Source organism: Pyrus communis, chromosome 12, assembly GCF_041283825.1.
Source record: "Pyrus communis isolate YQ-2024b chromosome 12, ASM4128382v1, whole genome shotgun sequence".
NCBI lineage: Eukaryota > Viridiplantae > Streptophyta > Magnoliopsida > Rosales > Rosaceae > Pyrus > Pyrus communis.
This window is the reverse complement of record NC_142576.1, coordinates 1,974,551-2,090,344: the sequence shown is the minus strand read 5'-3', so window position 1 is coordinate 2,090,344 and position 115,794 is coordinate 1,974,551. Positions and strand designations below refer to the sequence as shown.

The 115,794-nt window shown below is 36.9% G+C and overlaps 13 protein-coding genes, 1 long non-coding RNA gene and 3 pseudogenes across 20 annotated transcripts; 6 read left to right on the top strand and 11 right to left on the bottom strand.

The window, feature by feature from the left end:
* The first annotated feature begins 2,779 nt into the window (after positions 1–2,779).
* On the top strand, positions 2,780–4,765 carry LOC137745419 (acyl carrier protein 1, chloroplastic). Its single transcript, XM_068485380.2, has 4 exons — positions 2,780–2,939; positions 3,284–3,394; positions 3,939–4,061; positions 4,485–4,765. Exons 1-4 carry the CDS (start codon positions 2,868–2,870, stop codon positions 4,611–4,613), a joined length of 435 nt encoding a protein of 144 aa, XP_068341481.2. The 5' UTR covers positions 2,780–2,867; the 3' UTR covers positions 4,614–4,765.
* A 2,171-nt stretch (positions 4,766–6,936) lies between these two features.
* Positions 6,937–8,589, bottom strand: LOC137744154 (ankyrin repeat-containing protein BDA1-like). The gene is made up of 2 exons (XM_068484025.2): positions 8,002–8,589; positions 6,937–7,907 (listed from the first exon to the last, which is right to left on the bottom strand). The coding sequence occupies exons 1-2, from the start codon at positions 8,572–8,574 to the stop codon at positions 7,104–7,106; spliced, it is 1,377 nt and encodes a 458-aa protein (XP_068340126.2). The 5' UTR covers positions 8,575–8,589; the 3' UTR covers positions 6,937–7,103.
* Positions 8,590–10,795: 2,206 nt separating this feature from the next.
* On the bottom strand, positions 10,796–13,192 carry LOC148692144 (ankyrin repeat-containing protein BDA1-like). The gene is made up of 2 exons (XM_088681820.1): positions 11,918–13,192; positions 10,796–11,823 (listed from the first exon to the last, which is right to left on the bottom strand). Exons 1-2 carry the CDS (start codon positions 12,488–12,490, stop codon positions 11,020–11,022), a joined length of 1,377 nt encoding a protein of 458 aa, XP_088537946.1. The 5' UTR covers positions 12,491–13,192; the 3' UTR covers positions 10,796–11,019.
* A 2,480-nt stretch (positions 13,193–15,672) lies between these two features.
* LOC137745453 (uncharacterized) lies at positions 15,673–16,419 on the bottom strand (annotated as a pseudogene).
* A 64-nt stretch (positions 16,420–16,483) lies between these two features.
* On the bottom strand, positions 16,484–19,708 carry LOC148692143 (uncharacterized; annotated as a pseudogene).
* A 3,279-nt stretch (positions 19,709–22,987) lies between these two features.
* LOC137745922 (ankyrin repeat-containing protein BDA1-like) lies at positions 22,988–25,520 on the bottom strand. Its single transcript, XM_088681819.1, has 3 exons — positions 25,279–25,520; positions 24,204–25,223; positions 22,988–24,104 (listed from the first exon to the last, which is right to left on the bottom strand). Exons 2-3 carry the CDS (start codon positions 24,783–24,785, stop codon positions 23,298–23,300), a joined length of 1,389 nt encoding a protein of 462 aa, XP_088537945.1. The 5' UTR covers positions 24,786–25,223; positions 25,279–25,520; the 3' UTR covers positions 22,988–23,297.
* A 5,320-nt stretch (positions 25,521–30,840) lies between these two features.
* Positions 30,841–35,309, top strand: LOC148692142 (oxaloacetate tautomerase FAHD1, mitochondrial-like). Of its 5 annotated transcripts, none has more exons than XR_015953985.1 (10): positions 30,841–30,896; positions 31,515–31,583; positions 31,944–32,019; positions 32,175–32,229; positions 32,558–32,643; positions 33,379–33,594; positions 33,756–33,846; positions 33,948–34,178; positions 34,393–34,445; positions 34,746–34,819. XR_015953985.1 is itself a non-coding variant. In XM_088681035.1 (10 exons), exons 8-10 carry the CDS (start codon positions 34,058–34,060, stop codon positions 34,924–34,926), a joined length of 228 nt encoding a protein of 75 aa, XP_088537161.1. In that variant the 5' UTR covers positions 30,841–30,896; positions 31,515–31,583; positions 31,944–32,019; positions 32,175–32,229; positions 32,558–32,643; positions 33,379–33,594; positions 33,756–33,846; positions 33,948–34,057; the 3' UTR covers positions 34,927–35,309. The 5 variants fall into 5 exon arrangements, 1 of the variants encoding a protein (XP_088537161.1); XR_015953984.1 differs by having other exon boundaries at positions 34,733–34,819; XM_088681035.1 differs by lacking the exon at positions 34,746–34,819 and adding an exon at positions 34,873–35,309.
* Positions 35,310–40,174: 4,865 nt separating this feature from the next.
* LOC137745921 (uncharacterized) lies at positions 40,175–42,856 on the bottom strand (annotated as a pseudogene). Its single transcript, XR_015953822.1, has 3 exons — positions 42,802–42,856; positions 41,240–41,993; positions 40,175–41,140 (listed from the first exon to the last, which is right to left on the bottom strand). The product of XR_015953822.1 is annotated as an uncharacterized LOC137745921 (transcript).
* Positions 42,857–49,041: 6,185 nt separating this feature from the next.
* Positions 49,042–51,297, bottom strand: LOC137745077 (protein CANDIDATE G PROTEIN-COUPLED RECEPTOR 2). Its single transcript, XM_068484950.2, has 6 exons — positions 50,861–51,297; positions 50,120–50,311; positions 49,798–49,960; positions 49,604–49,706; positions 49,423–49,504; positions 49,042–49,341 (listed from the first exon to the last, which is right to left on the bottom strand). Exons 1-6 carry the CDS (start codon positions 51,161–51,163, stop codon positions 49,264–49,266), a joined length of 921 nt encoding a protein of 306 aa, XP_068341051.2. The 5' UTR covers positions 51,164–51,297; the 3' UTR covers positions 49,042–49,263.
* Positions 51,298–52,781: 1,484 nt separating this feature from the next.
* Positions 52,782–58,102, top strand: LOC137744119 (uncharacterized). The gene is made up of 17 exons (XM_068483984.2): positions 52,782–53,056; positions 53,188–53,503; positions 53,672–54,300; positions 54,615–54,687; positions 54,834–54,875; positions 54,983–55,045; positions 55,193–55,242; positions 55,341–55,368; positions 55,505–55,633; positions 55,720–55,780; positions 56,001–56,108; positions 56,262–56,383; positions 56,561–56,630; positions 56,728–56,766; positions 57,069–57,109; positions 57,339–57,468; positions 57,633–58,102. The coding sequence occupies exons 2-17, from the start codon at positions 53,204–53,206 to the stop codon at positions 57,749–57,751; spliced, it is 2,004 nt and encodes a 667-aa protein (XP_068340085.2). The 5' UTR covers positions 52,782–53,056; positions 53,188–53,203; the 3' UTR covers positions 57,752–58,102.
* A 768-nt stretch (positions 58,103–58,870) lies between these two features.
* LOC137744995 (superoxide dismutase [Cu-Zn] 1) lies at positions 58,871–61,805 on the top strand. Of its 2 annotated transcripts, none has more exons than XM_068484835.2 (8): positions 58,871–59,077; positions 59,821–59,910; positions 60,023–60,124; positions 60,238–60,333; positions 60,463–60,494; positions 60,610–60,685; positions 61,152–61,205; positions 61,589–61,805. In XM_068484835.2, the coding sequence occupies exons 2-8, from the start codon at positions 59,835–59,837 to the stop codon at positions 61,609–61,611; spliced, it is 459 nt and encodes a 152-aa protein (XP_068340936.1). In that variant the 5' UTR covers positions 58,871–59,077; positions 59,821–59,834; the 3' UTR covers positions 61,612–61,805. The 2 variants fall into 2 exon arrangements, with proteins under 2 accessions (XP_068340936.1, XP_068340938.1); XM_068484837.2 differs by having other exon boundaries at positions 58,933–59,077; positions 59,782–59,910.
* Positions 61,806–62,205: 400 nt separating this feature from the next.
* LOC137745791 (FRIGIDA-like protein 1) lies at positions 62,206–65,117 on the top strand. Its single transcript, XM_088681965.1, has 3 exons — positions 62,206–63,338; positions 63,797–63,972; positions 64,060–65,117. The coding sequence occupies exons 1-3, from the start codon at positions 62,438–62,440 to the stop codon at positions 64,999–65,001; spliced, it is 2,019 nt and encodes a 672-aa protein (XP_088538091.1). The 5' UTR covers positions 62,206–62,437; the 3' UTR covers positions 65,002–65,117.
* Positions 65,118–65,476: 359 nt separating this feature from the next.
* LOC137745452 (cysteine proteinase inhibitor 1) lies at positions 65,477–65,848 on the bottom strand. The gene has a single exon (XM_068485417.2). The coding sequence runs from the start codon at positions 65,846–65,848 to the stop codon at positions 65,477–65,479; it is 372 nt and encodes a 123-aa protein (XP_068341518.1).
* Positions 65,849–83,936: 18,088 nt separating this feature from the next.
* On the bottom strand, positions 83,937–88,697 carry LOC137744769 (sodium/hydrogen exchanger 2). The gene is made up of 15 exons (XM_068484568.2): positions 88,040–88,697; positions 87,425–87,792; positions 87,185–87,303; positions 86,752–86,849; positions 86,578–86,637; positions 86,455–86,501; positions 86,173–86,367; positions 86,017–86,063; positions 85,855–85,921; positions 85,653–85,753; positions 85,435–85,536; positions 85,196–85,334; positions 85,044–85,106; positions 84,812–84,895; positions 83,937–84,552 (listed from the first exon to the last, which is right to left on the bottom strand). The coding sequence occupies exons 2-15, from the start codon at positions 87,599–87,601 to the stop codon at positions 84,217–84,219; spliced, it is 1,635 nt and encodes a 544-aa protein (XP_068340669.2). The 5' UTR covers positions 87,602–87,792; positions 88,040–88,697; the 3' UTR covers positions 83,937–84,216.
* Positions 88,698–95,150: 6,453 nt separating this feature from the next.
* On the top strand, positions 95,151–104,818 carry LOC137745243 (uncharacterized). Its single transcript, XM_068485160.2, has 15 exons — positions 95,151–95,542; positions 96,114–96,344; positions 96,811–97,125; positions 98,089–98,196; positions 98,284–98,473; positions 99,276–99,538; positions 100,118–100,247; positions 100,909–100,985; positions 101,876–102,124; positions 102,205–102,281; positions 102,603–102,694; positions 103,130–103,212; positions 103,650–103,718; positions 104,022–104,147; positions 104,501–104,818. The coding sequence occupies exons 1-15, from the start codon at positions 95,408–95,410 to the stop codon at positions 104,549–104,551; spliced, it is 2,196 nt and encodes a 731-aa protein (XP_068341261.2). The 5' UTR covers positions 95,151–95,407; the 3' UTR covers positions 104,552–104,818.
* A 1,464-nt stretch (positions 104,819–106,282) lies between these two features.
* LOC148692141 (uncharacterized) lies at positions 106,283–107,354 on the bottom strand. Its single transcript, XM_088681012.1, has 2 exons — positions 106,907–107,354; positions 106,283–106,728 (listed from the first exon to the last, which is right to left on the bottom strand). Exons 1-2 carry the CDS (start codon positions 107,008–107,010, stop codon positions 106,455–106,457), a joined length of 378 nt encoding a protein of 125 aa, XP_088537138.1. The 5' UTR covers positions 107,011–107,354; the 3' UTR covers positions 106,283–106,454.
* Positions 107,355–112,140: 4,786 nt separating this feature from the next.
* LOC148692140 (uncharacterized) lies at positions 112,141–115,327 on the bottom strand. The gene is made up of 3 exons (XR_015953998.1): positions 115,110–115,327; positions 114,808–114,998; positions 112,141–114,575 (listed from the first exon to the last, which is right to left on the bottom strand). It is a non-coding gene; the product is annotated as an uncharacterized LOC148692140 (long non-coding RNA).
* Between the last annotated feature and the right edge of the window lie 467 nt (positions 115,328–115,794).

The following is a 115,794-nucleotide window of genomic DNA, read 5'->3' as shown; positions in this document are numbered from 1 at the left end:
TATTTTTTAGAATTTGTGAATGTTCTTATTTGGTTAACTTAAAAAAACAATGGAATTTGAAACGGATTTTGTTGTTTTTAAACTCTCACACATGAAAATTCAGAAATAACATCTATTTACATGGAATTTAAACTTGGGAATTGGAGGTTCCAAATTCTAAGTTTTTTTTCCACGCAGAAATTCCAAATTTTTATCAAAAATCCAAATTTATTTCCCTTTATCCAAACATAGTTTGTATTACTTGGAGAGAAGTTCCTCAACCTCTTATTACTATAAATAAAAACACTTTTTATTACTATAAATAAAGGCACAGAGATTGGAGCTTTGCTGCTCGTCTGGCATCATTATAACATCTTTGGATTTGGGAATATACCGTTTAGTGTTTTCCGTTCATTTTCTTTGAACTTATTTGGGTTTTCATTTTTTGTTGCTAATTTGATTTTATTTATTTATTTATTTTTGAATAATGCAAGGGAAACCAAAATTTTAAACCAAGTTTGTAAACCAAATGATGTGTTATCAATTAAAAAACAAACATGTTAATCGATACTTGATTAATAATAATCCAATCATCTATAACCACAAAGTTTAGTCTCCCTAGCATTATGATTTTTTTTTTTTTTAAATTTCAGTTGTCACGTTATGTTCTGTTTAGAGAGAATTTAATTTTTTTAGTTGAGGATTATGTTTGATTTTTAGAAATTAATAAAAAATCAAAGTGCTATTGACGGGCCGCTGTGGTGGTGATCCATGGCGGCTGTTCGGGAGGAAGTGCAGAGAGGAAAAGGGTATGGGGAAGACGAGACGAGACGGCGATAGATGTAGGTGGTGGCCCTAATTTTTTTATATTTTTTTTTTTGTGTTGCTGACCACTTGTTTGATGGTAAAAATTTATCATTCTTTGTGTTTGTCTCTAAAAATTTGAGTATGATTGAATTGAAATGTATCATTGTTCTTTAAAATTAAACATTGACATGTACCAACACAATTTATTCTCAAACTAAAGTGTACATGTGCTAAATTAGACGTATTCATATCAAATTAAACTATATGCTTACTAACTTGAAACATACACGTTCCGAATGAAAATGTACCCATATTAGCTTGAAACATACCGATAAGTTTTAGGGTTACACATAACTTGCTGTTAACTTTTTACATACCAAAATTATGATAATATAAATGTACCAGTAGCTTGGTATGTATCCAAACAAAAAATAAATAACATATCAAAATACTAATTTGTACATAAATTTGGATTATATAACATACCAATAATATACCAAATTATTGCTATGCTATTTTTTAATATATATATATATATATATATATATATATATATGGGCATGCATATTTTGGGTGCAAAGTTTTGGGTTAGCTTTCGTGCCTACCATAGTTTTTTTATTTTTATTCAGACGACGTGTATTTCTAGAATTTTAATATTTTTGTGTGACGAAAGTTAAAAAGAATCCTTTAAGAAATAGACGTCATGGTTTGCATATTTTTGTTCAAAATAATCATTGAAAATGGTGATAAAATAAGGTTCCTAAAATAAGTAACAAATCAGTTGCGTAAATAACATGCGTGATACTTTGTATATTATTTAGAGATGCACATTGTTCATTTTTTTTGGGAGAAGCTATTAATTTGGTCATGCAAAGAGAAGAACGAGAAACATTTGTTGCATCTTGTCTTATCCCATCCGAATTTCATGCTCATCCAAAGTTAATCAAATTAAAAATTCAAGTTCAAATGATTCTTATTTTAAATCAAAAATTCGAAAAAAAAACTACATATTTTACGGCTCGTTTGAGAGTGGAAGCACATTTGTACATGAGTGCTTTTGTAAAGAGTAGTTTTGCTAGGAAAATGGTTTCAAATGTCTACTCAAAAAGTATTTGGAAGTGCTTAGGAAGAACCGCCTAATGTGTTTTTATAATTCAAAAATACTTTGAACTTTGAACACTTAATTTTCAGAATACACTTTTTGACGTTACAAAAAGTCTCAAATAGGTGCAGTTTTTATATCACATATTGATATTCTTGAAGCAATATCGATTATGTACCTTGATGCGGCTTTGATTCTTATAAATCCACTTGTTTTTAACAATTAATAATTAACGTAATAACATTGTTGTTTGTAAAAATAAAAAAGTATTTTTCAGAAGTTTTAACAACCAACTTTTTCAGGCCAAATGAGCCCCATTAAGTCGAAATCATTTGAACCGTTGATCCATGACGAGTCAGATGACCATTTTAGCAGTCACTCTCTCTATTCGCTTCTCTTTGCTTCGGAATTGGATCTGCTTCGGATCTTAGTGTACGGAGCATAAGGATCAATTTATCTGGACTGCACAAATTCAATTCAACGGTCTTCATTAACTCATTTTTTTGGCCACCACACAAAATCAACGACTTTGATTTCTTTTACACATCAATCAGTGGTCTAGATGAATTGATCCATAGGCTTCAGACACAACGAATCCAGTTCCCTTCACTTCACTCTCTCTTGCCTTCTGTCACATGATCAAGATCATCTCTTAAGCAAATGGTGAGGATCCTCCTGACCAGTCCCATCAGACCATTCAAATTTTATCCAACGGCTATGATTATTATAACTTTTAGAGAGACTTCATGTTTGTAGCTGTTAAATAAAATTTGAACGGTCTGATGGGCCTGGTCAGGCATTTGCTTATGAGAGGATCCTGATCCTCTGTCACAGTACACGTGTCAACCACATAATCCTTCTCACCGCTCCATAAATACCAACCTGCCAACGACCTCTCTTCCCCACTCTCCCGTCCTCGGTCCCGCCGTCTGAGTCTCTCCCCCTCCTCCTGTAATTTGATCTCGCCGGAGCTCTATCAATGGCCGCCGTCACCGGAGCTTCCTCGATCTCCCTCCTCCGCTCCGCCCCCCAACAGTTCCACCAAAATCTCGTAAACCCGATTTCTTCGATTTCACTGTTAATTTACAATTTTGACCATTTTTAGTTTTTTTATAGTTCACTTTATTTGCTGTTAATTTTTAATTTTAGTAACAATTAATCATGTTGGTATAGTTTTTATCGATTATATAGCTTAATATTTTGTTGTGTTGGAATTATGTGATTTTACATATATACGATGCTTTTGGAATTATGTGATTTTACATATATAATTGTATTTTTGAAATTCTACCCAATTGCGCATGTTTTGATTGGTACTAATAAAAAATGCACGAACAATTTGAATTTTACTGAATTTTTTATTTGAATTTTGTTGAATTATTCATTTTTGAACAGGCTTTATCCAGGACAAATGGTTTGAAGTCAGTTTCACTTGCTGGTTATGGAAGAAGCTCCCTTTCTTTCGGGTTGCAGCAACGCTCCTTGCGGCTTCGTGTTTCCTGCGCTGTATGTGTTTCTGTTTGAATTGTTCTTATTTTATGCTTAGATCTTTACACTTTGTATTTTTCATGGACAATAATTTGGTGTTTTGTCGTAAGTGTCAAAAGTTTCAGAGCTCGTTTGGATGTGCTTTTAAAATGACCGAAAACGCTTTTGGTGAAAATGTTTTTAGAACGAAATTTTAGTAAACACGCAAGTAAATCCTGAAAAAACATTTAAAAGTGCTTCCTGGAAGAAGCACATAACTGGTGCTTCTTGTAGAAAGCACTTTAATGCTTTTGAAACCCAAAAACATTTTCTCTAAAAGCGCTTTCAACCATTTTAAAAGTACATCCAAACGAGCCCTCAGCCTTCAAGTTCAAGGTTTGGTTTATGTGCACATTTCAATCCGAGCTTTATACTTGCAACGCAACAGAGTAAAGCTTGGTTTTGTAGTGAAACGTGAACATTCTTTTGTGAGAAAGCCGGCCTTTATTTGAAAAACTTAATAAGTTGACAGTCATCGTGTTGTTGTGAGTTGTAGTAATGCTAACTGTTTGGCATTGAGCAGGCCAAACCAGAAACAGTGGCGAAGGTGTCTAAGATAGTAAGGAAGCAACTTGCATTGCCAGATGACTCTGCTGTTACCGGCGAGTCAAAGTTTTCTGAACTTGGAGCTGATTCTCTCGATACGGTACATTCTATAATTGTTAATATGTTAACATGCTACTTGACACATTGTTTTTCCTGAATTTTGTCTTCCTATAAGCATGGTTTTGCTCTGTTTGTAAGCTAGAGATCGGCCGTTGATTTTTTTTTTTCCTTCCGGTTGTTGTTTATCTGCAAACTTGTTACATATAATTCTTAATCTCCCTTATAATGGATCTCTCTTCAACCGGAGTTGTTCTATCCTGTTCTTGTTGAAATATTTGACCTTTTTATAATTTCAAGTATTTTATTCCTAGGGAGTGAAGAATTAAGAGACCATCAGGATATTTTTTGGCATCAAACTTTAAACTTTTCTTGTTTTTCTATCCACGTTAGTTACGTTTCCTGTAGTTATGTACATTGTCATATGTTGTACTTCCAACTTATTTTGATGTAAATCCACATCCAGGTTGAGATTGTGATGGGACTTGAGGAGGAATTCGGTATTAGTGTGGAAGAGGATAGCGCTCAGACCATTGCAACTGTGCAGGATGCCGCGGATCTTATTGAGAAGCTCATTGAGAAGAACAAGGCTTAGAAGCGATGGAAACAGAGTCGAGTAGTATTTTCATATCCTAGCCCGCTTTAGAGATAAGTACTTGGTAAACTGGTTTTGTACTCAGTCGTTTTGTGTTAATCCGAACCTTGTAGTTGAGTGGTTTTGCTTATGAAGTTAAGAATTTTCGAGTTTGTGTTATGTTTTTCGATCCCTTTCTTTTGCTCAGTGGAATTCTGATCACTTGAAGAATAACCTTACAATGTCTGCTGACATATTTCAAGTGACATTCTAGGTAGAACAGTTCACGGAAAAGGCAAATTAAACTTATAACATCTTTGCTAGTTCTAAACTAGTCTTGGGCCCTGTTTGAAAATATTTCTTTTAGAAGCACTTATCCTCATAAGCGTTTTTAGTAAAAGCACTAATGCTAATCACATTGAAATGCAAGTGCTTCCAAATAGAATGGCATAACTAGTGTTTCTTGCAAAAAGTCGGGTGCTATACTTTTGATAATATGAAAAGTTGAAAATGCTTAAAAGCACTAGTGTCTATTGGATTGAGATCTTCTCTGGATCTCAACACTCCAGAGCCCATAGATTGAGAAATTTGGATTACATGATTTAAATTGAACTGTTTGAACACTGGAGCCCATAGATTGAGAAATTTGGACTATATGATTTAAGTTGAACGGTTTGAAATTTTTAGTCCGAGTGAGGTGGGTCAGTGTGATGCGCTAATAGTGACTGCATGATTTAAATTGAACGGTCCGAATTTCTTGATTCCTAGATTCCAGAGTGTAAAATCCAGAGAGGACCTCAATCCGTTTCCGTTAATCATGTCGTTGTATGACTTGAAACAAAAGAGTTAAAAGTTCATTTTCTTTTGATTGGTACGCTATGAACCACGCTTGATCAAGTTGATCAATTCAAACTGGAAATCAATTACTCAAAAACTGTCGATGCATACTTATTGCATAACCAAGATACAATACGACATCATACCAACACCAAAAGGACACAATCAACTCAGGTATTTTGCTATGCAGTAACAGATTGAATTCCTACATACAGTGAGCGTGATAAAAGGATCTAATTGATAGAAGAAGCACCATAAAGATCAATTCGCAAGGTTTTGTTCCGATACAATAAGAAATGCTTGCTTATGTCATGATATTAGATAAAAGTTAGGGAAAATGTTCTCTATTGATTCAAACGCTGTACCAACGGGATAGGGATAGAGAAAAAGAAAAAAACCAAAGATTTCACATATTACTTTTGATTGAAAAATCTATCATCTTGTGATGAACTTGTCGAATTCCTGGAGAACCGAAACCATCTTCGCGATGGACTTGGAACGGTACATGAACAACATGAAGCCGTAAACTGCAGCAATCACTAGGTTGTGGACAACCTACAAGTCACACTTCATCCGATGGGTGCGGTCGTTTTCATCCGATGAAGGGCAGCTTGAGAGTCAAGGTTCAAATGCGCGTGAATCCGAGATGCAGAAGAGTAATGGTTTGAACTCTGTTCATGTAAATTCATAATCTATTGATGAGATAACTATAATAATCTTTCAGTTGACATCATAGGGTGGAACATCTGCATCAGGGTTAACCCTTGGAAGTAAATTAACGAAGTCAACATTTATAGGTTTGAAATACCTGGCAGACGGGTCATGTTTGTTGTGTTCGTGTTATTTGTTATCTTAAAGGGTTGTATCGTGTGAAACCCGATATCTTAACGGATTCTTAACAATAACAGGTGATCAGATTCTACTTCCCTCGCGTTGTTTCGTAGAGATTGCTAGGTAAAGAACTGGGTTCCCATGTCTGTCCTTCACTTCATACACCTGTTCGGGGAGATAAAGAATAGCTTGCGGCTCAAGATCCAAATGCGAGCGAATATTCAAAGATGTCAGTGTTAAATGTCAAAACTCTATATAAAATAAATCCATTCAAATTTGGAGATTGGACATACCACTGAATAAAAAACAAACAATCAGTTCAAAGCTTCTTGTTTATTTTGTTTTATTCCTACCACTATTCTAGAAATCTCCACCTACCACCACTTAGGCTTTTTCTAGGCGTTAGGTGGCTGACCATTGTTCCGATTAATACTTAGGCATTTGAAAATTAAGAAAGGGCGCCTAGGCCGCCTAAGCACCTGCACCCGCCTAGACACCTGCTTGAGTTGCAACTCACTTAGATTGAAAATAGATAATTTTCCTTTTGCATTTTATTGTTTCCAATAAATTGTAAAAGACTTATTGAACACTTAAAATAAACAACATTATATATTTGCTCCCCATATTTTTATTATGTTCCAATACTTCATAATATATATATTATTCTATTTTCTAGTTTATGATGAAATTATATATATTTTAAGTATAAACAAACATTAATTTACACGAAATATAATAGATTTACATATATCCGTCTAGGCACCTAGGCGCTAGGCCCAACTCACCGCCCGACTAGCTAGCATCTTTTATAATCTTACTTCCCAGCCGCCAATAACAATTTTATCACCAAATTAATTCAAAGAACCGAAGGATCCATTTTCCGAGAGGTTTTGTAAGCCTGATTGTGACCGGGTGTCTAGCCCATTTGGCAGCAAGTCTGACCAAAAAAGGCAAAACCGACGTGAACACGGTGATAAAGAGCCAGGTGTTATACGATGGTGCAATGTTGACAACCGCAGTGCTGTAGGTGGTGTATACAGCTATGATGCAGATTTGAAGCTCCAACTGGAGAGGGAAATTGGCCGTGAGGACGATCATGGTATAAAGAGAGAAGTAAAATCCAATCGAGTTGAGAACCACAAAAACGACGAATGAAACTTCACTATAAGAACCCATGATGGACTTTCCTGCTAAGTGTACTGGTTCATTGCTGCTGCCAGTCCCATTACTATTCACGTCACTACTGTCCTGCCAATTTCCATTTGGAGGGTTGAGTCCCACTTGAAAAGTGGCTGTAGCCACTAGTGAAGCGACAACTAGCAGCGCGGTACGTGCATCGCTAGGACTGTCTCTGCCCTTTTTGAACTGGAAGTATTCCCACCTATTTGTCTTCTGCTGCTCCTGCAACTGATGAGTCTCTGATGCCGTGTGGGTATGGTTATGGCTATGAGAATTGAACCATTGGACACCAGAGTGGACTGTATCTACTGCTCTCAAAGCTCCAGCACCACGAAGGATTGCCTCCATTTCCCAATCACCGGTTTCATTTGGGAAGACCAGATCCAAAGCTGTGAGACCCCTATCGTTTACAGAATTTACTTCCAAGGCTCCTGCAATTGTTTCATTGCCAACTAATCCTTCCACCACCTGCGAGCATTAATCGACTAACAAATCAATATGGACTAAAATTCTAATGACTAAAGAAAAATGGGTACTGATCAACGGTTGTAATAGTACTTGCCTGATGTTGTTTTTTCCATGTTGCTAGATGAAGAACTGAGTCGCCATGCTTATCCTTCATATTCAGGACGTTCACCTTGTTCGTTTCTGCAATCAATTCCACCAAAGATTTAATTGCTTTAAACTGGCTGCACTTAACAGCAAGGTGAAGAGCAGTCTCCCCTTGTACGGTCACATCTTCAACACTTTCTGGACAAGCCATGACCATTTCTCTAATTACGCCTACCCTCCCTCTGCTAGCGGCGTAATGAAGAGGAGTCCACTCATCTCTTCCGTTTAACCGGCAGAGTCTCCGGTCAACTCTCAGCATCTCCCTCACAATTTCCAAATACCCATTGGCGGATGCAATATGTATGGGGCTAAAACCATCATGGTTCAGTTCTTCGACGTACTCTGGTTTTAACCTCACAATCTCCTTGACAAAGTCGACATGCCCGGCAATCGAAGCAACATGTAAAGGATTATCTGTGGAAGTTAGGGCAAGGCTATGAAGTAGAAGTGGATTCTCTTCCAGCAATCGATGCAAAAGTTGGACATCTCCCGTCTGAGAAGCGTCAAACAACCTTGCATCCATTGCAAAGGGTTGTGTTAATTGATAAGCACCTCATCTCCATTGTAATGTGTCTATATATATGCCTGAGCAGGTAAATAGTTTTTCACTATATGAAGAATACCTTGACACACTCAAGGTTCAAATGCGCGTGAATCCGGTATGCAGCACTCTCAAGGTCAAAGAATTCTTCACCATATGAACATAACCTGTTCGGGTTTGTTAAGGTACAAAATTCCGGGATCAGACACGTAGCAGACTAACTGTTTGAACTCTATTCATGTAAATTCATAATCTATTTACGAGATAACTATAATTATTCAGGACAAACTTAGAATAATCTTTCAGTCGAAATCTCGTGACATCATATAGTGGCCTCAGCGTCATTCGTTGGAAGTTTGAAACAATATTGCAGATACCTGAATGGTAAGGAGTCTTGGAACATACAAATAACAGTACATAGCCCATGGATTGAGATCTTCTCTGGATCTCAACACTCCATAGCCCATGGATTGAGAAATTTGGATTACATGATTTAAATTGAACGGCTTGAACACTTTGGAGCCCATAGATTGAGAAATTCGGACTATATGATTTAAGTTGAACGGTTTGAAATTTTTAGTCCGAGTGAGGTGGGCCAGTGTCATGCGCTAATAGTGACTGCAAGATTTAAATTGAACGGTCCAAATTTCTTGTTTCTTGAATTCCAGAGTGTAAAATCCAAACAAGCCCTCAATTCGTTTCCGTTAATCATGTCGTTGTATGAGTTGAAACAAAAGAGTTAAAGTTCATTTTCTTTTGATTGGTACGCTATGAACCACGCTTGATCAAGTTGATCAATTCAAACTGGAAATCAATTACTCAAAAACTGTCGATGCATACTTATTGCATAACCAAGATACAATACGACATCATACCAACACCAAAAGGACACAATCAACTCAGGTATTTTGCTATGCAGTAACAGATTGAATTCCTACATACAGTGAGCGTGATAAAAGGATCTAATTGATAGAAGAAGCACCATAAAGATCAATTCGCAAGGTTTTGGTCTGATACAATAAGAATTGCTTGCGTACGTCATGATATGAGATAAAAGTTAGGGAAAAGGTTCTCTATTGATTCAAACGCTGTACCAACAGGATAGGGATAGAGAAAAAGAAAAAAACCAAAGATTTCACATATTACTTTTGATTGAAAAATCTATCATCTTGTGATGAACTTGTCGAATTCCTGGAGTACCGAAACCATCTTCGCGATGGACTTGGAACGGTACATGAACAACATGAAGCCGTAAACTGCAGCAATCACTAGGTTGTGGACAACCTACAAGTCACACTTCATCCGATGGGTGCGGTCGTTTTCATCCGATGAAGGGCAGCTTGAGAGTCAAGGTTCAAATGCGCGTGAATCCGAGATGCAGAAGAGTAATGGTTTGAACTCTGTTCATGTAAATTCATAATCTATTGATGAGATAACTATAATAATCTTTCAGTTGACATCATAGGGTGGAACATCTGCATCAGGGTTAACCCTTGGAAGTAAATTAATGAAGTCAACATTTATAGGTTTGAAATGCCTGGCAGGTCATGTTTGTTGTCTTCGTGTTATTTGTTATTTTAAAGGGTCGTATCGTGTGAAATCCGTCATCTTAACGGATTCTTAACAATAACAGGTGATCAGATTCTACTTCCCTGGCGTTGTTTCGTAGAGATTGCTAGGTAAAGAACTGAGTTCCCATGTCTGTCCTTCACTTCACACACCTGGTCGGGGGAACTGAGTTCTTCACGAGATAAAGAATAGCTTGCGGCTCAAGATCCAAATGCGAGCGAATATTCAAAGATGTCACGGTGTTAAATGTCAAAACTCTATATAAAATAAATCCATTCAATTTTGGAGATTGGACATACCACTGAATAAAAAACAATCAGTTCAAAGCTTCTCGTTTATTTTGTTTTATTCCTACCACTGGTCTAAAAATCTCCGCATAGCACCACCTAAGCCTTTTCTAGGAGCTAGGTGGCTGACCACTGTTCCGATTAATGCCTAGGCATTTGAAAATTAAGAAAGGGTGCCTAGACCGCCTAAGCACCCGCAAAGCCTGCCCAGACCCGCCTAGACACCTGCTTAGGTTGCAACTCACTTAGATTGAAAATAGATAATTTTCCTTTTGCATTTTATTGTTTCCAATAAATAGTAAGAGACTTATTGAACACTTAAATAAACACACATTATATATTTGCTCCCCATATTTTTATTATGTTCCAATACTTCATAATATATATGTTATTCTATTTTCTAATTTATGATGAAATTATATATATTTTAAGTATAAAGAGACACTAATTTACACAAAATACAATAAATTTACTTAAATCCGCTTAGGCACCTAGGCTCTAGGCCCAACTCACCGTCCGACTAGCTAGCATCTTTTAGAATCTTACTTCCCAGCCGCCAATAACAATTTTATCACCAAATTAATTCAAAGAACCGAAGGATCCATTTTCCGAGAGGTTTTGTAAGCCTGATTGTGACCGGGTGTCTAGCCCATTTGGCAGCAAGTCCGACCAAAAAAGGCAAAACCGAATTGAACACGAGGAAAAAGAGCCAGGTGTTAAATGATGGCGCAATGTTGACAACCGCAGTGCTGTAGGTGGTGTATACCGCTATGATGCAGATTTGAAGCTCCAACCGGAGAGGGAAATTGGCTGTGAGGACGATCATGGTGTAAAGAGAGAAGTAAAATCCAATCGAGTTGAGAACCACAAAAACGACGAATGCAGCTTCACTATAAGAACCCATGATGGACCTTCCTGCTAAGTGTACTGGTTCATTGTTGCTGCCAGTCCCATTACCATTCACGTCACTACTGTCCTGCCAATTTCCATTTGGCGGGTTGAGTCCCACTTGAAAAGTGGCTGTAGCCACTAGTGAAGCGACAACTAGCAGCGCGGTACGTGCATCGCTAGGACTGTCTCTGCCCTTTTTGAACTGGAAGTATTCCCACCTATTTGTCTTCTGCTGCTCCTGCAACTGATGAGTCTCTGATGCCGTGTGGGTATGGTTATGGCTCTGAGAATTGAACCATTGGACACCAGAGTGGACTGTATCTACTGCTCTCAAAGCTCCAGCACCACGAAGGATTGCCTCCATTTCCCAATCACCGGTTTCATTTGGGAAGACCAGATCCAAAGCTGTGAGACCCCTATCGTTTACAGAATTTACTTCCAAGGCTCCTGCAATTGTTTCATTGCCAACTAATCCTTCCACCACCTGCGAGCATTAGTCGACTAACAAATCAATATGGACTAAAATTCTAATGACTAAAGAAAAATGGGTCCTGATCAACGGTTCTAATAGTACTTGCCTGATGTTGTTTTTTCCAGGTTGCTAGATGAAGAACTGAGTCGCCATGCTTATCCTTCATATTCAGGACGTTCACCTTGTTCGTTTCTGCAATCAATTCCACCAAAGATTTAATTGCTTTAAACTGGCTGCACTTAACAGCAAGGTGAATAGCAGTCTCCCCTTGTACGGTCACATCTTCAACGCTTTCTGGACAAGCCAAGACCATTTCTCTAATTACGTCTACCCTCCCTCTGCTAGCGGCGTAATGAAGAGGAGTCCACTCATCTCTTCCATTTAGCCGGCAGAGTCTCCGGTCAACTCTCAGCATCTCCCTCACAATTTCCAAATACCCATTGGCGGATGCAATATGTATGGGGCTAAAACCATCATGGTTCAGTTCTTCGACGTACTCTGGTTTTAACCTCATAATCTCCTTGACAAAGTCGACATGCCCAGCAATCGAAGCAACATGTAAAGGATTATCTGTGGAAGTTAGAGCAAGGCTATGAAGTAGAAGTGGATTCTCTGCCAGCAATCGATGCAAAAGTTGGACATCTCCCGTCTGAGAAGCTTCAAACAGCCTTGCATCCATTGCAAAGGGTTGTGTTAATTGATAAGCACCTCATCTCCATTGTAATGTGTCTATATATACGCCTGAGCAGGTAAATAGTTTTTCACTAGATGAAGAATAGCTTGACACACACAAGGTTCAAAGCGCGTGAATCCGGGATGCAGCTCTCTCAAGGTCAAAGAATTCTTCACCGTATGAACATAACCTGTTCGGGTTTGTTAAGGTACAAAATTCCGGGATCAGACACGCAGCAGACTAATTGTTTGAACTCTATTCATGTAAATTCATAATCTATTTACGAGATAACTATAATAATTCAGGATAAACTTAGAATAATCTTTCAGTCAAAATTTCGTGACATCATATAGTGGCCTCAGCGTCATTCGTTGGAAGTTTGAAACAATATTGCAGATACCTGAATGGTAAGGAGTCTTGGAACATAGAAATAACAGTAAACAATGCCAAAACTACAGCACGGGCCCTTTTTACTCTATCGCCGCTGTAATTCGAACGAATCCACTCCATCAAAATTTTAGTAGACTTTCCATTGCCAACTAACCATTCGACGCTCTTAAAAATTTCTACTTCATTAGATTAAAGCTACACAATTTATTTCTCTTCCTACAATCTGTAAGATTGGCTCCGAGTTTCGCGCATCAACGGGATTGTCATACGCCATATCAACCCTAGTTAGGCCACCATGAACATCTGATGAAACCAGAACTAAAGCTCATTCAGTACACAAACAATCTCATTTACTGGAGACAAACACATAGTTTAGTCAAACTACTATATTCCTATGGCGGGCGGCTTCGGCAATAGCAACATAAATTGTGGGTTTTACCCGCGGTTTTTTTTTTCTATGGGCTGACAAGTTTAAATGATTCAAGTTTTGTGTCCCAATGGGAATATAATTCAGATATCTTGGGAAAAATTTGCGAATACGAAGAATATATAAAGTAGACTTTGCCCACCATTTGACAAAAGCAAGGGTACTACCTATGTTCTCTTTACCCTTCTCAAAATATCAAGTATGTCCCCAATTTTTTATTTTTTATCCCTATTGATAAAAAAGAAATTATAACAATGGTCCTTTAATTTTAATAAAATTTGATCACTAATCCGTTATTCTTTTTACCCCTATTTATCTAACAAATCTATTGTTTGACAAAAAAAAAAAAAAAAAAAAAAACCAAATTTGTTAGAACTGATACACTAGATAGCTGACATATGTAAGATGTGTATGGTTTGCACAAACAATGAGTAGACACATAATTTTTAATAGGATACTTGGCTTTGGCATGCATATCAGGCTCGTAATGTAATTTAGGTTTTCCACTATTAGCTCGTTGAGGCAACTAATAATAAGTAGAAGAATCATCAGAATTTACCTCATGTATGTCACCATCTTGCACCAAATTGTTAGAAGAATCATCACTGGACAAACCATCATCAGGCAACTCGTTAGGCATACTAGTAGCAGACAACGGGTCATCAGCAGGTAACTCGTTGGGCATATCCAACCGGTCGTCGGTAGAAATAGTCTTGAGAATGACAGTTCACCAATCATTATCTATGGCCGATTGATCATTATCACGCAATATCTCGGAAATGACAGTTGACCGATCAATAGCTATAGCCGACTGATTATTATCACACAACATAATAGGTTTTGTCCCAACTATGCCTATAACACATCATCCATACCATCTCTTCGAATTTTCACTTCACTCTCTATCTCCCTCTGAAATGAAGAGTTGGAAGAGGGCTTCACAAAAGACTCTCATGAAATGTGACATCCATGGTAATATAAGTATTCTGAGTTGGAGAATGATAACACTAGTAGCATTTCTGATTGTTAGTATACCCAATAAATACACATCGGAGAGCACATGCATCAAGTTTACTCCGCTGACAAGAGTAGACATGCACATACGCAATACACCTAAACACATTTGGAGGAAGTTTGGATATTGTAGCACATCAAGCGGCATCTGAAAATAAAAAACCTTACCTGGAACACAATTTATCAAATACATAGCAGCTAAAACAACATGACCCCACAAATGATTAAAAACACATTTATCCAACATCAAAGAGGGAGCAACCTCCCTTACTTGACGAATCTTTCGTTCGGACAGACCATTTTGTTGGGATGTAAACGGAGTAGTCGTTTGGTGAATAATACCCGGATCACCAAAAAAGCATGTCAAAGCGTGATTCACATATTCTCCTCTATTATCACACATGAAGACCTTAACTTTGATCTAAAACTGAGTCGATACACCCAAGTTAATCGAGTACAATCATCAATAGAAGTAACAAACCAACGAAATCCATTATAAGAAACCTTCATCGGACCCCGCACATGAAAATGTATTAATCAAATAGCAGAGTAGCTTTCGAATCACTCATGGGAAAGAAAGCATGATGACTCTTGGCCATGACACATGTTTCACACTTGAACTCTGAATCACCACAAGTGCGAAACAAAGAAGGAAATAGATGCTTGATATAACTGAATGATGTATGTCCCAAACGTCGATGCCACAACCAAATTTAATGTATATCATCCACTTTAGCACTTAGAATTTGATGAGTATTTGAATTGAAACAATAGTATCCTCCATAGTCAAGATGTACAACCCCCAATTCTTTTACCACGACCAATTATCTTTTGAGTTTGAATGTCTTGAAAATAACAATACGTGGGGTAAAAGTGAGTAGAACAATATAAAGTATCAAGTAGTTTTCCTACCAACAAAAGATTGTACTTAACATCAGGAACAAGTAAAGCATGGACTAGTTATAAGGTTGGAGTAAGAGAGATAGTGCCTTCACCCTTCACAGGGGAAGGTGCTGTATTTGCACTAGTAATATACGGATCACGAATATAGTCACGTAACTCATCAAACACTCTAGGTTCACCAGTCACATGATCAGTGGCCCTAATATCAATTATCCATATATTTGTTCCACCAATATAATTACAACATTGTTATTATATTGAGCAATTTAACTAAACCACAAACAATAAAGGCACAAAAAATACGTAGTAAAATTAAAACAATTTACCAAAATTTGTAGCAGATCACTAATCACGACACTGTTCACTTTTTATTTTTTATTTTTAACAAAGGAAATCACGACAAAGATGAGCCCAAATTTGGAGATTGGACAAACCACTGAATAAAAAAGAACAATCAGTTCAAAGTTTCCTGTTTATTTCGTTTTCTTTCCACATTATTGTACAAGAAGCCGGCAACAACAATTTACAATAATAATTTTATAACCAAATTAATTCATAGAACCGATGGATCCATATTCCGAGAGGTTTTGTAAGCCAGATTGTGACAGGGTGTCTAGCCCATTTGGCAGCGAGTCCGACCAAAAAAGGCAAAACCGATATGAACACGGTGATAAAGATCCATATGTTAATGTTGACAACTGCAGTGCTGTAGGTGGAGTATATCGGCATGATGCAGATGTGAAGCTCCAACTGGAGAGGGAAATTGGATGTGAGGACGATCATCGTGTAAAGAGAAAAGTAAAATCCAATCGAGTTGAGAACCACAAAAACGATGAATGAAGGTTCACTATAAGAACCCATGATGGACTGTCATGCCGAGTGTACTGGTTCATTGCTGCTGCCAGTCCCATTATTATTCACGTCACTGCTGTCCTGCCAATTCCCATTTGGCGGGTTGAGTCCCACTTGAAAAGTGGCTGTAGCCACTTGTGAAGCGACAACTAGCAGCGCAGTACATGCGTCGCTAGGACTCTCTGCCCTTTTTGAACTGGAAGTATTCCCATGTATTTGTCTTCTGCTGCTGCTGCTGCAACTGATGAGTCTCTGATGCCGTGTGTGTATGGTTATGGCTATGAGAACTGAACCATTGGACACCAGAGTGGACTATATCTCCTGTTGAATAAGAAGAATATCCAAGATAACTCTAATGATCCCAAGAAGAAGAAAATAGAACACACTCTTAAAGAAAGCTCACAAAAACAAACTAATTAGCAAAGCTTTTCTTATTTAGCTCTAGGCTTTGTTTTTCCTTGGATGATTTACAATGCTTGAGAACTTGGGTATTTATAGCAAACCAAATGATTAAACTAAGATTATTTATTACCACACAAAACACATTAATTGCACCTAATAATTTTTATTCAACCATACCTAACATTGCCTAACTTTCCATGCCTAACTTTGACATTGATTTTCAACACTCCCCCTCAATGTCAGCTCTCATTCTTTGCACTGTGCTGAGCAGACAGCGAAAATTTTCGAGTTTGCCTGTACTTAAACTTTTTGTGAACAAGTCCGCAACTTGATCATTCGTCTTGACTTGTCTCATCTCAATCTTTTCTTGTAGAACCTTTTCTCTGATAAAGTGGTAGTGCACTTCCACATGTTTAGTTCTTGCATGAAAGACTGGATTTTCCGCCAAGCGAATGGCCGATTGGTTATCACAGTACAATGGTACTGGATAATCTACTGGTTGATGTAGATCACTCATCAACTGTACCAGCCATGCATTCTCTTGAGCTGCCATTGCTGCTGCTCTATACTCTGCTTCTGTGGTTGACAAAGATACCGTTGGCTGTCTCTTGCTACACCAAGAGATGGTTCCAGAACCAAGCTTAAACACATACCCAGTTGTTGATCTCCTGGTGTCATGATCTCCTGCATAGTCAGCATCACAGTAACCAACTAACTTGCAGTCTTCAGCTTTCTTGTACAAAAGACCATAGTCAATTGTACTCTTCACATATCTCAGTATTCGTCGAACTGCTTCCAAGTGAGGCTTCTTTGGATTTTGCATGTACCGACTCATCACACCAACTGCATAAGAAATGTCAGGTCGAGTCAAGGTTAAGTAGATCAGACTACCTACCAATTGTCGATACATCGTCGCATCTTCCAAATCTTTTCCTTCATGTGCACTCATTTTGACATTTGGCTCCATCGGCGTAGAGATCAGCTTGCATTCGAGCATTCCGAACCTCTTCAATAAATCTTTGGAATACTTCTGTTGACAGAGAAATATTCCTTCTTGTGTGCGATCAACCTCTAGACCAAGGAAGTGCTTGAGTTGGCCAAGTTCCTTCATCTGGAAACGAACTGATAAATTCTCCTTCGTCCGAAGAATTTCTGCCTCATCATCACCGGTTATGATCAAGTCATCCACATACACTAGCACGATAGCTAGCTTTCCTTCATTGGCTTTGACAAACAAGCTGGAATCTGCAGGTGTTACTGAATAACCACTTTGTGTTAGAAATTCAGCAATCTTACCATACCACGCCCTGGGTGCTTGTTTCAATCCGTAGAGTGCTTTCCGCAGTTTACACACATATTCAGGATGATCTTGGTTCTGAAATCCCATTGGTTGGATCATGTAGATCTCCCGATCCAGCTCTCCATGAAGAAAAGCATTCTTCACATCCATCTGCCACAGATTCCAGTCTTTGTTGGCTGCAAGTGCAAGTAAGACTCGTACTGTTGTAAGCTTCGCCACTGGACTAAACGTTTCATCATAGTCTAGTCCGTACTGTTGAGAGAAACCACGAGCTACCAATCGTGCCTTGTACCTCTCGATTGACCCATCTGGACGACGCTTTATCTTGTAAACCCACTTGCAGGATATGGGTTTCACATCTCTTGACTTTGGCACGAGATCCCAAGTCTGATTTTGCTGAAGTGCATCAAGCTCTTCTTTCATAGCTGTCATCCATTCAGAACTCTGCGATGCTTCTTCGAACGTCTCAGGTTCTGTTGCAGTTGTTTCTTCGATTATGGCTGCATTGGCGTATTTAGGATTTGGCTTTCGTACTCTTGTTGACCTTCTTAGTTGTGCTTGTGGAGTTGATACTTCCACTTCACTAGGTCTAACTTCTTGTGGTTGTTGGTACACACCTGTTTGCCAAGGACTCTTAGGTACTTCTTGCTCGACATCGTCTCCAGCAAGCAAATCTTCAGGCTCATCTGGACTTGATTGGATTTGGGCAGCTTGGTCTCCCAGTTTCCCTTGCAATGTATCTTCTAAATCTTTTGGGTCGGGCAACGCCTCATTTTCTGAGCACCAACAAGATGATGCTTCTGCATCCCATTCTTCCTCCAGGGCTAGAGACGCAATGACGTCCCAATCATCTTTGTAGTCAATGCGTTCTGGTGTTGTTACCGTGAGGGCTAATTCTTCTTCTTCCTCCATAGCGAATAATGCTTCAGCATCCCAGCCATCTTCACTATTCTCCTTCGAACTGGAAGTAGCAGTATTACTTTCAACAGGCTCTTTCTTGGTCCAACAATCTTTCGCCATGTGGCCATTCCTTCCACAATTGTAACACTTGCCCTCAAATCTTTTATTATTCTGGGACTGACCACGGTTGCCGTGATACTTCAGAGCTTCCCCTGGCCGAGAACTCCCTCCTCCTTGATGACCTTTTTCCTTGTCACCATTTCTTTTAGATCCACCACCAGCACGCTGCTTAAAGCTGCCTTTACTTTTTGTGTAGAGCGCTTCCTCCTCACCTTTTAACGAGACCCCTCCCATTTGCTTTGCCAAAGCTTCTTGATCGGCAAGCAAATTCTCGAGCTCAACAAGTGATGGTTGGGTCGGCCATCCTTGTATAGCGGCAATGAACCCTCGATATTCGGGTCTCAAACCATGGATAATTATTCTCTTCATCCTGGTTTCCCCAATAGGAGCTGTTGGATCTAATTCTGAAATTTCGCGGCATATCGACTTCACCTTGTGAAAGTAATGGGCAATCGTCATGTCGCGTTGTACCATCGATAGCAGCTCATTCTCGAGAAGTTGCAATTTTGTATCGTTCCTCTTCGAAAAGAGTGTAACAAAAATGTCCCATGCTTCCTTTGGCGTTTTGGCATCCCGAATGTGCTCCAACATTTCTTCTTCAATTGTGGTCTTTAAAGCAAACATCGCTTTGCCTGCTTTAATTTTCCACTTTCGCAAGACACCGTTAGCATCTTCCGCTGCCGGTTGTGTAACTTCATTACCACCGACAACCTCCCACAAGTCTTGACCTTGAAGGTAAGACTCTATACACGTTGCCCACGTGTTATAGTTTTGGTTGTTGAGCTTCTTGATTCCTCCAACAACTTGAAGATCACCCATCGTATCGGCAAGACTTTGACTACACCGAACAAGCTTGAGTGACTACCGTGCAGAGTAATACACTACTCTCGACACAAAGAAGCTCCCTCTCAAGGTTTGTGATAACCCCAACAATAATCTCAAGAAACCTTTTCTGATGTGGAAGATCAGTCAAAACTGCAACCACAGAGCATACTCGGAATTTCAAGAGACTTTACAACCAATGCTCTACCAAGAACGATCCCTGACCGACTTGGCTCTGATACCAATTGTTGAATAAGAAGAATATCCAAGATAACTCTAATGATCCCAAGAAGAAGAAAATAGAACACACTCTTAAAGAAAGCTCACAAAAACAAACTAATTAGCAAAGCTTTTCTTATTTAGCTCTAGGCTTTGTTTTTCCTTGGATGATTTACAATGCTTGAGAACTTGGGTATTTATAGCAAACCAAATGATTAAACTAAGATTATTTATTACCACACAAAACACATTAATTGCACCTAATAATTTTTATTCAACCATACCTAACATTGCCTAACTTTCCATGCCTAACTTTGACATTGATTTTCAACATCTCCTGCTCTCAAAGCTCCAGCACCATGAAGGATAGCCTCCATTTCCCAATCACCGGTTTCATTTGGGAAGACCAGATCCAAAGCTGTGAGATCCCTATCGTTTACAGAATTTACTTCCAAGGCTCCTGCAATTGTTTCATTTCCAACTAATCCTTCCACCACCTGCGAGCATTAGTCAACTAACAAATCAATATGGACTAAAATTCTATTGACTAAAGAAAAAGGAAAACTAATGAAAATGACTTGAAATTTTGAGTTTTAACGATAAAGACAAAATAAAGGGTAAAGTGAATAGTACCATGATTGACTTTTTAGTGTAAAAATATGGTTTTTCGTTAAAGTGAACAGTACAACGAACTTTTCGTTAAAACTACCTAAAGAAAAATGGGTACTGATCAACGGTTCTAATAGTACTTGCCCGATGTTGTTTTTTCCAGGTTGCTAGATGAAGAACTGAGTCGCCATGCTTATCCTTCATATTCAGGACGTTCACCTTGTTCGTTTCTGCAATCAATTCCACCAAAAATTTAATTGCTTTAAACTGGCTGCACTTAACAGCAAGGTGAATAACAGTCTCCCCTTGTACGGTCATATCTTCAACACTTTCCGGACAAGCCAAGACCATTTCTCTAATTACGTCTACCCTCCCTCTGCTAGCGGCGTAATGAAGAGGAGTCCACTCATCTCTTCCGTTTAGCTGGCAGAGTCTCCGGTCAACTCTCAGCATCTCCCTTACAATTTGGACATCTCCCGTCTGACAAGCATCAAACAGCCTTGCATCCATTGCAAAGGGTTGTGTTAATTGATAAGCACCTCATCTCCATTGAGTGTGTCTATATATATGCCTGCGCAGGTGAATAGTTTTTCACTAGATGAAGAATAGCTTGACATACTCAAGTTTCAAATGCGTGTGAACCCGGGATGCAGCACTCTCAAGGTCAAAGAATTCTTCACTGCATAAACATAACCTGTTCGGGTTTGTCAAGGTACAAAATTCCAGGATCAGACACGTAGCGGACTAATTGTTCGAACTCTATTCATGTAAATTCATAATCTATTTACGAGATAACTATAATTATTCAGGATAAACTTAGACTAATCTTTCAGTCAAATTTCGTGACATCATATGGTGGCCTCAGCCTCATTCGTTGGAAGTATGAAACAATATTGCAGATATCTGAATGGCCAAAGCACAACAAAGAATTCTTCACTATATAAGCCTAACCTGTTCGGGTTTGTTAAGGTACAAAATTCCAGGATATACCTATAAGAATTCTTCACTATATTGCTTCTATAGTTAGTTCAGCACCAATCAATTGAGCCCTGAAATCTTTCAATGGAATCGAAGTTTCCCTTGCTAGAATCACTGTTTTAACTACATCAAACTCAGATGGCAAACCAGTTAATGCAGCAATCACCAAATCATTATCTGTCACTCTCTCCCCTGCAGCAATAAGCTGATCTCGAATTGCCTTCAATTTGAGCAGATATTTGTCTATAGAATCACCACCCTTTTGAATCCTATGAAATTCGGTCTTAAGTTGATTTATTTTAGCCCGGGATATAGAAGCATATCGGTCTTACAAGTTTGTCCAGGCTTCATGAGAAGTTTTGCAACCAATCACATACTCCATTGCATCATCGGAAAGAGTGGCAATTAGCAAGCTCAACATCGCCATATCTTTTTGAACCCAAGATTTATACGCCTCAGTAATCTCTTTAGTTACTCCAGTTTCAGTATCAATCACGAATTTTGGTGGACAAGGTGACTCACCAGTAAAGAAATCCAAGAAATCATACCTTCTCAAAACTGACCGAAACTGATAATCCCACTTCACAAAATTATCATCTTGCAGCTTAACTGTTAGCATTCCCAACAAATTCTCAATTCTCACTGACTTATCAGCCATTTTGATGGCTAAACACTTTCAAGAAAGAACAATATATTCCTAATTTCCACAAATTCTCAGAGACAACAACTCACTATACTTCACAAATGCAATAAAGCAACAACTTCAACTCGATATACTTGGCATATTCACCAACTTTCTGGTTTCAACCATCAGCAATTATCAATTTCAATAAGAACTATATACCCAAACAGTCTTGGCATCGGCCTTTTTCACAATACACAATTCACAAACTTCAGTCTTGTCAAACATTCTTGGCATTGGCCTTATCAACTTCAATGAAAACTATACACTCTAACATTCTTGGCATCGGCCTCAATCATATACAGAAGAGAACCCAGATACAAACAACCAAACAAACACCCAAAATCGCCATAATTCTTCACTGATGCCAAAACACAAACACTTGGTGTGCAGAAATAAAGGAGAAAAGTAATCGACCTGATACTCTGTTCAGCAACTCAAGAATCGAAGAAAACCAATCAGCAAAACTGCAAGAACTGCAGCGAACCACCAAGAACTTCAACGAACTCGTCAGCGGAAGTGATAGCACCAAGGATCGTCCTGGCGATTGATACCATCTTAACAAAAGTAACCAGAGTTGCAGAGAGAAGAAGAAGAAGGAAGCAGTACAGAGAATATTGAAAGATTAGAGAGAAAATTAGAGAGAAGATGAGAGATATTGTATATATATGACTATATATATGCCTAAGCAGGTGACTAGTTTTTCAGTAGATGAAGTACTGTTAAAACAAGAAATATGTTTGTCAAGTTCAAAGAATTCTTTATTGCATAAGCGTAACCTGTTCGGGTTTGTTAAGATACAAAATTCCAGGATATACCTATAACGATTCAGGATAGCTTTACAATAAAATAAATCCATTCAAATTTGGGGATTGGACAAACCTGTGAATAAAAAAGAACAATCAGTTCAAAGTTTCTTGTTTTTTTTTTGTTTTTTTTGGTTCACTGGGAAATTTTCATTCCAGGGCAAAGATGCCAGAACATACAGAGAAAGCCTACAAACGAGGCAAACAAGATTAACAGAGAAAGAACAGTGTAGAGGGGTACAAGACGGGGGACGCTGCAACCATGCAGAGGCGTCGCCCCCTACACTGCCAAAGTAAACTTAACGAGGACAAGGTATTCCGTCATTATTCAGTACATGCACCAACGAAGATGGGGGTCTATCAACCCAAATGATATCACAATAATTTTATCAGAAAATTAATTCAAGGAACCGAAGGATCCGTTTTCCGAGAGGTTTTGTAAGCCTGATTGTGACCGGGTGTCTAGCCCATTTGACAGCAAGTAAGACCAAATAAGGCAAAACCACTATGAACACGGTGATACTGTGCTTGGTGTTATGTGATGGTGCAATGTTGATAACCGCAACGGCGTAGGCGAAGTATAGCGCTCCCATGCAGATTTGAAGCTCCAACTGGAGAGGGAAATTGGCTGTGAGGACGCTCATGGTGTAAAGAGAAAAGTGAAATCCAATCGAGTTGAAAACCACAAAATAGACGAATAAAAATTTACTATAAGAACCCATGATGGACTTTCCTGCCTCGTGTACTGGTTCATTGCTGCTGCCAGTCCCATTATTATTCACACCACTACTGTTCTGCCAAATTCCATTTGGAGGGTTGAGTCCCACTTGAAAGGTGGCCGTAGCCACTAGTGAAGCGACAACTAGCAGCGCGGTACGTGCATCGCTAGGACTGTCTCTGCCCTTTTTGAACTGGAAGTATTCCCACCTATTTGTCTTCTGCTGCTCCTGCTGCAACTGATGAGTCTCTGATGAGGTGTTGTTATGGTTATGGCTATGAGAATTGGAGAATTGGACACCAGAGTGGACCATATCCCCTGCTCTCAAAGCTCCAGCACCACGAAGGATTGCCTCCATTTCCCAATCACCGGTTTCATTTGGGAAGACCAGATCCAAAGCTGTGAGACCCCTATCGTTTACAGAATTTACATCCAAGGCTCCTGCAATTGTTTCATTGCCAACTAATCCTTCCACCACCTGCGAGCATTAGTCGACTAACAAATCAATATGGACTAAAATTCTAATGACTATAAGAAAGAAAAATGGGTACTGATCAACGGTTCAAATAGTACTTGCCTGATGTTGTTTTTTCCGGGTTGCTAGCTGAAGAACTGAGTCGCCACCATGCTTATCCTTCATATTCAGGATGTTCACCTTGTTCCTTTCTGCTACCAATTCCACCAAATAATTAATTGCTTTAAACTGGCTGCACTTAACAGCAAGGTGAATAACAGTCTCCCCTTGTACGGTCACATCTTCAACACTTTCTGGACAAGCCATGACCATTTCTCTAATTACGTCCACCCTCCCTCTGCTAGCGGCATAATGAAGAGGAGTCCACTCTTCTCTTCCCTGTAGCCGGCAGAGTCTCCGGTCATTGTCAACTCTCAGCATCTCCCTTACAATTTCCAAATACCCATTGGCCGATGCAATATGCATGGGGCTAAAACCATCCTGGTTCATTTCTTCAACATAATCTGGTTTCAACCTCACAATCTCCTTGACAAAGTCGACATGCCCAGCAATCGAAGCAACATGTAAAGGATTCTCTGTGGAAGTTAGCGCAACGCTATGGAGTAGAAGTGGATTCTCTGCCAGCAATTGATGCAAAAGTTGGACATCTCCTGTCTGAGAAGCGTCAAATAGCCTTGCATCCATTGCAAACCTTTGGGCCTTGGGGTTTAGGGTTTAGTTATTAGGCAGGTTGGGTTTAGGGGAAAAGAGCTTAAGGAATTTGGGCTTAGGGCAACGCCAAAGACCTGAGACCTGAGGTGAAAGGAAACGGCTCGAAGGCCTTAAGCCTTTAAAGGCTTGGGTTTTAAGGCTCACGGGCCTAAGGCTCTAAAGGGGAAATCGCCCAAAGGCCTTAGGGTTTTAAACAATTAAATAATTAAATAAAAATTAAAAGGGTTGGGCTGGGTTTAGGCACGGCCCAAAGGGCCTGGTTCGAATGGGCTTAGGCCCGAAGGTCTTGGTTTCCTGATCTCCCCAGTGAAGTAGGCCGGAGCTTCCTAGCTCCGGTCGACGCCATAACCAACCTAGAGGTGCGATCTAGGTATGAAAACGAAGTACAAGGCGAAATGAAGAGGTTTATAACTACGATTAGCCGTGAAGAGGGTCGGGGTAGCCGGAATCTGGGCTCGAGCAGCACGGCTCGCCAGGGTTCTCTGTGCTCCCGTGCTTCACTGAGACGCGGGAGAGAGAGAGAAAGAAAGAGAGGGAAAAGTCCTGCGATAGTGGGGATGTGCCGTCGGCGTCGGGATGATGGTGGGTGTGGGTGTGTGTGTAGCCGGAGAGGGAAAGAGAGTGAGAGGGTTTCGAGAGAGTGCACTGGAAGTGAGAGAGAGAGAGAGAGAGAGAGAGAGAGAGAGAGAGGAGAGGGTCACGGGTGGGGGGAAAAAGAGAGAGATGGGGAAGCTGAAGAAGTGCCTAATTTGTACTCCCTATGTATAGCGAATCATATGTTCATTATTGCGCTTCTTGGAATGTTTATTTGTATTTGCGAAGCTTCTTGAAATGTTTATTTGTATTTGCAAAGTTGTTTGGAAAGTATACACGCGAATCTGCTTCGAATATTTATTTGTATTTGCGAAGATGCTTGGAATGTTTATTTGTATTTGCAAAGTTGCTTGGAAAGTATACACGCGAATTTGCTTGGAATATTTATTTGTATTTGCAAAGTTGCTTGGAATGTTTATTTGTATTTGCGAAGCTGCTTGGAATGTTTATTTGTATTTGCAAAGTTGCTTGGAAAGTATACACGCGAATTTGCTTGGAATGTTTATTTGTATTTGCGAAGCTGCTTGAAATGTTTATTTTTATTTGCGAAGCTGCTTGGAAAATATACACGAATCTGATGTTTATTTGTATTTACGAAGCTACTTGGAAAGTATACGCGAAGCTGATTGGAATGTATACGCGAAGCTGCTTGGAATGGTTGGTTGTGGTCTTGTGGAATGGTTGGTTGTGGTCCTGTTGTATTCGTGAAGCGGCTTGGAATGGTCGTGGTCTTGTTGTATACACCATATCAACTACAATATGAACCCTAGTTAGGTCACCATTAACAGCTGATGAAACCTGAACTAAAGCTCATTCAGAACACAAACAATCTCACTTAGTGGAGACAAACACATACTTTAGTCAAACTACCATATTCCTATGGCGGGCGGCTTCGGCAATAGCAACATAAATTATGGGTTTTACCCACGGTTTTTTTTTTCACAGGTTGACAAGTTTAAATGATTCAAGTTTTGTGTCCCAATAGGAATATAATTCGGATAAGACAAAACGATATTGGAAAAAATTTGCGAATACGAAGAATATAAAGTAGATTTTGCCCACTATTCGACAAAGGCAAGGGTACTATTTATAAAAAAGAAACTATAACAATTGTTTCTTAATTTTAACTAAATTTGATTATTAGTCCTTTAATTTTTTACCCCTATTTATCTAACATCTAATATAACAAATCTATCGTTTGACAAAAAAAAAAAAAAATTGAGCATTAGTCTCTCAACTAAAAATCCATGACCATTAAGCCGTGTTTGTTTGGCCTCCTTAGCTAGGATTGGCTTTAAAAATTGTCCTAGTCCCTTGTTTGGTGCGGGCAAAGGACTAGGTTTAATGGGACTATAAACGGAACTTGTGTTCGCTAAGGGCTTCACTGCTAAAACTGTGCAAAAGGTTGGGATTAGCAGTCTTGTTTCTTCATCCTATCGTTTTCGCCCATTTCAGTGGGAATCTCTCCATTATGAACATCCACTCCAAGCGCTGCAGGATCTTGAGTGCCTCGCCATCTTCATCATTTTTAGCTTATGTTGCAATTATTTATGACATCTTACTGATTAAGAAAAAGCTTTACATGTGCAATTATTAAAAAGATATCTAATTGTGCAACAATCAGTTTTTCCGACTAGGGTTTTCGAGTTATTTGGCTATTCTCTCTCTCTCTCTCTCTTTTTTTTTTGTTACATGTAATAATTTATGGTCAATGTGATCTCATATCTATTTGATTAATGGGACTTTTAGATCCAGGTCCAAAAACATATAGTGTTTTTAGGAGTAAGTCCAATTATCTAATTATATGTTTTTATTTATTTTATACTCATTTTATATTTTCTAAAAATATTAAAAATCAATTAAAATCTTCTAATATTATGCATTTTCCAACTCCAAAAAAATATAATTAATATCTTATAACAAAAAAACTAATATACTAACATAAATTTATCTGCAAAACATTCTACCCTAACTCAAGTAACAAATATATGAATATATATTATACCTATAGGTGAGATATGAAATCTAAATAAAAGGTAGAAAGAACATAACATACCTACAAGTAAGACATATTAATCTGTGATAGGTTGATTATAAAAAATAAAAAAAAATCTATCATATAGGTAGATAAATATAATTAACCTGTGATATAGGTTGATTATAAAAATTAAAAATAAAATCTATAAATAGGGTTTAAAGCAAAAGGAAGAACGAGAAATAACAAAAAGAAAAATAAAAAGAAATAAGCAAAGAGATAATTGGGAAGAAATTTGATTTTTATAATAAATCTTATCATTGAACAGATAATTATTGATAATTAAATAATTAAATATAACAAATTGGACTTATTTTAATAAACTAGCCTATTCCTACTATTGGCTAAAAAAATTTGGCTTATATTAAGTTTTCCCTTGATTGATTGATTAATTATAATATTAGATTATGTAAGAAGACTAGCAAGTAGCAATGATATGATGCTTTTTAAGTTGTTATTATTCTTACTGCAGACAAAATCATTGGGATAATAACCTTGCATATAACATTCTTTAAGAAGCAATCCAGATACACATTGGTAAGCATGTTTTCCTATTTTTCTTTTATTATATATTCTTCAAATTGTAGTATTTTGACCAACAATTTGTTATTACAAGGGAATTATATTTTTCTATATTAGTTACTAGAAAGGAATTAATTACATATTTTCATACTCACTGTGTCTATATAGTATACGGATTTCTTTTTTATAATATTCAGAGTGTTCTATTCTTTGTATTAGATTTTTTTTATACTTAAACAATTTTTGTAAAGTGTTAATTAAAATGGTTAATTAATAGTTACTATTTATGTAAGATTCCATATCGCTTAGGGAAGTGATCCTTATATGTATATTTTCATCCCTACCTAGCACGAGGTTTTTTGGAAGCTCACTGGCTTTGGGTTATATCGGAACTCTGAAGTTAAGCAAGTAGTGCGTGAGAGCAATCCCATGATGGGTGATCCACTGGAAAGTTCTCGTGTGAGTTTCTAGAAACAAAACCGTGAGGGAATGGTAAACCCAAAGCGGTCAATATTGTGCTACGGTGGTGGAGCGGGCTCGGGAAGTGGTGGGGCCCAGGTCGGGATGTGACAATTTGGTATCAGAGCCTAACCCTGGCTATGGTGTGCCGACGAGGACGTCGGGCCCCTAAGGGGGGTGGATTGTAAGATCCCACATCGTCCAAGGGAGTAATCCTTATATGTATATTCTCATCCCTACCTAGCACGAGGCCTTTTGAGAGCTCACTGGCTTTGGGTTCCATCGGAACTCCGAAGTTAAGCGAGTAGCGTGCGAGAGCAATCCCATCATGGATGACCCACTGAGAAGTTCTCGTGTGAGTTCCCATAAATAAAACCGTGAGGGAATGGTAAGCCCAAAACGGATAATATCATGCTACGGTGGTGGAGCGGGCCCGAAAAGTAGTGGGGCCTGGGCGGGGATGTGACAAGTTACCTATGCATATTCTTGCCTAGTATTTACTATCCACATGCATATTCATGTTATACTAAGTGTAATGTTCACTGTCATTCACTTATTCACCGAATATTTAACAATATTTTTTTCCTTGCATTTTTTTTCCATGCTGAATCGTCAAGCAACAAGCAATATAAACTTATACGAATTTTGTTTTTTCATTGTTAATCTACTGATGCTAGGGATAATTTGAGCTTTTACATTCTTTTAAACATTTTTCATACTTAACTTGCAGAATCAATGTCATTGTACACCTTTTCGTAACTGTTTGTTCCGTCTGTCTCCCTTTTGTGTAATTTTAGTCAATTGAACTACTCTCTTTAGCTTAAGATTGAATTGAAGTGCTAAGAACTTAGTTAAATGAAAGTTTACTTTAGTTTGATGACATTTTGGTGTTTGGTATTGAGTGCATGATTATTAGGTCCACAATCATTGGATACATGATCTTTCATATGTTTTCACCATAATATATCATAGTTTCGTAGCAACGTGTGAGTCACATTTTCTAATATTTTGCAAATCCAGTAAGATATCGACTTCTATGTACATCGAGTGTGATAACCGGATCTTCCTGTGATTAAGTTCTAGAATTTCCGGACTACCGAAGCCATCTTCGATACAGAGGTTAGTGCGTCACTCCCAATCCGCGTCAAAGAAACTGGCATCTTTCATCTCTGAATAGTACACATTCTCCAAATGTAAATCTTCCTCCTGTTTTCATCCAAACGTCAATTACCAATAAGAAACGAAATATAATAATAATAATATTATCGACAAGAAACACACAGTTACAAATACCTGGAAGAAGTCGGCGAGAAATGTTACATACAAAAGCGGAAGATAAAGGGCATGATAACAGACAATAGTAGCACTATATAGCCTGCAAATACAAATTTGAAAATTAATTATAGAAATGGTCCCTTAATTTATCATCATTTCGTGAAAAATCTGTCAATATTCTCATTAGCTGGAAGAGTTTGGTTTGAATAAAAAGAAGAAAGAATGCTTTCCAATGTGTTTGTATTCTTCTCGTTATAGGTATACTAAAAATATGACACGCACGTTGCTGCGGGATTAGAAATTAAACCGTACGAAAATATATGTTTCAAAGATATAAGAGATCGTTACAAAACGTTAATGTTATTTAAACTGAAAGATTATTGAACTTTTTGAAAGAATTTTTACATGAAAAGCATAAATTTGGTGAATGAAGCTCTTGGAATTTTTTGAACCACTCTATGAATAGCACGACATGTAAATAATTGATTGTGTAACAAAAATTAGTAAAAGAATGTGTGAGTATTATATATGAAACTATATTATTTGGAGAGAGGATACTCACCGGATCCTCTTTGTAAGGATCCTTGCCGGATCCTCCTATCACGTCTGTTCATCGTACATCGTGCGGTCCGAAATCATTGTAATTTTTTTATTTAAAATTGACTATAAACCGTACCTGACGAAAATTGACCGTACGATGTAAGATTAACGGATGTGATTGGAGGATCCGGCTCTTGGAAATTATATATTATAATTTTTAATTTTAGTATGAATGAAAAATAAGAGTCATGTGTCATAATTGAGTTCAAATTTATGAGTTGTATCTGTTCGTTGGAACTTTAGGCAACAATCATAATGTTTCAAAAAGGGTGGCTTGAGTTTTATATAAACTCAAGCATCCCACATGTCTAATAGAATTAAGAGAAGAGTTTTCTCCAATGTCTTAGGAAAAATCCGAATCGTGTCTTAAGAGTACGGAATATATGAAGTTCGCCAGAGTCCGAAGATTGAAGTGCATTGACTTTAGATTATAAATTGTTGAATCCTGGGAGACAGATGCGTACCGAATTACAAGCACAAGAGTATGCCGATGCCAAAATATCATATTTACAAGGACAAAGATAGCAAGGTTCTAAATCAATTTTTTTATCCTTGTTCTGCTGCTGGGTTCACTATCAGTAAAAGGCACATGAAATATGGTATTGATTTCAGAGCCTTTGATTTCTCAGAATGTCTTCATATATCGAATGTCATCTGAATTTGGTTGTAGTTAATTTGTCAAAGTTTGTTGTTGTTTAGCTTTTTCAAATGGCAGTGTTAGTATTTGCCCAGTATTTTTTGTGAATTCCAAACTTTGCTTATAATTGTTGGTATGTAAAAGCTGCCAATTGGATTTGTTCCCCAGATGATAATGGCATACTAATATAATGGTTGTTCTTTTGCTTTGATGTACGAGTAAGAAGATTGTTTTGCCCCTTATGTATCCTGCTTCTTTCTGTTCCACGAAGTTGCCAAGAAAAAAAGTACTTTGTGATCGTTTTCTTTCTTATGGTGATGTGTAGATAAAATCTGTCTTTTTTTCTTTGTATCAGCAACCTATTACCCCTTCATGAGCATGTTCAGTTAAGAAACTTTTGATTTTTCTTCTGTTTAATTTCTCATCTGATAGGTTCAATATTAATAGAGTCCAATTAACATCCATATTGGAATGACAATCGAGAAATGCAATGACATACTTCTAATTCCATCCTCATTAAGTGTCTTAGTAACAATCAAGAATTGAATGACATGTTTCTCATTGTTTGTTTCTGTTACAGATCTACAAAGGATGATGAAAGCTTTTCGTCACTGATCTTTGGAGAAACAGAGGCATGCATATAAAAGATGTAATTACCTAGAACCTTTGTTTCAGTTGAAGCATGTCATCAAAGAGAGTAGTCAATTAACAGTTGCCAATTGATATTAGGTCTTAAATATAATTTTAGCTTTCATTAAATTAAAATGTTTTACAGAGTTTTATTTTTATGTAAGGTGGGTGAAATATATATCTATATATATTTATATATTTTTTTTTTTTGTAATATTACTTTGATTTGCAGATATGTCGTTGCAGCAATTGTACATATATTTTCAATTTAAACAACATCCTATATATTTTCATACTGCATGTCTTCTGGGTAACCTCAAACAGATGTGTTAAACATTTTTTTTCTAATTTGTTGTAGTGTGTCCATTTTTTGGTGCAGAGCTCCACGATTGGCTAGCGTGCATCTTGGTATCTTCATATGCATGCAATGTTCAGGGATCCACAGGAGTCTTGGGGTACATATATCAAAGGAATAATTTTTGGTTATGCAAAAACTTCAAATTCATTTTTTTATTTGTATGGTACTCAATTCCATATTTTATGTGTTATGCTAATGAGTTTCGGTTCTATTTTTCCCTGCATTATTCTGATGATTTGGATGCTTTTGTAGGTGAGATCTGCCACTTTGGATACATGGCTCCCAGAGCAGGTTGCATATATCCAATGTAAGTACCAATGCTGTTTTACCGGCTTCTTTCCATTCTGGTAGTAAGGTCATATCTCTGTCAAGCAAGGTTGCACTGAGAGTGAGAACACCGAGGGCACACTCTCTTACCCTCACTGACCCACATTAAAAAAGAGGCACATTATGTTTGCACCCTATTTTCGCATATCTCTGTAAATTTAGCTATTTTTTACCCTCTTTTTTTTTTTTTTCGTTAAGCTTTCATCTTGCTGTAAATTTAGGTGTTTTCTATCTGTGTTGGTCCATCTGCTTATACTTTTCAAATGTTGGTTCATCTTATGTTACTTACGGAATGATAATTATCGCAGGAGGAGGAGCAGAGGGCATTACTGCAAATGCAGTGGAGAGTTTTGGTAATAAGCCACAAGAGGACCAAGAAGTGAATTCAAAGAAGGTTGGCTTTATAATAGATTACTCTCTCTCTCTCTCTCTCTCTCTTTCTCTCTCATATCCACAAACACAGATTAAATTACTATAAGTTGTTTAGTTGCAGTTGATTGGATGTATTGGTTAATCTTAATTTTAGTCCACATAAATTACTATGGCTGTGGAAATTGAACTAAAAAGTACACTTCTTTTTTAAAATTGAATTTTTTTTCCTACCAGGAAATAGGTGGTTATAAATTATTTACTCCACTAATAAAGAATTTGTTAAATTAATATAAGCTATTTAAATGTTTAATTTCCATTTGAAAGCTTGGGGAGTTCTAGGTATCTTGTTTATTGAAGAAGCTCAGTCTCAAATCCCTCAAACGGTCTCTCAGTTGCCACTTTGCTTTCGTAGGTTGTGGAACTGGATTTTCTCCATCCGTATGAATTTGTGCCTTAGGTTATGTTTATCTGCTAAGTGTGTATTTAGGAAATGCTTATTTGATGAATGCACTGGTATAATTGATCAGTAAATTACTGGAATTGAATATAAGTGAAAATCAAACTTCTTTGATTCATTCACCCATCTCTTGGTTATTTAAATTCTTTACAGATGCCTATATTGATTTGTGATTTTATTGGATTTACTCTGGGGAAATGTGTGTTATCTGCATTGGTGTATTGATTAGCATTTGTTTTTTTATAATTTTTGGTGTGAACCATGAGTTGCTTTACAGTGGTCTGTCTCATTGAGTTGCAGTTTCTTCCTTATGCACACGAGGTAATTCCACGAGGTTATTCTCAGCAGTGAGTGCTCAAGGAGGGCATGTTTGAGGACCGGAGCTTGGCCAACAAGCAGCTCCGGTTTGTTTTGAGATTTTTAATGGTGTGCTTGCTCTTGAATCGGCAAGAGATGGTCCGGCAGCTGCTCAATCAGCTCAGAGTCTTGGTTGATGAGTGCAAGAGGACCTTCCAGGTTTGTGATTTTTCATTGTTTTGTTATTAGGGTGCTTTGATTTGTTAGAAAACATAAGTTCAGTGTTCACGTTCTTGTTTTGTGTATTTTTAATCTTTTCTGACTGACCACTATGTTCTGGTTCATTATCCTGTTAGTTAACTCTATGTACTTTTGTGCAGCCATGGGTAATGAAACGGGAAGCAGTTATTGGGAAAAAGAATTGCCACCAAATTTTGACAGAAGTGGGACGGAGAAATTTATTCATGCCAAGTACGTTATTTTCTAAAATTAATTATGAGCTTTATGTGGAACATGGAGAATGTTCAGTTATTATTTCCTTCTGCTCTTTTAACTTTCTTGGGAACTTTCAGATATGAGGGAAAACTGTGGGTTGCGAAGAATGCAAAGCAACCAGTTCTTCTCTTAATTCTGATTTGTGAAGGAGCCCGTGCTTTTCCTCAAACCGACATTGTCTTACTTGATGAACAGCGGCACAATCGAAGTCCCTCACCCTCTGTTATCGTTGGACCATGAGGTGGCGGTGATCATCTCTCAGAAAGCTCGTGATGTTCCGCAATCCACCGCCATGGATTACGTTGCGGGTAAATTTGTAATTTTTGTTATTGTTATTTGTTAATTAATCACTTTTTATTTTATTTTTCAGTTAATTAATCAGTTAATAGTGTTGCTGTTAATGATTTAGTTTAATTAAGCAGTTAATAATGCTGCTGCTAATGATTTAGTTTTAATATAATGATGCTGTTAATGATTTGGTTTTAAGTTTAAATCTGATTAGCGAAAATCGGATGGTGTAAGGTTATGCACTTGCTTTGGATATGACTGCCAGAGAAATTCAAGCTTCTGCTAAGGTAATTATCGATAATCGGATTGTTTTGATGCGATCAAACACGGTAGTGAAATGTTCAATTTTATGGCTACAAGTTTCTAATTAGAATGCTAATGCTGCAATTCATGATAATCATATGTTCTGATTTAAACAGTTACTGCAAATGTATTGTTGCTTTGTGATGAATGAGTTATCTTTTGCATATAAGACTTTTCGTTTCTCAATACTAAGTCTAAAATAGAGATTTCAGAGCAAAACATTGACCCAGTATAAGCGAGTTGTGATTTTGTAGTTTATTTATGTTTCCAGATAAAATCTACAGAGATTAGAAAGAGAAAAAGGGCAAAGGAAAGCTATGGTGACTCTCGAAAGATGGTTCAAGTCTCTGTTGGAGGCACATTGATTTTTTCTTCTCTGTGAATCAGGATTGACAATTTCATTTTGCACAGGCCATACCGATTAAAGATGCTATGATGTTGTCAAAAGATAAACCTGACATATAAAGTTGGATATTTCAAAGTTGCCTTTTTTCTGTTTAACCATTTTGTTTTTACTACTTCTTCAGTTTCAATTCTTACTTTCGACTACTACTTTTAAGATGTTGTTTTGGCTAGACTTTTGGATGAGGCCACAGTCCTGCAAAGATATAATTTTCTCTTCTTTTACAAAAGATATTGCTTTTTTTTGTCATTCATCGCTTTGAAGAATGCATTTGATCTGCTTGAGCATAATATTCTGATCTCAAACCACTTTCACAAAGCTGATTTGTCATCTACATGTGTGCTATTTTGCTTTTCCCCATTCTCATATTCCTAACAAGTGACCTCTGAAATTTATTGCCTATATCTTTTCAAAGCGCTTCAGGTATAAATTCACCTCACACTTCCTTGACAGGGGAGAATCAGACCATTGAGTGGGCTGTACGACTAACAGGTGCTCTGAACATTGCCAAAGCATTAGATCACTGCAGCAGCGAGTGCCGCCCATTGTACCATGACTTAAATGCATATATGGTTCTCTTTGATAAGGTGTTGTCTCAAATTTCCTTTCCCAAACGATAATTAATAGAGGACCAATTAAGTCTTTGAAAAACAAATTTCTTTGTCTACGTTGCTGAGTATTTGGAGCTTGCAACTTTCATTGGTTATTATATTTGATTGAGTTAAACTTGGATTTATGGATTTTGACTTTTCCATTTGTTTCTCTGTTGCAGAGTTGGCTTCATTTCAGTCCAGTGACTCTAAATAACTCACTAAATAGGTAAGTTGAGAAGAATTCAGTGTTGCATGCCTTTTTTGGTATGCTGTTTAAATCTGTCTGTCATTTTGTTCATTCTTCATGCTTAACTTTGTTCTGCAGGCTTCCTATGGCTAACTTAAGCATTTAAGTTATTCATTTGTTAAAGATGTTAGCTATTTTGGAACAGTTTGAAAGTTACTGCATGACTCGAGGATGACTTTTTGCTTATCCCACTTATCTTTCACGCTTTTACTTCATTCATGTGCTGAGTCATGGTTTAACTGTCTAAATTCAACTAAAAATGGCTAGCAGGCTAAAAAGTGATTAGATTTTGAGATGCATATTTTGGTTTCTCATTATTTCTTTGTTTTGTATTTTTCATTGATTAATGTTCTTTTGGCAGCTTATTTGATTGTATTTGTGGTTTCCCGGGGACGAACAAATCCTCTCCTTAAACGTCGATTCTCAGAAGAATCACATTTCTGATGACCTCTGGGAGAGAATGATTAGTTGGAGGTTTAAGCTTTTGATAAGATACAAATTGAAACATTAATTTGTGTTTGTGTGTTTATCTCTATATATATTATTATACATATGTGTAATCATTTGTTGCTCTACTTAATCATCATATTTTTTATTTGGGTTTCTGAAGTTCTGGGACGAGTTCGCCGCGACCAAAATTTATGCCTTACTTCGATTCCAAACTATCCAAGGCTGCCTTCTTTATAGATCATTAAAGCAGTGCTGAAATTCTTAGAAGGTATATTAAGAAACAATTATTGAGTTTTACCAAAAATTTTGCTCATTTTTTTTTTCTTCATTTTCTTATGAAATTTAGATTTTTGAGTAATGGGTTAGGAATTAATTCTTAATCAATAATAGGTATTGTAGTTGAGTTGCAAATAGTGTTGAAAGTATTAGATGATCTTAGTTGCGTGAGATTATTGTGTTTCTAATCCATCAAATTCATTTCAAATATAGTGGCGATTCTTGGTGTACCTGAATAAGCCATACTCAGTTGAATGTATATAAAAGCTAAGCTGCTTATCTTATTGACCTCATTCACTCATGTTCCCGCCGCTACGCGCGGACTTATTATCTAGTCAGAAGCTAAAGCTGTATGCACGTTCAACTATGCACTGTAGTATCAGTTGGAACTAGCAGAGTCGTAATCATCTTTTTCAAGGACAAATCAAAATGAAACCGCAACAAAATTCTATACTAATCTCGTTATTACGAAATCACAACATACTCAAATTCACATCAAGTAGCTTCTGTGCCATGATAATAACACCCATCTCCAGAGCACGCCCAGTCTACCAGACAGAATTCTACTAACTTCTTTCTTTTCCTCTTTTCATTTGTCTTTTCAAATTTGTGGGAGTGCAAGGCATATATACGAGGAAAGCAAAACCCATAGCAATAATTGTCTCACAATTTAACAAAAAGGGCGTCGGGATTGGTGGGTGTGGGGGTGTGTGCTGCCGGAGAGTGAAAGAGAGTGAGAGGGTTTCAAGAGAGTGCAGTGGAAGTGAGAGAGAGGAGGGAGAGAGAGAGAGGAGAGGGTCACGGGGTGGGGGAGGGGGGCGTGGGGGAAAGAGTGATGGGGAGGTTTTTTTTTTTTTTGGGGGGTGTGCTGCCACGTGGCATCTTGTGAGTGGAGAGGAAATCTTCATTTCAGTTCCGGATTGGGTAAGGTAGCAAGGGACCAAAATGCAATTTCAATAGAACTTTTAGGGAAATTATGAAATTACAACTTAATTGGGGGGTTGGGTTTCACAATACATTTTGATGAGTTAAAATATTAGGCCATGTTTGGCAGATTGGATAAAGGATCAGATATGATTAGTTATACGGACTCGGGTGTTTGGCGTTCACTCGTACTAAATAAGCGTCGGATTAATTTAACCGGTCGGATAGGATAACACGGTATACACTCGCTTAATAAAACCAACCAAAACGCCCGGATTATTTAGTCGGGGAAGAAGAATATGGGAGAGAAAGGGAGGGAGTTTGGGGGGTGTGGTGGAAAGAGCTAGGGAACAATTATTTGGGATTCTTCTGCAGTCGGGGAAGAAGAAGGGAGAGAAAGGGAGGGTGTTTGGGGGGTGCGGAGAGATCTGGGAACAGAAAAATGATTTCACTTTTTTTTAATTTTTTTTTTTTTAAAGTTTGATTCCTCCTATCTAGTATAATATCAAACACAGTATAAATAATACGGCCATTAGTCCGATACTGCACCAAACACCTAACTAATTTAGTTAGTACTATCCGGTGGCTATTTATCCTATCCGACAGAAATAGTCAGTACAGTTCGAGCTGCCAAACGAGGCCTATCATAGACTTTTAGTTGAAGAACTATTACTACAATTTCCTTTTATAAAAAACAAACATTTAATATAATAAGTTTTTTTATTTTAATCGAACATGAAGTATACGAGATTCGAGTCTATGATCTCTCTTAAGCGAAGAGGAACACCTCTTTAAATGGTACATATCAAATGCTTTCTTCCAAAAGCACTTCATGAGCTTTTACTTGGGCTGGTTTGTTGTTAATGTGCTTTGAAAAAAAATTACTTCTGCTGTGCTGCGAGAATAAACAGTTGTGAAATAAAGCAATAGATTGTTCGGTAAACTTTTTTGTAAAAATGCTTTTAGTAAAAAAAAACAGTGTTAAAATATTTGGTAAATTTTTAGGTAAAACAGCTGTAATTGTGTAAAATGATTGAAAAAAATATGACGTTGAATATTGTATAATAATTTATGACATTTATAAGATTTATATAAACTATTTATAAATTGTTATAAACCCCCAAGAGCCGATCGGTTCGGACCGGCGGTGGATTGTCGTCAGTCTTATCGAACAACTGGTTAGGAGCCTTCTTCTTGATTAAGAATCTAGACACGGGCACTGAGTTCATCGTGAACGAGTAGGATTAGAAGGGGTGCTGGAATCGACTCAGCGATCTCCAAACGGGGAAGCAATTGACGATGGACGAGTTCGAGAAATGTGTCGGCTACTCGCCGGTGGTGAAAGAGGTTATGCGAAGACAGAGCATTTCCAGCGAAGGCAGTGGCGACGACAGGAAGGTTGGTGCATGGGCGAATTTGTTTGTTTTGAAGAGCCTGAGCATGAACAAGAGAAGAGGGGTTGCTCTGTTGAAGAACAGCATACGAGGCGTGGGGACCGTTGTAAGTGTGTTGATTGGGGAGAAAGAGAGGGAAAACACGACGCCGCCGCTGACACCACCGCCGGAGCAAAAACTCGCCAAGAACTCGAGTTCTTCTTCGTCGGCTTCATCGGAGTGGGTCAAAGTTAGGCAGATAGGGAAGCATTACAAGGAGTTATCGGCATTGCATTTGTGTCAAGTGATTCAAGCTCACGAGGGGCAAGCAAAAAAAACCGATTTTTCAAAGCTGGGTTTTGCAGCTTTGTGTTTTTTACTTTTTTTTCATCCAAAACTGTGAAAAAAAAAATCTGGAGTTGAATGTTTACCGAACACAAAAAAACTTTCAACTTTTTTTTATACCCACTTTTTTTCAGAGCACCTTAATACCAAACCAGGCTTAATTTAAAAGCACTAATTTCCACTAATCATTCACGAATAGATTAAGGTTCATTTTTATTTTAACCGGTGCAAGATGAGCATAACAGCAATTGATCAAGTTGATCTTATCAAATTTTAACTCAGTTGTATAAGCACTAAGAATCTCTGAAATACACTTCCATTATTCTGTGACAGCAAAAAGCAATACAAGATACAATATGACATCATACAAACACTTAAACGACACAATGCAAGGACATATTTTGATAATCCAGTAAGGTATCGACTTCTATGTACAGCGAGTGTGTTAACCGGATCATCTACCGACTAAGTTCTAGAGTTCCCGGACAACCAAAACCATCTTCGATACTGCGTAAGCCGTAGAGCGCGTACTCTTCCTCTATCTGTGGACGAGACTCCATCCGAGAGGTTAGTGCATCACTCCCAATCTGCGTCGAAGAAACGGCATCTTTCATCTCTGAATAGTACACATTCTCCAAATGTAAATCTTCCTCCTGTTTTCATCCAAACGTCGATTACCAATAGGAAACGAACACTAATAATAATACCATCGATAAGAAACACAGAGTTGCAAATACCTGGAAGAAGTCTGCCAGAAATGTATGTCTTCCATTATTCTATTGGAGTGTGTCTATATATATGCCCGAGCAGGTGGCTAGTTTCTCAATAGATGAAGAATAACTTGACATACTCAAGGTTCAAATGCCCGTGAATCCGAGGTGCAGCACTGTTAAAACTCAAAAATATGTTTGTCAAGGTCAAAGAATTCTTCACTATATAAGCATGATCTATAGACGGATACCTATAACGATTCAGGATACACTTTGAATAATCTTTCAGTCGAATTTTCGTGACATTATATGGTGGAACATCTGCATCGGGGTCAATCCTCGGAAGTTAACTAATAAAGTCAACATTTCTAGGCTTGAATGCACTCAGATTCAATTCAAAAGGAAGCTTTGAAATGGAAGTAAACCACACTATTTATCTCTACGAAATAAATAGTGGAAATAAACAATCAGTTCAAAGTTTCTTGTTTATTTTGTTTTCTTTCCACATTATTGTACAAGAAGCCTTCAATAACAATTTACAATAATAATTTATGACCCAATTAATTCAAAGAACCGATGGATCCATTTCCCGAGAGGTTTTGTAAGCCAGATTGTGACAGGGTGTCTAGCCCATTTGGCAGCAAGTCCGACCAAAAAAGGCAAAACCGATGTGAACACGGTGATAAAGAGCCAGCTGTTATATGATGGCGCAATGTTGACAACCGCAGTGCCGTAGGTGGTGTATACCGCTATGATGCAGATTTGAAGCTCCAACTGGAGAGGGAAATTGGTTGTGAGGATGATCATCGTGTAAAGAGAGAAGTAAAATCCAATTGAGTTGAGAACCACAAAAACGACGAATGAAACTTCACTATAAGAACCCATGATGGACCTTCCTGCCAAGTGTACTGGTTCATTGCTGCTGCCAGTCCCCTTATTATTCACGTCACTACTGTCCTGCCAAGTTCCATTTGGAGGGTTGAGTCCTGCTTGAAAGGTGGCCGTAGCCACTAGTGAAGCAACAACTAGCAGAGCGGTACGTGCATCTCTAGGACAGTCTCTGCCCTTTTTGAACTGGAAGAATTCCCACCTATTTGTCTTCTGCTGTTCCTGCTGCAACTGATGAGTCTCTGGTGCCGTGTGGGTATCGTTATGGCTATGAGAATTGAACAATTGGACACCAGAGTTGACTATATCTCCAGCTTTCAAAGCTCCAGCACCACGAAGGATTGCCTCCATTTCCCAATCACCGGTTTCATTTGGAAAGACCAGATCCAAAGCTGTGAGACCCTATCGTTTACAGAATTTACTTCCAAGGCTCCTGCAATTGTTTCATTGCCAACTAATCCTTCCCCCACCTGCAAGCATTAGTGCACTAACAAATCAATATGGACTAAAACTCTCATGACTATAAGAAAGAAAAATGGGTACCGATCAAAGGTTCAAATAGTACTTGCCTGATGTTGTTTTTTCCAGGTTGCTAGATGGAGAACCGAGTAGCCATGCTCATCCTTCATATTCAGGATGTTTGTTTCTGCAACCGGTTCCACCAAAAATTTAATTGCTTTAAATTGGCTGCACTTAACAGCAAGGTGAATAACAGTCTCCCCTTGTACGGTCACATCTTCAACACTTTCTGGACAAGCCAAGACCATTTCTCTAATTACGTCTCCCCTCCCTCTGCTAGCGGCATAATGAAGAGGAGTCCACTCATCTCTTCCATGTAGCCGGCATAGTCTCCAGTCAACTCTCAGCATCTCCATTACAATTTCCAAATACCCATTGGCAAAGGCAATATGCATGGGGCTAAAGCCATCCTGGTTCATATCTTCAACATAATCTGGTTTCAACCTCACAATCTCCTTGACAAAGTCGACATGCTCAGCAATCGAAGCAACATGTAAAGGATTCTCTGTGGAAGTTAGCGCAAGGTTATGGAGTAGAAGTGGATTCTCTGCCAGCAATTGATGCAAAAGTTGGACATCTCCCCGTCTCCCGTCTGAGAAGTGTCAAATAGCCTTGCCTCCATTGCAAAAGGTTGTGTTAATTGATAAGCAACTCATCTCCATTGAGTGCGTCTATATATATGCCTGAGCACGTGAATAGTTTTTCACTAGGTGAAGAATAGCTTGACACTCAAGGTTCAAATGCGTGTGAATCCAGGATGCAGCACTCTCAAGGTCAAATAATTCTTCACTATATAAACATAACCTGTTCGGTTTTGTTAAGGTATGAAGTTCCAGAATCAGACACGTAGCAGACTAATTGCTTGAACTCTATTCATGTAAATTCATAATCTATTTACGAGATAACTAAAATAATTCAGGATAAACTTAGAATAATCTTTCAGTCGAAATTTCGTGACATCATATAGTGGCCTCAGCGTCCTTCGTTGGAAGTTTGAAACAATATTGCAGATATCTGAATGGTAAGGACTCTTGGAACATAGAAATAACATTCGACAAGTAAAATGTCGGTGTTTCAAGATGTTACATCGCCATCAAAGCTCGTCCATTGTTCAATCGGGAACCAATAAATAATATCAAAACTACAGCACCGGCCGTTAACTCTATCGCCACTGTAATTCAAATGAATCCACTCCATAATTTTACTAGACTTTCCATTGCCAACTTAACCATTCGACGCTTTTAAAATTGGAAGCTTTAACGAAACACTTTTAGTACTGTTTATTTTAATGAAAAATAACAATTTTACTCTAAAAAGTCGTTTATGATACTATTCACTCACAACACATTTTTGCTATTTTGATTAAATCTCAAAGTTTTTAAATCTTTTTCATTAGTTTCCTTTTAAAATTTCTACTTCATTAGATTAAAGCTACACTATTTATTCCTACTTCGGGTGGCTTCGGGGATAGCAACATAAATTTTGGGTAATATAAAAGAAAATCAAATCAAATCAGCAAATAAAATTAACAAAAATTCATCAAGAACCAAAATTGAGGCAGAACAAAAACAACCCAAATGCAAACAAAAACTAGAAAACAAAAAGTCCATACCGTTGAGAATTTGGGGTTCGAGAGAAGCTCGGAGAACACAAAAATGGAGGAGAGAAGTGTTGGAAATTCAAATCAAAAAAAGGGTGCTACTAGCCATTGTTGAAAATCAATGTCAAAGTTAGGCATTGAAAGTTTGGCAATGTTAGGTATGGTTGAATAAAAATTATTAGGTGCAATTAATGTGTTTTGTGTGGTAATAAATAATCTTAGTTTAATCATTTGGTTTGCTATAAATACCCAAGTTCTCAAGCATTGTAAATCATCCCATCAAAATCCCATTTCTCATTCTCATTTTAAGCTTGTAAGCTATAGAGTTTGTAAACTCTCTTTTCATATATCAAAGTCCAAGTGTTTTGCCAAAGCTTGTTGCTTCCCTTCTTTCTCTATTTCTTTCTTTGTCCAATTTTATTTGAGAGTGCAAAGTGAAAGAGGTGTGATAGAGTTTGTAAACTTATCACCCACATATTTTGGTATTGAGTTAGTAAACTGTCAAATACCAACAATTGGTATCAGAGCCAGAATACCATTCTGGCAGGTGCAGCAGTTATGGCGTCCAACTTAGTGCAACTCCAAGTTCCCACATTGAAGAAAGAAAATTATGAAAGATGGTGCATCCAATTCAAAGCATTGTTTGGATCACAGGAGCTATGGGAAGTTGTCAGTAGTGGGTATGTTGTACCCACTGCCGAGCAAGAAGCCGTATATACTGCGGATCAAAGGAACACTCTCAAAGACTTACGAAAGAAGGACCAAAAGGCGCTGTATCTTCTATACCAGGGTTTGGAAGATTCAACGTTCGAGAAGGTTGCAGAAGCAACAACGAGCAAGCAAGTATGGGATACACTCAGTACAATCTACAAAGGAGTAGATCGAGTCAAGAAAGTGAGGTTACAATCACTTCGAGCAGATTTTGAAACTGCTCATATGAATGAAGGGGAGAGCATCTCCGACTATCACTCAAGGCTCATTGTGATAGTAAATCAGATGAGGAGAAATGGCGAGAGACTCGATGAAGTACGAGTTGTGGAGAAGATACTCCGGTCACTCACATCTAAGTTTGAGCATGTGGTGACTGCCATTGAGGAATCCAAGGATTTGGAGGTGATGAGCGCAGAAGAGCTACTAGGATCCCTCCTAGTTCACGAGCAACGCATTCAGAAGAATGCAAGCCCCACAACGCTAGAGCAAGCTTTGGAGTCAAAGTTGAATATTGACAAACCAAATAAAAGTCGTGGGCAGTGGAACTCACGTCGTGGGAGCTCATCCAACCGTAGCCGAGGACGAGCCCGAGGAAGAGGTCGAGGCTATGCACAAAATCAAGGTCAGTCTCAGGAGTGGAGATCTACTCGAGGAAAGGCGCATATCCAGTGTCACAACTGTAAGCAATATGGACATTATGCCAATGAATGTTCACATAAAAATGGTGAGCATGTCAACATGGCAGAATCAAGTGGAAATACTGATGAAGAACTTACAGTCTTACTAGCACACCATGATTCCAGTAGCCAACAAAATGTTTGGTATTTGGACTCTGGTGCAAGCAATCACATGTGTGGAAAGAAGGAGTTTTTTGCCGAACTCAAAGAAGGGGCCTATGGATCTGTAAGTCTTGGTGACTCCTCAAAGTTGCCAGTTGAAGGCAAAGGGAAGATCAAGATCATCCAGAAGGATGGAAGAGAAGAATACATCTCCAATACCTACTACATACCAGGTATGAAGAGCAACATTCTGAGCATTGGTCAACTGCTCCAGAAAGGGTACATTATACATATGGAGAACATGCTTCTCACTCTCAGGAATGCAAGGAGAAAGCTTATTGCACGTGTTCGAATGTCAAAGAACCGGATGTTTCCGTTGAATTTGAACACAAAGATTGGAAGCTGCAACATCGGTGTAATGGAAGATGAGTCATGGAAATGGCATCTTCGATTTGGCCATCTTAATTTCAATGGCCTAAAGTTGCTGTCAAGTGGAGGAATGGTTCGTGGTCTACCCCAGATTGAAGCCACACGCCAAGTATGTGAAGGTTGTGTGCTTGGCAAGCAAGCACGACTATCGTTCCCTGTTGGTGATACATGGAGAGCAAAGGCACCACTGCAGTTGGTGCACACAGATATATGTGGTCCCTTGGATCCCATGTCTTATGGAGGTAATAGGTATTTTATTACCTTCATTGATGATTTCAGTAGAAAGACTTGGGTCTATTTTCTCAAGGAGAAGTCAGCTGCCCTAAAAATTTTCAAGGAGTTCAAGGCACTCACAGAGGCAGAAAGTAACCACAAGCTTGTGGCTGTGAGATCAGATAGAGGTGGAGAGTACACCTCCAATGCTTTCCAAGCATACTGCAAGGAGCAAGGAATTAGGCATCAACTTACTGCTGCCTATACCCCACAGCAAAATGGGATAGCCGAAAGAAAGAATCGAACCATCCTTGACATGACAAGGTCCATGCTTAAGGAGAAGAATTTGCCAAAAGAGTTATGGGCAGAAGCTGTAGCTTGTTCGATTTATTTGTTGAATCGATGTCCAACAAAGAGTGTCAAGAGGATGACACCACAAGAGGCTTGGAGTGGATACAAGCCGAATGTTACACACCTAAGAATTTTTGGGTGTGTTGCATATGCTCAAGTTCCAGAAGCCAAGAGGAGGAAACTTGATGATAGAGGTGAGAAGTGTGTGTTTGTGGGCTATAGTGAAGAGTCCAAGGCATACAAGCTCTACAACCCACTAACTGGCAAACTAGTGGTTAGTAGAGATGTCATCTTCAGTGAGGAAGAGACATGGACGTGGAACAACAAAGAAGTCAGTAAAGAAAAGATCGTCTCCACTAATTTTGAAGAACCAGAAGTTGTACCACCGATTGAGCAACAGCCTGCTCAAACAATCACAACAACTCCAGTGCACAGAATTGCAAGGAGTGGTCCTACATCTAGTGAGGAAAGCAGCTCCTCAACTCCAGTGAGGTTAAGGAGTCTCACAGAGATTTATGGACAAGAAGAAGAAGAAGAAACCAACCTTTTCTGCTTGTATGCAGACCACGAGCCTTTCTCATTCAATGAAGCTGTGGAAGAAGATTGTTGGAAGAAAGCCATGGAAGAAGAGATCCATGCCATCGAGAAGAATGACACTTGGGAGCTGACAAAGCTCCCACCAAATCAGAAGGCTATTGGTGTCAAGTGGGTTTACAAGATCAAACGCACTGCAGATGGGAGTGTGGATCGATACAAATCAAGGCTTGTAGCAAAGGGCTACAAACAGAAGTATGGAGTGGACTATGATGAAGTCTATGCTCCAGTTGCGAGACTTGACACGGTAAGATTGCTAATCTCTCTTGCCGCACATCATAAATGGAAAATTTATCAACTAGATGTCAAGTCAGCCTTCCTTAATGGAGTACTTGAGGAAGAAGTGTACGTGGAACAACCGGAAGGCTTCCAAGTACAAGGAGAAGAAGATAAGGTGTATCGTTTGAAGAAGGCTTTGTACGGCCTCAAGCAAGCACCACGAGCTTGGAACTCAAGGATCGACAACTACCTTCACCAAAATGGATTTCAGAAATGTCCATACGAGCATTCAGTTTACATGAAGAATGGTGAAAAAGGGGAGTTCTTAATTATTTGTCTCTATGTAGATGATTTATTGTTTACAGGAAACAATGAGGCAATGTTCCATGAGTTCAAGCAATCCATGTTCAGTGAATTCGAGATGACTGACAATGGATTAATGTCATACTTTCTTGGCATAGAAGTGAAGCAAGAAAGTGATGGTATCTACATCTCTCAACAAAGGTACATGAGAGACATATTGAAGAAGTTCAATATGGACAAGTGCAACACTGTCAATACCCCAGTCGCAACTGGATTGAAGCTGTCCAAAGGAGGAGAGGGTGAGTTTGTAAACTCAACAGTGTACAAAAGCCTCGTTGGAAGCCTAAGGTACCTTACAATCACAAGACCTGATATAGTTTATGGTGTTGGACTCGTGAGTCGATACATGGAAACACCAAGGGAGTCTCATTGGCTGGCCGCCAAGAGAATTTTGAGGTACATAAGAGGTACTCTAAACTATGGTCTATTTTATAATTTTGGTGAAGATGCAAAATTATTTGGTTATTCAGATAGTGATTGGGGAGGTGACCAAGATGAAAGGAAAAGCACAACTGGCTATGTGTTTTTTCTAGGATCAACAGCTTTCTCATGGACTTCAAAGAAGCAATCAATTGTTGCTTTGTCATCATGTGAAGCCGAGTATGTTGTTGTAGCCTCAACCGTGTGTGAGGCAATTTGGTTAAGAAATCTGTTGAAGTCAGTGTGTCATCCACAAGTGGAATCGACTGTGATTCATGTAGATAACGTGTCTGCAATCAAACTTGCAAAGAATCCTGTTCAACATGGAAGGAGCAAGCACATTGATACCAGGTTCCATTTTCTAAGGGACCATGTGAAGCAAAAGACAATTGAACTTGTCTACTGTCACACCAAGGAACAAGTGGCAGACATCTTCACAAAGCCATTGCCAATTGAAACATTCCGGCTACTGCGTGAAATGCTAGGAATGAAGGCGTTTTGATTTGAGGAGGTGTGTTGGAAATTCAAATCAAAAAAAGGGTGCTACTAGCCATTGTTGAAAATCAATGTCAAAGTTAGGCATTGAAAGTTTGGCAATGTTAGGTATGGTTGAATAAAAATTATTAGGTGCAATTAATGTGTTTTGTGTGGTAATAAATAATCTTAGTTTAATCATTTGGTTTGCTATAAATACCCAAGTTCTCAAGCATTGTAAATCATCCCATCAAAATCCCATTTCTCATTCTCATTTTAAGCTTGTAAGCTATAGAGTTTGTAAACTCTCTTTTCATATATCAAAGTCCAAGTGTTTTGCCAAAGCTTGTTGCTTCCCTTCTTTCTCTATTTCTTTCTTTGTCCAATTTTATTTGAGAGTGCAAAGTGAAAGAGGTGTGATAGAGTTTGTAAACTTATCACCCACATATTTTGGTATTGAGTTAGTAAACTGTCAAATACCAACAAGAAGAACTCTCAGTCTCAGGGCAATCTCCGTCTGGATTGCTGAAATTCTCATACTTTGGTAGCGGAGAGAAGCAAGGATGTGTGTAGGTTGGAAAGGCGGTGGTGGAGGCGGAGATATTTCGGAAATATACAAGCAGGGGTCGTGCGGACGGTTGAGGTGCCACCATAGTTGGTGGTCGGAGTTGTGGAGGGAGGTCAGGTTTTTTTTACAGGTGCACAAGTTTAAATGAATCAAGTTTTGTGGTGGAATACTTTTCAGATAAGACAAAACGATCTTGAGAAAAATTTGCGAATACAAAGAATATATAAAGTCGCTTCTGTCCCCATTTTTTCTTTTTACCCCTATTTATAAAAGTAAAAAAAATAAAAAAAATTGCTATTAGCACTTCAAAAATCTCATTTTACACTTTTTATAAGTGTATTGTTCTTTCTAATTATAGAAAGTTTGGAGTGCCAAATGAGATTTTTGGAGTGCTAATAACAATTCCCAAAAGAAAATGATAGTCCTTTAATTTTAACTCGATTAGAGCGGTAATCCTTAACTCATCAAAACGTGCAACTATGGTTCTTTTCGTCAAATTCATCAGAACTTCCGTCAAAATGAGTCATGGTGGAAGGGTCATTGCTACAGTTGGATTAAAGTTAAGTGATCATTGCTCTAATTGGGTTAAACTTTAGGGAACCATTGCTCTAATGGAGTAAATTTGAGGAACCATTGCTCCTATTATCACATTTGATTTTTCCATATTTGCTCGTTGGTTTAGCTTCATGCGCGTGGTGGTAGAAGTTGACGAAAAAGACCATAACTGTACATTTTGAGGAGTTAAATGATCAATGATCACAGATTTTGAGTTAATGGACCATTATTCGAATTCAATTAAAATTAAGAAGCCATTACTCCAATTTCCTCTTATAAAAACATTTAATATATTAAGTTTTTTTATTTTAATTGAACATAAAATATACGAAATTCGAATCTAAGATCTCTCGTAAGCAAAGAGGAACACATCTTTAACTTTGGTACATGACAAATGCTTCTTTCAGACGCACTTAAAGAGCTTTTAGATAATTTAAAAACACTAACTTCCATTAATCATGTCATTAACGAATAAGTTAAGGTTCATTTTTATTTTAACCGGTGCACGATGAGCATAACAGCACTTGATCAAATTGATCATATCAAATTTTAACTCAGTTGCATAAGCACTAAGAATCTCTGAAATACATCTTCCATTATTCTGTGACTGCCAAAAGCAACACAACATACAATATAACATCATACAAACACTTAAAAACGACACAATCCATTGACATATTTTGCTAATCCAGTAAGATATCGACTTCTATGTACATCATGTAATAACCGGATCATCTAGCGATTAAGTTCTAGAGTTCCCGGACAACCAAAACCATCTTCGATATAGAGCTTAGTGCATCACTCCCAATCCGCGTCAAAGAAACCGGCATCTTTCATTTCTGAATAGTACACATTCTCCAACTGTAAATCTTCTTCCTGTTTTCATCCAAACGTCGATTACCAATAGGGAAAGAAGTATTAACAATAATACTATAAGAAACGCGGAGTTACAAATACCTGGAAGAAGTCTGCCAGAAATGTTACGTACAAAAGCGGAAGATAAAAGGCGTGATAACAGACAATAGTAGCACTATATAGCCTGCAAATAAAAATTTGAAAATTAATTATAGAAGCTCTTTAGAAATTAAACTAATGGCAACATAGAAACTTCAGACCAAAGACCAATTTACACACATACCAAAATCCAAATCCAGCCCCATTTCCAGTAAGCAAGCAAGCAAACAGTATTAGTACGTTTAACATAAACATGATAGCGGTATACTTGTAGAATGCAGGTCTTGCTGCAGAACAAGAAAAGTGACATCAGATTTTGTTAAATAGCTATGGAATCAATGAAGACATCAGATTTTATTAAATAGCTGATGAACATACCCGGTAACCTCTCTCTCCACTTGGAATGGTACATGAACAATATGAAGCCGTAAATTGCAGTAATCACTAGCCTGTGGACAACCCACAAGGCCCACTTTGTTCGATGCGCACGGTCATTATTGTCGATGAACAATGGAATGCCAAGTCCAAATAGATATATTGCCTGGAAGACAACAGAGTATAATTGTAAGTCCATTATGTACCACAATAATGTACCGATGTGCATTTTCAACGACACATATGTTTCCATTAGTATATTCTTGAAGTAACTAAATAGGTCATAAGGGTGAAAATCCATTTCACGTAAAAGAACGAGGGATACCTTGAGAAGTACATCCAAAACAACAAGGATCCCTGAGATGACAAAAGTCCGTGTCAAAGCTTCCAGTCCACTTGCATAATTCCCTTGAAGCAAAAATGCCAGCAAGCTTACTTCCAAAAATAGCATCCCGGAGGTTGTGAACAAAGATAATACATTCCATGTTACTTCTTTTCCAGGACTGCACTCCCATGCCTGAACCAAAGCAGTGACAATTCAACCACATCTTAGCAAAACTATCAAGAAATGCCTCGAAATGAGAACAACCATCATTTACCTTTTACCACATCAATTACAGCTAGCAAACCAAGGGCCTTTTCGGGAACTAGAAGGGCAAAAAGTGTTTTCTCACAACCAGAAGCACTTCTAACTACATTTGACAGAAAAACTTAAAAAGTGCTTTTGTAGCAGCGCTTGCTAGGTGATTCCTCAGGAAACACTTCCAAAGTGCTTTTCATGAAGCACTCACAAGTGCTTTTCAAGGAAGAACTTGGGACTTTTTTAAGAAATTCGACTTATTTATAATAAAAGCACCACTAGCAGAAGTGCTTCCTACCGCAACAGTTCGAGATGAGCCCCAAATAACAATCATACTACTAATTAACAAGATTCCACCAAAACTAATAACCGAAAGCCTTAAACTTTACCCATAACCATGCTACTACTCAGCTAAAAGATTCAAGTTTTAAACGAGGAACAAAGACAAAGCCGCAAACTTCAAAAAGGGGAAAATGAAACATGAACCTGAAAACAGCACCAAGCAAGATTGAGCAAGCTAACAAGCCAGAGGCACCCGTAGTAGGCAATCATGATATAAGAGCGGCCATGGGAGAGCTTCGCGAAGCTTTTTCTCGATTGAAACGCCAAATACAGGACGAAGAGAAGCGAGGGCACGATCAGAGCCACATTGTGGAAGAACCCATGACATTCGCCGAGCCAGCTGTAGAATTCGGAGCCCGAAACGCCGTCGTCTATGGTTGAATTTGGGGCCTGGGTGAGTGGAATTGGGAGTCCGGATTGCGAGGGAGCTTCTTCGAGAGCTTGCATTTTTAAATTGGGGGAAAAGATCAGTCCTAATTTGAGTCGTGATTTGCGGACTGAAATCGAAAACCCTAACCCTAGGTTTTGAGGATTTTGGGATGATTGGAAAATAGCAGAGTCCACCAAAGTTGGGTAAAGAAGCGATGACTAGAAAGGTTAGGCACGTGTTTGGCGGGTAAGCTTTGGTTTGCACTTTTTTTTTTTTTTTTTTAACTTAATTAGTTAAGATCATTCATTGCGTTCGGTTAAAAACAACTTAAAGCATCTTCAAATAAGATGTCAAAAAATTAATGTTAAATGTTAATTTGATGGTTGATCTCTTGTTCCAACTGATATGTTTCTTTGTTATAAATGATATTTGTAGGATCCATTTTAAAAAGAAATCATGTAAAATACATTTTCAAGATCTATAATTGGTGCATTAATAGGATCCACACAATAAATAAAAAAAATTGACATCACCTTTTCTCATATATCAATCCAAATAGGATTGATATATCGGTTAGAACTCGCTCCTATTTTCAAATTTGATTACATGACATTCCACCTAGAATTTGAAGATGATCTTACAAATTTAGTTAAGCGAATTAACTCGTGCATCCTCTAATATCGTTTGCATAAACTAGGAAACATCCAAATTTTGAGATTTGTTTTAAATAATAAGATAAAATAGACTATCCTCAATTGAAAATCTAATCATACCAAATCTTTATTTTATGAACATTTTTATCATCCAGAAAAAGCGTGAAAAGGTGATTTGATCCTCTACTTGTATTCAGCAAAAATTTAAAAAAGAAAAAATCCTAGGTATTAACGTAATTTCACACAAAATTTTTTTACTGTATTTTTCTCTTCCTCACCCACATATCATCAAGGTATAACAATACTCAGTATAAAAGTTTTAGTCAAAATGATTTTTGAAATTTGCATAACACATCACTTTGGTTCCTGAAATTGAAAATCAATAGAAATGGTCCTTGAGAATGTCCACCATTCATTATTTTGATCATTCCATTAAAAACTCTGTTAAGTGTCCCAGAGCTCTTGGCTGAAAGTTTGGACAATTTTCAAAGCTTCGTAACTCAATCGTTTCTTAACCAAATTCGACTAATAATATATCAAAATGAAGATAGGAAAGTGTAAAACAAGATTATACCTATTTGGAAGCTCAACGGTTGCCGAATATGGCCGAAAAATAACCTGAAAGATGACTGGTCTGTGAAAAAACTAGAAAACTTGCCGGAAATTGGCCAAAAGCTCCGAGACACTTAACGGAGTTTTTAACAAAATGATCAAAAAAATGGATGGTGGACAATCTCAGGGATCATTTCTATTGATTTTCAATCTCAGAGATCAAAGTGATGTGTTATGCAAATCTCTGGACCATTTTGGCTAAAAAAATCATTTTTTTAACTTCTTACACATTCTTCTATTTAAGTCATCAGATGGAATACATCCAACAAAACAAGATCTACAACTGCACATATCGTTAGATTGTCAATATTTAGTACCAAAATCTTTTATAATGAAAAAACCAAAATCAAATTGATATTTATTTTGTTTTGTTTTTAATCAAAATCCAGTAATATTTAAGATAAAGTTATTGCAATTTTTAGCACCAACTGGTTCAAACCAAACGTGTCCCAATCAACGCCAGAAGCTCCATTAACTCTTCTCCCTCGGCGCCCCAATCTTCGGATCGTATCCTTTCAGCTTCCCGCTCCAGAATTCGTAAAGCTTCAAGATTTTGATTCTGTTGGATAATGTGACATTATTGAGCTTCGTCGAAAAACCGAAGCCGTCAGAGTTTAGTTTCTTGCGTTGCAAGTAATAGCACTCCGTTAAGTCACGAAATTTGAGGCATTTGGATCTGCATTTGCCTTCAAAGATTCCAGACAGGTTTCCTTCTGCTCAAGATTTCATCATCTTTTTTTATTTATTCTTTTTTTTTTTTTTTTTTTTTTTGTTGATTTTTATGCGTGTAATTGCATTGTTAATTTCTCTTGGCGTTCATCAAATTTCAATGGCAGTGGAGGCAGTTAAGCTATGGATCGGATGAGGCCGGTGTACGTCAGGCAGAAGAGCAATAGTAGTGGCGGCACCCCGGGGCCACCAACTTCGCCAATGAACCACCATGGGAGGTCGGGGTCGGTTGGAATGGTGGGTGCCAGGAAAGTGCAGCACACGAAAGCCGCAGCGCAAAGGCTTGCACATGTGATGGCTCACAAACCAGCTGACGACGATGATGAGGAGGACGATGATCTTTCTTATGATCCAGGCTTGTCAAGCGGCACAGGCAGCCTTGGACTTGTCGGCGGAAGATCAATGCGCCCACGCTCTCCAATGGTAATTGGATTACGGTTAATGTTGATGTTACATAGTGGATTCAATGGTTCCGATTCACAGTCTGACAACATAGCGTCTTAGTGATTCGTATTTGAATGTGAGATTATATCTTTATGAACATATATGTGCTTACTTTGAATTGAAGCCTAAATGTTATTCTGGTATTAGTCAGTTCGTGCCGCTCAAGAACATTCTACAACTACACGGGGACGATCATCACCGTCTCTTAACTCCATGGAACAACCATCTTCTACCCATTCGACACCATCTAGTCGACCATATCAGTACGCAGAACAACCGTCATCAGCTCATTCAACACCTGCAAGCCGAACATACCAATCCATCAACACAAAACCCATTCACCCTGTTGTCGAACAACCACATTCTCTTCGCTCTTCAATCGCTACTAGACCATCCCAGCCTTCAAATTCCAACGAACAACCTACCTCTGCTCGTACTATATCAGGCATGAACTCTGCTCGATCATCTCAGCCAACAAATGTTGTCGAACAACCTACCTCTGCTCGTTCTATATCAGGCCAGAACTCTGCCCGGTCATCTCAGCCTACCAGTGCTGTCGAACAACCTACCTCTGCACGCTCTTTAGCTGCTGCCCGTCCGCAGTTAGGAACCAAGCCAGTCCACATCATGCCAGCTAGTGTACCTATATCACTTAGGCCACCCTCTTCTGCTGATCCTCCAGCTGATAATCGAAGAGAGCCAGCACCAGTACCACTACGGCCAACCTCTACTTCCAGTGGATCAGACGCTTCAGCTGATACTCGGAGAGATAAAAGGTATCAAGCTCTTAAAGATTTACTACTTTCTGAGTCATCATCAATACTTTCATGTCTTGATATCCGTGGTGATTTGATATAAATTAGGGAGACGATTTCCGCACTCTCATTTTTCATTCTGCACTCCTTTCGTTGTTTCTGTTAGTTAACTCTCCTTTGGTTTATCAATCCAACGGCTAGAAGAAAGGAGAGGAGTGCAGGTCGAGAGAAAGGGAGTGCTGAAATCATTTCTCTTTAGTTCTTTAAAGCAGTTTCTTTCAATTCCTTTCGACACGTGTTATATCTAATCGTTTCTTGCTCTGGTCGACTGTCAGGATGTCTTTGGATTTAGGGACTTTTAACATGAGAGAAAATCGGGCGCAGCGTTCTTCTGCTTTAGAAGATGAGGTATATTTTCTTCTCTCCGGTTGATTCTTGTTTGAAATTTTCAAGTTAATAGACTCTAAATTTTAAGTTCGCCGGCGAAGACTAGATAGTTGAAAAGAGCAGTTATCTAGTGGAAAATCAACTAATGAGGTATGAATTCATTGCAGCTTGATATGCTCCAGGAAGAAAATGAAAATTTACTCGAAAAGGTGATGCAATGAACTAAACATTCTAATGGTGTTAATGTAACATTTATAAGTGATACGGTTATCGTATTTTTCTTTCTGCCACTCCATTCTGATATGTGCTTCCCCAGCTTCGACTTGCAGAAGAGAGGTGCGACGAAACAGAAGCAAGAGCTCGACAGCTCGAGCAACAGGTAATGTTTTAAATTTATCAAGGCAGAAATAGTATCACGTTTATTGGTTTGTTTCATGGTGTAAATACAGTTGATTTTCAGCATGAGCATGTATGATGATGTGCTGGCCAATCCGGTATTATTTCATTGTTTGTGTGTGATCTTTAGGTTGCTAATCTTGGCGAAGGTGTGACGTTGGAAGCCCGTCTTCTAAGCAGGCAAGCTTCAAAGTTTTCATGCGTGTACCTGCATACCAATCCAGATTGATTATTACTTTGAGAATGCTAACTTTTACGTCAATGTGTTTTCTTTTCAGAAAGGAGGCAGCACTGCAGCAAAGGGAGGTGTGTGCTATGCTTCAACATACACACTTTGCCTTGTCCTTCATGTGTGTGCATGTCATAGTGCTTGTCGTCGTGATTTGATTTGAGTTGATTGAACAAATTTTTACCCAATGAGTTTGAACACAATTCATCACAGGTTGCTTTGAAAGAGGCTGCACAGACTCACGGTGGTAGCGCTCATGGTGGTAGAAATGACGAAGCAGAGTACGAACTCAGATCACTTCGGATTATGACTCAACGAATGATACTGAGTCGCGAAGAGATGGTTTGTGCTCATATGTTTAGCTCTTATGGGTCAGTTCTTGTTTTTTTCTTACCCTTTTTACATGATTTTCAGTTGTTTTATCTTAGGAAGAGGTGGTCTTGAAGAGATCTTGGCTAGCTCGGTACTGGAGTTTATGCGTTGAGCATGGTAAGCAAGTAATTTTAATCCCCAAAATAAAACTTCCTATCTATCGAAAGGTTTCCGGAACATGGAAATGCAAATCCTCCAATGCCTAGTCACCAAAATACAGAAAAAACTCTTCTGTTGAAGAATTTATACTGTTCAACTGAAGGTCTCTAAGATGTCCGAATGATGCAAATAAACGATTTAGGAGTGATTACTGAATGACCATAGAGTATTTTGGCAGGTATTCATGCTGAGATAGCGGCATCAAGATCCGAATTCTGGTCATCGCTTGCTCCTCTTCCTGTTCAAGCTATATTAGCAGCCGGACAAATAGCGAAAGAGGGGATAGGTAAGTTTGAGTGCCTCCATCTTTATTGGTTGTCTTGTACATTTGTCTTTGCCTTTTCTGTTAGAAACACAGACTTAATTTCTGAGTATCTTTAAAACTAAACCTTTAGCGATCCGCATCACTCATGTCTTTCGTTAATTTTGGTCTGTCAAGACAACAATGATCCGGATGAAAGAGAAGATAGTCCACGAGATTTGAATGAACTCTCGGGCGAGAGAAACATTGAGAGCATGCTCTTGGTGGAGAAGGGTCTGCGCGAACTTGCTTCGTTAAAGGTTTTCCCCAATCCTCATGATCTTAAAAATATTATCTGTTTCTTTCATGATTAGCAAGTCAGTTTATGAAACAAAAAAAGCTTGTCTTTTTTATTGATCTGTTGATCTGTATTGCCAATTTTTTTTTTGAAGTATTCATTGCTTGCAATGACCAGTTTTTCGTGTCATATCTCGAAGGTAGAGGAAGCAGTGGCACTTGCAATGGCTAAACATCGACGCCCTAGTTCCAAGAAAACTGGTCTTATAGGTGAAGGGATTTTTTTATTCACAGTTGAGCAATTCATTAGAATCAAATCGACAGAAATATCATGATAGTTGCCTGACAAGTTCTTTTCCACATGTAGATTTGAAGCTACCAATTGATGGACAGTTTGAAGCATTTGGTAAGATTTCATCATATAAAACATACACCCGGTCACTTTCATACAAACGCTGCAAACCTCATTTTCGCACACTACGCGTCTTCTTTTTATTTCTCGACCCTCCTCGTGATCCTCCTTTTTCTCCTTAACACCATCGTCACGATCACCTGTCAAGACTCTAACCCTCTTCAGCGTCTTCTTGAGCAACATGTCCCTTGCAATTACAAGTTCATCTGAACACTCTCTGCACATCTCCAAGCTATGGTCTCTTTTCACGTCGACCAAAGTTGCCACATTTTGATACATGTGTTTTGATTGTTCAGAACTCAGCAAAGAGGAGTCTGAAGATGTGCTTTTCAAGCAGGTATTGTTTTTCGCCTTCTGCATTCTTCTTATATTTCCAACATGTAAACACTTATGACGCTACACAAAATTCAGGCTTAGCGCAGTTGACTAGAGTAGTGAGCTTCCCCGCTACAGTGATTACACCTAAGTTCGAATCCCCAATCTTGTAATCTTAGGTTAGAATGGAATATCACTCGAATAAAAAAACAGTTATCCATGACACTTTGAGACGATCGATGCTGTTGCAGGCTTGGCTTGCATATTTCTGGAGAAGAGCTAAAAACCATGGCGTGGAACCAGATATAGCAGATGAGCGTTTGCAATTCTGGATCAACCACAACTCCAACTCACCCGCCACCTCGCACGATGCAGTTGATGGTACTCATCTCTCTCTCTCTCTCTTACTCTAATAGTTAACATTGTAGATAAGTTCATCTCTTTCTTCGTGTCCGTCAACATACTACTAGCTATTGATTTAGTGCTACACATGATAGATGATATCTGCTCAAATCTGATATGGCGGGTTCTTCCGGTTTTTACAGTTGAGCGCGGTCTTCTGGAGCTGAAGAAGCTGGGAATCGAAACCCAGTTATGGAGAGAATCTCGGAAATGGCTCGAGCATGATTCGATGCATAGAACGCAAAGTCTGTCCGACTTCTGATAGATTAAAACTTGTTGAGCAAGGTTAAGATCAATGCTAACCAGTTATGCTGAATGTAGAGAGGTCTCTTCATCTCAAGAAACACCAAAGTATACTCGATCATCAGATATTCAATCAAATATTTGTGTACAAGATTTCTTACTGTACATTTGAAGCTACCAATTGATGGACAGATTGAAGCATTTGGTATTATAAGTCAAAGTCGTTAATAAGTCTGTACTGAAAGTTCGTTTCTTTGTGACCAAAAGTTCATGGATTCGAGTAGTAAAAACAGTTTATTTGCTAAGTAAAGATAATGTTGTGAACGATAAAGGTTTATTCTCCGACCCTCACAAAGCGGGAAGTCTTGTTGACTCGAGATTTTTTTTCTTTTCTTTTTTTGAACTGAAAGTTTGAAACTAGAAACAGTGTTAAAAGTTTAAAGTTTACTAGCTTATTTGAGAAAATTCTCATAAAAATTTGGCACACAATGATGTCGCTAAAATAGTCACAAGCACATACAAACAAAATTATACAATTAAAGTGAAGCTGGTTAGATCCATGCACTCAAGTTTAAATTACTAATGAAAATATTATTGAATTTAAATAATGCTTGCAAGTAATGTTATTCTTACCATAATTTTATACTACATTTCTATCATCTTAGGTGGTAGACGAGTTGGACAAGCCACATCATTCAATTTTTTTTAAATCCCTCATAATTCCAACCCTTAGTGTCTGGAGTTTAAGGATTAAGAAACACGAGCTCTTAGTTTGTGTGAAAAAGAAACCGAAATGCTTATTTTGTGTGAGGTGGACCAGCGAAATAAGTTGATGAGAACCGTCAGATTCAATTTGAATGGTCTGGATTGACATGTCCTTGTGCTCCAGATAATGAGATACAGAATGAATCTCTGCCTTTGCTACTGGGTTCGAAAGACCTGATTGGGACCTAAGTTAAAACTTTAATGTCAACCGTTTGAGATTTGATCAAACGGCTAATAGAATGATGTGCACATAGCATGAGTATATAAGCATGTGCACTGGAAAAGCTCCTCCGGCTAAGCCCAGCCCAGCCCAGCCCAGTACAGCACTGTGAAATCCCCCTCTTACCCCAAAGCGGGTAGGTGGTGACAGAATGGCTCGGCATGCGTCACTCTATATGTGTGAGAGAGTGAGACTGTCCGCTGTCAGTTGCACACCACTTGTAAAACAACGGGAAGGTCAAAGCTCCCACATTTGCACAAGGCATCTGGTTCAGATTGTTCAATCTATCAAACGCCGTCGTGTTCCTCCGCTCTCTCTCTCTCTCTCTCTCTCTCTCTGCTCTCTAAGGGGTTTCCTGAGGTAAAAGCTTGAATCTTTGATATCTGGCAGCTTAAATTTCTCGGCTTTTTTTTTTTGAATTCTTAATCAAAAGGTGAGATTTTGTGATATGGGTTTTGATTCTTTTATCTGAAATGGTTATTGTTGTAATTACAGCTTGAATTTAATGATGATCTTGAAGATCTGCCTTTATTATCCTTCATAATTTAGCAGCTGTTTTTAATTTTTTTTTAATTTTGTGTATTTTTATAGTTTTAATTGTGAATTGGATTAGTGTGACTCAGCTTAAAATCTTGATTATTTACTTTAATTTAGTATTTTTAAGATTTTTTTTTTTTTACTTTAATCATAGATCACATCAGTTCTCAGTGGTTGCTCTATTTTGATAAAAATAATTTGGTATGTTTATATCTTTTTATGATAAAAATTCAAAATTATTCTGGCCTGCAGAGGAACTTGATGAAAATATATGGAAATTGAACATGGTAGTTTTAAGTTCAATTTCTTGCTTCATCTGTTCCATTGGCTGTACAATATCTGTATGTATCAGAAGGTGGAGTGTTGGGTGGAGAAATCCATGTCAGAAGAGCAACCCATTACTCATCTTAATTTAATTCCAGTTGAAAACGAACGCATTAGGAGCAGAAGATTGTCACTTTTTTAGTATTAATTGAACATGTCAATTTCTTTACTCACTTGAGCTGTTTTCCGGTTCTTTTGTTCAGGCCCTGCGTTGGTCATTATCTAATGGTTACTTTGTTCAGATCACGTTGAAATCATGGTGAAGGGTGTTGCTGTTCTCGGCTCCAGCGAGGGTGTTAAAGGAACCATCAACTTCGTCCAGGAGGGAGATGGTAGGTTAAATGATAATTGATTATTCGGGATGGTTTTTTTGCTATCATTTATGTGTTTTCCGAAGAAGGGGAAACAATCGCTTGAATTGATTATTGTTTTATTTCATTGCAGGCCCAACTACTGTGACTGGAAGTGTCTCTGGCCTCAAGCCTGGACTTCATGGTTTCCACGTCCATGCTCTCGGAGACACAACAAACGGTTGCTTGTCAACGGGTAAGGGCCATTGACCAGTGATTGTTCTCCTTTATGTTCTGAAGGAGTAAATCTCCACTCTATATCCATAAATTGTCTTTGTGTTGTATCTAATGACCAATATCAATTTGCAGGGCCACACTTCAATCCTAATGGAAAAGAGCATGGTGCCCCTGAAGATGAGGATCGTCATGCTGGTGACCTTGGAAATATCACTGTTGGGGATGATGGTAGATAACCTTTTCTTCTTTTGCTCTTTCTACTGTTTTGTAATTTCCTGGAACACTCTTTTATGTTTTCACGACTTGATACATACGGACTAATGACAGCTTAATGTGTTTCTTATCTCCTTGCTTCAGGAACTGCAACCTTCACAATTATTGACAAGCAGGTTTGTGATTGACCTCCCCAATTATTATTTGTTTGTGCTATTATTAAAACTTACGTATTCAGACAGCTCTTGAGTTTCATTTCATCTTTTATAAAGGTTACATTATTGTTTGCAGATTCCTCTCACCGGACCACACTCTGTCATTGGTAGGGCAGTTGTTGTCCATGGCGACCCGGATGACCTGGGCAAGGGTAATCTTTATTGTTCTCTCACTCCTCTCTCTTAAGTGGTTCCATAGCACTTATTAGCTAGTCAGTGTGATGGGCGCACCTTATCATCTTTCAGTGGATCACCCCACTCCACATCAGGCTGTGACTCTACAGTGAGCACTATTGTACTTACGGGTAGTTTTAGCCTGCTTCTGATTCCAATTGGTATACAATAGCTTCTACATAGGTGCAAATCATTTGGGGATCGGTATTTTGGTTTTCATCATTTCTTTATCTTGTGCTCCTCATCCTTTCAAATGAGCTACAGACTAGTGGGTGACTGTCAGTTTGTTGTTCCTCGGAGTTATTTTCTATTTCCTTGTAAATTTTAGTTCCTAACTAGGTTTAAGCATGAAAAAACTTCTGGCTATGTTATTTCTCTACTTAGAGTGAATGCACTTGGAATCCAATATCGGATCTAATCAAATACTTGTGTTTTTGTACACAGGTGGGCATGAGCTCAGCAAATCCACTGGAAATGCTGGTGGCAGGGTAGCTTGCGGTAAGCTAATTTGCTTAATCTCATCAAACCCAATGTTTATGCTATACATTGATTGTCATATAATTTTGGATTATTCTTGTTGGATGATCATAGTAAGGTGCTTTCAACATCGCTAGAAAACGGAATGTCTTCCCTAAAATTACATTAGATGACTATTGCAAAATCTTGGTCCGTCTCCGTCTCCATTCCAGATGAGGGTGGAAACTTAAACCAAGTTGTGGTTTATATACACGGCCCCTGTTTTTGTGTTTGTCTATAGACATCTACCTAGGTTGCGTAGTTTTTATGTTGTTATTGTGGAGATCTCTGTGTCGCGTAGTTACATTGATTCGTGTCCGGCAACATGCTTCTAATTATGTTCCGGTGTGTCTACTTTTGTGCAGGTATTATCGGTCTGCAAGGATGAACTTGAGCACTGAGCGAAAGACATGGAGTTTCAGTTAAATGTATTAAGTTTCTATAAGCCTGAGAGAAATTTAGAACTCTTTTGAATAAGAAAAAACATGTCTTGTTTAGCTGACAATGTTTGCTGTTTAAAATTCGGTCCAAACTTCATTGATTGGAAATCTTGGATGCATAAAGTGCTTATGAGTTTGATCATGTGTGTTTCTTTCGTTCTCATTCGCTGATCGTTATTTCAAGGCCTGAAACTGCTTCTGGAAGTGATAAAACGCTTATTCTAAAAGCGTTCCAATAGCATTGTACGTCTTACAAAAGCAAATTTCAAATGGATCAAGGCCTAAAATTGCTCATGGAAAAGCTAAAAACGCTTTATGACAATCAAAAGCAATTGCGAGTCATGAGAAAAACTCGTAAATACCCTTTATGAGCATAAGTGTGTCTCTCATAAGCAAATCACAAATGGATTGGGGCATGAAACTGCTTTTGAAAGAGCTAAAACCTTTTTTTTCACAACAAAAAAGGTTGCAAGTCATAAAAGCGCTTACAAACAAAAGTGCATCCTACGTAAGCAAATCACAAACGGACACGGGTCAAATTTGAGTTTATACAGATTAGGCCTAAACAATTAGCCCTGGGCCAAAATTTGCTTAAGAGCAAAAACACAAACTCACGTGCGAAACGAACTTACCTAACTGGTTTCGGTTGACGCCACTCCTCCTCCACCTCCGCCCCAAAATCCAAAAATCCTCAATTTCTAGGGTTCCATAATTAGTTTAGCAAATTACAATCGAATCCGCTCTCCGGTTTCTAGTATATAATCTCGCCAAGCGATGTCGACCACCGTGGACAAAATTTCCGGTGACCTTCACATGACGCCGGAGCTACGCAAATCCTTCAACCTCCTCAAGACCCACGCCTCCAAAGTTGCCAACTTTACCCTCCAATGGCAGGACCTCGAAGAGCACTTCCACTCCATCGACAATTCCATCCAATCCAAGCTCGACCAACTGCAAAAACAACAATCGGAAGAGACCCATCTCGCTCCGGCTCCGCAATCGCAACCCAAAGAACCCGAATTGAATTTTAAACCCAATTCCGAAGAACCCCAATTGGGTTCCGGTGACGCCCAATTGAGTTCGAAAGAATCCCAAGTCACCGCCACCCTCCAGTCCTTTAAAACCCAATTCGATTCCGTCGAAACCCAAGTCAAAACCGACGAGCCTTTGCCAGAAATGTCGACCTGCAATGGTGTCCCGATAAATGACGGCAAGGCGTTGCTGTTGTATGTGAATGAGCATTTGAAAGAGCGGGGTTCGGTGCGTGACGGTGTTGCGGATGCACTTAAGGTTTCTGTGGATGCTGGGAGGCTAGTGCTCGAGGCAGTGAAATGGTTTTATCCATCAGAATCGAATAAGGGAGGTAAGGAGCTTGACGTCACTGTTACTAGGAAAAGTTGTGCGATTTTGTTACAAGGGCTGGTGAATGTGAAACCAGTGATTAAACCCGATATCATCAGAGAGGCAATGAAGCTTGCATTGGCTTGGAAGGCAAAGGTGATAACTCAAATGTCCAACTCTTTGGAGGTTTGGGCTTTTTTTCAGCTTCTGGATGCTTTTGGGTTGGGTGGTGAGTTTGACAGTGATGAGATTTTGAAGCTTTTTAGTTGCATAGCAGATCGGAATTCTGCACCGGAGTTGTTTAGGTCTCTTGGTTTCGCCGATAAAGCCTCTGGTGAGTTTTTGGAGAGCCTTCCTTATTGTTGTTCCTATCGTTTTATTAGACATTTAATTTATAGATTGCTTTCGGTGTTGAGTACTCATAGTTTTACTCCTATGAATTCAATTATGGGTTCGGTATGGTGGAGATTGTGTGATATTTTTCTAAACAAAAGCATACATAGTTTCAGGGAAATCTACTTAGTTTGAGTGCACCCTTACGGACAAAGTTATGTAAGTATCTGTTGATAGTTGATACAACGAATGTCACCTTGTGATGTTGCCTTTACGGTTTTAGAAGAAATCATGGGAAGAAAGTTATGCTCTTGTTATTTTAGATGTCTTCTATTAATTTCTGCTAGAAATTCTCCTGATATGTTGTCTTGAAATAGAAAATCTTTAGTTTTTCATTTTTGCTACCTCCTTTTTTTGTAGTCGGTTAACTCTTAAATTTTTTTTCTTTCTGTGACACAGATTTCATCCAAAAGCTTGTATCAGAGAATAAGCGGCTTGACGCTGTTAGATTCAGTCATGCATTTGGACAGTTTGACAAGTTCCCCCCTGTACCCTTGCTTAAAGCACATTTAAAGTTCATCACGAAAGATGCAAGGACAAGTTCCAAGAGGGGGCAAGACTGTCTTAAAGCACAGGTATCGGTGGTGTTTCTTTTGCCTCATCAACCGTCCTTAGACTCAGAACGAACTTTTATATAGTGTTTATCATTAAATCCCCTGCAGGATGAGGCCATAGACAAAGAAATAGCTGCTCTAAGAGGCATAATACGTTGCGTTGAGGACTACAAGCTTGTCGTTGAACCAGAATATTCTCCCGAGATCCTTGGAAAACGCATTAGGCAGCTCAGAAGGGAGAGAAAAGAGAGGAAAGCAACTCTAACAGCTCCTGGCCCTAAGGCTCAGCCGCAAGCCCTGAGTGGTAAGAAACGTACTGCCCCAGGTCAGCCAAATAAGCAGAACAGAAATAAGCATCCTCGAACAGCTCGAGCTTTAGCTGCTCAAACTGTTTCTTTCAGAGGACCAGCCACAGTACACGCTATACAACCATCTTATATTCGCCAAGTAAGCTTGTATGACAGTCGAAGTGCAGAATACTTGTTATCGTCGGCTGGAATGCCCAGACAAGCAACCACTCCGCCCAGTACTTCTTATGGCACCATTTCCACCTTGAACCCACTGCGAGCATCTCATCATGAGCAAGGAGGCTCATTCATCGGTCAAGGTGCAGAATACCCTTCTCGGTACTATGATTCAGCACACTACGCTCCTGATACTAATAATAACTTATCTGCTCGATCGTATGATTTGGTGGGTTCCTCTCCTGGTACCCGTGGCCAGCTCGTGAACTTAACAGCTCGAGACTATGGATTGACAGGTCCGTCTCATGTACATACTAACTCAGAACTTGGGGGCAGTGGTCATGTAACTTCAGATCTGAGCCCATTAGTCGCACGATACAGAACAAGTATAGCTGCAAATGGAAGGACTGGACAGTTAGGATCAGCAGGAAGCCCTACACCAGTGCGCATTGCAAGCCCGAACAGTTCCATCCCTTATGCCTATAGGGATCCGCTTAGGGCGCCTAACTACAATGACCGGGCAGTGCGTTCCAGCAGTGGCTATGGCGCGCCATCTCAGCACCCCCCAGCCATTTATCACCTTTAGTCCAATCCTATAGTTCTTGGTAACTTACATTCACAACCAGTGATTTCTGACGGTGTTGTTGATTGCCTTTTACCCTTTTAAGGAGATAATAAAATTATCCATTTTGCTTGGGTGTAGATACAAATTGTGTTTAGATTCTTCTTCTTCTTCAAATAAAAATAAAATAAAATAAAATAAAATAAAAAAGAAAAAGAAAAATAAAAGAGTAAAGCATCCAAATTGACATGCTCAAGTTCCATTGCTAAAGTGGAATAGTCTTAAAAAGAAATCGTAATGGGTGGATTGTTCTGAAGTCAAATTCATATTTCTGTTTAGACTACTCTGTTTCGAATTCAGACCCTTCTTTCTCCGTTATTTAAAGTAAAGCAAAACCACAGAAAAAACCTTCATTTATAAGCACCAATTTCTTTATTTTAACAAAGGGTGGTACAAGTAAAGCAGCCAAATTGACATACCCTTAACAATTTTGACAACACTAAATATTAGTTTCTACGGCCTCTATCTTGAAAAAGGCTATCAATTCCCGCGGCCCTCCATCCTTATCGAGTACTTCTGTTTTGTACTTTCCAGTGGGATTGGGCAAAGACTCGTCCTTGGCCGCAACAACAAGCAAATATAATGTGCCTGATTCATAAAATGAAGTCCGAGCCGAAATCACTGTTTCAAATACTAATTTGTTTGTGGCATTCTTGTTGTACTCGGAAACGGCCCACTCTCCGATCTCCGTCGCGTTTAAATTGATGCCGTCTATAGACCTCCAGTTACCGGGAACGTTGTTTGTTGTAGTAGCGGTTGCCAGAGAAACCAGCAGAGCAAAGAGTGCGAGAAAGAAGCAATGAGGATGCATTTTGTAACCAATGAGTTCTGTTCAAGAAGCCATGAGTCTTGGGAAAATTGTTATTGGTGCATGGATAATTATACAACATATGGTCAAATACTTGTTTATATATTAGATAAGCATGGATATGGTGCACTGAATCGGGACAGACTGGCTAGTATAGAAAGCAATAATAACGAAGAGAAATTTTTCAAAGTGACCGGTATTCAAGCAGATGCTTCACGTGTTATAATATATGTGAAGAGATAAAGAATTAATACTCTGTATTTTAACGTTTCCAAATGGCTTCAATTGGCTTTAAGTCACTTTCCATACCCAATATGTGTCCAAATAAAAATATTGTGAAAAAATGACTAGATTCAATGCAAACCGTTACACGAGGCTCTAATTATTCAGGCAATTAGTCATATATATGAACTTTGTATATTTGACATCTCACATTCAATTTACATGCGAGAGATTTTGCAGTGTTGGAGCAGTTATGTTTTTATTTAAATATTTTAAATATATTTATATTTTGGTTTATTACAAACATTAAATATAAAACATAAATTGTTATCAACCTTTGATTGCAGACAGTTTTGCATTTGATTCCCTACGGTTTTGCATTTGATTGCAGACAATTTTGCACCCCATAAATCCCCATTAACTCCCTTGATTTCTTCCGTTCGTAAACCCCACCACGTCTATATATATATATATATATATATATATAGATGGCAAATAAATAAAAAAAGGATGAGAAAAAAAAAGTTTTACAAATATTGATTTAAAAAGCAACATATTGAGAGGGTGTGAGTTCGAAGGTTCTTCCACTATGCAAGGAAGAACTTTATCAAAAGAAGAAGGTTGTGTGCTGTTTTATCCTAGGAACGACGTGGTGTTTGTGAACTGCTTGCACACTTTGGGCAGAACCGTGAAACATCTTAAAAAGAGCGACTTAGTCCGCGACTCATCCCAATAATCATTCACCACTCAAGGCTTTTACATTTTTCGGATAACTTCATTCGTTTTCTATTTCAGTTTTCAACATGCAGTGTGCTCGGAACATGGGCACATATATCGTATGTCATTACAGAAGTGGAGAGAAATTTGAAAGAAACACTTCTTTTCACTTATATAATAACATATGACGTATCGCTTCGTGTTCTGGATACATTAAAAGATTACTTTTTACATACATCGCCCTTATCTGTGACATTATTTTATTTGGAAAGTTACAAATTTCAATAAAAACCAAACTCCAACGTTCCAGTTTGTAAGATAAACGGAATTAAGCAGCATTCAATGTATGGCTTTGTTATATCAAACCATCAGCACCAGTAAGACTGTCCTTCATCGGTATATTTGGATTTGCTTTGCTAAGAACCGAAAACCTACTACGATACGTCCTCATTGCTTCCTCGCCCTCCTCACTCTGCTTACTCTTGTCGCTGTCGCCGCGACGAGTGAAGTGAGTCCCCCGCGGAAGGAAATTAAAGACCTCAAGGATTCATATGTGATAAGCATTGCAGAGTGGGGGGTCTTGGGGGGTCTCAGAATACAACAAGAATGTCACAGGCACAAACAAGTTAGTGTTTCAAAATGTGACTTGGGGGGAAAGCACGTTTATTTCAGGCACGTTTTATGGGCTGATCATTGTGGCAAAAAATGAGTCGTTAACTATCCCGCCAAAAGAGTGTAGACTTCGTGTATGAGACTGTTTCGAGTGCAGAATAAAAGTTGGGCCATATTTTGTTGTGCTTTGTATTCGTAATGTGAGAATTTGTAGCTCAAGTGTTAAAAGTATTGGCAATGTTAGCGAAAGTAAATTTATAGATAAAATTTTGTAAATTAAATGACATAGAAGTCGATGGTTGAATTATGACTTAAGCGTTGATGAACGTATTCATTCCTATTGATGACACATTATTTATTTTGTAAATTTTGTCTGCAAATTTAGTCTTCCTATCATTACCATAAAAGTATATATATTTATGATTGCAAATTTTGCCTACAAATTTAATCTTCCTAGCACGGTGCTTGCGAAAAACAAATATAAGAAGTTTCCCAGAAAGTGCAAAGCAATGCCAGAATCAAGGTGGGCGAGATCAAAGCTATGAAGTAGCATTGAAAAGGACCACAGATGTTTCATCGTTAACAACACCCTCCCCGAACACAAGACTGTAGAGTAAAGGTGTCCCTCTTGAAAACTATTCGTATGTATTTGTTTGAAAACTCAGATGCAACATGGATATGTGCCATACCTGCAACGTGCAAACAGAATCCGTTCCAGCAAATATTGCACCAATTGCAAAGAATAGGAGATTAAAATAGTTAGAACACAAATAGAATCCAAAGAAACAAATGGGACAAAGAAAGTGAAATACCAAGAAAGTCCCCCAATTCCAGAGTTCCAATTTTCACTATCTTAAAGAATTGTGTAGCACCTGAATCAAGCAAAGACAAAGTAAGTTTGCTGTTCAAATTCGAGTATAGCTCATAAGTCATAAGCACCACCATGCACGTCGGGAAAGCAACATGTGCAGAGTTACGAGCATACCTAATGATATGATAGTGCAGGATACTAATGTACAAATAGAACCAAACAGTACAAAGTTGCTGAAGTTAACGAAAAAGAATTGGGGCAGTGGTCATGTAACTTCAGATCTGAGCCCATTAGTCGCAGGATACAAAACAAGTATACCTGCAAATGGAAGAACTGGACAGTTCGGATCAGCAGGAAGCCCTACACCGGTGCGCAATGCAAGCCTGAACAATTCCATCCCTTGTGCCTATAGGGATCCGCTTAGAGCGCCTAAATACAATGACCGATCAGTGTCTTCCAGCAGTGGCTATGTAGTGCCGTCTCAGCACCCCCGCCATTTATCACCTTTAGTTCAATCCTATAGTTGTTGGTAACTTATATTCACAACTAATGATTTCTGACGGTGTTGGAAACTTTTGATCTGTTATGTTTATGGACGGTTTCATTGATTGCCTTTTACCCTTTTAAGTAGATGAAAAAATTATCCATTTTGATTTTGATGGGGGTAATTTTGGGATGTTTGTTGGGTGTAGACAAATAGTCATTAGATTCTTATAAAAAAAATAAAGCATCCAAATTGACATACTCAACTCAACCATTGGCAAAGTGGTTTCGTCTAAAAGAAAAATCACAAGTGATGCCAACGAGGTGTAGGCCTTAGCCTGGGATGAGGTAGCCTTCCCACCCACCGCCAACACCCCTCCCGCCCCGCCCCCCCGCCCCCCAAAAAACTTTTTGTCAACAAAAAAGGAGAACGTGGATTGTTATGGTGAATAGGTCCTTCCCGTTTAGACCACTGTGATCCGAATTCAAATCCTTCATTCTCCGTAATTTAGATGAGGGATTCGTTTAGATGAGGAGGATTCGTAAACCAAATACCAGTAAAGCAAAACCGCAGAAAATCCTTCATTTATACGTGTCAATTTCTTTATTTTAACAAAGGATGATACAAGTAAAGCATCCAAACTGACATACTCAACAATTTTGAGATCACTAAATATTATTTTCTACGGCCTCTATCTTAGAAAAGGCTATCAATTCCCGCGGGGCTCCATCCCTGTCATGTACTGAAGCTCTGTAATTTCCCGTGCGATTAGGCAAAGACTCGTCCTTGGCCTCAACAACAAGCAAATATAAGGTGCCTGATACAAATGTTGTCTCAGATGAAATCAGTTTTTCAAAAACTAACTTGTTTGTGGCATTCTTGTTGTACTCGAAAACGGCCCACTCTCCGTTCTCTGTCGCGTTTAAATCGATGCCGTCTATAGGCTTCCAGGTACCGGGAACGTAGTTTGTTGTAGTGGCGGTTACCAGAGAAACCAGTAGAGCAAAGAGTGCGAGGAAGAAACAATGAGGATGCATTTTGTAAACAATGAGTTCTGTTCAAGAAGCAATAAGACTCGAGACAATTCCTATTGGTGCATGGAGAATTGTACAACATAGGGTCAAATACTTGTTTATATATTAGATGAGCATGGATATTGTGCACTGAATCGGGACAGAATGGCTGGTATAGAAAGTAACAATTGTCAAGATGGATAAGGTGCGACATTTTTCAAATGATCGGTATTCAAGCGGACGCTTCATGTGTCATAAAATACATATGGAGAAATACAAAAAAAAATATTATTTTTAAAATGTAAAATTTGAGCAGTTAAATGTAATTATTTTAAAAATTAATACATTGTATTTTAACGCTTCCAAATGACTAAAATTGACTTTAAGTCACTTCTCCATACTCAATACATGTCCAAATAAAATTTATGTGCAAAAAATGACTAGATTCAATGCAAAACATTACACGATGCTCTAATTATTCAGGTAATTTAATTTTATTTGGAAAAGTAAAGATTTTAATAAAACCAAAATCAATCCTTTCCAATTTGTAAGATGAACAGAATCAGGAAGCAATGCATTCAATGTATAGCTTTGCTAGGACTATGAGTCTATCCATGATATATTTCAAAGGGAAAAAATCTATAAAAACAAAAAAACGTTGAATTGTGGGTGAAAAAAAAAAATTATGGTACTTGGTAGTTGGTACTTGTAACAAAAAAAATGATGGCGCCCTCCTCCTCCGTGTTGGTTTAAAGTTAACGTTGATGAAGCATTCAACGCCACGACAAATACTGGGGTTATTGGGATTGTATTTCACGATGAAGCCGGTAGCGCTGGAGGTTTCGCTCGCAAAATAACTCTATGTCACCTCCCCAAAAATTGTTGAGGTCCTAGCAGCTCGTGACGGAGTTTTCCTAGCCTTGGAGCGGAACTGGCAGCAGATTTTTCTGGAGTTGATGCTCTGCAAGTTACTCAAGCACTGGACAGTGTGCATATGGGCTCCTCTGGCGTCGATTTAATTATTGAAGATATTAAAGCTTGTCTCACTAATTTTGCGATTTCAAAACTGTCATGTTCATAAGACCGCCAATACGGCGGCCCAGTTGGCCTTAATTTCTAGTTATTCAAGTTGTTGGTTTGATGAGGACATTATTGTTAGTTCATTTTAAGCTCATCCTCTCTCTTTTAGTATAAATAATATCATTTGTTCTCCAAAAAAAATAAAAAATAAAAAATAATGGTGAGCTCCATAAATAATCCAAAATATCCTCCTTAATTGTAATTCCCCATGACGATGAATAAAATTGTTATATTGTTTCTCAAAAAAAAAAAAAAAAATCGATAGTATTTGTAACAAAAGAACGGTGATATTGTAAACGTACCAGCACTCCAAACTATATTAATATATTGTCTTTTTTTTTTTAAGCAAACGATAGTATCTACACAAAGAAGAAGTGAAGGAGTGGCTAAGCCTTATAATAGGTTTGTCATAATAATGTGGTTCAACTTTGCCTTTGACAAGAATCGAACTTAAGACTTCCTACTTACAATTGAAGAGGAATACCACTAGATCGTAGTACTAAGTGACACACTATATTTTAACACACCCAAGCGACATAAATTCAATGCAGACCGTTTGCGATGCTCCAATTCAATGCAAACCGTTACGCGATGCTCCAAAATTTAATTCAATGCAAACATTTACGTGATGCTCTATTTATTTGGAAAGTACATATTTTAATAGAACCAAAATCCATCCTTTCCAATTTTTAAAAGATACATGGAATCGGGCAGCATTCGATCGATGTATAGCTTTGCTATATAAAACCATAAGCACCAGAAAGAAGATCTGTACATTTCGATTTGCTTTACTGAGAACCGAAAACCTACTACGATGCGTCCTCATTGCTTCCTCGCACTCCTTACTCTGCTTACTCTTCTTGCCGCGGTGCCCGCAACGAGGAAAGTGAGTGCCCCGTGGAAGGAAATTAAAGACCTCAAGGATCCATATGTGATAAGCGTCGCAGAGTGGGGGGTCTCAGAATACAACAAGAATGTCACAGGCACAAACAAGTTAGTGTTTCAAAGTGTGACTTGGGGGGTAAGCGCGTTTATTTCAGGCACGTTTTATGAACTGGTCATTGCGGCAAAAAATCAGTCGATAACTATCCCGCCAGAAGAGTATAAACTCAGTGTATGGGACCGATTTCTAACCAGTCGTTTCATGGTCTTAATAAAAGATGATGGCAATTATGTTTAGTATTTCAAAGTTAGTGTTTAGTGTCCCGCTATTGCCCCACGCCTTAAACATTCTGGGGTCTGTTGGGAGACGGGATCCATTTAAACTAATCCCCGTCATGTTTATGTAGTAGAAGTCAGAGGAGGATTCCAGAAGCGGAGTGGTTTGAATGTCCGAGCCCGTAAGTTGTGCGTCTTCACCGAAGCGTAATGAGGACACGGCTCCGACCCTGTACGGGATGCAGTAAGAGAATCTTTTAAGGGTTATCGAACTCGTTGGAGTTTGAGACCCTCTTATCCCACATTAGTTAATAGTATTTTTTCACAAGTCTTTATATAGGTTTATTCCATTTTCTTAGTAATTAGAACTTGGACCATTTGGAAATGGATTGAAGGCTTGAGCCTTATGGTTGTGTGGATTAGGCTTGAATATAATATAGCCTAAATACAATTAATATTAATTAATCAAGACAAGGGCCTTGGGATTTAAAATTAATCAGATTCATTAATTTTAATTTTCGGATTAAGTTTTTTAATTAAAAGACACAGCTATTAGAAAGAGTTGTACTTTTTTTATTAAAAGACACAGCTATGAGAAAGAGTTGTGTGCTTTCAAATACATTAGGCTTGAATATAATATAGCCTAAATACAATTAATATTAATTAATCAAGACAAGGGCCTTGGGATTTAAAATTAATCAGATTCATTAATTTTAATTTTCGGATTAAGTTTTTTAATTAAAAGACACAGCTATTAGAAAGAGTTGTACTTTTTTTATTAAAAGACACAGCTATGAGAAAGAGTTGTGTGCTTTCAAATACATTAGGCTTGAATATAATATAGCCTAAATACAATTAATATTAATTAATCAAGACAAGGGCCTTGGGATTTAAAATTAATCAGATTCATTAATTTTAATTTTCGGATTAAGTTTTTTAATTAAAAGACACAGCTATTAGAAAGAGTTGTACTTTTTGATTAAAAGACACAGCTATGAGAAAGAGTTGTGTGCTTTCAAATCCACTGAACAAGTATTTGAAAGGGTGTGAAACAACCTATATATTTGCAATCACAGTATCCAAGTGAGAATCATCTTTTCTTCCTCCTTATCTTTCGTAATTTCCACAGAGTAAACACACAAAGCAATTAGCTAGAGTTCTATAATCCAGTGCGGGTTGTAGAATTTGGTAGTTGTATCCTTATCTTACATACCGATGACATAGCTTTTAAGCTAGCCTCTACCTTCTGTGATCAAGTTAGTATCATTGATATTTTTATATTAGTTTATGTATTTATTGTATAATTTCATTCTGCACATCAAGTATATTTGGTAAATAAAATATTAGAATTTCAAGTTCTGTTTATTTCTGTTATTTTTGTTTATTTTTGAATTGTTCTCCAACACTTAGTTGGAGCAAGAAACTGGAGGGATGGTCTATCCCTAGTCCTAATATTCCGGATATCTCGTTGGGGTGACCCGCGTCGCCAGGAAGATCAATACGGTTGATTACACAGCATCCAAAAGCAACGCCCTGAATTTGAGTTGGTTGATCAGCAGTACATGAAGTAGTGACGGTCGTCAACGTGTCCAGACCAAGGGTGCCGATTGTAACCTGGTTAGCGGCATACTCACTCCCGTACGAGCAGAAGTTCTCGGACGGATGGAGCCAGATAGGGACACAGATCGGGTGGTCGAAAGGCATGAATTGGAAAGTCATGGACCTGTTGGGATCAAAATGGACGGAGGATACCGGAAAACAGTCCGTGCAGGGGGCAGACTGGACCCACATAGGACTGCTCGCAGTGTCGACCACCAAGTTCAATTTGACCGGTGGGGTTCCGACTAGGAGCTCGACGAAAAATACGCCGAAAAATGACTTTCTGGCACTCAAAGGGTGGCTGCTAGTGCTAGCTAATGCAGACATTTGGGTGGTAGTGTTCGGACGAAAAGGGAGTTTTTTTCAGGGTTAGGGTTATGCCCTTACCTTGGGCTTGCGGGGCGCCAAAAACAAATATGAAGAGGATCAGAAACAGAATTTTGATGGCCATGGTGGTGTTACAAATTTCAATTGGCAGATTGTGCTGATTAATTAAGTGTTAGTATTGCAGGTATTTATAGCAGTTAAAAGTTACTGTGTAGTAATTAGTTTAGCCTTTTGTTAATTTGATTTGGTCTTTTCACTACTTTTTAATTGGCAAAAAAAGTTTTATTAATAGGTAATTTTGATCAGTAATGATTGATATATGTGTACGTCTTTTGTGTACACGCAATAAAATTACTATATATAATATATGTCATTGGTTTGATATTCTAAGCAAGGATTATCCAAAATAGCTTGTTCACATGAATGGTTCTACCCCTATCGATCAATCCTCTATTTTTCCGTTTAAATTAAAGCATTAAAGGTTTTGGAGTTTATGTATTCATAGCTTGCTAGTTATGACCGATAATATAAAGATTCATGGATCTTTGGATATTTTTTTTGTGGGACACATCGATATTACTATGTAAAAGAATATTATTTGACGTGTATTTAACAATCCATTATTATCTATGTGGGAGAAGTTGAATTTTTTAAAGAAAATTCTATTATAATCCTTGTCTAAGATTATTTTTTGAATAAAACCTTATCTAAGATTAAAAACTAATTCTAATCCTTGGCATTTAAATGTAATTTTTTAATGGGAAAATTAGAATGTCCTACATCTTTTTTATAGTTGTTAGATTAAACATTCATCCCTTTTAAAGATTTGATTAACGGGCTTTGATCAATTACCACCTCAATAATTTTCTATTTATTTAATTCCATGTCATTAATTTAAATGCATTTATATAGAGGCATAAGGTAGCTTAGCAACTAATTGCCTATAATATAGGAATTTAATTTCGTCAATCCCCTCTATGCATTAAATGACATTTTTTAATAAAATAAAATAAAATTTTAATTAACTAATTCCTCATTTAAAAAAACTCTTTCTATTAAAATTGTCTCAATAAAAAGTCTTCAATACATATTCTTTTCCTGTATAGATATATAAAAAATATACTTAAAACTTATGGTACATTTGAGAACAAAACTATCGACTTTTGATACGTTTAGATTTCAAATGTACCGAGAAACCAAATGTACCATAAAACCAAATGTACCCATTGTTATGTAATCTTTTTGATACGTTTAGATTTCAAATATACAAAGAAACCAAATGTACCAAAATTTCAAATGTATCATAAAACCAAATGTGTCCATTGTCAGGTAACCCTTTTGGTACGTTTAGATTCCTATTGTACCAAAAGACCAAATGAACAAAAAATCCCAAATGTACCACAAAACCAAATATCTCTATCAGATAACCATGTTGGTACATTTACATTCCAAATGTACCGATAAATACAAAAAATCAAATCCACTATAAAACTAAATGTGTTCATATTATAGGTAACTAGACGTAGCCATATAATTAAACAAATCTTTATTATGTGTTGGGTCTTCTAAATAATAAATTTTGACAATTTTTTATATAAATATTCTACTATATTCACAAAAAAAAAAAAAGTAAAAATTATAACAAACAATAAAAAAATGCATGGAGATGGATAATAAATGCATAAATATAGGGATAATAGGAAAAGAAAGAAAAAAAGAAAACAAAATGCCTAGGAGAAGTTGTGAAAAGCTAATATTAATAACAAAATTGAACTTATGTGAAAAACTGAAATTAACAACCAAAATTTTAGGAAAATGTTTGATCAAATTTTCAAAAGGAGTGTATGTTTAGTCTAAAAAATTTAAAAACGAGGCGCCTATATCAAAACGTCCCTTTTTTAATATTAAATAGGTTGTAATAATTATTGAGTTTCTTGTTTGTATGTTATATATTGATTCCCATAAATAATACAAATGTTATTTATCATTGATAGTTATTATTAAGTTCCCATAATAAGAAGGAGACTGTTATTAGCACTCCAAAAATCTTATTTTACACTCCCTAAAAGTGTATTTTTCTTTTTAATTATAGAAAGTTTGGAATGCAAAATAAGATTTTTGGAGTGCCAATAACAATTTCCAATAAGAAAAGTCATATATTATCATATAGTTTTCATTGTGCGTGATTTTCTCCATATATATGTTTAGATACTATAGTTACATACCGATACATTTGTACCAACATATTTGTACCGATACATTCGTACCAAAAGTTATGTACCAATATATTCTTACCGAAACTTACGAATCGATACTTCTATACCTATGAGTAATATAATGTACCTAAAGTTATGTACCTATGAATAAAATAAGGTACCGAATGTTATGTATAAATTGATTTTGTTTTGTTGTTGAATTTTTTTAATAATGAGAATTTGAATTTTGAATAAATTTTTATCTATTAATATGATTAGAGCACAAAATAAAAAACATAATTATGGATGGGTCAAGAATTTCGAGTGAATTTTTATCTATTAATATGATTAGAACACAAAATAAAAAACATAATTTGGAGTGCAAAATGAGATTTTCGGAGTGCCAATAACAATTTCTAATAAGAAAATTCATATATTATCATATAGTTTTCATTGTGCGTGAATTTCTCCATATATATATGTATATGCATATTACGTACATATGTTTAGATACTATAGTTACGTACCAATACATTTGTACCGATATATTTGTACCGATACATTCGTACCAAAAGTTATGTACCGATATATTCTTACCAAAAGTTATGTACCGATATATTCTTACGGAAACTTACGAATCAATATTTCTGTACCTATGAGTAATATAATGTACCTAAAGTTATGTACCGATACTTCTCTAGCTATGAATAAAATAAGGTACTGAATGTTATGTATAAATTGATTTTGTTTTGTTGTTGAATTTTTTTTAATAATGAGAATTTGAATTTTGAATAAATTTTTATCTATTAATATGATTAGAGCACAAAATAAAAAAACATAATTATAGATGGGTAAAGAATTTCAAATGGTAAGTTTATAAATAATAAATGTGGTATAATTACTTAAATATGGTAAGTTTTAAAAATAGGGACTTATATTAGATTTTTAAAACCATTCAGGTTAAAATATAAAAACAATCTTATTGAAACCCTAAAATCTAAAAACCCCAATTTTTTATGTGTCTTTCTGGCCATCAAAATGGTAGATTATCATGAATTAGCCACCAACTTTGACGTGTATTTGACAATCCACTATCATCATTATATTACTTTCTTATCCATAAAATTGCCATTAGTGTGAAAACATTTCAGACGCATGCAGTATTCATTTTTTTAAGCCATTGCCTTCTGCATAATTATCTTTCATTTTGGAATATTTACAAGTGTAGCAGTCACAGTCAGTCATGTGTGTGATGTGTCAATTACTTGCTAGTCATGCTAATTTGTATGTAAGAGACTGATAATTAACATGATACAAGATGTCATTAGCAAGGAAGAAAAAAAGAAATATATATTCTATATATGTATGAGAGAAAAATAATCATGCAACTTCGGATGTATTTGTTGTGTCACACATTGAAATTACAATGTAAATTAAGAAGATTAATGATTTTTTTTTTCTTTTTTTGATAGAAACAATATGATTTTCATTTAGAGAGCTCAGGAACCTGAGGTTAAAAAGTTACACGTCCAAGCAGAGGACTACCCCAGATTCAAAATGACAAACAATCCTCAAAGAGGAGGTCAATAATAAAAGAGGAGGGCAGTCGATCCACTCGCAATGGTCCCTAGTACTAGGCTGAAACGAGCGAGACGATGGGCAACTCCGTTGGCTTGGTGGCGGACATGGATACATACTTCTTCAATGACTGAGGGGAGTCATACCTTGGCATCTTCCACAAAATGCCCAATACTCAACAAATTGATGGAAGGGTCCGAGAGGACACCAACAAGCTGAAGAGAATCACTTTCAATAATCAAATTACTAAAACCCCTAAACACCGTCCAAACCACACTGTCCATAAGTTATATTAATTTTGGCATTACTTAATTATAATATATATAGGGTGTATGTACATATATAGAGCGTTACGTTTTTTAGTCCATAGTTTTGCCATTGTTGCACGTGAACAGTACCGCAGATTTTTCGTTAAAACTCTCAAATAAAAAATCATATGTAGTACTCATTCCTTTCTTTTAGCTATTGCCTTTTGTTACGATTCTCTTTCTTTTTGGAGTATTTACATGTGTATATGTGTTAATTAGTTTGTAGGCATATGCTAATTTATTGTAAAAGAAGAGAGCCTAATTTCTATGCTTAATTAATTAATTAATTAAAGCTGGCATTAATTACTTAATCTAGTAGTATATACTTACATCAGATTAAACAATTAAGGTATTGCTTAATCCCATAATATTTCCACCATTGCATTCCATGTGAAAACAAACTCATTAAATTAAGATGCACTATTCTCATTAAGTTTCATTGCTTAATCCCATAATATTTCCACTATCCCATGTGAAAACAACCCATTTAATTTAGGGTAAAGTACAAAAAACTACCTTAACTATTGATGTCACGACATTTTCATACCTCATCTTTTAAAATTGACAATGTCATACCTCATCTTACGAATTTGTGCCACTGTTATACCTTCCGTTAGCTTGAAGTAAATTTCTCAGTTAAATGATGACATGGCTTGATCCGAAACCCATTTTCTATTAAAAATTTAATAAAATATTATTAAAAATTTTAAAAAATCATTTAATAATTTTTAAATATTAAAATAATAAAGAAAAGTAAAAATATATAAAATAAAATAAAAAAGCCTCACGTCCCCTTTCCCCACCGCCCTTCTCTCTCTTATCCCCCATCTTCATCTTCTTCCCCCTTCCAGCGCCCTTCCTGCAACCCAGAAAAAAAAAAAAGAAAAAAAAAAAAAAAAAAACCAATTTACCTCCCCCCCAACTCGTGATTTTCCCTGACCCCCCTCCCATCTTCCCTAAACCCGCACCCACCCTCACACCCACTACCTGCAACCCAAAAAAAAAAAACCCTAGATCCCATTGAGTTGGAATCAGGAAACCTTCATGATGGGGTGGGAATGGTGGATTTGGGGTTGCAGGGGGGTGGGAATGGTGGATTTGGGGTTAGCAGGGGGTTGGGTTTTGGGGGGGGAGGAACTGCGTTTGGTTTGGGTTTTTTTTTTTTTTTTTTTTTTTTCTTCCTTCTTTTTTCTAGGTTGCAAGGGGTTCGGTTTGTTTTGGGGCGGGGGGTGACGAACTGCGTTTGGTTTGTTTTTTTTTTTTTCTCTTTTCCTTCTTCTTCTTCTTCCTGTTCTTCTTTCTGGGTTGCGTTTTTTTTTTCCTTTCTTCTTCTTCTTGGGGTTTTTTTTTTGGGGGGGGGTGTTGATGGGTTTTCAAATTATTATTATTATTATTATTTTTTTTTTTGGTTGAAGATTAAGTAGGAAGATGAAGATGGGGGAGAAGAGAGAGAATGGGTTCTTTTTTCTGGGTTGCGTTTGGGTTGATGGGTTTTCAATTTTTTTTTGGTTGAAGATTAAGCAAGAAGATGAAGATGGGGGAGAAGCGAGAGAAAGAGGGTTCTTCTTTCTGGCTTGAGTTTGGGTTGATGGGTTTTCAAATTATTTTTTCTTATTTTTTATTTTTTGGTTGAAGATTAAGCAAGAAGATGAAGATGGGGGAGAAGAGAGAGGGGAGGAGGGACGAAGTGAGGGTTTTTTTTTTTTTTTTTTTTGAACTTTTGTTTTAATATTTAAAAAATATTAAATATTTTTTTTTTAGTTTTTAATAATATTTTATTAATTTTTTTAATAGAAAGTGGGCCCTGAATTAAGTCACGTCAGCATTTAATTGAGAAATTAACTCCAAACTAACGGAAGGTATAATATTGGCACAAATTCGTAAGATGAGGTATGACATTGTCAATTTTAAAAGATGAGGTATGAAAGTGTCATGACATCAATAGTTGAGGTAGTTTTTTGTACTTTAGCCTTTAATTTAAGATGCAACATTATTCTCATTAAGTTTCACACGACAGTGATCAGAAGGAGGCTAATATGTCTCTGTGAGTTTTTCCGACCCCCAAAAATGTGGATTGCCCTAACGAGATCACTAGTTGGTCCTTTAAAAAAAAAAAATGTTTCATTGCTTGATCCCATAATATTTCCATCATTACATTGCATGTGAAAACAACCCACTAATTTAAGATGCAATATTCTCATTAAGTTTCTAATTCAATCAAGTTTTGCCATGTGATTTGCAATTGCAAATGGGATCCAAGTAATGAACTCGATCATATGATGATTGAATTCATTTCTTTCACTAGCATATGTACATTAATATTATAGATATTCTTCTCGATTGCTAGCTACAACTACAAGGTCTTGAATCAAATGTTGTCACGTACGTGCATGTACTGATATACGTAGTGGTAACTTTCATCGACCCATGCATTCATGCATGCATTATAGCCTTTCACCTAGATATAGAATTTGCCTGGCTGGAATTTCCACCGGCCACCATGTGAACGTCGACCCAAGTAAACCATCAAGTAATATGCGCGCGCACACATTTATATAGACACTTTAAGGAGAGGGATCACATTTTAACCAAAAAAATGGGGATGATGCGCTTAGCCATTGGATCTCTTTTAATGAGATCGTGCGGCTGGAATTTAACATGCCTTTTTCCTTTTTTTCTTTCAACAGGATAAAGAATGGCTTAGAGAACAGAAGATTTTTTAATGTGACCGAAACACGGATGGTACATCATGTGTCACTATGCAAATGGTATGATATGTGTGTTAAAAAATTAATAATTTAAAAAATAAAATTTTCTACCGCTTATATAAAAACACGTGGTATACCATCCGTATTCCGGTCATAATGAAAAATTTCTCCTGAGGCTGAAATCTGCTTGCCTTCACGAAGGAGAAGACTGAGTCAGCTCCAACCGGAGCTCAATCCGCGTTTCGTTTTTGGGGGTTTTAAATTTCATATTTGGAGAATAACTAGACTTTGAAAAGAAGAAAAAATTCCAAATTCTTGAACCCAATCTCCGAAACTGGAAACTGGAATTAAAAAGAAAAAAAAAACAGGAAAAGGAATTATGGAAACCAAGGAAGAGGACACTCAAACTGAATCCATTCTCCATAAAATGGAACTGGAGAAAACAAAAACCCCAATCCTTGAACCCATTTCTCCATAAAACTATATAGAAAAAGAAAACTCAAATCATTTGGCCCCTTTATCAAATTGCCCAAAAAGATCTCTGAATTTGAAAGACAAGGATTTCCTATTCAACTTGTTCGTGGTTGGGATTCGATTGACTGCGCAAGTGAACTCTCTAGCAGGTCGAGGCTAGCCAGATGGAACCGATCGATCGAGAGAAAATATATCTTGGACCTAGTCGATCTTTGAGTTCCTCATGGTTGTTTTCATATGCAATGAAGATATTTTTCACCAAACCCTAATTTTCCATTTTCTATCACGAGGTCAGTGAAATTGAGTTTGTTTCTCTTAACATGCATGAATTATTAGACCTTCCATATTATGTACATGCATGCATTGCATGGGTACCAAAGCTGTTTTCAGTCAATTAATGGTGATAGACTACTTAGTACTTTATTAGAGCTAATAAAATATAATTATAAAAACATAAAAGGTCAATTATAATTTATACTCTCAAGTTTGGGTGCAAATATAACTTTATACAAAATTTTAAAACATTTCAATTTTATACATTTACTTATCATTTTTGGCAATTTTATAGATCCGTTAATCAAAGCGTCAATTTGATCGTGAAGTAACGACATGGCAAATGTGAGGTCAACATTTTTGTTGAAGTGGATGCTAACTATGATCCACGTGGAATAAAAGCAAATAAAAAGGATTGATTAATTAAAAATCAATTTCTTTTTGTATAATTAAAACTTAAAAAATACAAAAGAAGGAAAAATATGACTAGATTCAGTGCAAACCATTGCACGATGCTCTAATTATTCAGGCAATTTAATCACATTTATGAACTCTGTATATTTGACATCTCACATTCATTTTACATACAGTCTTTATCTATGACATTGCTTTATTTGGAATGGTATAAATTTTAATAAAAGCAAAATCCATCATTTCCAATTTGTAAGATAAACGGAATCAGGCAGCATTCAAGGTATAGCTTTGCTATATAAACCATAAGCATCAGTAAGACTGTCCTTGATCTGTATATTAGGATTTGCTTTACGGAGACCCAAAAAACTTTTTGCGATGCATCCTCATTGCTTCCTCGCACTCTTTACTCTGCTCAGCGCCGGCCTGAGGATAGCCCAAGTAGGCGCACGTCTAGGGCCCCAGTTAGGAGGGGTCTCCAAAAATTTTTTATATATTGTAATTAATATATAAATATACAAAAATGTAAGAAGTATCATAATTCATTTGTTAGTGCAGTAAAAATGTTCGGCTTCATTTTTCTTTGAGGTGTTGAGTTTGAAACATGGAACCGCCTTTCAGTCACTAGATTTTTCTTGTTTTTCAAATTTACTACTAATTCATCTGTTCAAATGCATATAAAGTTATAAAACTCTAGTCCCTTTGCAATCTTTTTTTCTTTCAACTTTCCATTATCTCCATTTCTATTGAATGTTTAAACCAACTATCACATAGTCTTAAAGATTGTACTTTAAGGTAATCAAAACTTTGAATTTATATTTTGCGTTTCAATAACTTTTTATTCAATGGATTATTTTAATATTCAATTCATTAGTGTGATGTTGATTTTAGACCCAAAAAAAAAAAAAAAAAAAACACGAGAAACAATTGATATTGTTGAATTTATTATACTCGTCAATCAAGTTTTATTGTTCTTCACTCTCTTGATCATCAAGATTTGTGTCTAAAAATGTGAGCCGTGTAATGTTTGTATATTTATCTTCTTTTGATATTAATTTTTAATGATATTTGATGTGAAAATATAATTTTTTATGTATTTAGAGAATTCTTTTTTATACAAATCAATATACAAAGAACCAGATATCATATAACTTTAGGGCTCCGGCTTCGAAAGCTCGCCTTGGGCTCCCAATTTCTCAAGACCGGCCCTCTGCTTACTCTTCTTGTCGCTGCTGCGGCGACTAGGAAAGCGAGTCCCCCTTGGAAGGAAATTAAAGACCTCAAGGATCCATATGTGATAGGCATCGCAGAGTGGGGGGTCTGAGAATACAAGAAGTATGTCACAGGCTCGAACAAGTCAGTGTTTCAAAAAGTGACTTGGAGGCAAACCGTGTTTATTTCAGGCATGTTTTATGGTCTTGTCATTGCGGCAAAACATGAGTCGTTACCTATCCCGCCAGACGAGTATAGGCTTGGTGTATGGGACAGATTTCCAACGAGGCTACTCAGGGGCTTAAGACAAGATGATGGCTTTGATGTTTAGTAATTCAAATTTAGGGTTTAGTGTCTGTCAATTTCAGTCGTCTCGCCGTTGGGTTATAATAGAGAGACTGATCGGAGTGCAGAATAAAACTTTGGCCCATATATATTCAAACTGGTACTCCATGTATTACAACATAAGCACGCGACGTATATTTTCTTTCACTTATAATATGATATGTGCGGTACTCTTTAAATACTCTTTACAAAATAACTAAAAAGTGGAGGGACATGAAAAATTGATTTTAAGAATATTTGCACAAAAAAATTGATTTTAAGAATATTTGCACAAAACACATTTTAGTCACTTTAAAAGTAATTACAAACAAGCATTTATACATATTTTTATGGGAACTTTAATGAAAAGCTTCTGATACTATTCATTTTAATGAAAAACAACATTTTTACACTAAAAGTCAATCATGATACTATTCACTTTACCTTTTATTTTGTCCTTATTGTTAAAACTCAAAATTTTCAAATCATTTTCATTAATTTTTCTTATTTTTATCCCGTATTTTTACTACCCATGATGGGTTAATTTGCAGAGATAAAAAGGTTAAAAAAACATTACAATTATTGTTGAAAACAAACAAACATTGTTACATGTAAAAAAACAGAAAACAAAACATTGTGACATTACATTAACATTGAAGCTCAGATTCAACCGATGTGCTTGGAATATGCTATACAAAATACAGTGTAGATCAAACATGGTCACATATTATGGTACACTACTGCCTTCCATAAGCTAATAAAACAGCAAAGATCGAAGAATTATATCGCACGCTGAGTGAGTTCGGGTGAATATATGGTACAATTTATTTCACATTTTGCCCGACTATGCATCTTCTCGGTTTTCTCATTGCCACTGAACGTTGTTGCTCCGTTCAGTTGGTGAGCCGGGAACAAAGGGAACAAAACCCCGGCCTCCAAACACTGGTCGCATGAAGGCGTTATCAAACTTACGCCAATAGCGATGGACAGTGTGCCTATTAAATGGAGTCGTCAGAAGATCGCGAATGCTGGCTGGCCGTCGAATATCATGGCCAGCGAGATCATCTACAGAATCCTGCCCCAGAAGTGGAATAATGATTGATTTTGGAGTGGTTGGTTCTGATGACAGCATGCTGGTTGTTTGTTTTGATGAATGAGGCAGCAAGAACCTTATAAGAGGTTTTGTCATCAATCCGAACACCTGATCAAAGTCCAATGATGATAATCACTATGGTGTCCAACAAAACTAACTTGTATGATGCACGTTGGAACTACCGCAAATCTAATAAAACTTTAAGCATGATAGAACGACTAAACTTCTGGTAGACCACAAAGGCCCAGTCAGTCAATTCTCTGAGAAACGGATAAATCTTTGGCAGATTGCCGTTATTCGTAAGAAAACAGGATCAATGAGGAAACAAAAACGTTCACAAGTACATAATCCAGAGCAGATGTCTTACCACTGTGCTGACAAGAACAACAGTTATCGTGCTAGTGATCATGATTGCATTTGCTCGCAACTGCGTGTGGCCTGACCTCGTAAACTGCATTGAATGAAAATTGTATTAGATGAGACCATCTCTCTTTTCTTACATAGTATATAGAATTTGGTTATAATAAGTTCTCATGGAACGCCATTTTTTTTTTTGCTTTCCTCTATGACCAGTAGGTAGTAATTAACATATAACTTGCCTGATTGTAAGCTAGTGCTATCGAAACAGCACCTCTCATGAGACCAGCCCACCATATTATCACCTACAAGAAGAAAACTGTTTGTTAGTTCAATCTGTTAATTCACTGTATCTGAAGGAAAAAAAGCGTCGCTGAAGAAACAGTGTGCTTACTTGCTGCTGGAGGCTGATTTTCTCATGTTGGTTTTTCTTTGCTAAGTTGGACAAAAATGATAGGGGGAAAACAAAAGCTGCTCTTCCTAGCATAAGAAGACCTAGCAGTATTGAACTCACCGCCACAGATGTTCCAGGACTATGAATGCAAAGTCAGGCACAGCACAAGTTAGCATAAGTCATAACGTTATGAACAGATATGTACAAGGTTCAAAACATCCCACGTTACAAGGGCATACCTGTCACTTACAAATCTCCACTTTTCAATGTCCAAGGCATCCATACCAACATAAAGGAAGATAAATATTTCGGCAACAAATGACAAGGTTGCGAAAGCATGCCTGTAAAAATGTGTAGAAAATTTGAAATCATTAGTTAAATGACCTATTATTAAACTGTGTCCTAAACAGGACCATTGCATTCTAATGGCTTGGAGGTAATATTAAGGAAGCCATACTTGGTCGTAACTCTTGAACTCTCAGTCACATTGTGCCAAGTGTAATGCGACATCACGATCCCACAAAAGAACACGGTGAGAATGCCACTCAAATAGAATAACTGCAACACACAAGTTGTCATAGTTGTTTATATGACTAAAGCAAAAAGATCTAACTAGACACTTGAGGACGGGAAGAAGGGAGAGTAGAGGAAAAGCTTACTTCAGCCAGTATATATGACAGGTATGCCATGAGCATCATAAGAGCAACCTCACGATCCGTAGAGTGCCTGAATTATGTCACAAACCAGGTTGTGTCAGCAGTCTACTTGGTTTGCGGTGTGAACAAGGCATAACTTGAATACATAAATTAATAACGATATACCTTCCAAAATAAAGCTTTTTGATAATGTAAGCACTAAGCAGCCCTGCCTGCAAGAGAGAGAAGTTATGCTAAGGTACAAAAAGGAAGGGGGAAAAAAAAACAATATAGCACATTTGTGTATATGGACACACGGAAAACAGAGGGAAAGGGAATTACAAACACTCCTAGCATGGTGCTTGCGAAAAACAAATAGAAGAAGTTTCCCAGAAAGTGCAAGGCAATGCCGGAATCAAGGTGGGTGAGATCAAAGCTCTGAATAGCATTGAAAAGAACCACAGATGTCGCATCGTTAACGACACCCTCCCCAAACACAAGACTGTAGAGTAAAGGTGTCTCATCTTGATTGAGCACCTGGACATTGGGCAAACAAAGTTAGTGTCAAACTATTCGTATTTTATTTGTTTGAAAACTCAGATGCAAGAAGGATATGTGTCATACCTGCAATGTGCAAACAGAATCCGTTGCAGCAAATATTGCACCAATTGCTACGAATATGAGAATAAAATAGTTAGAACCCAAATGGAATCCAAAGAAACAAATGGAGCAAAGAAAGTGAAATACCAAGAAAGTCCCCCAATTCTAGAGTTCCAATATCCAATTTCTTAAAGAATTGTGTAGCGCCTGAATCAAGCAAAGACAAAGTAAGTGTACTTTTTCAAATTCGAGTATAACTCATAAGTCATAACCACCCTTGTGCACATCGGGGAAACAGAACGTTCAGAGTTACAAGCATACCTAATGCTATGATAGTGCAGGATACTAATGTACCAATGGCACCAAACAGTACAATGGTGCTGAAGTTAACAAAGAACTGCTTCTTTTTCACCTGAAACCTGATACACGCATAGCAAAGACCAAAACACGAACCATAAGCTCGGAGAAGAAAAATTTTATTGATTACCTACCAATATGAGATCAACCAACATAATCGAAAATGGAAACTTCGACACAAAAAAATGAAAATTGGTGTTCTGAGTGCAGGATGGAAATAGGCGAAAACACCTATACTAGTTTACGGGAAACATCAAACACATAAATAGAAACATTTGTGCCGAGGATTGCACATACATACTAAAAGCAAAACAAACATCAACTACCTATCAGGATATAACCAACACCTCATATAATACACTTGTTAGAAAAATATGTAAACGGAAAGAAAAATCACCCGGCATTAAAAATAATAGGTGGAAGGAGGTATATAAAGAAAAGATCTTCACTGAAAACCAAAAGATGCGAACTTTTTCCTCGACTGATCAGAAGAATAACTACTCCAGTACATACCCCCTACAAACAAACCACATAAAATCAATCACAATTTGCCGAAACACACCAATAGCGTATAACTCAAACTTTTCTTTTCGTATGTTCTGTTTCATTTCTATCAGTAACCGAAGCAAATACTCACAATCAAAAGGGCGGTGATCGACTCATTCACCCATCGATTCTCCTCGAGAAGATGTCCGATCACAATACAAGCTAAAAGTAGCGCCACGAAAAGGTTCATCGAAACCACAGACGAGTGGTCCGAAGTGGATAGATTTTGGAACTTTGAGATCAACATGCTCAAATGTGGAACCGCCATTGTATCCACCTCTTCGAATAAATTACACAGCAGAAATATATAACAAACTAATTGAACAATCTTTCAACAGAAAGCACAAAAGATGAGATTCTCTTTCAAGCTTCGTATTTGCAGAATCTTCGAATTTTCGGAAGCTATCTCTCCGAACTGTCCATCTCAATAATCTTCGAATATCATAAACCTTATGAACTCTGCATTAAAATGAAAAAAAACACAACTTTTAGAATGCTAAAAGTTCAAAATGCATTGTTTGGTTGCTGAGAAATTTGAGAAAAAGCAGGAAAGCAACTACTTTAAGAATGTTTTCGAATTCAAACGACAGAAAGCAGCTGACTTTCTTTATTTTCCTCCATTTTCTCGGCATCCAAACACAGAAAACAGAAAATTTAACAAACCCATTTGTCCAAAATTCCAACAATTATATAACAAAATGCTTACCAGGGAGGTTCGAAGAACATGCATAGCGGGAGCAAATTGGGCAAAAAGGTAAATCCACCTCGTGATTCTGGATCGAACGGTCTAAAATTCACGAAGAGAAAGAGTTCCAACAGAGGAAGCTGGAACTCAATTTCTGCTCCGAAATTCTCCGGAGACCCCAAAACGGACTGCAAATGCGAGGATTCCCGAGCTCAAATGACAAATAAGAAAATTGCTTCTGCTTAATTCAAACCAAAGCAATCGTAATTTTCCCAGAAAATGGAGGAAAACGAAGGAAAGTGAGAGAAAATTTTGATAAATAGTTGGAGATATGGAGATTGGAAGAAAACGAGAGAAAATCCGTGGACTTATAAAGGGAAGAAAAAGTTGTAGAGAGAGAAAGCGAGGGAGGGGAGAGAGAGAGAGAGAGAGAGAGAGAGAGAGAGGGAGAAGCGTGTGATTTTTTAACTTGGGGAAAACAGAGGGAGGACAGAAAACGAAAGAGGGAAGGAGGCGATGCTTGGACTAATGCGGCCGGGATGTATCGGAATGCGGCGGGCGGTGGGCGGTGGGGATCTGATCCGTTGGTTTGGTGATCTAAAATGATCGGGCGGCTGGGCGTGTTTTACTGATTAAATGGCCGTTGAGGAAGGGCAAAGACGCCAAAATTCAGCCACTCGCGTCGCTGTTTTCCTTTTGAGAAATAAGTATAACTGTAAAAAAATTAAAATTTCCAAAAAGTAAAATTATTTAAAAAAGAAAAAAGAGTCGAGTTAAATATAGGAATGTGATATCCATACATTTTATTTTACTTCTCACACATCTTTTTAATTTTCAGCCGTTTGATCAGATGAATCGAAGAAGATCAACAGACAAAAATTATCAAAGAGTATATGAAAAGTAAAATGAGATGTGTGGATAGCACATCCCTAAAAATATTCCATTTTGAAATTGTAGTAATTTGATACATGCCACAAATTATTTTCCAAGAAAAAAAAAATTTCTTGTTACTTTTAGACCATCTAAAAAAAAAATGGCAAATTACAATTGTATTTCTCCATATAAATTGTTAAATGTTATTTTATTTATATAGAACACTAAATGATTGTATTTACTAAAAAAATGTTGAAACAAAATTTTTATTGATCGGAACGTTAGTTGAATAAGAAACCCATCATTCAAAAATTGTTGAGACAAAATTTCTATTTATATTAAACTTGATGCTGATTTTTTAACTCCTAATCACAAAAACTTTAAATTCATTTAGCAAATAACACTTCGGTTGGAAGAATTTTTTATATCAAATATGTATAATGATACCTCCACCTTGCATGGACTTAGGAGTCTTTGATTAATGCAAATTATGTAAGTGCATGTTTTATTATGTTATTTTTGTTAATATTATTTGGATAATTATGTAGTAAAAGACAAGTTTAGAGGATTATGTATTTGATTTAACCAAATACTAAATTGATTTAATAAATAAAATAGAGTTTTTGCACTGAGAGGACGACACCTGGCTAAGTTGGCTCTGTCCAAAGTAGACCCATCCAATTACTCTTAACTTCTTCCCCGTTGATATCAAATTGCGAAATCAATTGAATCGGATTTTTGAAATTTAATTTAACGATTATAAATAAAAATTTACTTTAAAAATTATAATAACTTTAATCGTTTAATGAGTAGGATTTGATGAAAGAGATCCAGAGATGATCTACTTCCACTTCTTACTTCTTCTTTTTATATTTGTATTCGGTTGTGTTTCTCTTTGCTTTCACTTCTAATTATTTTCAATAATTACAAATCTACCCCAATTTAGTGTTGTCGGTCGAATCTTATTTGAGATTGGATCCACAGATTCGACAGTGTACGTGTGTCTGTGTTGGGACAGAAAAGGATCAAAAGACTCTAGTGCCCCAGTGGAGTACTACTAGATCCATTTGTGTTGTCTTTCGTTTTGCTTATCATTACACTGTTTTATTTGAGTTTTTCTACTATGTATCGGAGTATAACATTCATCTGAGTTTAGATTGTCAAATGCTTTAGACTCTTCAACCAAATAATAAAAGAAAAAGTGAACTATCGATATAGTCTCTAAATTATCAGTTCAATGAAAATTAAATTTTTTAGAATTATTTTTTCGGTAAAATAAGTCCATAAATTAATTAAAAACTGATAATTTTCATTCCTAATATTATATTCAAGAATGTTTTATTTAGTTTTTCGTTAACTAAAGTTACATGACACATTTGAGAGGGTAATTATGTCATTTTATTTCCTATAAGCCATTTACGTTGCATATAAGTTGCGAATATGATATCTAATTTACCCTCTAAAGTTAACTTTATACGTTTTTTTTTTTTTTTTTTTTTTTGAAAAAAAAAAATAGGTCGCTATATTATGGAAAACCACCAATCTGTCTTTTAAAGTGTATTATATGCTAGTCACGTGACTGCAAGCTACAGTAGGACAATTCCATCGTACCATCAGTTTATCAACCCTCATATACGAGAAGTTTTTCAATGTACTCATAAAACGAGGTACTACATTACATATCATTATATAAATAGAATAAAGTTTTTTTTCAATTGTTCCTCTACTTGTTTAATAACATTCGATGTATCATTCTTTATTTCCAACACATTAAAAAATCTATCGTCGAAACACCTATCCGAACCATAAACAGTTTTTAAAATAGCTAATAATAATTATCAACGACAATTTGCGGTTAATGGCTTGTCCTTCCACGTGTTAAGTGGATGGATATAGATCTTGGTGGAGAATGAGATTCATGTGGGGCTGATGCTGAGCCAACTTGGCCAACTTTCTGATAGAAAATAATAAAAAAGTAGGCCAACTTTTGAAACTAACATATCAGAAAATGCATGCATTATGGCGGGGCTCACGTGGAAATGCATCCAAAATATCTATATTTTCACCTCATCAACGATGTTTTCTTTGCTCTGAGTTCTGCTGAATTATTATATATTAATGTTTGTAAAATAAATAGAAACATTGTGGATCTTGTTTAGCAGGATTAATATAGATCTTAATATTAAACTCCCCCTCTCCCCAATTATAGAGTTCACAAGATATAAAAAAATATAGACAACGACAAATAATATATGTGTTAAATTGTAAGTATATGATAATAACTTACTTATTCAGAAAAGAAAGAAAACGACTTGTGGGACTAACACACAATTTAAACAAACATAGAGTTTGATGTGAGATGAAGAGTGTGGGGGTTTGAGGATAGTATTGAAAAATATATAGTTTATTAAGATAATTTTTAATTTTAAAAAATAAATGCGAGGTGTATTAAGTAAATGACGTGTAATCAAAAGTATATGAAGAGTGAATAAAGCAATCAATATATTTATCCAGTCGACCATAAAATGTAAAAAAAGAAAAAGAATATGTTTACACTCATCTAAAATTTGATGTAAATTTAATTTGAGGTCATAATACATCGTCTCTTATGAAAAAATAATATGCATATCATAGTATTTTTAAACACTTATTAACTATAACTTTCTATTTATTGTGAGAAAAAATATATATTTGTTAATCATCCTGCTTTAATAGACAAATGCAAGGGACTAAGTACCAGTTTATCTTCTGAAATCAAATTAATGGATAATAATGAAATGTTTTTATGTAAATTATAAAATGCAAATGTTAAATTAAATTATTATTATATTTTCCCTCACCTTAACCATCATATTCTTAAGTCACGAACAAGAAGCCAGCAAAGCAATTGTCTGAAAAGTCTCACGAGCAGCCTGAGGTGACTCCACCATCGTATTATAATGCGAATAAAGAAGCTTTGAATCTCAAAGGAAAGTTCTATTAAAAATAAAAAGATTGTTAATTAACAAGTTCATTTGGATGGGAAACATTTAGTAAAATTAATTGACATTTATTAGCCAACGACTTGAAGGAAACAAAATTATGAAAGACGGGAAAACTAGTATTTTATAATTAGGCCAAATTTTTTTCATGATCTTTGTGGTGATATCCTACTTTTAAATAGAGTTTTGTGGTGAAAAAGCTATTAATTGTAATCCTGTGGTGAAATTCGTTATCAATCATAGTCCAAATTGGATTTTTCCTCATTCTTCTTCATTTGTAGGGGCAAACTTTTGGAGCTACAATGAAAGAATGAATAAACAATAAAATTACAAAATTCATATTATCAGACTTTCTCATTTCAAGAGAGCCAAGAGTCCAAATTCAAGATTTAAAAAATCACAAAGTACATCGCTGCGTTTAGGTTAGAATATAAGTTATTATGCAAACATTGAATATAGTTTCATTTTAAGAAGAATAGTGGTGGACGAGATGGCTAGGATTATGTGAGAGAGAGGGGGAAGGTGGTGGGTGGTCGTTGTCGTTGTGGCTGTGGCTGACAAGGGTAGGGATTGGGGAGGGATTTCTTCTTTTTTTCCTTCTATTTTTGTTGAGTATAAAAAAGTGGAATTACCAAAAAGAAAAGAAAAAAGAATGAAATGACCTTTTTACCCCTACATGTGGATGAGATTTTGACAGAAATTTCAATTTGGACTACGATTGATAACGAATTTCACCACAGGGTTAAGATTAACACTTTTTTCACCACAGGGATCAATTTAAAAGTAGCGTCTCACCACAGGGATCAAGAAAAAAAATTAGCCTTTATAATTAAGTGCTAATAAGAAAGGATTGCGATTCTTCCTTCTTTAAAGTCGCATCTTTTTCGGTTTTATCTTATTTGAACGGTCACGATTAAATCACATCAATATTTGATATTGACGTCTTATATAGAGAGAAAAAAAGGACAACGAGAGGAAAAGGAATGGAGGTGAGAGTTTGTAGGGAAGAGAATCTGACTCCAATAAAAAAAAGGGTAAATCTGAATTTACTACCCTCAAGTTTTGTAGTTTTCAATATATGGTACATGAAGTTTTTTTGTCTCAGAATCATACCTAAAGTGTTAATTTTAGGACAATCTCATACATCCGTTAGTCTGGCTGTTACTTCTCCAGTTAACTGATGACGTGACGCCCACGTGGACAATCACTGGGCGCTACGTGTCAATAAGGGTCCCATGTGGATATTAAAAATTAAACATTAAAAAAAAAAAAAAAAAGCTATCTTTTTCCTCAAACCCTCGACCCTCCCTCTCTTCTCTCCGAGAGCACCCACCCAACCTCTGCACCTTTGACAACTCTCCTTCGTCCCTTATTCCCCTCCCTTTAGCTCGGCCATCAATTCCCTTAACTCACCCAAGTTCCCCTTCTCAGACTCCATACCCGCCAATTATTTCACCACCGAATCGGAACTTCCATTGCATGAATCCTCCACCGCCGAATTACTCAACTGCTTGGCCAACCCAATCTCCCCACCGGTTGGTTCAACTGGTTTATTCGGCTCCGAACCATTACCCGTACCGGCACATCTGGTTCCGGGTTCCTCAGGTTTTCGATTTGTCGTGTTCAACTCATCAAACGACTGGTCGTCGTGCACCAAGAAATCGCAGGAGATATCTTTTTTATCTGGCGAGACGTCATCCGGTTTAATATATTTTTTGTAATTTTTTTGTTTTTTAATGTTTAATTTTTAATTTTTTTTAATATTCACGTGGGACCCTTATTAACACGTGGCTCCCAATCATTGTCCATGTGGATGTCACGTCATCCGTTAACAGGATAAATAATAGCTAGACTAATGGATGTATGAGACTGTCCCAAAATTAACACTTTAAGTATGACTCTGTAACGAAAAAAAAACTTAATGTACCACATGTTGAAAACCACGAAACTTGAGAATAGTAAACTGAGATTTACCCTAATATTTCGATTTTTTTTCTTAATTTTAGTGGTGTTTAAGATGGACCATCTTCATGGAATAAGTGAATATTGAGTTTGCATCTTGTTGATCATGATTCATGCATATGCAAGGTCCTCTTTTTTGGGGTCTGCCTTTTCTGAGGCATGCATTTTTCTTGTTCATACTTTTATGCCCAATCAACAGTAAAAATATTCACAACAAAAATGTTATAATATTATTACAAGTATTATGCATCTTACTTTGGGGAAAAAAAAATCATATTGATCATCCCCAAACATAAATAAGTAAACTTGAACATGATTGATTGTCATCTTAATCGAACCTGAAATATTTTGGGTTAACTACTTAACTTACTTGGTAAAGCCATGTTTTGGGATGAGTTCTTGTGCCTCACACAAGCACGCGACCATAGATAAGATTATTGTGTGGAACTATAATACAAGAGCTGGGTTTGGTCTTTGCGAGTGTGGTCACATAGGCGGACCTTAGAATTTCTCTATGTTTTGTGCCTACTCTTTCAACGTTTATCCAATTTTCTAATTAGTGTTGTAAACATTATTGTTTATGTGACTATCTATTTGGACCATTGTATAATATATCATTATTATTATTTGTTAAGTTTTTTAATGATGTGAAGTAGAAGAAAAACTTGAAGTAGCATCCAAGTAACCCTAACATTGTATCAAGGACTCTAATAAGATACATTAGCACACCTACTATATCAAAATTCTCATAAATTATCAAAACTCTCTTTTATTATATGGTTTACTTTTGTAAAATATATTTTCGTTTGAGCTAAGAGTTTCATATTTTGCTCAACCATTGAACTTCATGATTCTATCCATTGTTTTTTCGTTGCTCACACATATTGTGTTTATGTTAAAACCTTACTCGACGTTTAAGTTTGCTTCTTATATTATAGATGACCTAAGAGTGGTTGGTCTAGTGATTAGGTCCTTGATTTTGCTCCCAAGTGGTTTGAGGTTCGACTCTCTCCCATGGTACCCACCTAACAAATGCTAGAGTTTTATCTCTCTCCCAAATGTTGTGGGGTCAGGCTGAGGGCTTAGTGTTTAGTCGGGTGAAAGACTTGATTACACTAGTTTCAAAAAAAAAAAAAAAAATATTGCAGATGACACTATACCTCAATACTGAGCAATCATGTGTACATATTAGTGCCGGTTCAATCTCCATCGACTCCTCTTCCTTTAATGTTTAACAAAGTAACGCTATCGCTTACTCCATAACGACTAAAAAGGTTTTACTTTATATATCGTGTGAGCCGGTGAATGGTTCGCTCAATAACGAGCCGATCCTGTTAACAAAGCCCAATTGGACAATTTATTTCCTCTTGCAATTTCTACCACGTGGCCACTATTTATTGGCTAGGCAGTCTCACGGCAAACGCCGTTACCGCAGAGGAAACGACTCCCAGAACTACAGTCGGAGTATTGCTTCTCTCTCTGGTGGCACTGTGGGTTTTTTATTAGGGTTTTTCTAAATTGACAGCGCCAATTCTCCGTTCTTCGATTAATTCATCGGAAGTAGACGACGACAATGGGCGCACTGAAAAAAGGTGCACCTGGGGTTTCAGAGGACCCTGAGGAACTGGCACGTGTCCCCTTGCAGGCCATCCTCTTAGCTGATAGTTTCACCACCAAATTCCGACCCATCACTCTCGAGCGCCCCAAAGTATGTATCTTTCTTTCTCAGTATATCTTTATGCATGCATTATATATATATATATATATATATATATATGTATGTATGTATCATATTTTATGTTTGTATATACCTAAATATATGTATGTGTGTATAGTAATATATACATAAATGTATATATGTAAATGATTCAAATAATTTATAATGCAGTTTTAGTGGAATGGAAACAAGGGCTTTCGGAAAATTTGCGAAATTTCGATCATTTTTTTGGTTGGGTTTCTATGATAGTTTCGAAAATTAGCAAGTAAACAGATGTTAGTGTTGCTAATTGCGTAATACGATAGATAATTGATTTAATTGAGATTAGTGGATGTTGATGACTAAATTTCTACTACTAGGCTACTGGATTAAAACTTTTAACATGTTTTCGACTGCTCTTGTTAAAAGCTAACACTTGATGGTGAAGCTGGAAAACGAAGAAGGGTTTAAGATTTTTTGTTTTATCCTTGGATTTTTGGTGTAGTGATGAACTTATAGGTAGTGCCATTGATATGCATGACAAAAAACTATGAATTTTTATTTTTTTTTTTCCCTGATGAAGGTGCTGTTGCCATTGGTAAATGTCCCGATGATCAATTACACGCTAGCATGGCTTGAGTCCGCTGGTGTTGAGGAGGTTTTTGTTTTTTGTTGTGCTCATTCGAAGCAAGTGATCGATTATTTGGAGAGTTCAGAGTGGTTTGCTCAACCAAACTTCACAGTCACGACGATTGAATCACATAATTCTGTTAGTGCTGGAGATGCTCTGCGCTTGATATATGAGCGCAATGTGGTATGCTCATATCTGAACCTTCTTGTGTTTTGTTTTCTCTTTGTTTCCAAGCATACTCAGAATCAGGCAGGTCTATATTTTCTATTTTGATGTAAGATCAATATTGGCATGACGTTGTGCGTTTGAAAAGCAGACTAGATCGATGGCATATGACATGATCGAAGACCCTGCCTCTATACTCAGGACATTTTGTTTCATCTCAAATAGAAAAATTTCCCCCTAATCCAAATGACATTATCGCATCTGGTCACTAATTCTTAATATGGTTAACTTGTACTAGAGTTACTCTACTTTCTCCGAATTTTTTAGATAATGCAATGGAATCTGAGATTTTGTAGGGTGTTAGTTTCCTGTTTTGCTGCTACTTCTGTAATAGTGAGGTTAATTTAAACATTTTCTGAAACTTTACAGTTGCTACATTTTTCATGCACCATAATTTTTATTATTTTCCCTCTTTCCTCTACAGATACATGGAGATTTTGTTCTAATTAGTGGGGACACTCTGAGCAACATGTCGCTTACTCAGGTACTTCAAGAACATAAAGAGAGAAGAAAAAAAGATAGTAATGCTGTGATGACAATAGTTATAAAACGGTCAAAGCCTTCTCAGATCACTCATCAATCTCGACTGGGAAATGATGAGCTGTTTATGGCAACAGATCCTAATACAAAGCAGCTTTTATATTATGAGGACAAGGAAGACCATACAAAAGGATCCATCTATCTCGACAAGTTGTTGATCGCTGATAACCCTTCAATTACTTTACATAATGACAAACAGGTAACATCTCAATTGTGCCCTTAAAGGTCTGTGGTTGCTTATTAATCTCTGTAGAAAGTCCACTAGATCTTTTGTAGTGAGCCTCAGTAACTCTTCATTGTTGTAGTGTCATCTGGTGGGGTCTTTTATTGTAATGTGCTTGTGGATGTTCAACTACTCCTTGAGGTCTACATTTGTACTTACCCAGTAAAAGAGATATTCAGACGAAAAAGGTGACATCCGACATGGACTTTGTGAGAATATCAAAACAAAGGAGATTTGAAAAAACTCCTAATTCAGAAATTTAAAACCTTTAATTTGCGGAATCTCTTTGCTAATTTTGTTCCAAGTATCACCATGTGAAATGAAAACAAAGTAGCCTTACTTATGATTCAGGCTAAATCTCTTATTATAAGAGTTGGTATGGATTGACCCTGATTGCTTCTGTAACTAACAAAACTGAATGATGAAGCATCCCTTTAGGTTTATTTGATTCATCAGTTCACCTATATTAAGATATTATGTTTAGCATAACGCCAATTGGAAGGTGTAGTGGTTTTAGTTTTTGCCTCACATGTTTACACTACTTTTGGAATACCAATTGTAACTTGAAGTTAAGGTGTCCTTCCTGTTATGTAGAAGTTTAGAACTTATCGGTGATAAATTTTTGAATTCTCTGGGGGTATAAAGGGGTTTAGGCCATGTGTCTCATATTATTAAAAGGCTGTTTTATCTTCTTGGGGCAATGTGGTTTATAGTCTCTCTGTGTGTGGCAAGCGCATGAACCCTAAGAAAGAATTGGATCAATATTATGAAATAAATTGTGATCAAGATGCTTCAGTTTCTTCTGTGTAGATAATATTCTTTCTTGCACAATTACTATTCACATTTTTATTGCGTTTTCCCCTGAATTAATTGTATGGTGTGTTCTATTCTAAGTTTCTAACAACTGTTCTACCAACTTGTTATTGATAAAATCTGCAGGATTGCTATATTGATATATGCTCTCCTGAAGTCCTTAGCCTTTTCACGGACAATTTTGATTATCAACATCTACGTCGTCATTTTGTGAAGGGATTGCTTGTTGATGATGTATGTCTCGTACTGGAGATCTTTTTGTTTGTTCTGTGTTTATAATTAACCTTGCAATTCTTCTAAGGGAACCATCTATCCGTTCAGATTATGGGTTACAAAATATTCACACATGAAATTCACTCGAGTTATGCGGCTAGGATTGACAACTTCCGAAGCTATGATACAGTTAGTAAGGACATAATTCAGAGATGGACATACCCATTGGTGCCAGATGTAAAGTATTTTGGGAATTCTTTGATAAAACTGGAAAGACAGGGAATGTATCGAGCATCAGGTAATGTTCAATATATTGACATGTGAGTCATGACATAAATTGCATATACTTACGTATGTCTTTATTTTAGTATTTTTTTTTTTTTTTCTGGGGAGGGGGTTGCTATTAACAGTGAACGTCTTAGTGCATGTTCTTTCTGATGTTGTATGATTAGTCCCCCGTCCCTTTCAAAAAAAATTATGATGTCTGTCACATCTGATCTAACCTACACTCTTAAACATGGTTTAGTTTTCAGTAATTGTTCTCTATTATATTTGGCTGTCTTGATAAAATCATTATTTATTTTTTTTGGGTAGTTAAAAATTTGTTGCGCCAGTTCTTCTAATTCGCATCTATAATGACCATAAATGTTCTCTGTCATCCTCTCCTACCTTTACAATCTGCCCTTCCCTAGTGAAAGTAAGATTTGACTACCAAGTATTTGGTATAATAAAAACATTAAGAGGCATTACAAAGATATCCAATGCTATTAATAAGTTGACTTTATTTCCTAATCCTTGCCTAATTAAACAAATATGTGTCTTTTAATCATGAGCGGTGAACTTTTAAAAAAAAAAAAAAAAAAATTCCTTGCTCAACTGCTGTAATAACATGACCTTTACATACTAAAGTTGCACACTCTTTCCCGTTTGACCAATAATTAGTAGCATTGCTATAAATTTTTATATATCGCAGGTGATCTGTTCTATAAACGTAGTAATAGCATTGTTGCTTCTGCAATGATTGTCTTCTAATTGTGAACTTAACCGGTTAGCTATTTTTATCTCATTATGTGTGATTTGATAAATTAGCTACTCTTCAGACATAGGGCAATCGCGCTCTGCACAGATTGGGCCTTTTACAGTCATTGGGAGTGGCACCAAGATTGGGAACAACACCAAAATTTCAAATTCTGTTATTGGGGAAGGGTGCTCTATTGGATCAAGTGTGTCAATAGAAGGCTCCTATATATGGGATAATGCCACTATTGAAGATGGCTGCAAGCTGAGGCATGCTATTGTATGTGATGGAGTGATCATGAAGTCTGGAGCAGTTTTGGAACCTGGTGTAGTTTTGTCTTTCAAGGTACGAGCCATTAATCATGTTATAGCACTATTTTGAACTGCCAAATGTGTCCATCATAATGCTCCAAAAAAAAAAAAAAAAAAAACCTGAAAAAAATTGTACAAAACAATTACTAAGCAGTTTACTGGCCCACATGTATAACCAGAATCTTTTTACAATGTTATAAATTCATTTGGACATGTATACTAGTACTGATAAGATCTTTAAAATATGTTGAAGTTAAAATTAAGTTCTGAAATCAAAAGATTTATAACTTATTTACCCTTGATATTAAAATTGTGCCTTGTTATCTTTTGCAAACTCCATGTTTAAATCACATTTTCAGTTTGCAGTGTATTTTGCCTTTCATTCTGAGAATACCTGCATTTCTCTCGTTTACTGTTATTTTGATGTCATGCTCGATATTTTCTTAGAAGGGAATGTGAACCTTTACCTGCTAAATTTAGTTTTTCTTTGCGAATTGATCTTTCCTCCTTTTTTTTTCTTTCTAAATTTGTATGAGCCAGATACATATGTTTTGCTTGTGGTTTTCTGATGTCTTTTCGATCTTAATGTGCTTCTACACTGTTTACCCTTCAGGTTGTTATAGGACAAAAATTTAATGTCCCTTCATACTCAAAGGTATCTCTACTTCAGCAGCCAACTAAGCTAGATAGTGACGACGAGCTGGAGTATGCTGACAATAGCAGCGGGATTGCAGAAAAGTCATGTAATTCTTTCAAATTTTGCCCCTAAGCTTCATGTTTGGTCCTGTTGAGTTCTGTTAAGTGCAAAAGAATGGCCTTAGCCATGTGTGACTTGTAAGGCATCTGCTTCTTATTAGTCATATTGCTGATCTTTAGATACTACATATAATTAGGCAGTAAATTTGTTGGAGTAGGATGGTTTCTATGAGGTGAACATGGAAATTTCTGTCACATGTACCAATCTAATGAAAAGAAATTGTAACAGAATGATTTACTGGATTCTTTGTTCTATTTTGTGGATGACCATGGTTATTGATTTCCATAACTTACTAAGAAATGTCTCCTAAGTTTCTGGGTCATGTCATCCAGAATGCAGAACTGTAAATGAATTGCTATTTGCTTTTACGGAAATTGTGTTTCAAATGGAACTTGAGGTGGGGGCATAAGCTTTATAACATCTTTGGTGGGAAAATTACTCATCGTATAATGTATGTATACTTGTTAGTTGTCTATTTGATGAAATTTGTATTGATTTTCAGCTTTGTTTGTCTGGATTTAGTAGTGGATATTGCATACTTTGTTTGGGACAGCCGTTCAGTACTTTTAACCTCATTTAATTCCTTTTGTTTATACTAGTTATTAATAGTAAGAGATGTTTTAACCTTATTGTGTGGTTACCTGCAGCTATCACACCTGTGGATAAAGTAAATGAGGAAACAACGAAACAACGAATGGAGGCTAACTGTTGGCCCACATCTGAGGTTAGCTCAATACTATGGAGCTTGATTCTGTGTTGTCCGTAGGGCGTCAAATAAACTTTGAAGTATTTTTTCAGTCACATATTTTATTAATTTTTGTTCCAGCAACATCAGACAATCTATTAAAGATAACTTGTACTTTCTGTACCTGTAAATGCATAAATTGTACCACAAGTGCTGTCAAGCTTTGGTGAAGAGCTAAGCTCGTTAGGGTAGATACTTAGGTTTTGAAGATTTAAGACAAATAATTAAAAGAAAAAAATGGGCTTAGATTTAGCATTAATATTATGGGTGTTTGATTATTATACTTTCACTCAGACATGGCATCGGATGACACAATCCCTTGAAATCTAGACCGAAATACGACTACATGTGTGGATCCATCTGTACAAATTAGTTACGGACTTACGATTTAGCTTGCTCACAGCATGGTCCCTCCAATTTATAGGTAAATTTTTTTTTTTTTTGGGGGGGGGGGGGGGGGGGGGAAGGGTGTACATTTTTTCTCCTCATCAGTGTTTGAATGACCCTGAGAGATGGATGCCCTCAAGGGTGAGTATAGTTTGAATTCAAACACTAACAGGGGAGGGGGGAGTCTTGAAAACGATCGTTGACTTGAAAGAACATTTGAAAGTAAATTAATGACCACTGTTTGTTTTGACTTTGAACAAAACCCATTCCATTTTTTGCTACATAAAGAAACTTATACATTTCTTTTCTCTATATAGTGGTCATGTTTTTGCAATGATGAGCTACAATATTGTTTTAGTTCCTTATTTCCCTCTTGTAAATAATGAGAATATTGTGTCTCACTTGCAGTTTTTCATATATTGTTGACTGTACTGTTGCATATATCTTGACATTCTCTGAGACCAGTTGCTATTGTTGATCAGCTTGGTACTGGTGGGGCTGGTTATGTTTGGTCAATTTGTGAAGGAGGCGACGATGAGGAGTGGAGGCATTCAGTTGCTCCCATTCCTGCTGACAAACTTTTGGAGGCAATACATGCTGCAGATGATGATTTGGAGCATGTTCAAGATGGCAGCTCCCTCCCACCTTCAGGAGAGTTAAAGCCTGATTCTAATGATTCTGAAGGCGACAATGAAGTGTCTGTAGAGGATTCTGCCGACTTTGAGAGAGAGGTGAACAATGTCAATTAGAATGCTTATGGTAAATACACATATACAAAGTCGATCCTCAACAGTTTCAGCGTTATCTGCAGGTTGAAGCAACCTTTCTAAGAGCTGTGCATGAAAACATACAAGTAGACCATGTCATATTAGAAGTGAATTCACTGAGGTATTTCTTCGGTTTTCCCTTACAACTCTATCAATTACTCCTTTCCTTGTTATTCCATCTTTTATTTTAACTTTTCTGAAGGTACGCAAAATGGTCATTCTCTGTTAATATTTCAAATTGTAGGCACAAACATGTATCTGATGAAATGGTGCTAATGTATATTGAATTTTTTAATTAAACCACACATGATTACTTGCTTTTGTTTAATTTCTTCAATTCTTGCACAATCTTATATCCATATTTTGTATACTTTTTATCAAGATAATGCTTTAGTATGTAGACTTTTATGATTGATGCTCGCCACTTTTTTGTCCGTTGCAGGTTGTCATACAACAAGGTAGCTGCAGACTGTGCTGGAGCTTTATTTTATTCAATGATGAAATTGGCATTAGAAACTCCGCATGGTTCACCAGGTAAATTTTCCTCAGCTTGCTATTCTCGTCCCAATGTTTATATAATTTTCATTTAAAGAAATTTTTTTTATGATTGGAAACTTGTGTTAATAACCTTTGGGAAATATGCTTCTATTCCCTTGTTTAACAATCGGCATTCTCTTGGAATAGTAAAAAGGAATAATTCATCGAGGTGCCAAAGAAAAGGTGGGTGGTTTGGGTTTTGGAAGGTTTTTCTCTATTGTACTAGTTAAGATCACATTTGGGGGAAGATGTGCATGCACAAATTAGTCCAAGGTTTCATAAGTCTGTTTTACAGCATCCATATCTTACTTTTACAATTACACTGTAATTTTTGCTCAGCTGCAGTGTGGGAGCTACTTTTGAATTGCTAAAGTTGTTTGTCTTGCTTCTTGACATATGGTCTCAACTAATCTTGTCCAATTCCTTTCTTAGGTGATTTGGTTCAAGGTACTGTTAACATATTTACAAAATGGAAAAAAGTGCTGAAGTCTTACCTAGCAGAAATAGACGAGGAGGTTTGTAGTTGAATCCTTTTCTTTCATGCTTGTATTCACTTCTTCAATCATTAAACTCTACAATGGAGTTACGTGTGAAATGTCCTCTCCCTTATAAGCTTCTGCAGATGTGATGATTTCATTTTTATATCTGCATTATTCATTTACTTTCGCATGACGGTATAGTGTGTGTGTTCCCTTTGCAGTCATATTAACCTTTGTTTCCATTTGACTTGAACCCTGAGTGTGTCGAATATCATATTCTATTTAATGCATCTTAAGTCCAATCTGTAAATATTATGTTCATTTTTCGGGTTAACATGCTGAACACTGTGATCCCTTAGTTTTGACAGTTGCCAATGCGATGCTGATTATTCCAGTAGAAACTGTGATCTAATTTTATCTTCACAGAATTGCGATACTTATTTTGGTTACCGAGTATTTTTTTCAATTTCCAGATTGAAGTGATACTTAGATTTGAAGAAATGTGTGAGTCCTTTAAGGAATTCTCTCCTGTGTTTGACAAGGTACGTCTTCCTACATAGTTTATGATCATATGTATGACTTGATACAACAATTCTACTTTCATATTTAGTATGTCAAAGATCATAGAAATGGTGGATGTTTCTGCCGAGTGCTTTTGCCAAGCTGGCTTTCTTAAACAATGAAAACCTATGGAAAAAGCCATAGCAGAAACAATTTTGAATAAATGCGTTACAAAAGTTTAATGAGTCTTTTGTTGTAACGTAGCGCTTTTTATTATCCTTAATTTCGTTTGCAATTCTGATGAGTTTAATTTATCTTCTGACCATTATAATTTTCTTTTACAGATTTTGCATCAACTGTACGAACTAGAAATTATACGAGAAGAAGCCATTATGAGGTGGGATGCCGAAAAGAAAAATGCTGAGGAAGCAGATAGAGTTTATGTCAAGCAATCAGCTGCCTTTATTCAAGTAAGTACTATTATTTGATTTCAGTTCTATTACCTTACGCGATGATTAATGATCATTATGTAATATAACGCACGCATGCTGCCATTGCACGAGTGCGATTATCTGTTCTTGCCATTTCGCTAATTCAGCTGAAATTCATCGAAATTTGACATAGAAGTCCGTTATGACCATATGCATTCGACATAAGAGAACATTTCACAATTCTAGTTAATTTATTGACCAAAATAGACAAAGTTGATTTCTGGCAACCAAAAATTGATGGCATGGACTTAAATAGTGTCTTTTCTAGTTAAATTTCGTATGATGTTCGCGTTGCTTCACAGCAGTTACGTCTTGTGTGTCTTATGTCTCAGTGGTTGAGAGAAGCCGAAGAAGAAGATGAAGATGAAGAAGATGAAGAATAGGAAGCAGTTAATACGTAGAACCAATTTCGCAGCGGATGCTTTCAACGAAGCGGGGTATAATGTTGAACAAGTGTTCTGTGATAATGTTGTATGGATTGGTTGAAAGGGAGAGGCTTTGTCCATAGGCCGGAAAATGGGTTTTACAAGCTATCATGCACTTCGCATGTGTGTAATTTTTTATAGAAAAATCAATAGTAACATTTTGTGTATTTTTAGTATTGTCCGAAGATATTTCTGAGGCAATGAGAAATGTCAAATGATTCTTCATTAACCAACAGGATCCTCTCCGGATTGTTTTTGTGAGGATCTTGTGGATTCGTAAATCGTGTCCGTTCTTCGTACATTGTGCGGTCAATTTTTGTCAGATACTATTTGTATTTAATTTTAAATAAAAATATTTAAAATGATTTCTGATAGCATGATGTACGATAAATGGATATGATTCACGGATTCCTAAGATCCTCACAAAGAGGATCCGGCGAGGATCTGGATTCCTTCATTAATAGTGTTTAGGGTAAATTTATGTTATTTTTATATATACTTTAATCCACTCTCTAATACGAAATTTTTAAGTGTTCTGGGAACACAACTCGGGGCAACACATAGCACAAAATAATTAGCTAGATACTTGAAAAAAAAAAAAAAAAAAAAAAAAAGCTTTCAACTAATTGTTTTGTGTCACTTGGTGTATCGGACTATGTTAGTGGTGCATTGGAAAAGTTTCTCCTCCAAGACCATCTCCAACTCAAGTTAAAACTGAAAATTTTTAACCCAGAAACAATTTTTTTGCTCCAACCTTCTGATTAAATTTTTAGCCCGACATTAAAAAATAAATTTAGGAAGTTTTAACGAAAAGCTCACGGTACTGTTCACTTTAACAAAAAAAACACATTTTTATACTAAAAAGTCAATCCTAGTACTATTCACTTTACCTTTTATTTTGTCCTTATCATTAAAACTCAAAGTTTTCAAGCCATTTTCATTAGTTTTCTTATAAATTTAAGCTAATATTTGTCTTTAAAGTAACTTAAAAAAAAAAAAAATTATTTAAACTATTCATAATTTAATTTTATGAACATTTTAGCTTAAAAATATTTAGATTCTGATAAATATTAAAAAAGTCATTAAACCGATAGATTTTTTTTTAATTATTTTAGCTATTGGATTTAATTTTGGGCCATTAAATTTTTATTTTTATTTTTATTTTAACCATTACATTTGATCGTACTAGATCTCAACTGTTGGATTCTAATGATTGGAGATGTCTAATACAAACCTCTCTCATAAATACAAACATCAGCAGAAAAAAAAAAAGTACGAGGATGATAATTCAGATTTCCATAAACAATACAAATTTCCATAAACGGATCCGACAATACGAAGTTACAAGAACAACATTTAAGGCGTCAACCTTGGACAAAAAAAAAAAAAAAAGCGTTAACCAGTTAGTAAGTTAAAAACGACGCTAACCACCTGTATGGTCCTACTTTACAATATCATCTCAAAAGATCATTTATTTTTAGATTGTCTTCAGACTAATATCACCTCAAAAGATTAACCAAACATATTGGATCTGTTTTCATCGTTTGATTGTTGTCGTGAAAATTTTCGTTGTCCGTAGGAAATGTTGCGTTCGTGTATTTGTTTTAGTATAGTTAGACGGTTGAAATGATGCAGCAGCAGCATAAGAGCAATTATGTCTGCCCAAAAGTGTAAGAAACATGAAGGAAATTTGCAAACAAATTAAAATAAACACACAGTGTGGCTACATATCAAAGAAAGAATACTGAGGTGCAAGTTGCAACTGACATAGCAGTTGCAACATGCCAACATATATATTCAAACTACACAGAAACAAGCACATCATGACCCAGAAGCCTGGAACATCATGAACTGATGATGTTCACCATCGACCACCACCGCCACCGCCAGGCCCACCACCGCCGCCGCCAGGCCCACCACCGCCACCACCGCCACGTCCACCACCACCGCCGCCCCCAGGTCCACCGCCACCCCATCCACCGCCGCCACCAGGTCCGCCCCCAGGTCCACCGCCGCCCCATCCACCGCCGCCACCACCAGGTCCACCGCCCCCACCAGGTCCACCACCAGGTCCTCCGCGGAACATTGGCCCACAGCAGTTCTCAAGCAGGCAGCAGCAGCACAGGAAATAAGCACTGCAGTTGTAGTACACACCAAGATGATATAAGTTAGAAAAAATTGAAAACAATGATATAAGCAGCTAGCTGATGAAGCTACATTTTGGATAATTTCACGGATATACTTATATTATCCTGACTAGTTAGACATGATTTTACTCGTAAATAAACAATTTCTGAGTTTTGCTAAACTCACCAAGATGATATAAGGTTGCCTAGACCGCCACATAGGAAACCAAAGCAATCAAGGCACGGTGGACCTCCTCCCGGTCCTCCTCCTCCCGGCCCTCCTGGTGGCATGTCTCTCTGATGATGATGATGATCTGATCAATCTCTCTCACTCTCTCTTGATCAAAAAAAGCCCTAAGGATATTTCTGCAGCTTCCTTTCTTAATGAACTTGCAATGCAGCTATTGAAGTTTGTGCCCTATATATACATGAAACTCTTGTAGAGAGAGAGCGAGAGAGAGCACGCTTAATGGCTAAGTATACATGCATGAAACTCATGTCGGCTGTATAGTTTCATGTCGGCTAATTAAGTTAACACTTATAGAGAGAGAAAACGAGCGACCTTAATGGCCGCAAGAGAGAGAGAGAGAGAGAGAGAGAGAGAGAGAGAGAGAGAGAGAGAGAGCGAGCTTAATGGCCAAGTATTGTATTCAATATCCTTGATATTTCTCCATCTTTTTACTGGTAGGTTGTTAGATTGAAAAAGCAATGGGATCTTTGTTGTTTCATCTACTTCTCGGGCAAGTAACAAACCAAATGTTCATGCATAAACCTAACGTTCAAACCTCCCCTTTTGTCCCCAACAACATAAAAATAAGGGTAATGTTTGGGAGACTAAAATTTTAAATTAAATTTTGTAAACCAAATAATTTGGATGCTAATGATTGGATGATTACTCAAGTGTTGATTAACGTGTTTATTTTCTATTGGTAACACGTCATTTGATTTGCAAATTTAGTTTAAAATTTGATCACCCTAATATTATTCTAAAACTAAATGTAAATGGAAAAGGGTTTACCGTGGCACCATAGCAAAAAGTTCATAATATATATGTATTGACTTTTTAACTTTTTTAACACAGACGTCCTATACGTGGACCGACCATTTTTTTTATATATTGTTGCAGTTTTGAAAAAAAAAAAAAACACTAGATTAAGCTAGTTCCTAAGTTTTTTTAGTCGGTGTTATGATATGCACACCATCATCGATATAGCGTGACACGTACCTACACGATTTAAACTTAATAATTAGTACTAATCTCTAGCACTAGCCACTAGAGTTATGTAAATAGCGTATGTATTATATTTCACTGTTTGAGGTGGGATTGAATATAGTATGCACAACTAGAATTGAAGGGTCATATATCAAATGATATGATTCTCATTCAAATTGCAGTATTTTTAGGTTGAGATCAAACAACGGAGATTTTTCAGTATGCATTGATGTATAATATACATAGATTTTTTTTTATCACCAACTTTTGAATTGTTGATCATTGATCGCATATCCAACGCTTCATTCATTTGTTGTGTGTCATACATGAGATCATAGTATAATTTTCGTAAGAGCGAAATGAATTAAAGCAACTTTATCACAATGAACAAGGACGACCGACGTGCATGGTGCAATCTCAGGGTTTAGGGTTAGGGTTAGAACCCCAAACTAACGGACGCGTGCCATCTTTTTATAAGAGTCGGTGGCACGACAGTGTGTTAAGGGTACAATGGTACCAAATGACTTGAAACAAGAAGAAAGAGATGGAAGATGAAATAAGAATTAGAAAAGAACTATAAGATATTAATGCAGATCCATTCTGTAGCTTTTACCCAATTATACGAACATTTTGCTTCAATTTTAAAGAAATGTACTGTACTGAACACTTAGTATTACTGTACAGTGATATTTACTTTCATTTGTGAGTGAGAAATTTAAAGTTTGACTCTCGTCAAATACTAATTTGAATCAAATTATTGTTAACCCATTGTGAGGCTAAGCCCAATGACACGAAAATATAACTCACAGTTTTCAATTAATTTTCTTAACTTTTAAAAATCCATCATATAACCTCTCTTCTTCATTTTCTTCATAGCGTAACCTTGTAAAATTTTCATGCGCGGCATTATAGTTCTACGGGACGGAACTCCGTTACAGCTATGTTTCGAGCACAACTATTTCTTTTTTTAATTGAAATTTCATTTTTTCCAACTTAAATATTAAGTAAAGAAAATTAACTCTATGGCTTAATATAAACAAGGGGTAAAACTGCTTCCAAATAGTTTATAATAACTTTTTTAATGCTTATGGAAAAAATTTTGCGAGAACACAAAAATCGCACTTTTCACAAAAAATTGTGGACCAACACTGGTTTTTAATCATAAACCTTATTTTTGTGACATTTTCTGTTGATACAAGTTTCTCTGTGACAAGTGATTGATAGGGGTTTCAAGGGAGAAACATTTCAATGAGTCGAAAACATGACCCGGTATATCAATTGTTATAATATAATTAGTTAAAAATTTCAACCAATTATTTTATTCCATTTGGTGTACTGAACAGTGTTTTGGACACACAAAATCTCTCGTTACAAAGAGGAGAAGCAGGAAACAACATTGATGACAAGCACATGAAAGTTCTTGTTTGAGCTCCAACCTAGGCAAAGTTAAGTGGCAACTGCCATGTGTGGTTTTAAATTTCAAACTGCCAAACATCGATATTTTTCCTCTTTCGGTTTTCTGATTAGTGCTGTACGAAGAAATTTCAGTTTTGAAACCCTACACGTTGGAGAACAATTTAGAAACAATAAAATAATAGAAATACAGAATCGAAATACTTATACTTTATTATTCAAAAATACCTGCAATACAGAATGCAATTACCCAATAATTACAAAAAATTAAAATGATACCAACTTGAATGAATTGAAGGTAAATGCTAGCAAAAAAACTATGTCCTTTGAACAGTATTTCTGTCCCACTCTTTTGTTTGTGATTCTACAACGTATGCTCGACTAGGATACAACTACCTAATTCTACAACCTACACTGGATTATAGAACTCTAGCGAATTGTTTTGTGTGTTTGCTCTCTGGAAATTTTGTACTAAAGATAAGGAGGAAGAAAATATGATTTTTGATAGACACGGAAGATAAGGAGGAAGAAAATATGATTTTTGACAGACCTGAGGACTCTAGTTATATATGCTCTTTCATACCTCTTTAAACACCTTTTGGATATATCTGAAGCTATACAACTCTTATTAATCAAAAAGTTTTTAATTAATTTAATTAAAAACTTAATTTGAAATTAAAACTAATTGATCAAATTAATTTTAATTCTTTGGCCCCAACCTCAATCCTCATTCCAAATGATCCAACACCTAATCACTAATAAAAAGGACTTGACCTATATAAAGGCCTTGACAAATTGTTGTTTCCTGATGTGGGACAATGGGAGCTCAAAACTCCATCACTAATTTCCATGGCAATACAATACGATATAATAGTCTCATGGAACACTTCTAAACTATCAATCTTCGATTCAAGGTAGCTTCCGGGAGTGAACCACCCGTACAAAAGTTTCCGAAGACCTCTGGCCGAAAAAAGGAAACAGCTTTTGTACCTCATCGTATTCCCTAAAAAAACATGTTTTCCTTCGAGTTGATTAATTTCTGTACAACAGATCACACATGCATCACAATATGGCCGCCAGTCCAACAGTCTCTCCATCGTCCGCTCTGGTTTCTGTGGTGTTGGCTATTCTGCGAGCCCTCGCTGAAATTATGATTGCAGCAGGGTAGTAAAACCCAGTTGACTGAATAGCTATTGCATAATTATACAGTTTTTTTTTTTTTTTACACGAAAATATATCTTCAAATAGGAAAGGAAAAGATAAACTCGAACCTTAACCTAAATGTGAGATGCAGATTAAGAAGGATGCATAAAAGCTGGGAAAAGAGACAGAATGCATGAGATGATTGTGAAGTCAGTTAAGTGGGCTTACTTGATACATTTGTTATGATATTTACGCTTTTCTGAACAGCAAGCGCTTTTAACTAGTTACCAGTAGCTAATACGAGCAAGGTTTTCATATGTTGCTTTTGTTATTTGGGACTAGATGTCTTCGTCAAAGCTTCTTCAAAAGCAAGCAAATCATGCTGTTTGATAAAAGGGAGCGAGAGCAGAATCTAGGCAACCCAATAAGCACGTCAATCAAGTTTCTTACGATAATCAATAATTAGAGTATAATCACTACCATCATAACCCAAAATATTAGATAGCATAAGGTACCGTAACTAACCTGCCTAGTAGGGATGGGCAAAATACCCATGGGTTTGGGTAACCACAGTTACCCGCCCATTTAAAGTTCACGGTTACAGTTATGGGTAACCGTTTAGACGAACAAACGGTTATGGGTATAACCCTTTATCCGTGAAATTTAAATAGGCGGTTATGGGTATTACTGACGGTTATAACGGGTATCCATTGGTTATGGGTATTATCCGTGGTTATAACGAGTATCCATTTATCCATTTAATTTAATATATGTAAAATTTAAAAAACTAATCTTTATTTTTGTTTTTTTACTTTTGTAACGAAAAACATATTTGTTTATATATTGTAATTTTCAATATATAACGGTTATAACCGGTTACAACGGGTCCTATATCTGCCACATACTGTATTCCATTACCGCGGTATGTGCTTACCAGTGACTTCAATTCATCTATGTTTATATATTTTGTATTGAGATCATAGAGCCTTCCCGGCATGTATCCGTAGACAGGAAAGATATGAGGTGAAGCCTCAGTACAAGAATTGTCATATAACACAAAAACTTAAAACAAAATCTGGTCTAGACTAATGACAAGGTTAGAAAGAGAGTTTAGAACAGATACATAACATCATCTGAAATAGTATGAGAGGGTGGAGAAAGCCGAGCATTTGTGATTCCAAAACTAGCTAGGTCTTGTACAGACTGCTTTAAATTGATATACCCGTTATAACGATATACTGGTAAGCACATACCGCAGTTATAACGGTTATAACGAAAATTATGATAAATTTTACTTTTGTAATTTTCAAGTTGTTAAAAAAAAACATGTAGACGGGTGAAAAAAGTGGTAAATGGGTAAAAAAAAAAAAGGATAAACGAGTAAACGGTTATGGTTAAATAGGTAAACGGCTATGGTTAAATGGGTATGGTTAACCGTTTATAAAAAATTATGATTAAATGGGTAAACGGTTACTTTTTTAATTTTCAAGTTGTTAAAATAAATGGTTATGGTTAAATGGGTACATGGTTATGTGTATGGTTAAGTTTTCTATCTTCCGATCACAAATCTTGTAGATCTAGTAGAGGGAGCTCAAATTTGCTTGAATTTGTGGTTGAAATATGTGTTTGGTATTGGAAGTAGAAGTTAAAAAGAAAAAAAAATATATTTATATATTTACAGAAACCGACGTAAACCGTAGATCAACATAAATCGAATCGAAACCGGACCAAACAATGCGATTTCAATAATAAATTAAAACGGAACTGCACTGAACTGAACCGTTTATATTTTTCGATTTTAGTTTTGATTCGACAATGAAACCGGATCAAACCAGACCGTGACCACCGTACCTCCATCAATTCACATCTAGATATTTTACCATTTAAACAAAAAAAAAAATGTAAAATTTAACATAAAATAATATTTTCTCTTTCTTCGTCAACCTTTCTCACTCTCTCTTCTTTTTCCTGATGGGCGGAAAACAAAAATACCATGAATGGAGAGGATTTGTGCCGAATGATGGACGAATTGAAAGGAATTTGTGCTGGTTGATGGACTCTTATTCCCATATTTTTCTACTATGTAGTTTTATCAGTTCTATAGTAACAAATAGGTGCTGAGTGGCCCATTCTTGAACATATTTACATTCTGGAGAAATTGCAGACTTGTAACTTGTATTACCATTCCAATAACTGCCTTCCAGAGAAAGAACTATTATTCCCAGAGTATGAATTTCCATAATTAGAATTGCCATTTTGAGACTGTTTGCCATTACTTGAGAAATGTGCACTGTTGTTGCCATCCATTTTTCCATTTCTGTTGCCAAAATTGCCATTACCAGAATACTGTCTTGAATTTGTATTCCCATTATTGAACCTCCTATTGTTACCAAATAAATTTCCTCTTTGTTGATAAAACCTATTTCCATTGTCAACATATCCATTTCCTCCCTGAAAACCAAATTGATCTCCATTATAATCTTGCTGGCTTCTCTGAGTATTAGAACTTTTTTCATGTTCATATTCCCCTTGAAATCTCTGAGAACTAGATCATTCTCCTTGTACCACCATTGTAGACATGGATGTACTTAGTGAATGCATTCTTGATTCAATACTTATTTCAGCCCCAATCAGTTGTGCTCGAAAATCTATCAAAGACATAGTTGTTTCTCTAGCAAGAATCACTTTCTTGATCATCTCAAAATTAAAAGGTAGTCTTGATAGCATAACAATCATATAGTCATTATCAAATACCTTTTCACCAGCAGAAATTAGTTAATCCCTTATAACCTTCAATTTTAACATAAACTTCTTAACATATTCTCCACTCTTTTGTAAAGAATAAAACTCAATCTTCAATTGATTAATTTGAACCACAAAAATAGATGCAAACCTTTCCTGCAGGCATGTCCATGCTTCTTGGGAAGTCTTACACCCAATGGCATACTCCATGGCATCATCAGACGGAGTTGCAATCAATAAACTAAGCAATGCCAAATCCTTCTTTACACAATTCTTATATGCTGTTGTGACTTCTTTTGTAACACCAATTTATGTATTGATTACAAACCTTGGAGGATGAGGTGATTCCCCTGTAAGGTAATCAAACAGATCATATTTCCTTAGCACCGATTGGAATTGATAACTCTACTTAACAAAATTGTCATCTTGGAGTTCACCGTAAGCATACCCAATAATCCTTCAATCTTCACCGACTCAGATATTGTTGAACACCAAGAAAGTGTTTTACAAACCAAGCACAAGAAATTCCCAGAAAATTCCTTCAAACAAACTTTTGAATAACACTACACTTCGGCTTCGGCTTCAACCTTATGAAATGCAGAAAAACCCAAAAAAACTACAGAAAACTTTTGAATGTTCCTTGCAACTTCGGCTTTAGCCTTTGAAGTGCAGAAAATCAACAAATCTTAATCTTTGATACAGAAAGAATGGCTTTGGCCTTATATTCTTTCAGTCTTTAACACTTTCAATCTTTACTACTCACATATGGCATCGGCCTTTAATTCATCAAGGAAATATATGCGAAACCCAGAAATCTTCTCACTTAGACATTTAATCGAACATCGGATAGACTTAAAAACTAGAAAACAAGAACTAACAAATCTGAGAAAATCTGCAACCTTGAATTTCGAAAAACACTAAAATCTTGAACGCATGAGATGAATGCACCCAGAAATCCTTCCATGAAGCACAACGGAAAGCAGTCCTAGGATCAAACCTTGGTGAGTGATACCCTCATAACATAACTAAAGAAATCACAAATGAAGAAATCACTGGAAGCAAGAAAGGCTCGGAAGCTTAGAGAGAGAAAGAGAAATGAGAGTTTGTTATTTTTTGAAATGATTTTCCACACTTCTTACATTGTTATCTTGCCATATATATATAGCTTGAGAATACTAACAGATTATCCTAAACATTCTAACTACCTTGACAAAGTAGTTATAACAGTAATAACCACAGCTGCCATGTCATCGATCTTTAACTAAAAATCTGCCATGTCATCTGTGAGCTGCCAAATCATCAAGTCATCTGCTATAGTCAACATTGGCTGTGCCGCGAGGCCTCGCTGAAATTATGAATGCAGCAGGTTAGTAAAAATATACCCAGTTGACTAGCTATTGCATAATTATCCTTTTTTTTTTTTCTTTTTTTTGCACGAAAATGTATCTTCAAATAGGAAAGGAAAAGATCAACTCGAACCTCAACCTAAATATGAACTGCACAAAAGAAGAATGCATAAAACTGGGGAAAGAAACAGAATGCATGAGAATATTGTGAAGTCAGTTAAGTGGGCTTACTTGATACACTTGTTAATTATGACATTACGCTTTTCTGAACAGCAAGCGCTTTTAACTTGTTACCAGTAGCTAATACGAGCAAGCTTTTCATATATATGTTGCTTTTGTTCTTTGGGACTGGATGTCTTCGTCAAATCTTCTTCAAAAGCAAGCAAATCATGCTGTTTGATACAAGGCAGCGAGAGCAGAATCTGGGCAACCCAACAAGCAAGTCAATCAAGTTTCTTACGACAATCAACAATTAGATTATAATCACTACCATCATAACAAAATATTAGATAGCACAAGGTACCGTAAGTAACCTGCTTAGGAGTTGGATCTCTATCGCAAAGATGTATGTAAATTCACTTAAGGCGAACATTAGGCTCTTACGGGTTGCATGATTTTTCAAAGTGTTTTCACATAACTTAATGAGTTTTGCATATGAGGATTGTTATTGACACTCTAAAAATCTCATTCTACACTCCAAACTTTCTATATTTGGAAAGAAAAATACACTTGTGAGGAGTGTATAATGTGATTTTTGAAATGCCAATAACACTTCCCTTGCATATTTATATTTGATTTGAACATCACAGACGGATGTATATATGTTTAGATATACGTTTTAACACCAGAAAGGTCACTAGTTAGGCGAAGAAAAATAAACACTCCTTCAACTGAGACGTGGAAATTCACGTGTAGGCAAGTCCATTAGAATCTTGCTAGCTAGCATCTCCATTCCATTCCTCTCACAATCATATTCATGGAAAGATATGCTGACATTTACATGCATATACAGACGTAATTGTCAATGAATATGCGTATTTGTCCATGAATGTGTGGAAGACTACATTCATGGACGGATATGCTGACATTACATATTTGTTTTGGCTGTTTGTAATTCAAGCAAGATTAGAGTCTTTCATACTAGTACGTGGCATATACTGAATGCGTGAAAGTTATGTATACGTAGAAGAAGCTCCAGATAAAGCCAAAACAAATAAA

Bases quoted from the DNA above. Each gene is read 5' to 3' on its own strand.
- LOC137745452 (XM_068485417.2), bottom strand. From the start codon at position 65,848: ATGCATCCTCATTGCTTCTTTCTCGCACTCTTTGCTCTGCTGGTTTCT.
- LOC137745791 (XM_088681965.1), top strand. From the start codon at position 62,438: ATGTCGACCACCGTGGACAAAATTTCCGGTGACCTTCACATGACGCCG. The intron at 63,339-63,796 runs GTGAGTTTTTGG...TCTGTGACACAG, and splicing joins TTTCGCCGATAAAGCCTCTG to ATTTCATCCAAAAGCTTGTA. The intron at 63,973-64,059 runs GTATCGGTGGTG...AATCCCCTGCAG, and splicing joins AAGACTGTCTTAAAGCACAG to GATGAGGCCATAGACAAAGA.
- LOC137745077 (XM_068484950.2), bottom strand. From the start codon at position 51,163: ATGCAAGCTCTCGAAGAAGCTCCCTCGCAATCCGGACTCCCAATTCCA. The intron at 50,312-50,860 runs GTTCATGTTTCA...GCTTTGGTTCAG, and splicing joins TTGCTTGGTGCTGTTTTCAG to GCATGGGAGTGCAGTCCTGG. The intron at 49,342-49,422 runs GTATTTGTAACT...GGATGAAAACAG, and splicing joins TTCTGGCAGACTTCTTCCAG to GAAGAAGATTTACAGTTGGA.
- LOC137744154 (XM_068484025.2), bottom strand. From the start codon at position 8,574: ATGGATGCAAGGTTGTTTGACGCTTCTCAGACGGGAGATGTCCAACTT. The intron at 7,908-8,001 runs GCAAGTACTATT...TAATGCTCGCAG, and splicing joins CATGGAAAAAACAACATCAG to GTGGTGGAAGGATTAGTTGG.
- LOC137745922 (XM_088681819.1), bottom strand. From the start codon at position 24,785: ATGGATGCAAGGCTATTTGACGCTTCTCAGACAGGAGATGTCCAACTT. The intron at 24,105-24,203 runs GCAAGTACTATT...TAATGCTCGCAG, and splicing joins CCCGGAAAAAACAACATCAG to GTGGTGGAAGGATTAGTTGG.
- LOC137745419 (XM_068485380.2), top strand. From the start codon at position 2,868: ATGGCCGCCGTCACCGGAGCTTCCTCGATCTCCCTCCTCCGCTCCGCC. The intron at 2,940-3,283 runs GTAAACCCGATT...ATTTTTGAACAG, and splicing joins AACAGTTCCACCAAAATCTC to GCTTTATCCAGGACAAATGG. The intron at 3,395-3,938 runs GTATGTGTTTCT...GGCATTGAGCAG, and splicing joins GGCTTCGTGTTTCCTGCGCT to GCCAAACCAGAAACAGTGGC.
- LOC137744119 (XM_068483984.2), top strand. From the start codon at position 53,204: ATGGATCGGATGAGGCCGGTGTACGTCAGGCAGAAGAGCAATAGTAGT. The intron at 55,634-55,719 runs GTTTGTGCTCAT...GTTTTATCTTAG, and splicing joins TACTGAGTCGCGAAGAGATG to GAAGAGGTGGTCTTGAAGAG. The intron at 57,110-57,338 runs GTATTGTTTTTC...ATGCTGTTGCAG, and splicing joins AAGATGTGCTTTTCAAGCAG to GCTTGGCTTGCATATTTCTG.
- LOC148692141 (XM_088681012.1), bottom strand. From the start codon at position 107,010: ATGCCACCAGGAGGGCCGGGAGGAGGAGGACCGGGAGGAGGTCCACCG. The intron at 106,729-106,906 runs GTGAGTTTAGCA...CTACAACTGCAG, and splicing joins GGCAACCTTATATCATCTTG to TGCTTATTTCCTGTGCTGCT.
- LOC137744995 (XM_068484835.2), top strand. From the start codon at position 59,835: ATGGTGAAGGGTGTTGCTGTTCTCGGCTCCAGCGAGGGTGTTAAAGGA. The intron at 60,125-60,237 runs GTAAGGGCCATT...ATCAATTTGCAG, and splicing joins AAACGGTTGCTTGTCAACGG to GGCCACACTTCAATCCTAAT. The intron at 61,206-61,588 runs GTAAGCTAATTT...ACTTTTGTGCAG, and splicing joins TGGTGGCAGGGTAGCTTGCG to GTATTATCGGTCTGCAAGGA.
- LOC137744769 (XM_068484568.2), bottom strand. From the start codon at position 87,601: ATGGCGGTTCCACATTTGAGCATGTTGATCTCAAAGTTCCAAAATCTA. The intron at 87,304-87,424 runs GTGAGTATTTGC...GTTTGTTTGTAG, and splicing joins CGATCACCGCCCTTTTGATT to GGGGTATGTACTGGAGTAGT. The intron at 84,896-85,043 runs GCAAGTTATATG...CATTCAATGCAG, and splicing joins TAGCACTAGCTTACAATCAG to TTTACGAGGTCAGGCCACAC.
- LOC137745243 (XM_068485160.2), top strand. From the start codon at position 95,408: ATGGGCGCACTGAAAAAAGGTGCACCTGGGGTTTCAGAGGACCCTGAG. The intron at 96,345-96,810 runs GTATGCTCATAT...TTTCCTCTACAG, and splicing joins TGATATATGAGCGCAATGTG to ATACATGGAGATTTTGTTCT. The intron at 97,126-98,088 runs GTAACATCTCAA...TAAAATCTGCAG, and splicing joins CTTTACATAATGACAAACAG to GATTGCTATATTGATATATG.
- LOC148692144 (XM_088681820.1), bottom strand. From the start codon at position 12,490: ATGGATGCAAGGCTGTTTGAAGCTTCTCAGACGGGAGATGTCCAACTT. The intron at 11,824-11,917 runs GCAAGTACTATT...TAATGCTCGCAG, and splicing joins CCTGGAAAAAACAACATCAG to GTGGTGGAAGGATTAGTTGG.
- LOC148692142 (XM_088681035.1), top strand. From the start codon at position 34,058: ATGAACAGCGGCACAATCGAAGTCCCTCACCCTCTGTTATCGTTGGAC. The intron at 34,179-34,392 runs GTAAATTTGTAA...GGATGGTGTAAG, and splicing joins CGCCATGGATTACGTTGCGG to GTTATGCACTTGCTTTGGAT. The intron at 34,446-34,872 runs GTAATTATCGAT...CATTTTGCACAG, and splicing joins AAATTCAAGCTTCTGCTAAG to GCCATACCGATTAAAGATGC.